Here is a 144,179-nt window from a genome sequence, read left to right on the forward strand (position 1 = left end):
CGGTCGGTGGGATAGGGGATGGTCGAGCGCGCGGGCACGGCGCGAAGGCAAGCAAAAAGGGAGCAAAGCAGGAGCGTAAACAAGGAGAGTGCAACGTGGGGGTGGTAGTGGCTCGCGGAGGGTAAGACGGCAACACACGCGCTCATGCGCGCCTGGAACCCCGCCCTGTCGCTTCGGACAAAAGCCTGTCCCGTCGAGGACTCTCGGTCGAGTTTCGACGAGTAGTCACGCTTTAACTCGCGATCCGCGAGGCGGATGTTACCCGGAACGCGAGTTCACAGGTGCAGGTGTGCCCAGATGTAACACGCGAAAGCTTTGAAAAAGCTGGTTGATCCTAGCTCCTGCGCCCTGTGCCAGAAACATCCGGACGGAGACGTGATTTTGAGCTGGTGACGAAACTCCAGGAGCCAGGAGGCAGGTGCGAGTGTCAGGTGTCGTAGATAGGTGTTGGGGTGTTTTACATCTTCGAGCCTGGGTCTGTCTTTATTCGACGAAAACGCGGCCACGATTACAATAGAATCGTTGTTTCGAACACTTGTGGATCGAAGCAACTGTAACGAATCACATAGATATACGCGGCGACAGGTTTATTTTTTTTTTAAAGGTGATAGTAGTCGTGGAAGGAGTGGAAAGATTGAAAGATTCATTGATCACACAGCAACACGGGACACTCGCTGTCTTGGATACGCGCCTTCGGTTGTTCGAGTCGTTTAAGGTAAACACCGGTGTGTGCCACCGATCGGCCGAGATATCTAGGTCAACAGGCAGTGGCCAGAGGCAACTAGTTGCGGCTGTAATCGTTCCTGTAACCGAGGCCAACGGGAGATGTTATGTTCTTTGTTGGTTGAAAGAAGGAAGAAAGAAGAGATCGTTCGTGATAATCTAACACTGGACCAATAAACGTCCGAGATACCAGAGGCGGGAGGATTTATCTAAGAGGTGTCGAGGGAAGAACGGAGAGAAATAGCTAGGCGAGAAAGGGGTCTATTGTTCGTTAAGGTCGCGTCGCTCACGATCGGATTTCCTTGATTACGGTTACGGTATCGACGCGAAGGAACAGCAGCCGTGTTCTTTCCGGTGGAGGAAGAAAGTAAGAGAATTTCGATCAATCTTGGCCAAGCGACGCGAGACGCGTTATCCTTCATCCTCGTTCTGGACGCGACTTTTGCTGATTATACGCGTCGATAACAACTATGGATTTATTATCAATTTTCGTTAATTAGAATGATACTCGGATGTTCATGTCTGTTCGTTCGAGTTGTTAGTTAAAGCGAAGGAACGAAGGAAGGGAAGAAGCAAAAAGGACAAGAAAGTGTATCGTATCCGAGAAGATTTAAGCCAATTGGAATGTTACAGAAACGATTATTTGATCCGTCTTGTATCGTGTTTTGAAATATTTTTATTCGTCTTATTCGATATTCGTTAGTTAGAGTGTTTGTAGCAGTGAACGGGTATTACCAAGGCCTAATTAAGAATTTAGTTTTGTAATGATTCGAGTGTCGTCGATTACGCGATAGAGTTTAGTGATAATTGTCTAGAGAGGCGGTTTGTAGGAGTGCTTGAAGCAAAGATAACGGCCTTGAAACTTTTCCATGCACGGATCGGAAGACCGAGCTAGGCAAGATGCTCTATGCCTGACAGCGTGACTACGGCTAAAGGTCGTGATCGATCGACTTACTTCGATGGCCTAAAAGAACTTTAAACGTTCAAGGTCATTATGCATAGCGATAAAACGGAAACGTCGTAAAGTGCGGACAAGTCGGTTGGTTCGTTCGATTGTTACGACACCTAGCTATTTCGTTTGAAATAGCGTAACGAACGAGTCCCGTTCTATTCCATAGCATTTGGCCAATAATCTAGTCTCAATAGAAAATCCTCGTTACAGGCCAGATGAGGCGATAGCGGAATTCGTTGATCCGCACGATGTCGTGTCAAGGATACTCAACCGACCAAGAACGTCCTGGCATTCGCGAAATGTGCCACGCACATCCCTCGATCTCTCTCGAGTTCTTACAGAGTTTTTATAAGACTTCACAGACACCGTCGTGTTTAACGAAGCGACGATAACGGAGGATCGCTTCGTCAGGACTCAGGTTGTTCCTGTATCACCCATGCGTTGTATCATCTAATTCCACTGTAAAAGCGGAACGTAAAAGCAACGGCGTCGGACTGATAGAATTAACGAAACCACAAAGCGTACCGATCGTATTTCCTCGTTTCCACACGGTCCTAAACATTGCACAGCCTAAAACCTCAGGTGGATCAACAAAGGCAAATCCTCGTCGATCTTCGCTTTAATTAACGCTTTGATCAAACAACCTTTAGATCGGTCGCAAGCCAAAGTGTTCGCCAGATGACATAGTTCGCTAAATCAGATCACCGAAGCGACCTGTCGATTGAACGATTCAGAAAGCTGCTACTTGTGGTCGATGCGAAAGGAGGCTCGACGATCGACCTCGCGATCGAAACAGCTCCTGACCCCTTAGTAGTCAACGGACAAAAGCGGCCTGGCCGGCACTCGATGAGTCCTAGTGAAGATAAGGATCCTCGAAAACCCTTGATCGTTTGCCTGGAACGTCTGAAGAAGCTCCGGTTGGCACCTATTTGAGAGCGGTCGGGTGATGCGCGGGAGCAGCTCTGAACTCCTGCTGGAGGCGAGTTGCGTCCAGTGTCAGAGCGATCATCACGCCGGTCAGCACACCACCAGGCATCAGCAGCAGCATCAGCTAAACGAGAAACACGACTTCCAGGAGCGAGAGCTACGTCGTCGCAAACTGTTGGAGCTCGGGTTCGGCGCTTCGCGGCGCCGACCGCCACGGCGTACCTGCCGTCAGCGGTTCAACTTTTACGCCACCTCGGCGTTGGCATTTGTCGCGACGTCCGGCGGTGCGGCCCTGTTATTTTTGGTGCCGCTATACGTCGATCCGGCCATCAGCACTCTGGCTGCCGATTTCTCGCCAGATCCGGTCATCTGCACCACCTCCAGGCGCGAAGAACTCGCTGGCTTGTTCAATTGTACCTGGAGTTCCTGCCGCGAAGGATGCACCAGTGACGTTTATAGGTGTACGCATATATACGTCACGTATACACCATGGAGCAATACGAGCATGAAGAATGACACCGGGGGTAGAGGCTATTCGGGGAACTCTACCGGCGTCACGCACACCTCAACCACTTCGGGTAAGAAACTCTCACATTGCAGACTTATGGAGAGCAGTTCTATCTTCGTAGTTTAGAGCATATACTTGTTGTTGGATTCGCGTAATTTTAGACTGTAGTGGAGAAATGGTGGTAGAATGTTTTGACGAAATAATTAAATATTGTTTTGATCACTGATACATATGTCGAAGCGTGCGTCTCTGTTTAATTGTGCAGGTAGAGGTGCTTTTCTACGTCGTTTTAGATTTATTTTCGATTTCATCAGTTGAATTTGATTTTTATTTGAATTTATTTTATTTTATTTTTACACAAGTTTCTGAACAACTGATACTATAGAAGGTTTTTAGCTCTTTATTGTCATCCGAGTATTTGTTTTTATATAATTATTTTTATTAAACTGTTAATAAAGTTTGTTCTTACTTTCATCCCATTTCTTGGCGTACATAAATATATTCATAATTAATATTAAATATATCCTATATATAAATATATAAGACGCATGAAATTTACATCATGAAAATCCATAGTCGATATTTGGTGCCCGTGTTTGTCGTTAACCTTGCAACTTCGCACCTCTTTAATTCGACCGCATCACAAGGTCGATATTATCGATATCGTTTCGCTGAGTTGGCAGAAAACTTATTACTGTATGTTGAACATTGTCTGGAATGATTTTGGTTTTGTCTAGGTTCCCCTATTTTCTAATTCATTGACTTGCGTTAGATCATGCCAGCATTAAAAGTTTTCTATTGAATACTGTACATGGTAAATCAGCGTATTACATTACGACTATAAAGTTAGTTTACTTCCAGTAATTCCTTGCAAAGCAGTTACGAGGGTACTGTAAAATTTTTAGAAGCTGTTTATTCATTGGAAAATTATAAGTATAGATTTATGTTTTATATATTGATTTGCTAAAATATTTATTATAAAAACACGTAATTGTTTTCGTAATGAATGAATGAATTTTCCAAGTAATATTTTTAATACTATTAGAGATATATTCATAGAGATAATTTCAACTATAATTTTAAATTTCGAATTTCAATTTGTTTCGAATAATTTTGATTTGAAAAATATAAATTTTTTATAAGATATAATTATGAGAGTTTAAAATTTTGTAAAATTACATTTAAGAAGTTGAAACTAAACGAAAGGATATAAAATATTACTTCTATTTCTATTTCAATCCTGTAGCAAATCCTTAAAATCTATCTTTTGCTTCGTATGTTTTAGAAGCCATTTCATACAAGACTTGAAATCCCACTATAGCAACAATAAAACTTTAAAAGTATCATAACTGTGTAACTTACTGGGAATAACATTACTTGCGTTTATACACCATTTTTACCCAGAATAATCCTTCGCACAATTTCTCAAAGCTTTTTATACCTTTTGGAAGGTGTATATGAGCGACATAACCACGCAGTTTGACTTGTAATGTTTTTCTTCTCAAAGAAAATCCCTTTACTAACCCTTCTATTATGTTCTGGTCTATATCACCCAACTGTGTCTTTAGATTAATTTTATATTGAAGTTCGATTTTGTCGAAACTCAGAAAGGGATCAATAATCAAAATTTCATCGTTAATTTATTACACTGGTATATAATTTCTCACATATTTGTCTACATACTTTTCTACGTACCTAGTAGGAATGTACAGAAACTACCATTTATCCAATATTGGAGCTCAGAGAATATACACAGCCGTTGTCTCTGTGAATAGGTTAAATGTAGGAACGAGGGATGAAAAAAATATCATAATAGGATTAGAAAAGAAAGGTGGAACTGCAAATCGTAATCTATTCTAATATAATTTGAAACTTTGTTTTTTAACAGTGCCGACGCCAGGCGACGTGGAAGCGGTGCTCCTGGTGAACATCAAGGGGTGCGGCTATCCGCCGATCGTCGACTGCGAAAACTTCACCCGCGAACTAGGCTACGAAGGCGCGAAATTCCCCTGCCATTACAGCCGCGTGAACGGCAGCATAGTGATGGCGAACTATAACCGCGAGGCGCAGGTCACCACCATCATACACTTCTTCGCGGCGCCTTTCGTAGTGACTCTCGCGACCAGCGTCGCTCTGTGTGTGATGCACTGTGACTGCAGGTGCAGTCCACCGCCACGGCATTCGTCGCGAGGAATGAGAAGAGGCAGGGGCAACGATCTCAGGTAATGTGACTTTAAACATCGGTAAACCATCTAGTGTCCCTGTAGAACGTCTATCTTGTTGCCTGTTCCGAATGAACTTCTGGGAGTATAACTTGTTAGAAAATGTTCCATTGACTAGGTCCTAAAATTTGAATCTATAACAACATGTAGGTGCGGATCTTAGATCGTTTAGATCATTATAGTCAGCATACAAGGGGTTGCGATTCGAGAAAGTTGGAAAACACTGGATTAGGTTTTAAGCTTTCGAGGGGGAGGGAACGGCTGGGATGTCGACAGTAGATCGGTGAACGTTTCATTATTCATTGAACTAGTACTTGAAGAGCACGTTTCCTCTAGTGAATTGACAATGATCAACGAAGACGTGGAATCTTTCTCTTTCCAATAGTGTTTCGTGCTTCGAGAGGAAGATTTTGAAGTTAGAATTGTCACGTGGTGAGATTTGAAATCGGGAAAAAAATTGGAGATAAATATAGGATACGATGATTGTTTGAAAGGAGAATGAAAGCTAGGCAAGTTGCTTTGGGAATTTCGAGGTATAATGCGAGTATAAATTTGAATTCAGATGGTTGGCGTATGGAGTACAAAGTGGTTTATTAGCGCAGGTTCTCAAACAAATCTTGAAGCTCAGGTAAATACGATTGTTCAAATATTAAGATTGACTGACTTGCTTCTATGTGCGGCATGTTGTACGTAGATGAGAGAATTATTAATTGCAAAACGAAAGCGGGTGTAATAAAGATATTTCACGTGCATGATAATGATTTTTCTATTTTTCAACTAAAATTTAAAAAGAATCTTTATACTCTTAACAAATATTGAATTTAGTTTCTCCTCTTACAAATGGTATACTAAAAATATTTAAAAATAAAATGGTAAAAAAATTTTGAAACTATAATTTTGAAATTACAATTTATCGTTATATTTTAACATTTTCTGGATATTTATGAAATATTTCACTTGTAGAAATTATGCTTCTTCATTATTCTTTATCTTAAAATAAAAGAAGTGCAAATTTAAAATTTATTTGTTTTGTTCGTTCTTTATTGCACTCGGATGTCCAGCGTCTAACGTATACAAGAACGTGACAGGAATACATTTGATGAAATCCTTCAACTGATAAACATCGAACGTGATACCGCTTCAGACTGTTTCATCTCGTTAAACACGGAGAAGGAAAGAATTCCCTTATAAAGGGCATCGATCGTATCGTTAGTGATTGATTTGGAATTTTGTTAACCTATTGATGGATTTACTGTTACGAGAGATCGTGAACGTACTGTCAATGAGGCAAAGTATCGGGGTAAAAAATAATAGGAAAGTTTCTTTTCGTTAGATGAAAATTGGTCAGACAGCTTTCGAAATAATTTTCCTTTGACAGAAACGAAAGGATCTTCTGGTATTCAGGCAATGCGATGATAGGATTATGATTTATTAACTACGTTTATCAATATTTAGCAGATATTTTAATCTTAAAAATTGAAAATGCTAATAATAACATCGAAGCATAAAAGTATGCTTTATGTACAAAAGAACAGAAAGTACTTACTAATACAATTAAAAGTATATATGTTGTTGTCATTTACATAAAAATTATTATATTCATTTTTTTGTATTCTAGTGGAAACAATTGCCGTAAATTGAAGTCGACAGGTATATTTGTTAATTATCTTCACACGGTTGTAAAAATCGATGGTCGAGGAAGGTTCGAAGAAACGAACGTGCATCCTAAAACAGCATTTGCATTCCACAAATGCTCTGTTTGCACTGAGTTCGAAAAACTCGGGCGCATTCCGCACTCGAGCATAGTTACATATTTAATAACAAAGATACGAGTTTCATTTTATCGTTAGCCCACGGGAGCGTGCTTTATTATGCGGTATCGCGAAAAAAAAAGCTCTCGAGGCTTTGCTTTAAACTCGAGTCTGCTCCATTACAGGCCACTGCGTCACTGAGGCCACTTTTCCGTGTCTTTCGACTTTTTGACGTGCTTTTTGATGGATCTCCGACATTCCCCAAATTATTCACCGTGTATAACCAACGCGCTCGTATAATTACTGGAAGGATAACATTTATTACGACCTATAGAATGAAAATTAGGTATCGAGTTCTATTGAAAGTTTTTGCGTTTTTTGATAATAGGTCTTCTAAGTTACTATGGATTTCTCATCTCTATAATATAGTACTACGAAGGAAATGATCTAAATAAGCGAGATAACTTTTGCAGAACCTAATATCTATCTTTGATTATATTTCCAAATCCCGAAATTACAAAAATGAAGCAACAAAATCGATTTTCATTTTCTGACGTGCTTTCGACGAAATAGTTTGTATGCTATAACCACACAGGAAGTAACATTTATTGTAGTCTATAAATTTACAGCTAGTATTCTAAAAAATGTATGAACATCGGTAGGCAAAGAGGGAAAAAATATCTTACTTTTTCTCTTGTCTTTTAACAAATATACGCCATGTCTAAAATTATTCAAATATAAAATTCAAAATACCTACATACCAACAGCTTGCTACAACGTGCTCGAACCTTTGCTACAGTAGACAAAAAGTCAAAATCAAATGCAAAACGAAACAGTAAATACAGAGGAAATATAGAGCCAGTAAAAAAGAGTTTGGCACAGTTCTTGATTTACGTTAAAACCCGACTAACACAAAGGGAACCAGACAAATATACACACAAATGGCGGGCTCATAAAAGAGCCACGAGTGTTACACCGTGATGTCAGCATATCGTTGCGACGAAAGAGGTCGTGATTCCTGACCGAAAGTCGAGACGTGCCCATTTTAAACGTCGCGATCGTTTGCCGAGCATCCTGCAGGCTCATCATGGCCGGCGGCTTGTTATTTTCCTGTCGTAACCCGTTTGTCATCTTTATAGTTGCCGCACGGTATACTGTATCGTGGTTGGTATTAGGAGGAACAGGCTGGATGCTCGCGCGAAGAGGATAACTCAGACGCACCACTAACCTGGACCATGATATATCAGGCCTGGATTAATCGACCAAACCATCGCCCTTCTTCCAGTTCTACCGCTTCCCCCCTCTTTTCATGTCCTCCACATCCTTTGGCTTATGAACTCATCGCTTTATTGCACTTGGATAACGTTTCGCGAATAAATCTTTCATTTCTCCAGCGAGTGGCGTGTCGCTCGGTTTACTCGCTTATTTATTTTCCCCGATACTTTTGATGGAAATTTAGTTACTTTATGAGCACGACGTTTTGTCTTTTATTATTTTAATTTACAATAGCTATAAAAAGTATCGTTACACCGTTGTATTTGTTATAGCATTTCTGATCGTAAAATATTTTTCAAGATGATCATTGAGAGCCCTCTTCTTATCATCTCTAGATGCACATCTTGTTCATTTCTCGTTAACTTTAATAACAGAGAAAAATCTATTTTTATTGCTGTGTACTAGACTGATACAAGCGAAAGCCGAAATACTTTTTAAGATGATTTTGAGTTTCTTTTTTATCATCGCTAAGCACGTCTTCAAACCATATAAATATCTTTTATGGCTGCTTTTTCTTATCTTCAACAGCAGCAGCAACAATTTAGATCTTCGTTCTAAGTAAAACACATTACACAAAGCTGAAATGATCCTTTAAGTAAAAAAATACGATGTTTCGAGTCACTTGCCTTAAATACAGATCTCGTAACATTCGAAATATTATACCATTCTACATATATTCCCTATTATTTCTCAAAGTATCATCCGCTCGTGCTTCTAAGCTATCCCAAAATTCATGCAACGGATATAAACCACCCTTGGAACCCGATATTCCATGGGTTTCTTCTCTTATCTCACCTTTCCATGAACAGGAAATTCGAAAGGGAAGCTATTTTAATAAATTTTCAACTGTTTCACGTATCGGCGGTCGAATGCCAAGTGCCGCAAAGCGAAAAGCTCGTTGCGAAACGAATTTTTATTTGGTCAAAAGGGACGCGACGTTTTGTCAAGTATTCAAGGTCTCGCGAGGTGATTTTGAACCACAGGTGGCGAATGTGTTTAGGAACATACGAAATTGACAGAAAAGAAGTGTAAAACGTCATGGAACTTTTAATTGGAACGGCGTTCCAAAAGACAAATTGTTCCCTTGACACCTGTACGAGGAAAGACAACTCGGGAATTCGTTTCAACTAGCGGGCACTATATGTTCGACCTTGTCATCTGCAAAAATACAGTAGTTGGGACTGGGAAGTTCAGAGCATGTTCGAATTACCTCGAATGTGAGAGAACAGCGTAACTCTGCGTCGTTTTCAGCAGTTCCGCTTCCAGTGTTGGAATTTCTTGAAGCTGATTTGCTACAGATAGTTTTAATAGCATTGGAGGATTTCTCATTGAAAAGTTGAGGTACTAATCTTCCTTTCTTCTGGAAACAGTAATTATCAAACTATTCTTTATTGGAACGGGCGAATTGGACGAATAGTTCTTCAAAAATTATATGACTTTACTCATTAAACGATTCTGAAACTTTCGTCGAAAAAATGTCAACCTTTAAATTTTTACAACCACGTGAAGAAAGATCGTATAATAATAAGTCGATGCTTTCAGACTATGATTTTAAATAGACATTATGATATTTTGGAATCTTTATGGATCGTATTATGTACGGTTCAGACCGAGTATGGTTTATATCCTTTTACATTCCTTTAGTTCTTCCACTTATAAAGTATTCACGATAAAAGAAGCTTGTTCCTTGACGATAACGTTAAAACGTGTCTAGTAGGGGATTAAAGCAGAGTCGAGGACGTAATTATTAATTGTTTTAAATAATTAATGTTTGTCTTTTCTGCGAGCTATTGGAGTTCCATCGCTTCAAACTATAAAACACTTGCAATAAAGATGTAATAACTCCGAGATACAAAGGAAATACTAACTAGCAGACGGTTGAAAAGTTTGTTCAAGTTTAACTTTATAACTGGATACATCCGGATCCCTTTGCTTTATTCTCCAGTGTTCTCTTTGTTTTTGATTAATATTATCCAAGTAATAAACAACTCGTTCTCAACCTGTTCCATACAAAGTAATTGAGCATCGTGTACACTGTTTTAAAATGTGAGAATGTTGCCTTACGCTGTCTGGCAGCAATAAATTTTACTAGAGCGTCTAGCGATTTTATACTAATTTTGCTCGTGAAATTTGCGTATTTTATGAAGATATATGCTTATTTGAAGCTGTGTATTTGAGTATTTAATATCTCAAATAGTATATTTTGAACTGCTTACTTGTTAATTAATTATTTATGAATTAATTATTCAAAAAATCTAACGTCTAAAGTCATCGTTATATCTCAATACCTCTTTCACAACACTAACACCCGTATTTCCACTAGAAAATAAATTTGCAGAATTGAGCACTCCCTTTCAATTTTAAGAAAACATAATAGTATCCATTATAGAACCCTATTCTTCCAAGAACATACTCGTTTTTCTATGGTAATTATCTACCATTTCCGAAACATTAATTCAACATGAACAATCATTTTCCCATGATACCCTTTACATTTTCCATTAAATGTGAACCAACGGGTTCAAGTGCATTCATCTTAAAAGAAATTAATAATGACGAAGCAATTTCATCCTTCCAAAAACGTATTCGTAATTTTGCAATAATTACCTCATCGTTTAAACATCGATTCATAACATTTTCTAAACGCTCTTTCTTAAAACCAACCATATATTTTCATTTCTTTTCTAATTGCCTATCATTCTTCAAACATCTATCCCTAAAACTGTTCAACAAGTCTCTGGCGAAACCAACTCCCGCATTCGCCTCAAAAAAATTGACTCAAGCATCCGCTCTAACTGCTAAAAAAGAACGTCCTTCTTTGTCGGAGAAAAACGGACATGGAAAATGTTGCTCGAGCGTATCCTCTAAAGGAATCTCTTTCCAAGAAAGTACCTACAAATCTGCTTGGGAAAAACGCACACCACCCTCTTAACCGACAGTTCCATTTCCTCTCCCCACATCCATATTACACCTTACAATACGAGGTATTCGATATTCCCCTATATACCTCCCGGCTTGTGCCTAGCCCGCGAAATTACGGTTTCGATCAAACTGAATCAGTCTCACGGCGTGGCTTCGAGGCCGCTCGCACTTGCACATGCACCTGCATACAGGCAAATGCGGTTTCACAATCGAACTTCTCTCCTATGTACGCCTACATATATACACATGTATATATAGGATGTTCATATTATTAGTTTTCAACATCTCTGGCGTAAATGATAAATTCACGAAAAAAAATTGAAAAAGAAGTTTCATTCATAGTTTAGTTGGTTTAGTAATATTTTTAATATTTACGATATCTAGTATTTTTAATATTAAATCTATAGACAATTACAGTATAAAAGGTATACTAGAGAAACTAGAATGAAAGGTAGAAAAATAATTATACAGTATTCCTCGTAAGCGTTGAATTTGAGAAATGAAATGGCAAAGACAGAAGTTTGAGAATCTTTTAATAATAAAAAACAAATGCCCACAAATGTATCGTAAATCTATAAAATTTCTACGAAAAATTACCGTTTCGAAATTAACCATCGTATATAGAAAATAATCGGACTTTGTTCTCTTGTAGTTTTCTCATAGATCTGTCACTTGTAAGAATAATACTGGAGACTAATTGCGTGAACATCCTGTATACACAGCCAAAACATGCATACCCATAAATCGGAATGCAGTTTCAGATGACATGGCTGGTGTTACGAACGCTTTGGAAGCAGTTATCTGGCCTGCCGTTAGGCATGATTGTAGTTTAATTACTTCTGACGCAGACTCGCAGATTTATTCGAATCCCAGAGCACCCAGCGGTACGAATCGCGTTGATCTTATTTTTTTTTGTGGTAAAACGTCAGGAAATTGGAGCGTAGTTAAGGTTCTAGTGGTTCTACGGGGATTGCGAATGTAACAGCTTTGAAAGATACTTTTAACCGGTTGATTCCAGTGGTAGTTTGTTGTAAACACAAATGGAGATTTATTTGAAGCTTCGTTTTACACTGTACTGATTTAAAGGTGGTATTTGTAACACGAAATGGTTTGGACTGCCTTTTAGAATACGTCTGTTAATAAATCTTATTCCCTGAAAGTGATCTTTCGTTAATTATTAAACGAATTTTTAGAATTTTTCTTGAATTCATTGAATATATATCGAATGTATATTTGTACGATTAAGTTTTTTCATTGAGGTAATTTCTCACTCTGGTAATAAACAGTATACTGTATATTTTTTGTTATAAGACAAAGTACGAATTCTAGACACGTTATTTCCTTAAATTGTTAGATTACAACTTTCCAAAAATAGATCAACAAAGTTACAAATCGTTATTTACAAACTGTAGAAATTGGGTTTCCCGTTTCCATTTTCATACACGATTAAACCGAAACACACTATACTCTCTCTCTCTCTAACTTTCTTCTTACCCACTAAAATTGGCGATGAAGTCATCCCCCAAAATACAACTCATTTAAGAACTCAGTTTCGCCCTGTGATTAACTTAACAATTACTGAAAATTGCAAGTTTCCTACAATAACCAGGCCATCGATATTTCAAAAAGATGAATTATATGGTTAACGAATCAGCGTTAAAGTTTCCACCACACCGCATGGCTTTGTTTCTCGCGCTGTCTGCACCGCGAGAAAACATTTCCGTAATATTGGAACGCAACCCTGGTGAGTTCGTTGTCGATCGGCCTGTAACGAAGGAGAGTTGTTGCCGGAGGAAACAATGCGAGACTCGAAATGCGGGTCACGGCTCTGTCCTTCTCGAGAACACAGTTTCTTCCCTCTGAGTTCGTCTTGTCGCGCTTTAAAATTATCCATCCGAGAGGGATATGTTTCGCCCAGGTCGCATTAGTTTCGTCGAGTATACAGTAGTTCACGAAAGTATTTAAACTCCTACCATAGGAAACTTTTATTTTTAAACTTTTATGACTTATTGTACGTGTTATAAAGAACATTGTAAAATTTCATTAACGCTGTCATGATTACATTTATTAAAATCGAAACCAACCTGATATAAAAGCTATAACACATTTACTATAAATATATATTTAGTAAAAAATTAGTATAAAATACGAACATAATAAGCGTTAAAAATGGTTCCATTGAATATTGAGGATTATTAATATATTAAAGGAGAATTTATAAAATTGTATTGTAAACAGATACAATGTCAACTTCATACAAATTCAAGGCAACGATCCATAACTATGTATAAAAAAATAAAATCAATAATGATACGTAATATCTGTAAAGTTGAAAGAATTCAAAGTACCGAGTCAATTATGACGTATTAATTCGAAATCGAACACGTAAATAATGTATAAGCAAAAAGATAACCATTACATTTTTGCCATTCAGATTTTTATGAATGTAAATGTTTCGAATAAAAATTATGAATTATTTAACCGATGAACACGAAAGAGATGAAAATACAGTTTCACTTACCGTTGAACCACTGTATAGAAGGTCGCGCGAAGCTAGTACCTTCATTCGATAAATGAAACTTTAATCTCCGTGGAAATAAGGTCAGACTTCAAGTGGCGACGTATAGTGGATTCATCTTTGCTTTGGTTAAACAGTCAAGCACTTTTAATAACTACAAACTGCGACATATTGGTTGCTTTTAATCATTTCTTCGAACACATGTTTCACTTTGCGCGGCCATTGTTACGAGACGAGCGTTGGTTTGTTGCGTTTCAAGTTACACGTATCTCGGTTACACACAATTTTGGATCCTTTTGATTTACACGTATCTATAATCTACAAAATACGTTCGACTAATTCTATTCGTCTATTCTATACGTCCAGATATATTTATATACATATAAATATTAAGTTTTAAGGAAACTATCACGCCACGAGGCTTACCACAAGCCGTATTCCTAACCGTCGCTCGCGGTACTACGGTGTCGCAGACAGATCGTCTTATGGGACGGGCGAAATGTATACAATGTAGCGGCAAGCGTATATTTGTCATCAAGCATCGAGTTCCAGAAACGTCGATTTCGGTCCGTTACTTTATCCGCACAAAAAAGGTGGCATACGTGATCATAGGCGCGAACGGTGGCGTGACTCGAGCGTAGTGGGGGTCGTCTCCCAGAGAAGACAAAGAAAGGATCGAAGGGCAGTCAGTCTTATTTGAAGATTCTAACAGCATACATCGAGAGCTTCTGACGAATAAAATTAAAGTCGCTTAGTCGTAACGAATTCATCGAGAGATATCGTGAAGTCTGGTGGGATTTCTGTAACACGTTAATTGTATTCATCGCTAAATAATTTGTGACATCTGCATTATAATATTAAATATTGTTAAATATACAAGTCTATATTAACCCTGGTAATTCAGTGTTAAATTCATTTGAACTACCTCTGTTATCTTAATCGAAACAGGGGAACGACTAAATCGCGACGTCGATTATCCGAATCGTAGCGAGAATTTACGCCTGTCGCTGACGCGTTTTCCTCGCGACCGCGTCTCTCCGCGAACGGTCGTTCTATTTTTATGGTTAAATAGACGATATTCATATTCAAAATATTATAATATTAATCGTCCTATAATGTAAAATCTTATTTTGATAGATATTAACCTTATTAAATTAGGATCATTAATATTCCGTTCATAATCTAAAATATAATAAATAGCTTCGTTAAACATAAATTTAACCGATGCGTTTTCCTTCCGCGATATACAATATATTTCTTCTTAATTCTATAATAATAATCTGCATCATAAACGGAAACGGTTATTGTCCCCCTAAAAAGAAGCCAGGGCTTCTATCATTCTTCATTACAGAGCCAAACAGCTGCAAAAGTGCATCGGAGAAGTGTGTTGGACGTTGTCCAAAGAATCGACGAAAACTTCGTAATTAGTATAGTACTCTAAGATATCAGACAAGCAGATCCTGGAGCAGCGTATTTACTCGAAGCGATTAATCTTCGCCTAATACATCGATTCACAACGGTGCACAAATTACCATCACTCCATTAATTCATCGTTACTTCCAAACTTCCGTTGTGTTCTTGTTATCGACTTCCGAAATTTTTTCGATTAATTATAATGGTGGACAAGAAGCATATGTCGTGGCAAATAGTTCGAAAGATAAAGTGTTTCTTATTCTTTTGTTTCTTGCAATTGTTAGAAATAATCAGAAAATTTAGTGGAGTTAAAGTAGATTACTATAAAGTTGAAGTTTAATTCTTTAATTCTTCTTTATTGAAACTTCTTATAAAGTCATTATAAATTGTATAATTATAGTAAAATTTATAATATATGAGTGATAATAACATCACATTATAAGTTGCAAATAATCTTCCTCTCTAATTTATAAATATACAAAATTCTGATTTCTAGAAAATATCATAACTGGTAAATTGAATTCGAGAAGAACTCGTCTCTAATTTGCATAAAACTTGAGATCCAACAATTTTACCCTATCTTATTTTTCTGCTCATCGCTGTTAACGATGTATTGGATTCACGTGACAACGTGTCTCCGATGATTGTATTGGAATTAAATTTAAGTGAAAGATTCGAGTGAACTGTAATCCTTTTCTCTCATAAGTAAACGAAATCTCAGTTATAGGGATTTATACGTCAGCAGATAAATTAGATCCAAGAGGATATCGTTCTTACTTTGCATAGAAACGAAGGCGATTCACCAACTTTGCTAATTATTCGACATTGATGCATTCGCATCGTTTATTCGGACGTTTTAGCATAATACGTTCCGCGCCATCGCGCAACGAGCCGTGGGGTAAGAGAGATAAATTAAATTTCTTCTCGCCGTTTGGCTTATCGTTCGATTTTCTACACTCGTGTCGATAAGAAAACATATTTTTCAGGATTTTATTAAGACAGCTTCGGACGGTGAACACCATCTGGTTCAGATTCGAAGAAAAACAATTCTTTCTGAGAGATTCTAACGAAATGAGCTTCCGGAATACCTTTCTATTTTTTCGAATCTCGCTGAGATTTTTCCATTTGATTCATCGAACCTATCCAATTCATGATAGATCGATAGGAACAGAAATTTCATAAAAAATTTGCCAGCAATTAAAAGAAATGCTATTTCTGTATAATAATTATCTATATCATTATGTAACTTGCCGAAGAAGAAGTTTTTACAACTTAATGATTAATTAAAAATATAAAAAATTAAAAAATAATACGAGCAACTATAGAAAGGAAAATATAATTTGAAGGAACTAAAAATGGGAGAATTTTTATAGATTTTCACATCATTATTTTAAAATTCAATGCAGAGCTACAGTAAAATAGTTACGAAAAAGAAATGCTTACCATAAAAAATTCTGTCTGTTATAAAATTTGGGAAACAAACTCAAATCTGACGCAGGATAGAAAATCGTTAAAACGATTTCGCTTCAACGCTGTTCGAATGGAAATCAACGAGGATTCGTCATTCGGACAAACAGTTTCAGACACCAATACGTAAGGAAACAGAGTTCGCTCCGTTTGTTTTCTCGAAGGGACCAAGAATACGCGCCGAGAACCGTGCTTGTAGGCTGAAATATTCAGAATATTCTTTCCCCAGTTCTGTTGTTTCGAGAAGTTCCATCAATAACGAATAGACGTCTTTAGATTTCGCGTCGAGGTGGAATAATACAGATTAAAACAGAAAAATGGTGGGGAAGAAAGATTTTTTTACGTTGACTAGTATTCACTTGTAAACCTATTAACATGTACCTAATCTATAACCAAAACGCATAACACATATGTTTCCTCCAAATACATATTAATCTTTATATATTTAATATCTGCAAAGTTTTTATATTCGGTTGTTTGCTCAACTTTAACTGTAAAATGGAAGATTTGTAAATGTTAGAAACACGCTTATAAACCTGTAAATGTGTAATTCATTGTAGAAATAGATTTTGTATTTCGAACGTTTGCTTGTTCCTTAAAAAATATCTTTAACGTCTAATTTTAAAATATCTAATTCTGATAAATATGTAATGCATTTCCGACTTTCTTTGTTGATTAATATAAGGATGCTTGTTATCATTGTGATAAACTCGAATATTCTGATGATATTCTTAACGTTTAACGGAGTTTTTATGTCTAATTGTCAACTTAAGAATTTATGGATTGGTATCGGTTAGCTAGTTAGCAAGTTGGACCTTCTGCTTTGTACCCTGTCCCCGTGAATCTGGCGTAGGCGGCCGACTGCAAAAAAGGTTCCTAATGCAGTTTGTGGACTGGGCCGAGTAAGTTATGCGGCAAGTATAGAACAGTGAATCAAGTTTCGAAGAAGTAGTTCAAGAGAACAGATGGCGAAACGAGACCCATCGATCGTCTCGCTTGTCGTCTTACGGGTGACTCGTGAACAGAGCCCCACGATTCATGCGAAGGGGAAAAGTATATGAATGATCTTTGTTTAACTATACCTGAAGACATATAGTGTCGAGAAAGAGTCTTAGGTCATCAACTGATCCTACTGTGACAACTGTATATATTATTTATATATTATATATATTTTTAGGAAACTATTTGTTGATATAATTGAATATATTTCCATGTGTATGAAAACAAACTTCGAAATATGTGCTACGTGATGTTATTCGTTCGAAAGTTATTTAATATTGTTCAATACAATTCATAAGTTTTTGAAGAAAAGTTAATATATAAATTAATTAATAAATTTTTCAAATCGTAATGTAACAAAATGCTAAAATTGTTACAGCACCGATTTAAGTATAGTAAAATACGGATGAAATTACTCTATATTTAGAATACCAAAGATCGACGATAGTAGCTGATGGTTAAGAATGTTGGTAATAATATATGGAAGTTAAGTACGAGATCCTGTAATATAGCGATCTGTTTTACATTATTAGATTATGAAGAATTGACGATTCTAATACTTTTATCGATTTAGAAGAATTTTTTACATAACTTATAGCTCAGAGAAATTAGAGCCCGTAAGATGAATATTTAAGAGATTAAAGATTTGAAAAATATTCAGAAGATAACATTTGAGTAAAGGTTGCCGCTATAAATTGAGCAACGCTGCTTCAAAAGAAAAGACAGAAATGTAATCTGCGGTTGAATAATCTTGACGTATCACGAGATCACTTAGGAAAATGATATCGATCGGATTGGCTGTTGGGTAAGGCTTGTAGGAAAGAAAGGGAATAATGTAGGGGTAACGCGAGAAAGGAAAAGAGGAAGGATAAAATCGAAACGAGATACGACGAGAAAAATGAGGTAGAACCGGAAATCTAAAGACGGTCTCTAAGTTAAAAAAGTTAGTAAACGATATAAATTGTACGAATATATATAAAAGCAATCAAAGAAAATGTGCAATTTAAGAATTTTCTTTAAGTTTGATATTTATTTTAACATTACGTAGGTAGTCTTTTCTAGCTATAAAAATTACAATCAACATCCAAGAACAATTAAAGCTTCAACATATACTTATTTTAAATGAAATTAAGTATTTATTGAAGAATAGAGTATTTAATAAAGAAATATTCTGAAGATTCTAAAGAATTTTAAAATAATTACTTTTCTTGGTAAAGTATAATGAAACACTTAGTAAAAAATGATTTGAAATAATTTCAGAATAATAACTATACGCGATGAAAGTTTTCATATAAACTAAATTAATTTAAAATTGCGAAAGTTTCTCACTAGATATCTACAATTCAGAGTAGTAGAAACGAAGGAATGCTCAGACTGAGAAATTTCAACGTACTGTCAAAACTTTGTTCCCGAGTAGAATGATTCGTTTGAGTCGTGTCTACATCGCGTTGTCGGCGTTGGGAATGCACTTTGCTCTCGTCAGTCGGTGTTTCAGCACTCTTAAACATTCACGACCGCGTACACTTCGTTTTTATTCTTCGGGTACTTTGGCACGAAGCAGAAAAAAGCGCTGAGGTCGAGAGCATCCGCTGTAACTCAGCTATCAGAAAGTCGTTGAGAGAATGGTTACATCCTCGCTTTGCTAGCCAGCAGGAACATCGTGTTCGAGATCGTGATCTCTTTTCACATCCGCCTATTCCATTCGGTTATCCTACGTTTTGCGTGTCCAAAATAATTTTCGTTTTCAATTTTTCGGCTTTAAAAGGTTTTGAAGTATTTATAAGAACGAAAAGAATAAATTTATTGTGAAATACTATGCTCTGGACTGTATAGCTTATACTAAGATTACACCGTGACTTGTATTTTTTTTAGATTACTTTCTTCTTTTGTATCTTTCCCTTCTTCTATATGATTTTTAATAAATTGTTAGCTCATCAGCAATAATTTATAAACGGTATACTTCCATTGATTGTCATTATGTTATGTGCATTTAGATACAGGTGTATTAATATATTTATAATTTATATATGTACATACATAGTATATGCACCCGTATCTCACGGAAAAATTGCAATTACCTATCATTCCTATTATTATACAAAAACAAAGAATTAATTGATTGGATCTTATTAAAGATATTTATATCTATTTATAAGGATATTTATACATATTTGGATATCCGCAAAATAGAAATCTTTAATATCTTTCGTATGTACATAGCTTGTGGAACGCATAATTATCTGTATATTGAAAAGGCAATGGTACACATATTCCATGTATACGTGTCGTTTTAACACACATTCCAAGCCACAAACTATAGTTTTTATTTCTCAGCTACTTTGGCATGGAACGGAAGATTTATCGTTAATGCCGGCTATCAAAAGGCCGTTGGAGAAATTTCCTGTTTGCTTTCTTTCGTTAACAGAAACTACTTTGTGAAATATAATAGCAAACCAGAGCTAAACTACAGGAATTTCGTGGAACAAAGGTACTTTTGAGCCTCTCTACACCTTTCATGTAATGTTTTGGCTTTTATGGTATTCCACGAAATAGAAATAGAGGAATCTTTTTTCATGTTAAAAGAATTTTTTTAAATATATGAAATGTCGGTTGTTATTCCGTACAAATTTTATAAGCTGCTTTCATTGGTTCAATAATTAATTGAATGATTGCTTTCTATTGAATATTTGCTTTCTATTTTTTAATGTAAATGGAGTCATTATTGATGGAATCATGCTGAATAATTGAAACAATAACTAAAAGAAAAGGAGCTTTTTAACTGCAAGATTATTTTGATGTTAAAATAATTGAAGAATAAAAATATTAACGAGAATTTGTTGTTTTTTATGATACACGTATATGATTTTATAACCTTCCATTTCATTAAAGAGAAATTAACTCGCAATTGAAATCGTTTTTACTACATTGAATACTATTGTAATTTATACATAATGTTTTCTTCTATATTCTATATCTTATGAAAAAGCATATTTTTTATATCTTCAGCCCCGTACAAAGCATTATTCCATTTTTGTATAGAAGGTATAATACAATAAGAAAGGAATAATATACTATAATGATGTAGTATAGAAAGAAATATAATATAATATTCAAGTATAGAAATATTCTATACCTGTGCTTCGTACCTTTATGTTTTAATATATCCTTATTCAATGCAATATTCGTGCAGATAAAGAAAATAGGTCAAAATCTTGTTCTCACACATGGCTTCAAATGTATATCTTTTTTTTTTCTCGTATTGAAACCATATTTTCGCATTCAATCCAACGAGGCGAACCAGATTTTTAATTTTTCCCCGTGTCCGCTTCTTCTATTGTTAATTTCAATAAATGCGAGGAGACAAATATTCTTTATACTCTTTCAAAGAGAAATTCACATTGAAGATGTTTGTATTTTATTCCAATTATCTTTCTCTTCTACTTCGAATATACTTTTTTTGATATAAAAGATCGGGCATAAAATATTTTACTTTCTAATTAATTGCAAGCGTTTTTTTTCTAGAAGATAATTTTTATTTTCTATGTATGAGAAATGTTCATGTTTTCTTACTTATTGGTCCTTGCTTCTATGTTTATTGCGAATTGACGAAATACCGACAAATTAAATGCTAATAAAATTAGAACGAATTGTTAAAAAATTTATGATATAAATATTCTCATATTTTAGTAAACAGGAATATAAAATAAAATACAAATAGTTATTTAATATAATTCATAAAAGATGAATAAATTGTAGATAGTGATGGAGCACAAGGAATGTGACGAAAATTAATATTACTAATACGAAATACTCACAATATATTCCTATACTTTTATGTCAACGCAGCTTTCGCAAATTCGAATAGATTATAGATTCATCTGTAATCTGTATTCGTCTGTAATTTTCCAATAAATCCTTGCAACTGCTTTTCCACAGATACGTTGCAAGAGTATCAATTTTATTAACACAAACGACGTTATAAATTCAATACCCGGAGGTACAATATACCGATGGAATTGCTAGTTGGCTAGGTAAAGATTAATCACGAAATAATAAAAGCGAGAATTCCACAAACCCGTAATGAGTCGTTCGTTTTTCATTATTGTACGTAAAGTGTGAAATAATCTCGACGAGGCAGGCTTTAGATGCCGTGCCCCGCTAATTAATTAGTTTCGCTCTTTGTAAACGGTCTCTAATGCAAACTTTCTCCGTCTCTACGAACTTTATCGCGGTCGTCGGTGCAATTTCCATCGAACGCGGATCCATACGGCCGGCTTACATTTTTATTCCCCCATAATTGTTTCCGCCTCCATTTTAATTTCACGGAAAGCGAATGCGGAGATAGAACGGCCGGAGGGTTCCCTCTAATCTAACTAAGAGGCTGCAAAACAAATTGCATCCATATTTTTATTCGCTTTAGATCCTGTTTTTTATGCTATAATTTATTTCATGTTTCCCTACTTTTCACTTTTTACACGTTTGAGAGGTAAAGGAGGTAAAAGTTTGATAATTTCTGAACCAATATTCGCAACGCTGATTTTTTATTGCCAGTATACAAGGGTAAATACGATAGAAGCGGTTTAATAATTTCGCAATTTTAATTACTAAAATATTTCACGTTACTGTACATAACTAAAAATTCATTAATCTATAAATTAACATTTAACGAGTATTAAAAGGAGGACTCGGTAAAAATCATATAATCAATGTTTACAACGTTTGAACATTTATGTACACTCGGACATAAGGAACAGAAAAAGAAAAATTCAGAAAAAATAAAAAGAGCGTAAAAAATTACCAATAGAAATACATCTCATCGAATAGTTTTGTAAAAAAGACATAATGTACTAAAATTGAAGACTAGTTTTACAGAAAAAAATACAATTATCGTTTACTTGATCAACGATTTATTAAAGTAAATATATTACGTATTCGCAACATTGAGTATATGCCACAACATTTACATAAACTCTGGTACGAAAGATATACCACTTTAAATTACACAAAGGAAAACTTACTTATACAATGCTAACCAGAAAAACGAAAAAGACAGTAAAAAGCACATCATCGTTGATAGTCAAACACCGATTGGTCGAACATCCGTTGTTCGTTCTTGTTCTTGTCAATATCGTTTCTCCATTTACGTTCCACTTGTTCTCGTCGTCTTGCCCGTCGCGTTGAAAGCTTCCAAGGGTCGGCAAAAAGATGTCCGGGCTTTAATTCGATCACGGCCAGGCCGGGGTCACGAGCTTTCTTCCAGCAAGTCGAAACGCCCTCGGAAACCACTCGCAACGCCACCCTCTCGCGTCCTTTCTCCACGCGTTCGAAGGAAATCTGTTGCGTCCTCCACAATGAATGCGTCTTTTGCAACGCCCGTCCCACCTAAGTTGTTCCTGCGGAAACAACGATCTATCGCTACTCGCCGTAGCGTAGGTAGAGGAGAAAGAGCCAAGGAAAATCGGCCAACCAGCAGTTTCGCAACGTCTGCTTGAGATTTGACAATTTCCGGCTAGGTCGCGTGAAACAGCCCGACAGTTTTCTAAAGGGTTGTTCAAGAAAAAAGGACTGTTGGATGAAAGATGAAATCTTTAATGGATTAGTGACATGTGCTTCTTTTCATAAGATAATTTTGTTCCTCAATGGTGTGGCGAATTTAGGAAATACTTTTCGTTCGGCGAAATTTATGCATTGTATTTCTGTTTTGAGTTTATTTATTCTTATTCGATTGAAATATGTCATGTAATCTTGTTCTTTGATGGTGTGGTGAATTTAGGAAATGTGCTTTAATTTGGTATTTTACATCGAGTTTACTGAACCAATTGAGTTCCGTGAATGTAGTGAGTATAGATGTTTATGTATATATAGATATATGTATTTAATTTTAATTTTGATTTGATGAATTTTACTTTTTAAATTTTGTTTATCTTCGTGTTTTTATGATATGGTCTTCACGTTACATTATGTCTAAAATAAATGTACGAGTCTTTCATTAATTTCACTAAAAAGTATTGACGTAATGTTTACAAATATTATAGAATTTAATAGAGGTATTGACAAAACATTGTACGCAAGAATTTCGATCGGTAAATCTATTTAACTTTAAACGAACGATCGTAGTCGAAAGAATTCAATTTGATAGCAATTCGTAATCAAACTTGTAACGAAGCTTTGCCAAACTAGGCTAATTACAAAGGCCAATTTCGTATTTCTTTTTCTGCGCAAGAACAGAAACGTAGTCACGATAAGGATTTCTTACGCTCCCTATAACGTAGACTGGAAACGAAATCCGTGTTTCAACAGAAAGATTCAATAAAGACGCGGAGCAGGTAATCTTGTTATGGAAAATCATGAAGCTCGCGACACTTAAGAGAACTTTTTTAGTAAAATAAAAGACAAGAGATAGAGGTATGCAATGAATTTCAGTAGCACCAAATCGAATTCTAGTCTGGAAATATGGTGTGAAACGACTTTTTGACTCGCACCGAGGAATTCGAATTGGATAATTAGGATGTTGCCATATATTCCATGCCCACGATATAAAATCCATATTCCCGAATACTTTTCTATTTGATCTTATTTATTTACTAATGAAATCGAACCACGGAATGATTAAATTAATATAAATAGCAAATAGTTAACAACAATCATTGTGAATATGTGTGAATAGTTAACAACAGTTATTGTGAAAATGCAGTTTTCTAGTTAATTACGTAAGGGGTCTTATGTCTATTATATAAGAAGCGATGGGAAAATCCGTAAGGTCTCACAAGTCTTAGATAACAAGTTCAAAAGGATTTGAGTAAGACATAGAATATATGTAAGAAGAGCGTAAGAGAGTAATGCGGAAGAAAATAGGGAAGAGTCGTAAGAAGAAAGACGAATGCAAGCAAAGAGAGCAATATATCATCACAACGTGAAAGGAGTTTTCATTTTTTAATATTTTATAGAGATATGTTACAATATCTTTTTTTTTTCTTAAAAAACATAAAAAGTGAAAACTTAAGTAACCTTACCTAACTGTCAACTACATGATAACTATCTGTTTAAAATCAAGATCAAAGATCAAGGATAAGTAAGACAATTTTCAATGAACAACCATTTTCGGCGTACCAATCTTCCATTTAATTTTCATTCGATCATCGAACAAAACCATAACTAAAATTCCATCACGCGAATCGTTCACTCGTATCGGTCACAGTAACATTATCAACGAACGTACAAAGTTACGTTTCGCTTCAGTATCGAGTAATTCCGCGAATACGAACAAAAGTGTTCTGAAATATTCATTAATTCCGAAGTGACTGCTCTTCGAGCTTTACTTGGCCAAGAAAGAAACTTATTAACGAGGCGGACGCGAGCGAATGAGAGACGATCGTTGCTCTTTAATTGGTCGACGTTTGTCCACGTTCGTGAAAGTTTCCGCGCGTCAAGTTTTCTAGAATCGATCCGAGGCTTGGAAAACGGAAAGGTTCATTTACTATGGGGCGGAGGACAAGATAAAGCGGAAACTTTCCAAGCTGATATTCGAAAGCTGTGCCCCCTTTTAATGTTATAGCCTCTTTGACACGTCGCATCGTGGAAAAGGAACTCTCTGCTCTTGCACTTTGTGCTGTCCTCCTTTATGCTTTTATCGGTAAAAATTATCCCTGACGAATTGCATTTTAAAGAGCAAACCTTTGACAAGCTTCAAAATTCAACTAACATTTGCAAATCGATCCCTCGTAAACCTGTGAATGTTAAAGCGAAATCACGTTTCGTTCGTTTCTCACTTCATTTCTTCTTTCCAGCCTTTGAACGTTTTAGAATCGCTTCTTCGAGCAAATTTATGAAGAACTTCGCTCTTTAATCCGTGAAAGCGTTTATTTTGATCGACCTTCGAATCGCGATGTCACATTTTCATACATTTACATCCGTTTATCGTAACTTTTTCGTTCGTAGTTTTGTAAGAAATCTGCCGCATTCTGCGTTTTACGATCGTACATCGTATACCTTCGTTGCTCCAAGGATGGCATTTCAGATGGCACAAGGGAAGGAGGAGAACTCTGCTCGTTCATTCTACAACAGAAGCAACAGTGTCATAATAATCATAATGTGTTAATTTTTTAGTAATATGTAATAATTCGATCGTGGATGTTTATGCTCATTGCTTGTGTCAATCGCTGAGATAGATTCCTGCAATTTTCTACTGTAGGCGTTTCAGTCTCGATACGAACACAATGAAGCTTCTAGAGACGTGCAGGGCTTGCTCGATAGAAGCAACAAGGGACTGTTGACAGAACGTTGCTTACGCAACTTGGGTATTGCCCAAGAACTCGATTCACTCTAGTCGTTATTAGAGAGTTGAAAATGCGTTTACATTCATTTCGCTGATCTGATCTTATATTTTTCGAGAAGATAGATTCTTCAAGTTTGTGAAAAGTTTGATAAAATTGGAGTAGCTGATAAAGTTTAAAATTGATACTGAAAATTTGTTGTTTTAAGATAATTCTAATTCCTCACATTTTTCCTGAAAATTATAATTGTTTCGTTTGATTATTGATTTTAATAATGTAGTATCGGAAGGGGATACTACTTGATAATTAAATGATAGTTTATTTAAGAATATATGGGTTGATACAGATGTTGATTAGACAGGAAACGATAGTTGTTTAACATGAACTAATCGCAAGAACGTACTATACTTTAGACAACTCAATAATTAATTTGCAACTCTCGTCACAACGAATCCAACGCTCTCTCTCTCTCTCTCATAACGCAACTCGCACTCCCTGACTTCTCCACTGACACTGACTGTGAATTTGTCTCTCTGCCTTAGCATCCCTTTTGTCCCTTTGTCTTAGTCTCACCACGCAAGTGTTCAGCTAAAGGACCGACGACACATTGATGGGCCTGTCGGCACCTCGGCTCGCGACAATGTTTATGGTTTAGCCGATATTTTTAGGCCTTTTTGTCCACGATACTACAATAATCGACAACCGATATAAATTTATTATTAGAGTCGACACACAGTACGGAGTCGAATAAATATTGTACAATTTTTTGGACAATACGCTTTTCACAATATAATTAGTCCTTTGAGATATAATAAATTTTACACAAGAATTTACTATAGAGGATCAGAAAGCAATCACAAAACTCTTACGTTAGTATTATTAATTTCCAATCCTTTACCTATATTTAAAGAACACTTGACTTTTAAATACCTGTCACTGATAATCAGGAATACATTGGTCTATTAACTGTTATTTTTCTTTGTTGTATCGTCGTATACACGCAGATGATCGAGTCAAATGGAAATTCTATTAATTATTTGCCATAGTTTATTACAGTTTTCAGACAGAAAGCTGTAAGCTGCTGTTTTCCTTCTTTCACGTTTTTGTATCTCTCCACGAATTTATATCTCATTGTATCTACCGTCTTTCTTCCGTGGACCTACATTTCTGCATCTTTTGCGTCCTTCTCGCGAATATTCATATTTTGCACGATTTCATATTTCCGCATTTAAACTGGGTTACTTTCTTTCCTATTCACGATACGGTTCGGAGGCATTCTTTCTGGCTATTGTTCTATGTAGAATGTTTTCGCGTGAACGTCAGGACGAGGCGATGTGAAAAGGATTTAAAGTTAATCCCTCTCGAGGAATTGCAAACCGTCCAGATATGAATTAAAGGTTCATTAAAAGAGAGAAAAGAAATAACTGAAACTTGGTGCTTTCTGATAATTATAAGTTACACGAAATTCCATGGTGAATGTTTAGTCAGACGATATTGAATCAGAACTTCTAAACAATGATTACCTATATGATGATTTTAGTGGCAAAAATTTGAAAAATTTATTTTTCATCATCACTTTTTCCGCTGAAAAAATGGTAAGTTTTATATATATTGTCTCAATATCTTTCACAAAATTTATGTTTTGGTTTAATTTAGTATCACGTTTACATTTAATTTGTATTTAATATTCGTCCTTCAAATTTTTTGTTCAATCATTTATCCTTTTTACTGATTCTTCCACTTTACATTTTTAATGTAATCATCCTATCAAAAATCGAATTGGTTATTTTGCTTAATTTTGGGATAACTGAGGAATTCTTAATATAAGGAGATTTTAAACTTTCCTGATTCTCAAATCTGGAAGATGACATAAATTATCTTTCCAGTACGTGTGGAATTATTCTACGGTGATGGTATAAATTTTCTCCTATCTTCGTGGATATCCTTTGCTAAGGACTTCTATTATGCCAGTCGTAAAAAGAAGACTAGAAATTTCATTCTGGTACGAATTATGCAGTGAAAGGCTCTTATTTAAAAGTCTGACAATTACGATCCCTTGGAAATCTAGGATACCGAGGTCCTCTAGCATCTGCAGAATTCAGTCTATTGAAGATTAGTGGTGCACGTTTCGAGAAACTGAAGAATAACGTCGATAATTATTGTGAAAATTTGTTTGGAGACAATTTTCTTCCTTGAGAACCATAAAGATCCCTTATCCTTTTCATAAAAAGTTATTCTCCTTTGTAACAACGAACTTCTTTGTAATCGCATTAAGTCGCTGAAGTTGTTATTGTTCTCGCTAAATTACGATATTTACGTGAATTTTGATAGACATATATATCTCTACTTTTTCTTGGTTTATCAATTACACGAAGAAATTTAATACGATAGATAATCTTAATTTTGTCTTTATTCCAAATACTTCTGGAATACTTATGCATTAACCCTAATTGTATTCTCTTCGAAATTCTTTCTTGTAATCGTACAAAATTATTTAAATTTTAAGACAAGTTACATTTTGTTAGCATTTTATAAGCGTTTTGAAATACTTTTGCAATTTAAAAAGATATTTTGATTTATAAAATAATTTCAAAGCGTGTAAAAAGAGAGAGGGTGATATCAATCTACAAACAGTGTCGGTTTCTAAAGATCTAAAACGTAGAGCCATTCAGGGTGGCCAAGTCTCGTGTAACAGAATTGAAAAGAATGTCAATAGTTGTTCACAAAATTTCCTCAAGTATGACCTAAAATCTGTATCGAGCTTGCATGCCGGTTACCGTATTCAGTGCTCGGCATTGTTCGGTTTCAAAAGCTTTCCTAGAAGTTTCCTTCTTCCCGGTATACGTAATCTATTAACTTGGCCTAAGGGACGATATTATGTAATGAGTCGAGACGAGGCGCATAAGCTGCATCGAAACCTCTGTTACGTTACCTTACCTTTAATAAATTGCAACGACGCGACCGTCTATGCATCTCGTGGATCAAATGCATGAACGTGCACGTAATATCCAGCAACCCAGATATTCCGAACGAATGCATACACTTGTAACGCAATTCTGTCCCTTAATTTGCAACCAAGTGCGATACAAATCCAGATAAAAAGGGAAGAACGTGTACTTAGATTTATTTTGGAAAATATGCAGATTTATAGTTTCGATCGATTTTAATATTACCTATTACTAGATTTACATTTCTGCGATAGAAGGTGAAAGAGATGATGGAATTGTAACGGCATTCTGTTTTCTGTATTATTTATTTTAATGAAGTGTACAGAGAAAAAAAAGGATATTCGCGTTTATTTAATTATATTTTGGAACAAATATGCGAATCTAAAATTTTGATTAATTTTACTAAATATAAATTTTATGAAAAATGAGAGAGATAATCAAATGGTAGCAGAATTTTATTACCTGAATTATCAATCGAGATCAAGAAAAATAATTTAAACAACGAAAAACCTAATTTCCAATTTCCAAATTGGATGTAATCAAACTCAACTTTATAATTTGTTTCGACATTCAAAATAAAAATGAAAAAAGTAATCAGTGAAAAAATTCATATTTTTACAAAAGTAAGCTTATGAAAATTTGATCGATCACTTGCGATAAAGTTTTTTACGTTTGCCATCGAATTTTGTTTTCCTCGCTTCTTCTTCGCGTATAGTAATTTTATTCGTTCAAAAACACACGAGTGTTTGAGCAAATCTACTTTTTCTACTAGATGAATAATGTACAGTCGCGAATATGTCGAGGAAGATAAATGTTCTGTCGAATGTCATCATGCGAGATAAAAGGTAAAAAGTAAATATAATGAGAGGAAGAGAAATGGTCAATGAAATAATGATTTATCGATATATCGAAATTAAATAATGATTTATTCTTGTAGATTAGTCGCAGCGCGAGTCTCGTTCGCTTTAGAAATTCGTCAAATCTTCACGACAGCCCCGAGATGTCGCGGACTGTTCTTGCTCCATGAAATTACGATATCATTCACGTTGCTTGACGTCGGAATCTGTCTCGTTCAGAGTCCGCAAACGGACTGAAAATCGTTTCTGCCAGTCGTCCTGTGATATTTACGCTGGCTGTAATTTGATTATTATCTTATCGTGTTGCGTTCGTCAAATTGTTTAATGTCTGGCTGTATAAATTAATCGGTTGATTTGATCGAATCAACTGTAGCATTGACATTAATTTAACCTTTTATACGGTATTGGAAGATAAAAAAGAAGATGCAGGGATGAAATTGAATCTACTTATTACATTAATGGTTTTTAGCATCGAATTGAATGAAAGTTAAACGATTTATGCTACTGTTTAAGTAGTAGTATATATTTTTTAGTGGAAGAAATACAGTAGATTTTAACGCAAAATTGAATGAAAATTAATCAATTTGAGTTATTGTTTACGTAGGAGTATACATTTACAAATGAAACAAACAGGTAGTATTATAATATATCCTCATTCCATGAAGATACAATTTAGATTGCGCGTTCTTCGTTTCCACATACAGCTTTCTCTAGAAAACAACACATTCTACAATATCTGCCGCCATGTCGAATCCAAATAAACACACATAGGTAGTACGTACATATACGTATAGTACGTGTATGGAACTCATACAAAGACTACCTACTCCTATAATAGTACGAGTGTTTTTGAATTTTCAATAGTAATTTCAGGCTAAGTGAAATTTTTGTTGGATGATTTTGTGGAAGATTTCTAAGTTAGAATCTGTAGTAAGAGTTGTTAAAGACATATTGAGAATTTTCTCTGTTTGGAAGAGAATTGGTTCAACCGAATAGTTTTTAGTAGCAAGAAATTCTTTTGAATTCTTAATGAAATAAGTTTGTAATCTTCGGTTCTTCCTGTCTTGAAGATAATCGCGGGAGCTGATAGTCAAGTCTATCGTGTAAATCATTAAAGTTATGAATTTAAATTGTAGAAGACGGATGTTAAATACTTCCTGCTTGCAACACAATTTCTTTGATCTAGATTTTAGTAGAGCAGATCTTTTTTCAACTTTGTGAATCGTAATGCTTCTCAGCGTTATCAAATTTGATTAGGACAGTTTCATGGAATCTTTTCATTTTTATTTCTCCGGGACTTCAAGACACATTTTAACAAATAGCTACTTGAACTCCTTCTATATATAAAAGGAATTAAGTTAGATCTTCTTCCTTATTTGATCATTAAACATTTGTTCGAAATCTTAATTTAAACTTGACACAGTCAAAGGATTCGATATCATGCAACATACAAGCTGTGCATAAATATTCAGATCAAAAGACACAATGACACTATAATCCATTATGTTATAATATTATACACCACCTCAAGGAAATTTGGAACTTTAATAATCTTGAAAATTTGGAAGATTAATAATCTTTGGAAGACACGATGTTTATGTTGAAATAATATTCAGTGATGTTTATTAAACAGAACTACAGAACTAGATGTATATAAGCGAATGATATAATTAACAACGTATACGAGAATTGTTGATCGTTGGCCAGTTACTCTCAGACTAGACTTAGGTAGTGACCCATGATCCCTTAAATACTTTGAACCCCACTCTCTATACAGTAACGAGTATGACCTGTGTAAGTGTTCTGTTCAAATGCCTGTGTGGGTGTCTGTGTAAGGGTACTTGTGCCTATGCGTGAAATATCGTTGTATTCCAACAGATTTCGACCATGCCAAGAGTTCAGCTTTTACGTGAATTTTCCATCATACTTCCAGTGACGTTTGTTCGTGTTAAATCTGATATTGTTCCTTGATTCTGTTCTACTCGGAAATCAAATAAGGACATTTAACCGCGTTTTTTAAAATTAATTTTGAGTAGTTACCTAACCTAAATTAATTTTTCGTTGTAACATTTTAGTATTATTAGATCAAGAGGAAAAGTTTCGAAATTCTTACAATTTTAATATCCACGATCTTCACAAATTCAATCAAGATTTTATAATTATAAAGGCCGACAAAGGAATGAACACATAATTAAAATTTGCAAATTATACGTCATCGCCAATAATTAGATTTAGAAATTTAAATAAAAGAAATAAAAAATTGAAGACCTGGATGGATCTTTCTCGAGATAAAAAAACATTTTCATTTACTTCGTCAAGAGGAAAATTCTAGGACATACAGAACAGTTTGTCAGTGCAAACATTAATTTGAACTCCATGATCATTTAACATCGAATTGAATGGTTCACTCGATCGTTAGTATTTGCAGAATCCGACAATGAGTCAGACAGTTAATGAAGGTTGCAGAGGTCACGAGACGTAATCGACCAAACGACCATTCATTATTCATAGAAAACTTGTTGAAATCGATGTTTCTTTCACGAGCGCGTACCGCTCGTTATCAGGGAGAACAGAAGTCAGAAAAAACGTTGATATCAGTGGCAACGTGAATATACCCGAGGCGAATAAAGAATTAAACGAAAGGCCAGAGTTAGCAACGTTGAAATTATTGATGATCGCGAGACTTTCTATGCTTCGCAGTGGCTTTCTTTGCTTTCCCCAACAGATGTATGTACATACATAGTGTGTTTCTGTATATATATAGAAATAAGATTATCGTTAGTGGTGAAACCCGTACTTACACAAAGTTGCTTTACCTGAAAGCAAAACAAAAAATACTCCAACGGAATTTTCTATTTATTGCAACGAAATATGAATTAGTGCCTAGTTTCGTCCATTGAATCTACTTAATTGAACATCAACTCGTATTATATAAGTAAAAAATTATACAATAGTTTTTATCACAAGTCTTCATAAATATATTATATATGTTATGTCAAACATTTTTAATTATTAAAGATTGAGTGGTCAGTCAAGTAATCAGTTAGTTAAGAGTGGTTGGTTAAACTCAATAGGAGATCAAAATAAATAACGCATCAAAGAACCAAATATAATATACGTGAAATATAATTGCATGCACTGATTCAAGAAATTATTTCAATATTTACCACAGGAAATTTTTATAAAGGTATAACGTGTTTTATAAGAGACTTTTCGAAATTTCATTGCTATTGTAATGACACATAACTATCATATAAGTAGTCAATATAACAGATGGATGATATTCCTATGCTCGCATCTACTTGACATATGTAGCAACCAGAATTTACCTTGAATATTACCATCGCGCATTACAAATCGCCCTATGGCTGCGTAGTTACCATATTCGCAACTCGATATTCCTTTCCTTGTCCCAATTTCAGCGCTGGTAAGTGAATTCGTCAATGACGGGATCAGCTGTGAATCGAGATATGTAACGTCGTTAAATATCGTGTTTGATCATCGGGATAATAGGAAAATGACGTGCAAACATCATACGCGTGTTAATCGGTCGACCATTTCGGCATGTTAGCTAAATTTCTCGCGTTAAAGTGATATATTCGATAAAGCCAAGTTAGACCAAAGTCTAAGTTTGTATCAAGTTGCTAGTACAATGGTTTGACGAAGTATTTCGCATAATATAAACGTGGAATGATACATCGGTTGTTTATTAAGGAACCTGTCGCCTTGAGAAGGTTAGACTCACGAGGGTTGGATAACTGAATCGAGATTCCTGACAGTCGGCTCGAATTTTAATGATCTTCGTGTTACACGCGAGATGGTATGTGGGTTAGTGCGGAACGGTTTTAATTAGCTTTTGTTGATTCTGTTTGTTTATTCTGTTAGACGAGATTGTAGATGATGGATAGTCAGAATTGTGGTCGATGAAATTTTATGAGAATTTTATGTTTTAGGAGAAAAGGATTTTATTCTTTGTGATATTTTGGTTCGTTACACATTTTTGCTAATTTTTGCATAATTTCTTCACGATCTGTATAAATTGATAAAAAATTATGTACGTATCTCGCTGCTTTAAACATTTGGTTGACGTTAATGTGTAACACGAGAAACACTGTCCGGTCAAAAAGTTAATGCTCGTCTATAACTAGAGAATACTAGTATCTGTAGAATACGAGCATGAATTAATAATGATTGTAAATGTGTATCTATAGAATATTTATTATTGTCTACGAATGATGAATTTTTTCATAATTAAGTTCAAGATAAGACGAATAATGCAAAAATTAAAAAATAAATCTTTTACAATTACAGAGGCGAAAAATGATAGTTCTTATAGATTTCGTTACACTTCGATCAAGAATGATTCATCGTGGAGGTCTTCCGGAAATAACATACGATTATTATACGCATATTTCATTTCCTCCGTGCTCTTGGTTTGTTCAGGAAGTTGCACTTTACACTCGTACGTGAGTTTATGCAATTTTAAGTACATATACGTTGACCTCTACCCATGTGCCTTTTACGATTGCTTTATCAGTTACGCTTTATATGTATTTTGCTTTATCCGTATAAGTATGTATATATACATTATTTTGTTTTATTTTCAATATGCATTACTGTCCGTAGAGACGGTAATATCTGTTTATATAAGTAATAGGTTGTCCCAAAGAAACAAAATGTCTATTGCTATCAGTCCCTTTTTCTTCTTTCTTTTTTCTTGGTTACTGCGTATTATTATGATTATTTTGTTCCCCTATTATTCTTTCGGATACTCTTTTCATTTGTTGTGCGAGATAATTCACAGTTTGCGTGTATTAACTTTGGATCTAAGATGTTCTACAAATGTACTACTTTTTGTTAGAAAATTATATTTGACGTAATGAAAAAACAAAGTTGATGTTGCGTTCGATACTGTTGTCATTGCACTTATTTACGACTGGTTACCTTTGAACTATAGAATATAAATAAGTTATAATAGAATAAGTTATATTTCTAAGAAGAAATATATTTCACATAGTGTACGTGTTACGCTTAAAATTACATGTATATATTAAAATGATTCATATGTTAATTAACATGTAGAAAATTATCATTTTCGATAATACAAATTTACGATACGAGTCTTATAGTATCGAAAAGTTGCCCTGCCTCTTATTCGTCACGTGTCATAAATCTGATCGATTCTCCGAAATCCTAACAATGTGAATAAAATAGGTACACTCGTCTAACAACTCACCCTTCAGTGTATAATTGATCCGTCAAGTGGTATAGATGGAACCTTTTCGTGACCATTACAAATAGCTTGAAACTCAAACAGAATATCTTGAAAAACAAATTTGTCATTTAATCCATATTCCTATTTTTTACGTCGTATGAAGCGGCCAACAAGTTAGCCCTTGTTGCCTGACTGTCAATGGCCTTCATACCGTCATTCTGATCTTCTACAGACCCAAGGACCCACCATATACCCTAACGATAGTTTAATGGCTAACGTATATAGATGGGTCAATCGGTCTGCACTAAAATTACGGGACGTAGAGTCCCAAAAAGTATTTTACGTTTACAGCGGGCTATTTATTACGTGTTGGTAACAATCACGGAGAAAGCAGATATCTGCCATACGGAAAGAGCGGATGTGTATACAAAGGAAAAAGGGGCTTCATCCCAAAAAACAATATCGTCAACTACCTAAGACGGTAGAAAGTCTCCTACTCCTGTGATGGCGAAAGAACGAACTGTGAGTCGAGTCTAGGCCAGTCTGTGCCAAACATCTGCCGGGTTCCTTTGGCTCTTCAAGCCCTCGCGACAGTCAAGTCAACTGTTCGTACGACAATCGGGCATTCATATTGACTCTACGTTCTTAGTAATCAAATTCACCGACTTCGCTTGTGTGTGAGAGTGTATCATTATAAACTTGAAATAAATATACACATTAATAAAACTGTAGACTACAGTTTTATTCCATTAGAACTACTCCTATTATCCGAAAAGAAATACGGGGATCGACCTGCTCGGGAATTTACGACTCCCGTTGACGCGCCTTCTCGCGAACGCGTCTCCCCGCGACTGGCCGAAAATACACTATTAAAACACGCTACAAATAAAAAATTCCAATCTCTGACAAAGTGTTTTTATACCCATTGGCTTTAAATTCATATTGTTATTCGTGTAACGAGATTATTAATTCCCCATTAACCACCATGAATGATTCTGGTTTAACAGTGGTAAGTTTCCGAGTGAAACACAATTGGTGGCGGACAACAGAAATATCTACAACTTGGTTACTCTTGAAAATGGAACATGCTCTTCGTGAAACTCAGTCGACGAAATACTCAAATGAAATTCTGCGGTTTGTTAGTCAGATTAATTGTTCTGCGTCTGTATCGCGTCCGGTGTGAACATCGAAACGAAGGGTACACCTCGGTGTATCTCAAGTTCGACAACTATCCGTATATTCGTAATTTAATTACGTCGGGAGCAGATAAACGAATTGTTTACGTTTGTACGCCATTCTTCGTCGCGATATTAAGTTTTCTACGAGTTTGTACGAAAAACGTACACACCTATTTGTCATTGCTAAACGCATACAGCGTTTCGTGGCACTTGAATTAATAGAATATTTCGCGGTTTAATTGGATTCTTGCTATACGTCCTCTATGTCCAACGATAAGAGATTTTGTTGCTGCATTACGTTCAAAAATATTTTGATTTGAAAGAAATTTGATATCAAACACTCTTGTAGGATCTTGTACTACAATTAATTTATTTACAATAAATGGATTGTACACACGTTGATTAAACAGAAAACGATGCTTTACGTGAACTAATCACAATAACGTACTATAATTTAGACACTTAAATAGTTGATTTCCAACTCACGTCACCACGGATCCAGCGCGCTCTCTTTCTCTCACGCGGATCACACTCTCTCGACAACGCATTTCACACTCTCTGACTTCTCAACTAATACTGACTGTTAATTCGTCTTTCTCCCTTAGCATCTATTTGTCCTTTCGTCTTAGCCCCACCACGCACGTGCTCGGTAAGCGCTCGTGGTCAAGGTCATGTAGGCCTTTTCCACGAAATTATCAGATCGAAGGACCGACAACACATTGGTTCACCTGTCGGCACTTTGGCTTTCACATTGTTTACGATTCACTCGATATCTCTTAAGCCTTTTGTCCACGATACTACACTCTAGATTTTGCTTTTCAAATTAAAAAGATTAAATGGGATTTTAATTTATGGGGTTTCCTCTTTCTATGAAAGTGTATAATAACCATAGTATTAGGACTAGTCAACGGGGAGTATTCTTCTCTCGAGAGAGAGAGAACTAAGAAAATTTACAAACGTTGAAATACGTTTTCGATAGTGCGAACAACGGTATTCCTCGATCTTCGTCGTTTGTTTCGCATTACGACGCCGTTAATTTCCACCGGGCGGCCGGTCGCCCAGCGTCGTAAGTCTTCTAGAGATATTTATGTAACGCCAAACTGCTTCCAAGTACCTACATTTCTCACCTACTGTTTTTCGTGATTCATCCGCGAGACAATCTTATCTGTTTCTTTTCGTGCGCACGATGTCGCGAAAAATTGATAATACAAATAATAACTGATAGACTATTGTTTTATTTATATTTACTTTGAAGGTTTATATATGTAGTTTGACAAGAGTAGAACGTTTAGACTTTTTTAATTAAACGAGTGGATAGAGAAATATGTTTAAGACAAGAAATAGGTTGCTTTATGGTGTGAATGACATGTAAAACTAATTTGTTGAAGTTATTTTGGAAATATGTTGAGAAACTAATGATTATAATTTATAATTGAGTAAGAGAAGTATAAACTATTTCAATTATATCGATATTGTAATAATATATTGTTTTATTCTACCTACTTGTATTTCATGTAACACGTTTGATGATATAATTAATGTGTGAAACATTCTGAAGCTTTCTGCTTACTGTAGTAAGTCTCTATTTTTCCTTCATCAATTAAACCGAGAACGTAGTAATGTTCTACAAATACTGCAGCAACAAAATGACACTGCATTTTGAAAATTTACATGTCGTTATTAAAACATTACTCATAAAACCTCATTTCCAACGTGTATCGATATTACATTCTAATTATAATAATCAATGTACCGATTCAATACATTTTGCATTGTAATTATATATCATTTCTATATCAAAAAAAGAAGAAAAAGCACATAAAACAGTAAACAAGTAATAATACAATATCAACATAACGTATATAAATTAATATCAAGTCAATTGTGCATTAACTAAAAAATCGATTGAAAAATATCGAAGCTAGGGAAACTCAAAGACAATATATTCTTTCGGATCTTCTTCCCTCTAATCATTTTAAGTTATTACCTCATCTTTCATAACGAAATTTCATCAACGATCTCAACAGAACGAATAGAATGAAAGGACAGGAAAATCGAGCTGATCTTCGAGACGGCCGTCACGAGGAAAATTACTCTTACCAATGGAATAAACTTCCCTTGGCGAATAAAAGATCTCGTCGGTAGTTGTTATTAGCCGAATGTTTCTGGACTATTTCCAACTCGGGATCAGTTTCGTTTGCGAGCCCAGACTTCTTGTTTCATCGGGGACCTGCTATCGGACCGTGACCTCCTCAACAAGTAATTATCTTAACTTTCCATCCCTCGATATCTCCTTTTCTATTCATCACCCTTCAATCGGCTTGGCCTCAACGTGCATCGCATTATTACGGAAAATCCAAGGAAACCACGGAATGTTCAACAGAATGATATTGCGTGGAAGAATTTAACAAGGCCGATATGTTTCCCAGAACATCTTCTACCTCGCTGACTCCGTCTGAGAGGAAAGGTTAGCTCATTACCGTGGAAAATGGAGATCCCCCGGTAGAATTATTTAATATTTTCCTTTTACTTTTTGCATCGTTAGCGGAATCTATTCTAATTTGCCATTAGTTTTATTTGTGATTTGATTTTAATTTTTTATTAGTTTTATATTATGAGGAAATATTATGTGTTTTATTCATTAGTGTTTTATTAATGTTTCGGTTCGTTGATACTTAGTCTTTAGATAAATATCATTATATTATTCCTTTGAATAAGTACTATTATACAATATATATTAATTATATGTACTAATGATATTTATTTTATCTGCACATATTTTTATCACCTCGTGTTCTTAAGTACCTACAATAGAATTTCAAAGATTTTCCATAATTATGAAATGAATCTATGATACGATCTTGACGCTTTTAGCTCTCGAAGAACCTTGAATTTCGATGACGCAACACCCATGATTCTTTCCTCAACTTACCCATTTCAATAGCAGGACCTTCGTGGCGCTCATTGAAAGAATTAAACGCTCGTTAGTAACGAAATTGCTGTATTATTACAGAAATATACTTGCATTAATTTTGAACATACCCAAGACATCTCCGTGTTATAAAAATACCAAAAGAGCTCTGTCTTTCTTACAAAGAGCGTTTCTTACATTTATGCCCGTATATCACGGATCACGCTATTAACTAACGTTAAAGCCTATTTGCCACTCTGAATTACCATACTAAGCTACCATACTAAACAATCCTCTTTCGAATAAGAATCTTTATTTACTAGTCGTTCACGCTTGTCTCTAAATTACCGTAGTAAATATAAGCTACTGTAAGCATCTCTGAATCATTGAAAGTATTCCGACATTGTCAAGGAAGTCAGACCTTCATTTTAAAATTCATTCAAAGTTACACCGTAGAAGATAAATGAGCCGTGATGTCCGAAGCTTATGTTGGAAGTCGGAACAATTTTATAGCGAAACACAGTCAAAATTGGCGCACTTCACGAGGTAGCATCCTGCTGGTGGAACACAAATAAGGGACGTACAATTCTGAAATAGAATACCGGCTGAGAAAGTATACGCGTTTGTTTAGCAGAGCATAAAATAATTTGTATCCGAGTAGGGGCTGAGGGTAAGTCATGTCTGACAAAATAATAAAATAAGATATATTAATATCTTCTTAATTTTCTTTAAAAGTATGGCTTTTAATTTGAAATTTAGATCGTATTTTTATATTTCTTTTTCCATGGATGTTTAATTTTTCTCTTAGATATTCATTATCAGTGTCCGTTTTTCATATCCTGATTTAATATCTTAATAATGTTACTGATATTCTGTAATATCTATTCTCTCTGGTTTCTCCAAACTCAAAGTTAAACTTAAACTTAAACTTAAATTAAGAAGTGTTAAGTGTATAAAATTCTATTACAACTCACGATCTAACATGCCAGCCATCTCCTCTCTTCGCTTCAATTTCATTCACCTACTTGCGAAAAATTAAATCGAGTTTAAAGAAACACATGTATCGTTCCGTCTCCATTTTCTCAAATTGGGTCAAATCCACGAATTCTGAACAAATAGTTCATGAAAAAGGAAAGAAAAGATTCTAATTTATCGTGTTCCACGTAGCGTACTAACACGAGGGTGAATTTAAACGTGAATTCCAGTCAGCATGTTGGCGAAAACATCAGAAACGTTCATAAGTGAGGTAAATTGCCGGTGTTGAGCGAGGTTTAAGCTTGCACGAGGAATACAACTTAATTGCAGCTTCTTAAAAGCACCGTTTACCAAGATATTCGTGTTCACCCACGACAGAAGAAAAAGAAAGGAACACGTACGTTCTTCCAGATGGTTCTAATTCCCCTCATCAAACTGGGAACGTAAGCATTTCAACACAATCCTTAAACGTCCTAAAACCTACTTTCAGTAGTCTAAGCTTTATGCTGTTCGTAAAACAGGTAAAAGTATCCAACGTGAGAAACGAGTTTTAATATCTGCGTAATTATCATTCGTACGAACTGTTTCTGATTTTAACGAAGATTCGAACTGAATATATTTTTTATGGTTATGATATGGCGGTTAACTTTAGTGTTTTGCAATTGTTTGAGATTAATCTGTGTAGTGCATTATTTTGGAAATGATTTAAAAACTGCTGATTTTATTTGTAATACCAAAAATAAGTTTAATATATATATAAGTACATTTGAAATTATAAATTAATGTTATTTTTAAGTGATGCTGTAAATAATATGTTAATCTACAATATTTAAAAATTTTTTAATGCTTTATTACTCATACTCTTCTAGTTACTGATACTGATATTAACCGCACTGCCTGAAATCTATATGTTAGCCCATAGCCATAAAATTATATTAATAATGTTGATTTCTTATTTCGTTCACTTTATTGTTTTTTACCAATATCCACGGAATTACCAATGTATTAATATTATTTTTTGAATTGATCCGAGATATGTTACAGTCGTTATTCGTTATAATTATTTGAAATGATGAAAATGGTAGTATTTCATCTCAACATTACCGAAATAAGTCTTCTTCCTTTGACTTTGAAAACATCAGATGAATTACGTGAATAAATGGACGCAAAACATGAGTTTCAAAAGCAGAAGCTAAAAATCAAATACGAGCTACGTACACAAATTACCATACTTAACTTCAGAAGATATTGCTATCTATGAAAAAACAAAACAGCGCTTTTCGTTTAGACGTCGAACGAAAAATAAGTAGTACGAAGAAATTTCCCTCCCATCAGACTCCATAAGCAAACCTCTGAAACTTTAAAGATCAACAAATTTTTATTCAAACAAACGATAAATTACTCTGTTCCGTAGCGAAAAGAAGGCTGGTTAAACATTGAAAGATCGGGACAACATTTCTCGCTCTAATCAGATACGGAGCGAAAAGTAAGTAGTACGAACAAGAAATTTATTAGATTCCAAATTTCATAGATGAAGAAATGTTTACTCAAAATTTCCAATAATAAATAAAATTCTTCGAATGACCAAACAAGCAGTAAATTAGTTTTTTTCGTAACGCAAAGGAGGCTGGTCAAAGACCGAAAGAAGTCTTTCTTTTCAGGCCTTAAGCGTATTAGAGGATAGCGAACGTCTCGCCAAAGAGGCGTACAAAAAATGTCTTCGAAGCTGGAAATCCGATTTTCTAAAGGTCGCGAGATCAAAGTGGCGGGCTTCGTGTGCTTTCGTCGTATGCCAGCCACGAAATTTTCCAGCTGAACTTTTATCGAATTTCGTCGGTACCGTGACCGGTCTTACAACGGCAAAAGTTATCAGCAAAAAGGAAACGGGAGTCCTTTACGTAGAGGCATCTGCCGTGATTTTGAACATCCTCCAGGACCATCGTACATACGTGCCGGCACACATGCACGTACAGTTTTTTGTGTGCAAGGCACACGTAATGGCGATATGATGTTTTAAGGGATATAGGTCAAGGATTCGTCGGATCCTTCGTGCGAAGGCTCCGAGTCGGTTGTTCTATATCGAAAGTTAACCTAAATTTTCACCAGGTCTCGCGTCTTTCGTCCACCATAGACATCCTGCTTATAAACGAAAAGCTTATTTCCAGGTCTTAGTCGCGAATCCACTTTTTCAAACGGGACAGATTATGATTCGCCCAGTTGCGCGTTATGTTCGAACTTATTACGAATTCAACTACTTTACGATGTAACGAGGGTAGAAACAATGATACTGTTTTTTCGTCCATGTCGCGGGGATTCCCGTTACGATTATAACAATCGACACCACGAACAGGTCGATCCCCTTATTTCTTGCGGGATAATAGGGGTGTTTGTTGTGTAATAAAACTGTAATCAACAGTTTTATAAGATTTATATTTTCAACAATTTATTACACTTATACTATAATTGTATACTTGCTAGTTGCTTCGTATAAGCAAAAAGTAGATTAAGTTAATGTCGCGTAGATCGTAGTGAGGCCTAAGCTTGCGGCAACAATAGATGACTACGTCGATATTGAAAGAACAATAGATTTGACTGATCTAAATGTGTAGCAATAGTAGATGACCGCGCTGAGATGGAAAAAACAGTAGATGACTGCTCTAAGGATAAGACCGTTGACTCGACTACACGATGATTGGACGAACAGAAAAAGATCCGTCTCGTACTATTAAGGAGGAAAGTTCGGTGTGGGTGTGCCCTTTTGAACTAAGAACGCGGATTCGTTGTGCACACTTTTCGGTAGAAAAGCGAGGGCATGGCTTTCCGAGGTGTCCTTGTTCATGTTGTTCATGTTGACTGTTTTAAGGACCATTCATAAACCGAAAATACTTATATGAATAGAGATTAAGCTAAAAAGATTCGGTTTATGGTGGTTCCTTAGGTTTATCGCGGGTCAGTGTAACGATGTGTAGGCCTTGGTTGCCAGACAATGAGGGACGTCGCACGGACCATCTCACGCGACGTAACAGATACCGAATGACGAAATAGATTTTGTACATGATTTCTTTTTTTTAATTTTAGGTTCTGTAAAATTTTTATTTCCGAAATTTCTCGTTTATTTTATTATTTGTTTAAATTTCTTTCTATTCCGTTAGATATACTTTGAATTTAAATAAAATGAGAAAGAAATTCTACAATATAATATATCTATACATAATCGTCCTAATATAATGTTATAGGGAACTACATACCCTGATCACGAAAATGAGTAAAAGTAGAATATTTAAATAGGCGAAGAGTAGAATTTTATTAACGTAACGACTACTTCAAATAAAGGTCAGATCTGTTATCGAGTAATCTTCATATTTCCTTGCCAGAAAGTGATCGGATAACATAAATAACAAAGAACTACCACTTTTCATGAGTAACTGAAACAATCGTGTTTTAAAAATAAATTGTTATTCGTGTTCAAAGAACGATAAAAGTATACTAAAATTAATTCTTAGTTTGATCAATTGAATGGGCGAATTTCTATTTTCCGTGTTCTGAAATTTTAATACGCAGAAAGCATTTTGCTTCTCTTCGTTTCGGTGTATCGATTGAACGTCTTTTCTATTTCCATCGTCGAAGAACAGAGAAGGTTGTATTTATCGATAAGCGAATTAATTTACATAATGTCGACCTTCAGGTTCTCAAGATACACAGCTTCGTTTCTGCATGAAAGAATTCGACGTAATCGTCGCGTGTCCTGCAATTTGCGGGCCCATTCTGTGAATTCCTGCCTGTTTATTACTAGAATTTGTTTGGGATGATAACAATCTATCGGTTTTAAGCTCGTAACTTGGAACTTTCAATGTTTGTTTATTCAACAATCGTGACTCTGATGATGTATCTCAACGTTTTCTTGTCTTCGTCCTTCATTGACCGTTGAATATACATATGTGTGAACTTATATTAAATAAATTTTTGAATAATTACATTTCTATATTTAAATTTCCCCGGTATATAAATTATTCGAAATTGTGATAACAGGCAATTATTAATTTCAGTTGGGGATAAAAATATTCGAACATGCTATATATAGCTATAAATAAAATCTAAACGTAATAAAATACAATTCAATACAGCTATGATTTTTCTGCTCTGTATTTTAAATAAATATGGTATTAAAAAAATGTGATATATTATATTATCACATAGCTTTTACAAGACAAAAATGCATTAACTTTTTATTCGTTGAATATCCTTCTTCATACAATAAGTAAAAAAATAGAAAAACTTCATTTCTTACACAACTCCTTGGTAACAAGAATCTGTCTTTCTATTCGTTTGCTCTCTTCTCATTAAATCGATAATTCAAATTAATTAAATTATACAGTGATTAAAACGCTGCGATAAACTGAGATAAAACAAAATTAGTTCACGATTCGCATTCCAATAACGTTCGTCCTCGTTTATCATTGAGACGGAAGTGAAATCGCGGCCAGTCTATCGAAAGAAAAAAAGCGTCAACCATTATTTCACCGGCTTTCCAATCGATCAGATTCCGACGGCGCATGCATCGATGGCTCGCTATCGTCGGTTTAACACGCGATTAAAAATCGTTATCCAGCATATGAATTAATTTACATAACGCAGCGCCCCGATTTGGCGACGTTTCGGAATAAATTTACAAAGCTGTATGAAATTATGTAAATATCCGAGGAATTCCATTCCTTCTACTGACGGGAATAGTGTTTGTTTCGAGCTCTCCTTCTCTTTCCTCTTTTTTCCACAACTATCTTTCTCTCACTCCTACCGACTTTTCCCCTGTCTTTTTCTCTGTCTATCACACTGTGCCGCTCTTTTTCTTCCTTTTCTCTTTTCTTTTCACTGTTTCTCTGTAATTCTTCGCCCCTTCTTCTATCAATCTCGAACCGCGAATAACAATATCGGAGCCACAACTACATTGTTGCTAATGTTTCTTTTCAGAATCGAGTTATGTAAATTCTGCAACATACATATCGGCCGTTAGAACCGTCACTGTTAATATACTCGGTGTGAGTATACACCAGCTTGGTGTGAGTATCGCCGTTTTGTGATTTCGTTTTGTCTCGTCTATCAAGTGAACATGATGTTGCGTATGTTACGTTTTAAACGAGCGTCGTCGTGCGCGCGCGCGCGCGCGCAAGGTGTGCGCGTTTCGAGACCGCTTTTCACGATCGATGTTCAAGCTGACGATCTTTCGAGGCTTCTACAGAGAGTGCTTTTCAAACTGTCGTTCGTTATCTCCATTGCATTTCTATTCGTTGCGAGAGTGAATTGGTTATATATGGTTACATATTAACACGCAGGATGGAATTATTTTTTTATTATGCATCTGCGAGTTTGTGTTGGTCGATTCACGAGCTTTGGATCATTTTTTGCGATACAAAACGATTTTATGTTATCTCCGTATTATAGGTTGCTAATATACTCTACAAGTATTTTCCTTTCATATATAGTATCGAAGGTGACGTTATTTTCAAGTTTCAGGATGTATTCTCGTAACTTTGTTGTATTTAATCCTTAAATGATGTTATCGAGTCATAGATGACAAAGAATAGTTAAAATTAAATTTAAGCAGGTTACCTAATTTTGGATAAAAGTAATATTGATAATTTTTAATTATTATATATAACTTAATTAATATCTGTATAAAATGAAACTAAGTAGTTCAGATCTAATTTGAACTACTTATTATTATCATTTATGACTCAACGTACAAGATAAGAGAATATGACGATTTTGTAGACTTTGGAAAACTTTTTCTCATATTTTAGACGAAATTGTTTCGAAATTTGGGCTACAATTATTTTAAATTCTGTAATAATTTATATTTAGGATTTGGAACGTTTGGAATAGCTATTCACTGATACATTTATTAAGTATCGCGAAGCGCTCGACCATTCATTGCGTGTATGGTACATTCTTCACTCTCGAAACGAGTAGAATAAATCTTGCTACAAATTTTGAAACCCCCTGTATGTGTCCTTAACATGCTCAGTGTTTTGCAAACATGAATTTTCAAGCTTTGTTTAAGCTTTTATATTTGAAATAATAAATATTGATTTGAAATATTGATTTGTTCGTTGTAATATTGTTTATTTTGTGAATGGATTGCGAATACATTTCGAAATTTAAAAATTTGTTGACTATTATACGAAAACTATTAATTCAGTGACACTGAACGTGCTAAAGATAGAAAGTTTAACATTGTAAATTGGTTCTAACGTATTATTATTCGAAGATATTAAATTTAAATACTCACAGTTCCGACAAGTTTGTCTTCTTTTCGAATTTATTTCATTATTATTATCATCGATAAGTAAAAAATTTTTCTCTATAAATCTTTCTATAGAGTAAAAAATAACGATTTCTATACTTGATTTGTTGAAGTTCAAGTTATTCATTTTTTATTACGAATTTTTGAAGTAATTTAAAAGATATCTTATTAACCTTCTCATTTGTCTAATTTCAATATTCTCTTTTTACAGTGAACTTAATGGAAGAACTAATAATAAGATATATAAAATGTTCAATTCCTATCATTTTAACGGTATCACTTTAAATTGATTATTTAGTAAATTTTTTCATTCCATTTTATTAAAAAAAATTTCATTCAAATGTATTATGGATCCACGTAGCATATTCGCGAGAAATGCTTCAAAGAAATTTTTGCTTGATGAAAGCTTGTGTGTTGCACTGCTGATTGTCGAGATACAGGCTATGGAAACACACGTCTGCGTGATGCGAAAATATCTCGATATATAACACCGCAGTTTATATTATTCCGATATTTACGTAAATATTAATAATCTCGAAGAGGCTAACTTGCGCCAATGAAACGTTTCCAGCGACGAAGGTGAGAAATGTTCCTTTGGCCCTCTACACATTATCAAGTTCGGGATATTGTGCAGGGAGTTAAAAAACGGGAGTTCAGAAATTTGCAGATTTCGAGTGCTCGATGAGCCAAGCAAAGCTGATTTATCGTCGGTCGAATGTTTTATATAAAAATCATTCACACAATTACCTTGAATTTCAGAATTGTAAGTTGTCCTTTTTCGTTATTTATCTCTCCATGTTATTAGAATCGGAAAAAGAGTACTGAAATTAAAAAAAAAAAAGAACGTTAGATACATAATTTTCATTAGCAAGAACCGACAAGTTGTGTCGAAACAGCTAATCTGAAAATTTTTAATGTCAATAACAATTTCTTCCCCAGGGACATCGAATATTAAAAGCCATCAATTTCCGAAATCACCTTTTTTAAATCTCTGCACTTATTGCTTCTAACTCGTGTGCTATTTTATTATTGTTGACCGACTCGCACGAATGTTTCTCACGTATGCGTCTTTGTGAAAGAACCTTAATTATTAAAGTCATTTACATATAATGTAACAAGTATATTAGCGTACACATCGAAGCATCGTCTATTTTAAATCGATCGAAAAAGATAAAAAAGTTAGACTGCGATCGATTCGTAAACTCGTGTAAGCTTACCTGTACGTTTCCCAAGTTTTTGGAAACACAATTCGACGGACCAGTCGCATTTTGTTTTATGTGTGCGTTCGTGTACCGTGCCAAGATCTCTTCGAGTTATCGATACGATTTGTTTTTCAGCTACTTCCATCGACATTGCCAAAAATCGTCCGACTTGCGACTATGGTGTCGTCGGTAAGCAATTCGGGATTTAGTTTCAAACTGGCTATTTCGTTCCAGTGTACACGCGTGTCGTGTACACTTCGAGATTTTATTCTTTCTTTTCCTTCAATTTTTACAAATGTTTCATCTTCTCGTCTTCTGTTCGTTTCTACGTGTTGCATGAATACACGAGGATGAAACGCTGGGCACAATATTAAGCACGGTTAACTCGTATGGAAATTGCTCGAAACTTGTTAATCGTAGCAGTCACTTTTCTTCTAGAAGAAAAAGTAGCAGAAACATAAAGCTACACATAGATAAAATTTATATATTATAATTAATTTGTTAGTGTGGAGTATAATCGACTAAATGATAAGGCACAGAGACGGATGATGCAGAATGCCAAAAATGCGACTACAATGAAATATCGAAAAAGTATGGATGCACAGAGAGTTATATTACGATCGGAAGATTTCAAGTAAAAGTATACAAACACGTTAGGAAAATTTAAAGAGACGCGAATACGAGAAACAAAGCTTAGAGCTAACGAACAGTTGACAAGCGAAACAAATAGACAGTAGGTGATAGAACTCATACGCGAAGCGTACGAGTGAGTTAGAGTACTGGAATTGCGAAGCACGCGGATAAGGCCAACGATATTCGACTATGCAAATCGTAACGAAAGTTGCAGTCAGTTGGTGAACGCGCGGTTGAAAAATTTTGGTAAATACACTTTGTGGAGCACGCTGGTGACGCAAAAGTGACTGAACAAAGTGGCTGAACGTAGGACAGAGATAATTCAGAGCGCCTTTCCCGCTTTGACGTTTGACAAAACAACTCGCGATCGACGTAAACACACGACGTCACACCTGTGTGCGTATGCTAGAGTTTAGGCACTACAAGACCACTGTCTTAGCAAAAAACGGCCTAAGCTCTCGAGGCCGTCGACGAGCAGTAGGCGACGAAAGTGGCGTTTGTTTGACATACCGTGCTAAAATTAGAAGCACTGGTACCTATACGTCGATGAGTCATCGGTTTACGAAAATAACTCCGTGCATTATTCTGTACTTAAATTACGTGAATTAGATGATGCCCCAAGATTACGATTACGAAAACTTCTGCAACACTTGGGTATTTGTGGATGTTTCTTTTGATTATTTACAATATCTTGGCAATATCTTGTATGTAGCTGTTTATCATTGTTAAATATCTGTGGTTTAAAGTTGAAATATCTTTTTCTTTTTGAAACTTTGACTTACATTTTTGTTATGAAGAATTCTCTATCTTAGAACATTAATCAAGGTATTCAGCAAATAAAAGTAAGAGTAAAATAATATACATTTCAGTAAACAATATATATTATTCCTAAATATTAAATGGTTTAGCGTAAAGAATTCTACACACAACGATTTTCCAACATTTTTACTATCCGACTCCGAAAAAAGGAAGAAGAACGTGAAGTGAAGGTTGTAGTCGAACGTAACAAGTTTCGAACATTTTCCGTAGCACACACATACACAACAGTTTCGCAGGAAACGTCGAGTTCGTTCATTAATGCGGGGCCAAAAAGTAGATGTTAACACTAACAACTCCTATACTCTCTGAGCGCGACCTATTTTGATGCTGAATTTCACTTTTTCGAGCATTTACAGTGTATACATACATACATACATATATATATATATATATATATACACAGACACATACGAAAGCTTTTTGAAAATTGTAATCGTTTAACAACCGAAGCTATATTACGAAAGAATCGCACATTTCCATTTTTGTAGTAAAAAAAAAAAAGAACAAAAAGAAAAAAACGCGTTAAAAAAATATTCGGAAATAAAAATTTAATCAAGAACGATCTGATTGCGATTTGCACTTCTTGTTATAAAGATAAAATCCATTTTAACGATTGCGCTTGTATTTTTCGCTGTGTGCTTTGCATCGTTGCACGTGCAAACACCAAGAAATCAAATGAAATCCGATTCAAACGCGGAGAACGGAAATCGAGGAAGAGAGGGAAAGAGATCTGCAATTTGCGTACTTTTCTTTAGGCAGATCGGTCTTTCGAGCAAAGATTCGACGCTACAGACGCGGCTGCGACGCAATCGAGGATGAAAGATCGTCGTTTGCGATTTTCATGGACGCGCTTGTGCACGGAAATCGAGACACGAGATCGTCGTATGGACGACGTGATGGCGCGCGCGAATTGCCGGAAGTTATAGTCTCGCGATGCAGAGCTGCAGCTGGAACGCATGGAGCACTGAGAAGATCCGGGCTCCACGGTAAAAGTTCTCGCGGAAGTTAGAAATGCAAATTCCTGGTAACCGCGCTGAAGCGGAATCCCGTTTTTAAGGGTGAGAGGAGCAGAAGGAGAAAGAATTTCTTGCAGTCTTTCGGCGAGCTAGACTCGTATCGATGAACGGCGTACATTATGCTTGAATGAATGTATGTAACTGTGGTGTATCATTGGATGTAATAAAGGAATTGTACAGAGATATTCGTGTCACGATCTGTTGAATCCAAAATGATCTGCTTTAACACTAGAATTGCCAAATTTCATTTAATAGCAAGAGAAAGATTATATAGGTTTTGGAAAAGTATTCAAATGCTCTTTGACAAAATTCCGATTGACTTATATCGAAATAGGTACATAGGTTTATTTTTATCGTATCATTCTATAATTATGTATCAATGTTTGAGTATAGATTTACAAGTCAGGAATTCTGGTGTTAATGTTATGATACCTGTATTAAAGTCCAGTAAGTATTTTAGAAATATATATTTATTATTGTATGTTATACTTATAATCATTCATTAGCCTGTTTAATAATATTTTTACGTTTCTTTGAATATTTAGTCGATTCTTTCGAAAAATGGAAGTTTGGCAATGAAATATTCAGCAGGTAGATACGCAGCAGAATATCAAGAATTACATTGTTTACTAAGATTTTCATATATTTATCGTTGTTACCAATTTCAACAGCATCTATTTTAACAATGGTATGTATATAAAGCGTTCAGGATTCCTTTTTATATTTTTTACTTCTTTTCTGAAATATTATTACTGGTTATAAATGACCAGGTATTGCACGTAAAATTTTGAATCGTTATCAACTTTATTGAAATCACGGGAATTTGCATGTAATTTTTACATACTTTTACATATTTTATTGCCATCATATTTTTGCAGTTATATTGTCTCTTTTCACTGTAGAATTATCCGCTGCTATACACCTAAATTTATTCAAATATTTAAATCTTTAAACATAGATCAATTTTCAGTTCCATTCCTGTTCAGACTACGTTGACTTTTACGAGTATTATATTTTTCCCATACTTTGAACTATATTACTGCCCATTGTACTTGTATTTTGCAAAAACATTTAGACATCTTAATTTGGTAACATTACATTTTATTAAGAACAATACATATGTACCTTTTGCATAAACTCGGTCATTTTTATTCTTGCCTGCTATAACCATAACTATATTATCTATAACTATACTACACATATATCTGATACTTAGAGTCTCCTAATACAATTTCCGAAGCAACTTCAACGAACTACTTATGCTAACCTCTGCATAATCCGTACTTCACTAATCAATATCTATTATTTATTCCCTTCTAACTACACTTTTATCATAACTATAGTCCGTTTCCAGACTAAACCTATAACTTTACATCATTTTCATTCTCCTCAAACAATCATCGAACTTCAATTTCATCAAACATCAAATTACTAAGATCTATTTTTATATTTACAGTCCAAACTTCACCGATCATTATCTATCTATTATATCTAAACTTCAGATTTCTAGGCAATTTATGATAAATTTGAAAATGCAAAATACATACAGAATGTGTATACTGAATTAAAAAATTTCAAGCACACAAAATATCGAAAGTAAAGCACTGGTTATAATTTCTACCGAGTAAAACGAATCCTTTAGCTATCAAAAATATTTCTTTATATTGCATTTATATTATTACTTAAGAAATTACTTTGTACTACATAAAGATATAATTCTACTCGGTCTACTTACAATTGTATCCCACCTCCAGATTATCTACAATGCTATTTCTATTCTTCTTAGAAAATTAACTTGTTTAACTAAGTAATTCTACATACACAATCCGAATCGATTTATAATCGGAACATCCGTTAAGCAGAACAAGGTGCATCGATCGAAACCGAGGTTCGGGGCGGCCGTTATCGCCAATTCTTCCAGCGTGGAATAAAAATCGGTCGCTCGCAGGCTCGCGTGGCCGCGCTGATAGGAGCGTGTACGCGCGCTGCCCGAGCTGATATGACGGAAAAGGGAGACACCTATTGTTCCGTCTTTTGTCCGCGAGATTTCGCGAGTCTTTTGTCCCGCGAATTGCGGCTTTATTGTTTTCAAGAAACGGGGGAAACCATTTGCGCCCTTATCGATGACGATTTAATACCCACCAACCCGTTATACCTATAATAATTATGCCAGAATTATTTAGTATATTCTCAATATATTCCCATTATATCGTTCCAAGTTAGGTCGCTGGAGAGAGAACGTTGTTTTCCTTCGAGTCAACGTATTCATTTGCACGTGGATACAACGGTACGGTGGATCTGTGTACTTAAATTAGAATAAAAATGGAATATGCTAGAGTTCGAAGAGTGAATTGGAGTTTATGAATGTAAAAATTATAAGTGATTTTATTTAAAAACAGACAGGACTTAGATAACTGAAATTGAATAAAATTATTTCTTAATGAAAAGGAAATATTGAAATACATAATATAGATACATTAATAAAAACTGAACTACTATTGTTAAAAATCCATTAAAAATAAAATAAATAATCCTATAAGTCTTGATTGTAGAATTAGCGATAAACATTATAAAATATCTCCAATGTAGAACAGCTGAAATTGTGAATCTCCAGCATAATATCATGTATTCCCCAAAACCTTAATCTTACCCTCCATTTCCATTTCCTCCTCCTGTTACACTCCAAAAGTTCCCTTTAACCTTCTCGTTTTAAAAGTATCAACCCCAAGGCAACATCTGATCCCTTCAGCTGTTCGTCTGTATCGTCGCGATTTCTATATATATACCACAGTTATTGCCCCTTGTATTTTAAACTTTGCCCATTTGAAAACATCCGGAGACCCGGTCTTTGTCTTGCAGATTTTGGGTCGCGGCAACCGATAAACCGCGCTTGTTCTATTTCGTTTCGGACGTCGGCACCCAGCTCGAAACACGTCGTTGAAGCGCGAGAAGAAAGCCTGCGTACCGCTGAGCAATTTCATCAGCGGTGGGCCAACCTTATCTCATATTTATGAGAGGTTTCGGGCTTCCGGAAAAGAAGGACATAAAATTAATTGTAAGGGCTGGACAAAAGTTAATATCGTAGGAATAATAGAGCGGATGAATGTAACGGGAAGTTGAACTATTATTTTATTCCGTTCGCTTACACTCGCTGGCGAAGACTCTCTTGTCTTCGCACAGGCACTCGCTACAAGCACACACACGTTCCTTTTGGCCTAAGCCTACATGCCCCACAAGGACTGTACGTGGCCACCAGCCCCTCATCGTCTGCCGATCTTAAAAATAAACAGAAAACTATCGGCGGTCAGTTCCACCGATAACTCTGTTTCCTTAACTTATTTATAACGTAACGCTTATTCTGACTTATACACTGACACTATAATATGTTGTTGGAGACTTTACAGAAGCGAACTGTTTAGGTTGAATAAAACAACTGAAGATATCAGCATGCAGGATAGTAAGTTTTACTGTACATGGTGTCTTGTAGTGGAGTAGAGTATATACGCTCGTAAATAGAAAGTTATTTTGTTTCAGGGTTACTTTTTTATGTATTAATACGTCTTTTAGCGTCTTTAAGACAACATTGAATGAACTTTTTAATCGTTATCCGTTACATTTTGAAACTATACACATTTCTCCTAATTGTTTGCTTGCATTTTGAATAGCGGTAGGAATAGTTTAGATGTTCAATTTAAGTGGGACATTTGAAGAAAGAAATCGGTTTTTTCTTCAATAGGATTTCTATTCATTGACACTGTTTTTTAACTTATCCTGTTTTAACTTACTTACTTCCTCCTTATAAAATTCTTCACACTTATTATCGAAATATTAAAAAATGTATAATATTACCAAGTAGAAGAACTTTTTACAAATAATAAGAATATGCAGGGTATTTCACTTAACCTGATCATCTTAAGCATCTCGATTATTTTGTATGATAGGCAAAAATATCATAGGAAGAAAATATTCGGTCCGAAGGGGTAAATGTGGTGATAGATAAAAAATTTTTCTCAAGGGCACTTTTTTCAAGATCATCGGAATATTTTTAGATAGGACAAACCTATTTTCGTTACAACAGTCTTGTAGCTCATAAAAAACAAATTCAACGATGCGCAACATGTTGAACTTCGCAGGATCTTCAACGAGAAAATTATGTTTGCATGAGGAGAAGTTAAAGGTAAGATTCGTATGTTTCGATGCGAAATATTTATCTCAGAAGGTGCCTAAGAAAGAGGAAGAAGGAAAAGATTCTTCGAATCTCTCAAACATTTACATTTTCTCAACAGACACATTCATTATCTGGAAATATCTTATTTTGCTTAATAAAATTCCTTTCCATCTTCTATTGCTTTGAAACAAGAATTTACTCCAATTATATGAAACATCCTGTAGAATTAAGGTTCTTGCGTTTCGTAGAAATGCAGAAAGCTGCTCGTAAACGTAACAGGTAAAATATAGCGACGGAACTTTCCGATCAACCTTATAATTCTTCGTTTTCCCTGCAGAGAGTAAGACGGAGGATTGGATCGAAATACGGAAAGGTGGAATTAAAACGGGACAGTCGGAGTTTATTTTTAGTTAGAAACGCTCGACGAAATTGGCAGTCTACACTTTCACCGATCGCGATTAAATATTGAACATAGCCGTGGGAAAGACGCGGGGTGAGAAGGAGAGAGCTTATTTCGTAGAGTACCGTCGGCATCCAAGCCGAACAGTAAAAGCAAAAGACAGGTTATTTATAGGTGAAAAGTGTTTATCAAAGAGGAAATCTGTCGTCCGATGGAATGGTTGAAATCGCACCTTGTCTGGATTTCCATTAAAACTTCTATTGTATCATATTATCTCATTCGGAATTAAAAAAATTATGTCCACATTTTAATAATAATACCGCATTTATTCGTTATTAAATCGTGGGTGTTTATGCATTTATGGAAAATTTACATGTACGTAATATGCAAAAATATTATATATTGCATAAATAACATATTCAAAATAAAGCATCGGTTATAATATTTAACGGATGAAACAAGCTTTACTCAGCTTCCGCTTGTTTATTTATATTCGTAAAAATATTAATTTGCATAAACATCCGCTATTTGTTATCTTATCTTTTTACCCTCGTATTTTATCTGCTCAGTAATCACAAGAAATCTATTTATAAAAATTAAAAAAAAATTGAAAATAATTTTAAAATTATTTTATAGTTTATTATATAAGAACATAAGAATCTATAATCAATTATAGTTTCTCTTTTCCCAAAATCAGACAAAATTCGGATTATGGAAGATTAACCTCGCGGATCAGCGAGGTATGTGATTAATTCAATTATGTTACGTGCACATTAATCCTCTTAGCCGAATGATTATGATCACCCACGTACTATAAGCTTTTAATGTTTTGGTTGGTTTTAATTTCAATATATACGTATATTTTGAACATGTATATATTTTATTCCAGTGGAAATTACATATTTGGTTCTGATTCGTTACAGTTAATACGTATTTTTGAATGCGTGCGTTAATTATTTCGTTTTCGTTGCGAGAGATTGGAATGAAACGAATGTTTATTTGCCAAATTGATTCTGCGAAACGATGATAAAATGTTTTTTAGATACTAGTAAAGCAATTTCAGTTAATGGAAGAATATCGATGGTCGAATGATGTTTTTCTTTGCCCGTTACAATTAAAGGTGATTAGAGAACAATTTGCTTTAATGCGTCTTTCCATGTCAGATTGCAAACCAGCTTGAATTCTGCCAACGTACAGGTCGCCAGATAATTGTCATTAATGAACAGACTATTTTTTTTTAGCTTGGTATTACGATATCGTTATCGCGAACAATACGTTGCGAATTAATATTCCATGCTTCGAATTTCATCATTAATGATTATCAGTGAAATAACAATCGATAATTAAACCGTGGAAATTTCATTCTTCGTTAATCTGACGGATATCTTTATTATTTAATAATTTCAAGTTAAACACGTCTCTATTCTAAAACATCGTTCAATAATCCAGAAATAAATTTATCTTGAAAAATAAGTCAATAATCCACTCGTCGAAACGTCTTTAATTCGCTATCCATATTACAACATATAAATTCAAACGAAGCAAACGCGAACCAAATGAAAGATACTTGCACACGGTTCTCATTAGTGTATCCAGCCGTCCATGTATTTCCGAGGTAGCCGAACACAGCATAATCTGAATGTAGCAGTTTCTAGGGGGGTAATTCACCAAATATTCGAAATCACAGTTAAATCCCAGGGAATACGGGTACCAGGCGAAATTAATAACGCGAGACCAAGTATCCCGCTAGCGGTTGCTACTGGTCGAGTCCAGCGTAAAGCTTTTAGCCTGGTAAATTTATTACGATCACGCTAACCCGAGATATGTGCGTGAGCGCACGCGCTTCTTCATCAGCTACATTCGACCAGGGAAATGCCTGAAATTTCTCCGCGGAGTGAAACGGTATTCAGGGGCGCACCGAGTCGATCATTTTCTTCAAATCAGCTCGTCACGCGAGCTTTCATGCTGTCGATCGTGATGCGTGCGAGTTAGACCAAGGGCAAGGACAATCACCTTCCACGGTTTCCAAGTATGTGTTCACCCAACTCCCTAACGGTTAGGGATTATCAGCGATCGTTCGTGTTATGGTTGTGGAAGTTGGATGATTTTTTATTTTTGAATCGAAGAGTGTTTAGATGCAGTGAGAATTCTGATTTTCGAAACACTATACAATTGAATTTCTTATTTCTACACTTCTGATCTTAATAACATTATGTAAATTACAGAGTGAGCATGATATTTTTTGTCATGTTGTTTGTCACTTTATCATTGGCTAATAAACCCTCTATATAAAAAAAGGGCTTGGGTTTGTAATCGCAAAGAGTGGTGGTTGGTTTGAATCTCAATAAACAGCCGAATTTTCAGCCGAATCTCTACAACTCGATTTATTCGTAGTTATATGTGTTTATTTCAGCGCGGTCTATTTTAGAATCTGCCTGAAACTGTAGCTTCACCAGAGACACAAAATGATGCTAACTATACTTTTATTTCTTTATTTAAGCAATTTCAAATTTCATCGATATTAATGTTCACTTTTTGGTTGATGCATTTTTATTAGAAATTGGTTTGGATAAACTTAGTTTTAACGCGTCTATGTGCCATATCACATCTGCCGTTTCAGAGGTCAGTTATGTTAACAAGGCCTGTATTTACGTTATTTACGTTTTTAAAGTTGTGGTATCAATGCTAGGCAGCGAAATAACCAGCATTTTTAGTTAATTTCAATATATCTCTTATTTTATTTTTTATTAAACCTATAAAATTCCACTGTCACCATTAGATATCATATATACTTCTTGTATCTTGCTGCAACTTAGACCACTTTATTTTAACAAACCTCCGCAAGCATTGTTCTCGACGTACAAGAATACTTGGAATCAAGTCTTGGTATCTCAATTTCCAATTATCCGGTCACCAATATTTGTCGAAGTGAAAGCATTCGATCCTTCGAAAGAGCCTGTCTCACCGATTCAACGGGTTTTAATCCTCTAGATGGATCCTCGTATACAAACGTTGTCGTTAAACGTGGCTCTGACCTTTTCAGAATGTCAGCGAACGTTATAGACAGTTAACAGGGTGTGGGTGTGGCGGAGAACGAGATGGGGGATAGAGCAAGAGGACAAATACTCGACCCCCTTTTCGCGCCGTGACTTGTATCCTCGACGGAATTGAAGTTATGATTATGAGCAGCGTGATGGCAAATTTTAAAGCTGCTTCTCGGACCAGATTTCGTCGAACGCGAGATATTGGATCCGTAGCGGAGCACGCATTTAATAGGGCCTCCTGTGGATGAGATCAAGACGATTCGAGGATTTCGATTTTTACAAGGTCGAGCATGTCTGTTCGTTTATTTCTTCTTAACATTTTTTTCTGAGGTTCTTTTTATTATTTTTTTAAATGCCTTGAGGTTCCCGTTAGGTATTAAATTAGAATTTTATAAGAGATAGAAGAGTATGTGTGTATCTGGGGGAGAAAAAGAGTAATTTAGATTATTCTGATTGTAGGAACGGACATAATAGGATATCAAAGAGAGTTTGATGACTGGAGGATGTTTTATTTTCGGGTCATCTCGTGACGTTCCTTGCAGTTGTAAAGATAAGATAAAAGGATTGCGTGCGGATAAAAAGAAACGAATCTGTGTAGCGTTGTATCGGGGAAATAAAGGCCATAAAAGTCAAAGAACATTCAGAATATTAAAATGATATCTTATAGATCATGCAAGTAATTATGGAATTTATTTGACGTAATCCAAGTTTATTTCCATTTAAATCAACTATTCATAATCATGGTAGATACTAAATTAATCATATTGATCTCCTTAGCTCTTCTGGATATTATTAATCATCACCGTATGATTTTATTCTATTATACACGATTTCGCGCTTTATCTATGCATTATGTATTTAATGCTCTATACGTTCTACAACATTGTCATCGGTATTACCTCTTATCGTCAGCAGTAGTAGCCCATCGAATTTCCAAACTATTCCAGTAACCTTTAAGATAAGATCTATGTCATAAAACGAGTAATATATCCCTAGTACAATTTTACCCCTAAATTGTCACAATTACGCAACGATTCTTATCAAGGCAATCTCGAAGTCCATTCACAGGCTATCGGAAAATCAGAAACACCCTTATTAGCGATTTCACGGTACAACGTTCTTAGAATCGAGTTTCTTTCGAGAACTATCGTAAACGGTGTTCGGTGTGCGTTACTTCAAATCAATAACTCGGTAACACGACAGTCGGCTTGTCGATATAATGATGTTGACACATAACTAATTCGATGGGAGAAAAGCGGGGAGCACCGGTTTCGCGATCGATCTCTTGGTCACGAGAATGATTCGTTCCGCCTGTGGGTAGATGGAAACCGCCGCTTTAATTACTCTTGCCGGTATCTTGTTCCATGGCCAGCAACGTTTTCATCGTACGATATTGTAGAAAAAAATATATACGGAAGAAAGGTAAAAAATAGCGAAGAGAATAAAGAAAAAAGTAGCCAGTGGCAGAAGCAATCGATAGCTGCGCCACGATAAAGCACCACTACCAACCACCTTCGTATTCCGCGGCAAATGGAAATTCTGCTGCGCGGAAATCGATATTTAATAGACGCTGCTACAAATTGAAGCGAATCACTCGTAATCGCGATTTAATCGCGTCTAATATCTATAATACCGTTCTCGACATTGTCGATAATTCGAGCATGGTGTCATTCGAACGATGATTACTAATATCCTTCTATCTTCCCACTAATTCATTAAATTCCTTGCGTTTGTGTCATATTATCGCGATATTAAATATTCAGTGGCTAACATTAAGTGATATTAATCTGTTTTATAAATTCTTTATCGATACGTATTTATCATTCAACGTTATCGAGATTTTGAAAAAATTTTGATAAATCGGAATCTTATCAGAATCGTAATATCGTTGAGACACGTTTCACCTAAGTTTATATTTCCCCGCAACGAAAAAATTTAAATTAACAGAACGACCGTTTCAATGCCTCGCTAAAATTGCTTCCGTACATCGTCGTTAATGGAATTTCTGCTCAAGCAGATCGATTATTAACCATTAATAGGTCATACTCGATTTCCAGGCAATGAATTGAATGTCGGAATTTTCATCTCACTATGTCTTCGATCGCTATTCTATCTACTCTGCTAAACAATTTTAATAACATTCGAAAATTAATTATATGTAAAATTCCATTTAATGAAAAGTTTCAACAGCGAATAGAGAGAAAAAAAACATCGACTGCCCTATACCTTCAACTCTTTTAAAGTTTAACCTTGTTGCAGCTTTTGGATCATTTTTTTAAAAATTACAAATTTTTTGCTCGCCTTATCGTTCTGTTTTTTCGTTAAAAATTTCTGAATTTCGTGTCTTGCGTTAAATTAATAAAAAACAGGGACACAATTGGATCGAAATAAGCCAGGAAGATTTTATTACAGTTAAAAAGTTTATAATGTTTATACTAATCATCGTTAAAATAAAATAATGACTAAAGTAAAGTAGAATTTTAATGTTGTTCTTGATGAAGAAGATGTCTGATTTAATAAGAGACGTCGTAAGAATTAACGCGATTATAATCGTGCTTGTCGATTAAATGCTATCAAGGCATATGCGTGTTTTGATCATAAACAGTCGTGACTACTAGCTATCTACGCTCGACCTCATATTACGCGTTTCGAACGATTTCTTCTAAATCATCAAAATGCTTAAGCGTTGCGAGCATGGCTGGCGTACTTCTCGATTACGCAATTGATAAATACATGGTATCGATTTTCATCAGCAAGCTATTCAAATAGATTAAGAGCCTTTATGTAGGGCAACAGTTGCGGCTGCTCGAAACACTTTCCACGTATCAAATAATTGGTTTTTATACGATAGCGCTTGCATATATATGTATATTATTCTCGTTTCTTTTCTTTTTTTTTTTAGTTTAATATATCTCAACATATATAAGAGGAAACGTAATGAATTGTAATATAAAATAGAATTTTATCAACTATGTAGTATACATCATAATTCATTCGTTATTTATATTTTCATGTTTGGAATATTTTATGTTCAATTACATTCTTTGCACTAGTCAATACTACAATTGCATATTATTATTATATTTATTGTATATTTTATATGCTTTATATAAATTGTTTAATGTTTATTAACCTTTTGTGACGAATGATATATAAATATTAAAGAATAATTGGAAGTTTTAATTTGAAAAAAATTATAGATGAGAATATTTTATGATAAATGAGCAGCAGTGTTCGCTGCTTCACATTTTCTAAGCTACGTTTTCAGAAACTTCATTTTTATAATTTATTAAAATTCATTCAAATAGTTATCTTATATCATTATATATGTTACATATTACTTATGTCGTTCTTACCTTTTTCTTAAATTCTTCATGCAAAAAATGTAGCCATCGAAATAGTTGGTAATCGGAATACGTATAGCATAACATAAAATATTATGATTTATTTCCAATGGATCACCCCATACACTAAGAACAATCATCAAGTGCATCGATAGGTTCATCAAAATGGACTGACAGCTGTGCAAACAGAGACGAGTAAATAACTTAAAAATTCTTACGTGCGCTCTAACGAGGCCTATCACGCAACTCACAGCGTTGTCTGACCATTATCAGGTCATAACTACTGCGCGAGCTTCGTTGCCTCGTCCGATATGATCGGTCCGCAACCGCTGACAATGGCCCGGCCTCTATTCTCTGTTCTTTTCACAGTCGCATCGATGTAGGTCATGGTAACATCATATTCAGGTTTTTTACAGTGCAACCAGTGAATTGCTACCAGCTTTGCAGTTCTATCGCTATATTCTTTTTCCATCCGTCCTAATATTCTTTCTTGTTTTCTCACCCTCTGTCTCCCACTTTCTTTCTTCTCTCTTCTTCGCTACGTTTCTTCACTTTCATTTTCCTTCTTTCACTTTAAACTTTAATCTGTCCCTCTCCCTCTGTTACTATCCTCTTTGTGTTTCATCCATCCTTTGCCATCTTTGTTTCTCTACGTTGCATTCTCTTTTCTAGCTTTGTCCTTCTATATTCCCCCTCTTCCTCTCTACTCTTTGCCCCAAATCTTCCTTTTTTCTTCTTATCCTTTAGAATGCTCTTCTCTTATATCTTTTTTACTTCCTATCTTATCCTTATTTTTTTTCTTTTTCTTAATCCTTTTGAAGTATTTGATATTTGTTTCTATGGTGTTCTGTCCTTGTTTGTCGAGGTATTATAGCACTTTTGTATTAGTTAATAGCTAATTTTTAATAAAAAAAATAATCTAATACTTTGCAAATATCTCAAAATTGACGATCTTTTTGTATCATTGTCAAATTTTCGCTGTTATTACAAACATTTCACATTAGTGTTGAAAATATTTTCTAAGGCAAAGGGATAATTTCCCGCTTTTTTATAAAATCCCCATACAACAGCCATCAAACAATTTATCATGATTCAACTTTCAGCTATTAATACTTAATACCACAAAACACCAATCTTTCAATGAGCCTTCTATGCCGAAGTAGCAGCCAAGCCTTATTCTTCACTCAGGATGTAATCAAGGGAATCAATCTACGATATTTGGGTTGAAGCACTTTTTCAGCTCGTGAACGAAGGACCGACAACGTCGTTGAACACGTTGGAAGGTTCGAGGAAAGGATGGAGAGTTAATTTCGGCCACGATCCTCGTCTCAGCGGCCATTGTAAGCTGGTTGAATCATCAGTCAGATCATAGCGAAGAAAATTATTCGCGGCTTGCAGACCTATTGTTCGCAGAAATTGATCCTTTTGAAACATGAACCGAGGATCTAACGTATTGTTCGCGACAGTCTTTTATGAGACACATCTGTCCACGGCGTCGGAAATTATTTGCATTTTCGACGAGCATTGTTCGAAGAATTTAATGTTCCTATCGTTCATATTTGCGTGCACCGTCATCCGAAGCTACTCGTACTTCAGTATTTTTTTTAAATATTATGTGATTTAATTTATTATTATAAGATTATTTAATTTATTTTATTATTATAAGATATTATTGTCATAAGAATATTTGCATAATAATAGGAAATTATTGCAATACACATGCACATCGCAAATTTCTTTAGATCGTTTCACTATCTGCACTCTCAAATGAATTTGTCTCTGCTTTGACAATTATGGTGTTCTTGCAACTATATCGATACACTAAGTTACTTACATTGGATTATTAAGTCATACAAACCGAATTGGGCTACTTTTAATAATCAATAATTAAACATGCAAGTGAATTAATAAATTAATAAATGTTACAAAGAACGTTATTAGATGGCACAGAAACAAATACAAATATAATATAATAGTACAACATAAAAATATGTATAAATCAAGGAATAAGTAATGAAATCTGCAAACTTTTCTATAAAAAATGGAAAAATGAAACTTCTTTACAATACAAGTAACAATAAAATAGTCTAATGGATAAAAGAAACGAATGCAAATTAAAGCACCTGCTTTATCGTAAATATATCCTTTATATTCAAGATTTCTTTATCTAAAAAATATAATAAAACGAATCTCTTTCTTCTGATATTCATTAATATCATCTTCAGTTGTCTTCCTTTGATTATCAAATTAATTAGCTGCTTTTCTTCTGTTTCAGCGATCACTCGATAAGCAATCGCGTGGATCGACGAGGTCATCCAACGCACTGTGAGTGCGGCGAAGTGACCAGACCCTTATGACGACGCGAGGAAACGGCCGAGAGTGCTCTGGCCACGTCGCAGTCCGACTTTTAGGCCTATTCCACTCACTTCCACGTCTCGCCCTCGGCCGTTTCAACCTCTTCAAAAAACAACTACCCCTTGCCATCTTTCCAACTCATCGCACCTTGTACGTAACACACCTGATCCTTCCCTTCCACTAGCATTCCATTACACCTGTACACGTATAATACACATGTACAAAATGACACGTGCAGCACCGTGTAAGGAGCGGAGCAAGCCAACGTATAAAGAGAAAGGAAACGATCCTTCGAACGATGGGAATGGAATTTTTACCATCTTTTTTTTGCAACAAGAGAGTTAATCTCTGTCAAGGTATCTGTTAAGGATCTCGATGCAGGTAATTCGTCATTTAATTCTTCATTCTGATGAAAATTAGGTGCGAACGAAGATGGAGAAGGAAGGAAACGTTTGTAAAATGTGCACTCGATAGAATTAAATTGAATTATTGATTTTCTTTGTGTATATAATATTCTTAATTTATCATGGAAATTATTTTCAAAGCTATTGGGAATTATTTGGAAATTGTTATTTAAGGAAGAAATCATACATGAAATATAGGTTTGCGTAAAAAATAGTGATATAGGTAGATAAAGATATCTGTAAGTGAGAAGGATTTGATTCTGGGGTGCGACGAAGATCGAAAGTAGGATAAAATTCATCAGTTGTATCTCAGGAACAATAAATAGATAACTTGAACATGCCCTAAAGTGTCTTAACTTTTACTGGGGGAGAAATCGTTCTTCCTTTCCTTCGGATTTCAACTTAGAGGAATTGTAGAAAATTGAAGGGGAACGAAAGACAACTATAGAACGCTTTCTGACTCTCTAGATATATTCGTGTTAATTTAGTAATGAAACGAGATTGAAATATATCAATTTCGATTAGAAATTTTATGCAGGTTACCTTTTGCCGATGTTCTGTACATATTAACATTTCTAATGCTACACGTAACCTTTCATATATCCATAATAAAAGAGGTTCCAATTTTCTTTTTAAATAAAAAAATTCATCTACACAGCGATTCGTAGAGATTCTTGTCATCGTTTCATCTTCGACTTTTAAGGATGAAAGATTAAAACACATTCTAATCTTCACAAGTAAGAGACATCTACTTTTCCTATATTTTACATAACGCAAAACTTCTATAAATTTCTCTCTTCCGAAGCAGAGCTGAAAAGACAATAAAAAAGCGTAGAGAAACTTCTGCATATTACCACACTTCCATTAACCATTAAGCCAAAGCGTCGAAGCATTATAGCTTGGAACGAAAGCCGAATTTCCATAAATTTAGGAAGTTTCACAGCCAGTAACTGTTTTCGTGTGCCATTTTACAAGCGTGCTGTTGCGTGGCTTTTATCGTACAACATTGTGAACACGTTGTTATTGCTCGAATCAAGACAGGAAGATTCGGGCAGTAATTACCTTTGATGTTTGAAAACGAGCCGAAAGTTACACGATAATCGAGTGTCATTGTGTCGTGATATTACGAGGTTGACAGGAACTTCTAACAGGAACTGTAAATAGCAAACGTATAATAGTGTAACTTGATTAAGGAGAGTCATCGCAAACTTATTCAAATTTTATCTTTTTTTATCTTTTCTTTCACCATAAAAAGTTAATCGTGTGCGAGCTTCTTCTAATATTTATTTACGTTAGTATTTTAATATTTATGTTTCAATTGTATCAATTGGAGAAAGAAGAATTTTCGAATCAAATTATTTTTTATGAAATAGTGATAATCTATATAACATGATGTAAATTTACTAAAATAAATCGTTTCCATAGAACGGTCATTCATTAGTTGTTTTTGAATACGAATTTTATGTTATATATATTTAATAGGAAATTTCCTCAATGAAGTGAAACAGTTGATTATCGGTGATTGTCATTTTAATTTATCGATGCATTAGATGATCATTAGGGTATAATTACTTTGCACATTCAATCGTACGAAATGAAATTTTTCGGTAATTACTAGTTGAATTAAAATGACATGATGCACGATAATGGACATGTTTATCGAATAAATGCGACGACAACGATGTTAATTTAATTTCCCATTATCGATGTTTGTTTCCAGTTAAAAGTTACATTCGCACGTGTAATAGATGCAGTCGTGTGTTTCGATGAGGAGGGTGTTAAAAAGTTTCTTCAATGAAAATATATTAAAAAATAATCGTTGGATCGTTTCCTTCTAAAGAAAAGAGAAAATAAAATTGACAAAATAAATTATCCCGAAACTATTAAATTAGGAGTTAGGTGAGATAATGTAAAACGGCAATAGTAAAATGCATAACTGCCTGAATAGTCGGACGAAAGAAAAACGATCGAGGAGTTGAATGAAAATTATCATAAAATTTATTTTTTATTACGTCGCAAGTGGCTGTTGTTGAAGCTACGGTCGATCTAACTTATAGGACCATTTTTCCTAGAAAACTTCCGCCGTTCATAAACTTCGTTTCATACGTATTTGAAATTTATGTGGAACGTTGAAATCTTATAAAATTTCACCTGAATAGGAATCAGAATTGTGTTTTTAATATTTGATATTACCAAGTGAATATTAAGTGACCAAACTTTTGTGCAATGAAGAAATTTATTATATATTCCAATCTATTGAAACAGAAATTCTTTTAATTCACTGAATTTTTGTTTGTTTCATTGAGAGAAAAATTTTATGCCAAGTTTTGTAAACTTGTAAATTTTCAAAAACTTCGTAATCAAAGTAAAAAATTGACGACAGGAATCCAAATTATAATTTATTTAAACAATTTTTCTTTCGCCATTTGCTAACTCAAAGATTTAATGATTTTGCAAAATTGATGTTTCAAAGAAAAATTTTTAAATGTACCACAAGAAATTTACTTTTTATTAAGAGGAATTACGATTTACATAAGAAATTATATACGTTGTTTACCCAATTCTTTTATCTGTTTAGAGGAAAGGAGAAAAAAGAAATTGCTACTCGGTTGAAAAAATTTACTAATTGGCTTATAAAGGAAGTCGGGTAACCAAAAACGCTGAATTTCTTGAAATATTGCAAATCGATAGAAAATATTCTCTAAAATAGCTTAAATGTTCTATATGAGTTTTACAAAAAATTATAACGAAATTAATAATGATTTCTTAAAAGTGTCATTTAAAGAAATTTTACGATATGTATAAATATCATTTTTTCGCATCAAAAAATATATGGTATGTATAATAAATATATAAAATCTAATTTCTTACTATAATTCTTCGATAATTTTAGCTATCAAGGTCCCGACTTTTAACGCAAGCTGCAAAGTTTAAAAAAGAAATAACAATTTTCGAGTTACGGAAGTTGTCTTGTAAGAACGGTGGTCAGCACTTCCGGTGGCCTAAACTAGATCCTAAGAGCACAAGTTGCAAAAAAGCATACGTCCGGTCTCCACCTTTTAGGGATTATGCTCATTTGCATATTACGTGGCGGGCTTTTGGTTGTATGCGTGTGGACGGTTGCCAAAATGCACGAGGCACCGGATAAGTTCGCGCTTCCGCTCGAGATTGTCGATACCGCAATTCACGACAGCGAGAAAGGAAAAAAGAGCTGGTCGTTTCGTTACTTCTGGCAATATCGGTGATGGACAGGCGAATCTGCATTTATCTAATAGCGGAAAGACATTTCATCGTGAGATGCGCCAATTACATTATGATTTCGAACATTGTACACGATTTTTATTTTTCGCTTAATCGTCTAGAATTTGAATCGTACAAAGAAATTTGAAGTGAACTTTGTTAATGACGGACGAAATTCAACACGAAGATAAAATTTTAAACTGTAAAAGAAGGGCTGATTAGTCAGAGAATTGAATTAGGTTTCGGAAATAAATTATGAAATTATTCTTTATTTCGGTGATATAAAAATACTCTTTCTGTCTTTGGAAAAATTTCTTAATAATTTTTTATTTAAGATACGTAGCATATGATAATTTTCAAGGAATAACTACAAAGTTTTTATTCGCATCAACTTATCGCTACGTATGCTTTAAGATAAATTTTCAAGGCTTTATCCTTAAATTAAGTTGATGTCTGATAATTCTTTTAATATAATAAAGAAAGGTATTTTCTACGTAATTTTTCCAGTAAATAAAAATATTTTTTATAATATTTCTGTTGGTATACGTGTGAGAAAAATATACGACCTACTATAAAATTTAATTGAACTACAAAAAGTTCTATAAATTGCGTACTTATCAATTTCTTATTAAGTGCATCCTCATTCATATCTCGACTTTTAAAAATCTTGACGAAGAGATTCTTTGAAGTATTTCGAATGAACATAATTATGAATAGAGTCAAAGAATTGCTTGGCAATTTTGTGCCAACACGTCATAGATTTTGCACTACTGTTATTTTCGAAATATATTTCCGCAGTTTGCGATGGTACCTCATATTCGACTTAAATCATAATAAATAAAAATAGATTTATACGAGAAACGTAAAAGCAAATTGGAAGGTTCTTCTTATCGTTTTATTAAATTAATTTTAATTATTTATAAAGTGCGATAACTTGTTATTTTTATTAGCAGAAAATTGTTATTGTTCGTTTGCTGCTGTACACAGAGTTGTGTTCGATAGATCAAAAAATTACACGAGGTACAAAAGTATTCTCGTTTTTCGATTCGCTAAATGGGAATCTGAACAAGTTTCTGTTTCAATTGAAGATTACTTCGGCAAAACAAGTATGACATTTGTTACATTCAGAGATAAAAACTCCACTTTATAAAAGCTGTACACAAGTTACAAAATTGCCAAACTAACAAAATGCTGATTTTTATATAAGTTGCGAAACACGCAATCATATTTAACTCGTTTGATAGATTGATCATTAAAGATAACAATTAACGAAATTAAATCATCAAACATTTCCGGATTCGTTAAAGGAAACATCTATTCTAATGATAACCGAATAGTTTGTAAAACTGCTTGATCTTTAAAAATGTTATACCATTAAAGAATCTTCTGAAACATTGAATGGAAAGATATAAATATTAAAAGGAAACATTTTTCACGATTTTTTTAAATTTTGCAATTCGACTGGACTTAAACATTTCCCGTGGAAGTTTGAAATTTCCTAATCTGGGCGCACTTAGAAATTCCGAACATCGAGGTGGTCGTTTTCGCGACACGAATTTTTCCGTAAATTCCGTGTCGTCCTATCTCGATGGTCCTGTTCCCCCGAATATGTAAATAAGTCAGCTTCCGTAGGCAAAAATTTCCGCACACGTCCATGGACGCGTGAATTAATGCGCGGACGGGTCAAGAAAATGACCACGCACTCGTGATCGGACTTCCGCCGGTTTAAAGCCGCTCACGTATGAGTAGTAATACAAAGTCAAAAGTACAACAGAGATGGATCATGTGACGAGAGTTTCCAGTTGGTACGAAGCGATAGAAACCATTGGTTGCGATGGTAGTTCGACTTTCGGAGAACGAAACTTCGTTAAATCCGGTAGACTACACGAAGATGGAGATAACGTGCAGTTTATCAAACTTTTATACGGTGTACGTAGTACTTATTATAAAAGAAAAGTGGCGTAAAGTATTCTTGATACGTAAGTTAAAATGAATGAAAACTGCTCGTGTTAAAGTTTTCGTGTCAAGTGATTTAAACATTCAATTTTCCACGTGTATTAATGTGCTTCGATAAAGATTGATGTTTCCTTGCCGTGTTTATTTCTTTTTCTTATTTACCGATATTCTTTTTATTTCTTTTCTTTCGAAAGTGAGACGATTAAACGTAACGATAGATCACTTATTTCTAAGAGGTGCTTGAATTTTTCTTGAAAGGATAAGATGTACGATACTGTGTCATGAAAATAAAAGTTCATAGCAATTGGCAAAAATATTGAGGTGAATTCAGCGAACTAAGATTAAAGAAAATTAAGGAACTACGTCTCTGACTAAATAAAATTAATATGAAATTAGAAAAAGCCTTGAACAAACGCATAAATCATCAATACTAAGCTAAGATAAGAGAACAAGGAAATCAACTAAAATAAAATTTATATTTCATGTCTCAAAATCCTTATTTCAACAAATCACAAATCATAGATTCCTATCGTCGTATAATTTCTTACGCACAATTCTGATTTCAACGGGAGCACGAACGAAGTGAATAATCGTTAAGAAACCCCATCGAAATCCTAATGAAACGTATGAAAGGAACCCTCGAACCACCATGCAAAGTGGAGAAAGAAAAATGCGACAAAAGTTAATCGATCGTTGCTAGCATAGGCCTAATATGGCTAATTTATTTTCTTGCCACGCTAGGAGGTCATTATTCCGGAGAAACGCAAAAAACAAAAAAGAAAAAGAAAAAAGAAAAAAAATAAGAAAGCAAAGGGGACCAGAGGCGGTAAGTCGCGAAACGAACAGTAAGGAGACGTTCTCATTCTCGATACCTTTACGTATCGAAGCGAAACAATGAACGAAAAGAGAGCAAAGGTGAAAAAGAAGAAATCGAGGAATTGGTTTCTTCGAGTCCGATTCTTCTCGAGGGTATTGAAATTCATTTACTCGAAACGCGGACGATCTCTCTTCCGAGAATCGTGCGGAACTCGACTGAATTTGTAAAGAAAAATTTACTTCTTATCGATCATTAATAGTAGAGACACATTTTCTGTAATATATTAGTAAAAAAGACGCAAGGAACTAAAATTTCAAGATCAATTTCAGGATAAGAAGGCAAATACGTTTATCGTCTAGTTATTTAACAATTTGTTGAAATATGGCGTATATCGAACAGAAAAGTTCTAATCCGAACCACTGTTGAGCAATAATCGATACAAATTTTTCATTGATTAATTTTCGAGATTCGAGTCAGTTGATCTACAAAAATTGCAATTAATTTAACATTGATGAAATTAATCGGCAATTGACAGTTAGAAGTACTGATCGTTAACCATTAATCGGTGATTAAAAAATATTGATTCTCAATTAACAGTTGCTACCAGTTTTCAAGCAAAATTTAACAAAGTATCGTGTTAAGTGAATATCGTTAACTACCGAAGCTAATCAACTTTAGATTTGAGACCAAATTTATATACTAATTTCATGGCGAATGGAAGTGCAAAATCTAATCATTAATCCAATTGACAATTAAATGACCAATTTAATCGTTCATCTAATTAATTGATGATTTCACTCTACCAAATCTAAATACCTACTGTAATCGTTAACTACGATTATACATTGATTGGATCAGGATTTAATTGTTAATTGTACTTCATGATCAAATATTTCAATTATAATCGCAAATTGTTAATTTCATTAAATATTTCCCAATATCGATGAGCAAAATTCGCAAATATCAAATATACGTTCTTATAATTTACCTTTGTTCCAGTTTAGTGTCTCAGACTTTTCTGAATCGGAAGTATAATTATAATTATAATATGTGGCTAGAGAAAAGAACGATAATTTTCCAATATTTTACATAAGATATATAAGACAATTTTCAAGTCTTTGCGTGTCTCCTTTTGCATTGCGATTATATTAACATATCGGGTATTAGTTCGTGTGAAACTTAGAAAGTATTGTACAACTGCAATTAGACATACTCAATCTAATAAGTAAAAAATCGAAGTGTCCATGGTACGCAATAATATATCATTTGACAAATTTAATCAACAAATTTATTCAATTCTTTTTATTAAACATATAACTATTTTAGAATTCACATTCTTGCGTGAAATTTCGTCGACTGTGTACCACGATAATAATTTACAAAGTAAAGTAAATTCCAAAATGGTTACGATTAAATCTTTAGTGCGCAAATAAATGTTTTGCTATTTCTTCAGCAGAAGAATTAAAGGATACGAAAGAGAAGGAAGAAAATAATTTAGTCAAACGATCATTACCTTCAGTGCGCCATTAGGAGGAATGCAATCGCGTGTAAAGTACACTGCGCGACCAACAAGATGTAATAGTTACTATTACAGCCATTATACAACATTAACGAATTACCCGTAACACGCGACAATATATTAAGTTGGGCCACCGCTTCGGCAAATCTTGGTGAAATTGGTGTGACCCGACATCGCCGATAGACGGCAGGAAGCCTATCGATTAATCGTTAAGATTTACAGAGGCCTCGAACACCGATCCTAGTATAATTCAGCTAAAATATTTCGTTTTCGTCTCGACAAATTCGTAGTACGAACGTGTGATTATAATTGGAGAACGATTTGCATACACTTTGTATCGTGGAAACGGATTCGAACTTTGCGTTACTTTGTTTTCGAGTATTTGATAAATTTCAGCGCTTTCCATTTTGACTGGAGGAAGAGATAAAAAAATATAGTATATCTTTCATCGCTATATTAGAATATCAAATAGATTGCGTGAATGTTATATTCTATGTTGCCATGTCGTAAGTTGATTAATTATCTCGTAGTGTAATATAAGAAAGATTCGTGCAATACATCAGAAGTGAACGTTACTTTCTTAATTATGAAATTATTCAAATTATTTCTTACGATCAAGTAAGAATTATTTTATCCGTCGTCGAAGATGCAAAATGTCGTAAGAATAATCATTAAAATATTCTAACAGATAATCATTAATTCTTTATTATGATATCACAATTTTTTATTAATTTAATACTTTCCAAATTATTCCTTTCGAGCTGCTCGTCATTCCATTACATTGTGAATAGAATGATTAGTGAAGAACATATAGACCACTTTGTTGCCACTATAAAATTAATTATGTATTTTTTATTTTTTCTGAAATTTGTTTCGAATTAATTACTTAATTTACTATGAGCTTTTAATAACCGCGATAAAATACGCCGAACGAATGTAGTAATAGAATTTTGTAGACTTGACAATTGTAATCTTGAAATTCTCATTAGCATTATACAAAGAAATATGAGGAAGTAACGAATTGAGAATTAAAAGAAGTATTATACAGCAGTAGCAGAAGTCAGAAAATTAAGCAAATGAATACCCAGAGCACCATTCCAAATACCAAAGGAGCTTATTTTAACAAGAATCATAAACAGGCACGTAATACCTTTTATGATATTAGAGTGAAATAATGAACTAGCGAAAAAGGCAGAAAATTGTTTTTCTCTTTAAAAGATAGGACACTACAAGTTTTTAAATTCTCATAAAAAGATTTGCTTTTTGTTCAGCAAAAGATAACTTCAAATTACCCAAGTTTTACTATATTTTCCAGGAAAGAGAACCCTCTTACATCATTTATTTCCTATATAATATTAATTCACAAATTGTAAATTAACCAAATGAGTCGTTAACAAAGTTGCATTTTCTATTGTATTAACAGTGAACCACTGTGCCACTGGTATTGAATACTCTCATTTTATATCGAATATTTTATCTTTCCCATAGATAATGAGTTGAAGTAAAAAATTACTTACTGTTAAAATTTTGATTGTGACGCAGTGTAAAAAATGAAATTCTTCGGAAAACAAAAAAAAAAAAGAAAAAAAAGAACTGCGTTTTTCCGCGCTGCAGAATAATTCTAGTATCGAAAGAAGCTTTGACCCACATTTTAAACAGATCTCCGTCGTACAGAATTTTATATCATTGTACACGAATATCACACATTAATTAATCATTTGCGATTCAACTCATATTTCGTTCTATTGATTTTATATTTAGTATATAAAATAAATTCTTCCATGTCAATAAACTTAAATTAAGAGAAACGTATTAATAGAAAATATTTAATCAAAAAATTAGTAAAATGGAAAATATTTGATAAAAAATTTATTTAATTTATAACCGTAATTGAACGATGACAAACCTTTGAACTTAATCCGTTAAGTATGGCTGATTTACGATAAAATGTTGAATCTGACTCATTCTAAAATGGCAAGTAATTAACCTTTTTTCGAATTATCGTCGTACGGATTAAGCAGCGAAATTTCATGAAAATTTCAGGTTTAACCAAGATCTCACTATATGTTTCGGATAGAACGAATCTGAGATTGCACAGTACCATAAACCGTACAATACGTCTATTGCGCCCGTATCGAACGAATCCATAGCCGACAACGTGGTAATCAACCTGAATTTCCAGAACGATTAAACCCGTTTCCGATTTTCGACTGGATTTATTGAGCCCGGGAAAACTTGAACAGGTATCTGTCATCGATCGCGTTAAACTTGCTGATCACCATGAAGCTTCTATTCCCTTTAAAATACTTACTGAGTACCGTGCAAATAAGTTAAGAAATTTGATACAATAATACCTATTCGAGAGACCTAATCAAATCTCCTCGATTCTTTTATTTTTATTTTAAAATTAGTTTTAATTATCAGAGAAAGAAATAAATCAATGGAAAATGCCTACATCAAAACGATAAATACAATAATTTACGTAATTCAATCTTCGAAGGCCTTCGTTAAATTAAAAAGACAAACTTTAATGCATAGCAATGTATTTTAAGAATCCACCCACGTATATTTATATATCGGTATACATTTCACGATCTCATTAGAAGAAACAAAAAACTTAGGTTTTCCAACCGCGGAGATCGGTCCGAAACAATTCTACATTGATTAATCGCAGCAACGTAGAACGATCCTTCGCGTTCTCCTTTATATTCTCTTTCTCCTCTTCTCGTTTCTCTTTCTTCTCTCCACTGACATTTATGTCTGGTAGGTTCGCGAGTTCGCGTGCTTCTTTTTGTTGAACAGCCAGGTTTTTAGAGCCACTGAAATTCGTCCTGGCATGCAAATAATTTGTATAGCCGTGGCCGCTACACTGTCGAACACGTGCTGCTGTATAATTCGAAATGGAGGTCTCTCGAAGCCAGTGTTCGCTTCGCTTGTAATCGGGAAATATTCGACGATGACGTGGTCGTTTTCGTTCTATCTTTACACAGTTATATCGCACAAGCTTGTTCTTTCTTTTCTTTTTAAGTAATAGGCAGTATTAAGTTGAGTCGTGATATTTATAATATTATTTTATACTTTATGATATATTTTATAATATATATTATAAATTACAATTTGATAATTATTACTTATTGTTACGGTTATTATCGTAAATTAAAATTATTTTAGTTTATATAATAATTAATTGAATTATGTTGCGTTATATGGTTGCGTTAGGGGAAATGAATTAGTTTAGAATGTTCCACTTAGGCTGTTTTACACAACATAATGTTATTTTGACGTTAAAATAGGCTATTTTACCTTTTTTTTTATTGGACCTAACGTTGGTTTTTAAAATAATTCCCATATAATTTATTGATGCAAATTCCTTTTCAATGTTATTGATATTATTGTAGCTATACAGAGAATCGTAAATTTATTTTGTACATTGTCCAGCTGTTACTCTACATTAAATGCATATTAAACGAAAATATGTAAAATGCGAAAATGATGAAAATAATCAAAGCAAGATAATATTGAAAAATATCTATAAAAATCGTATTTTTTTAAGTTAACGCTAAATTTAATTTAATATTTAACATACAAATAGCGATGGATATTTTATTTGATATTGAATTAAATTGAACAATAAGTTACATTAATTTTAGAGTAAAGTAGTAAAAACATCTGAAAAAGTGACAAACGAAAAACACAACACAAATTTTTTAATTACTTTTCTATAACGTCATTGAAAATGCATGGACTACTTTGAATAATTAATAGGACAACATAAATAAGATTACATATTGCGTCTCATTCGTCAAGAAAAACTCGTACAAAAATTATGTTCATTATTCTACGTTTGCCATGACTATCCGTACGTATTCGGTGTTATAAAATACGACTCTCGTTATATGCGTTTACAATTGGTTAAATTACAGTCGCAAGCTCGTTTAGTTTATTAGTTCGCCGGTGAACAACGGTCCATTTGCACACACAGTGTCGTTTATCAAACCCGTAACTACATTACCATAGATTTAACTGCGTTAATCAGTTTTTCGGTTCGATTGTCCATGCGATACTCGTTAACAATGTAAATTACCACTAATTATACAATATGTTTATTATATCGCGATGTCACTCGGTGGAAAATAATATCGATTCGCGGGTAATATACAAGGTAATTACAAAAATAAAGATTTTATTTAATTAACGTAGGTTGACATATATGATTAATTTATAACATTGTAACTTTAAGTCTGCTATTTATTTGAACAAATTTAAGAATTAATAGAAAAAGTAAAGTAGAAAAATATTTTCTAGCAGCGAAACCTTCCAAAAATAAAGGATCGATGTCGATTCCAAATGAATAGGAGAATTAAATATAGGGTAGGCCAGCGGTTTTCATCTTCTTTTTTAGCTTTTCCTTTGAAGAATATCGAGTTGAGACGAATAAGACGACGTTCACAGTGGAATTTTCTAATGTCCGGAAAAAGGCGTTAGTAAATTGAAACTTAGGGAACGGCTTACGTTGACGAATAACGGCGGAATAGGCGTGAAACGAAAGTAATTTCGTGTCCTTCGCATTCTTTACCGTCGAAATGTAATGCCAAAAATCAATCTTCTCGCGTGATGTAAGCGTAGAGTCGTCGGGCCGATGTTGCTTGGTAATATATTTTTCCACGTGCCTCGGCAATCAACCTCATGAAATTTACTTTGCATGCGACGCATGAATCAAACTTCGATCGTGTCGTTCTCATTTAATTAAATCTATCCGAGTAACTACGGTTTACAAAGATTTACAAGATTCAAGTTCACTTCACAACGGATCAGCTAATGGAAGTACTTCTTTCTTATTTTCCTTCGTTTAAGCGTTACCTAACGGTATCGAGAAGGTATTAGCTTCTTAATAAAGAGATAAGAAAATTATACGATGTAAAAATGGAATTAAAACCTTGTAACTTTATTCTGAACGCTCTGGACACTTCGATTAAAATTGTTTTGTCAGATAGATGAAATAGTTCATTTTTAAATATAGAATATTCATTTGATACAAATGGCTTAAAAATAAAATTTACTATCCTCGAGAAGAAAGCCTTAAGCGTTACAAACTTGCTCTCATTTTAGGAAACAAACAGAATGTGTAATATTTAAAACTGTTTGACATAAAACTCGTATTTTGTTCGGACATGAAATATTTTTAACGCTAAAAAAAATTCAATTGGGTCAAGAATGACAGAAAGAACGCAATAGGATTAAATTATAATTTCTATCGATATCTTCTATGCGATTGAAGTATCGAATTTGCATTTCTCCGGTAAATATAGCGTCTTCTAAAACAGCTGGCAAAGTAGGATAAAAAAATACTGCAATTACAATTGATTGTTGCTTACGAGAAATGTTATAATAATTATCTTTTCTCACATGTATTTAAACTTCTTTTCAAATCCTTATACGATGCTATTGTCTCGTTATATAAAACTTTATTTTAGAATATTATATTTTCTAATTTCGACGATAGTACGATTAAACTCTATTACTATCATTCAAAGCCTTCGTAGCAAAGAAAGTTGTTTCGAGTATTAGCATTCTGTTTACGATACTCAGCCTCGCGAAGAGGATTTTTCAACCTCATATAGATTAACTGTTTCTTTTCCACGAGATGAACTCGTAGAGATTGAAACTAGCTTAAGAGATGTAGATAAAGTTAGTGATTAAGGTTTCGGGGACAGATATCGTTCATTCGCGAGCAATTAACGATAACCAATTGCGCAGAAGATAAAGATATATAAAAAGAGAATCGTGAACGTACGATGTTTGTCTCCGGTATTAATTATACATATATGGGCACTGCCAGGCTTGCAACTCTAATCAAAAAAAGACAAACCGGCATAGCCAATTTCGAAGATCTCGATGAAAATCGAGCTGCCTGGTCGTCGACAATTTTACTATCAACAAATAAAAAAAAAAAAAAAAAGAGAGACAATTTCGAAGATAATTTCAAAACGATTTTGTCGACGATTTCTCGCTATATTATTACGCCGGAGGAAAGCTCTGACCAAGCTTCATAGAAAACCACTCGAGAAACAAATTAAACCAAAAAATACATGGTCACGAGCTTAACGTACCAAAACTCGAAGCAGCGGGTGGAAAACAGAAACTCTTAGAAATTAAAACGTTAAATGGAACAAAAAAAAAAAAAAAGAAAAAAATAAGAAATTCTAGAGATATTTAACCGAGTAACGAGCCGAATTTTCGTTAAGAATTTTGTACGCTAATCCTTGACAGCTACCCTTGTGTGCCCTTGTAGGGTGTCTTACACATAGAGAGAAGAGTTCTCGTTAATCGAGAAGCGTTTCAAAGACCGAAGAGAAACAACTTTGAAAATAATTGAAAAATAATGCTACTTTTTAAAACTCTTGCTAGAAGAAAATAACATAACGCAATTTAACTTGTTGTTACTCGTCACGTTTGTCAAGGATGTTTCTCTTTGTCCCTGGAGATAATCGATTGAGAAATAACGAGAACCGAGGTTTAAGATGGAGCTGTACCCGTAAACTACTTACGTAGCTACGTTTTAAAGTAATCGACAAACATACACGATCATACTCACACGATACACACAGACACAGGTACACTTCTCTACAGAAACACGCCACTGTAAATTAGGCAGAGCTGTAGCATCGCGGAAGAAGAAGAAAAAGAGGACGAAGATAAAGAAGAAGAAACGATAGAAAGAAAAAAGATGAAAAATGTAAAGTATCAAGTTTGCTGAAATGGAATTTAAAATAAATGCGATACGATATGTTACCAATCGAGAGTTAAGAGTATTCTATAGCCGCCCGATGTTGGCATTTAGCTGGTCTAAACCGCAAAGGGTTCGTTTCTACTAATTATATTCGTATACATATACATATACATACATGATATATAGTATATATATACCATATATATACTATATTATATTATAGCGCTGTTGAATTTTATCGATTGTGAGGGAGACACTTTGTTCCGTGTGAAAAACGATCGATGAAGAAATCGATATTTCTACAGAGACGCTTGTAAGGATGAGAATAGAGCTATATGGAACGCGAAATCTGGAATCGATCGAGCTCTCGCTGGCCCAGAACGATCTGAATATCCATGAAAGTCAAATCAGAAGCTGGGATTGAAATTAAATGACGGACGTCGGGAAAGACCGTCAGATATAGAAATTCGGTTTCCTCTACGCGTGTCGAACAGGTGAGATACCCCTTTAATTTTATGATTTACCACGAGATACATTTGCTTCTGTGTTATTTCGATGCAAACTTTCTTTTTGATTTTATTTATGACTTGAAATTTTTATGAATTGTGGGTTTAACTCGGTTTGTTTGTGGATAATATTAAAAAACGTTTGTTTGTTCGATTGAAAATAAAAAACAATATATAATTTTTGTCTGTTAATACATAACGAAGTTTATGTTTTAAGTTGAAAATCGTCATTTGTACATATGATAAAAAGACGTTTAATACCTCTTCTCCACTGCAGATAGAACGTAAATATGAAAGGTAAACTAAAAAAAAATTTAATGTTATCGATAAATAGAAACAAAGAATGCTTTTTAAGAAAGACGCGGGATGTATCTGAACGTTGGCTTTCGCGTGGTTACAAAAGAAGATTGTTCACAGACTTCTGAGTATTTACTCTTGTAGACAACTGATTTGCTAAGAGCTAGAAGCCTACCGCACGAACCGTGTAAAGGTTTCGTTAAAATCATTGCTTTGATGTTTCTAGAATTCTCCTCTCATTTCGAAGAATAAAAATTTGAATCCTCTTATGCACTTGAATTAATGTTATTAGCAAAATCGCACGACTTATACGAATCGTACGAATAAGTTGTTAGTTAGAAATTAAAATGCTAATAAATCTTACAACTTATCGCTTGTCTTAGTTCCCTAATCTCGATAAACAAATTAACGTACGGGGGGAATTCGCATAAAGTTTAAGCTGTATAGACTTGATGGAACACTCTCTATATCTGAGGTAATAAATTAGCTAGTCGGTGTTCGACGCATCAGTTCCTCAAGATCGAAAGCTCTGCGCGTGTACACGCCGGTGCATCGTTTCATCGTCGAGTGCAATCTCTGTTCCGGCGCTGTCTTATTTCGAGCGCTGCTCCACCGTCCTGACCTTAATTGTAGAGTAACCCAGATTACAGATGCCGAGAGGGAAACGGAGATAGGACTGTGAACGTAGAGGACGAGGGGCTAGACGAACGAACAATCTCAGAAACGATACGGTCGAGCAGCTTTGTCATTAAGAAACCCAGATCATTGCGCCTTGTTGCGGCTTTTCTAATTTTCCCGGCTATTTTACCGTCGGCTGTCTTCGTCCTGCGATGTATCTTCATCTTATTCTTTGAACCTCGTGCTTCTGTATATAGGAATCCATTTCGATATTCCGACCGTTGTCGTCCGACAGTTTTTTACATTTTTGTGTTGGGTTATTTCGGTAAGCATGATTTATCTTTTTCGTTATGCTCTGTCTTCTTCCATAAAATTATACGACCATCGTATAATACAAATTATAAATTACAATCTAGGTGTCGCACATATATAGATATAAGTTAAACAAATTAGAAATTTTGTTTGTATCTCTAGATGTGCAGGTGGAATTGTTTCATGGAATTGTAACATTGTTTCGACAGTTATAGATGAGTCTCTAGATAGGAAAAATTTGTATGGACATTAAGATGTTCTTGTAAGAACAAAAATTTCCAAGAATAAAATACTTTGCTGATATTTTCAAATTTCTTGATAATTTATAACCAATTTCAAATTCGTTGCAAAAGGAATTAAAGTTTTACGAAACTAGTTTAAGTTTCATATTTTTAAATAGATCTTTCCGATTTGTACTTTAATTATGCATAGTACCAAACATATAAATGCATATAAAAGCAAGATCAGACGAGTCAAAAGTGTACTAGACTATAGAGAACACGAGGCAGAGAGCATAGAATATAATATGATACTCATTACACGTAATCTTATAAAGTACTAATTAGCGGTTATATGACCGCTTATTAATTCCTTTCTTCAAAGTGACTTACACAGAATGATAGTTGTAAACGTCGGAGGAGTATAGGAATAAAAAGAGAAACACGAAAGCACGCGAGTCGTAAGAGTAACCAGTTTAATCAATTTTTCACCTAGTTTCATCGTTGCGCGTCTTTCTCGTAAAATCAATTAAAGATCAAAAGCTCGAATCCGGGGACAGTATTCTGAGAAAATATTCTCAGTGGAAATGTATTGTAATCAAAATTAACGTATTGCAGAATATCTTTTTCTCATTTCGAGATTTTTCTAAAAACCATATAATTTCTTCCAATATTATTTGAAGCATATATAAATTTATCTTTAGATAATAATAATATGCTCGATCGACCCTGTGTAGGGTTTCATTTCTGAGGATTTTTGGGACAAATAGGTTCTCTGAAAAGAAGGTCAAAAGGTTTATGTTGTCAGAAGTACTTTTTTAGTAATTACATTGTCGCCTGAGACTACAATTTCTTCCAAATTGAAGTTCTTGTGCGGATTTACTTGCTGGATTTTAAAACATTTGAAAAGTAATTTCTTCCTCATTTCCTTGATATACAATTATTTTCAAGAAAACTTTGAAGAACGAAAAGATTATTTGTAACTTCTAAGTCTAAAATGAACAAAGTAAAAGGTAGTAAAGTACAAAAACAAAAAATAACAGTAGTTTTAGCCAAACATCCTTTCAATCCCTTTCTTCTGTCATTTTTGATCACATTTTTTAACTCGCCAACCCCTTTTTATTCAACTTTTCATCGTATTAGTTCAACCGAGAAACATTACAAGAAAATCTTCAATATTTTGCAATCTCTTTCTGCCCTGTCATTTCTGTTTGATACTTGATCTTCTTTTCTCTTTGTTTCTTTCTGACTCGATTGAATCAACATAACGTACGATCGCCATCCCCAAAAATTCTTAGCAAAGGTGACGCGTTATATAGTATTCGAGCTTTCGCATTCGCAGTAATGCAAAACGTAGCGTTTGTTATTAGCATTTCGGTGGAGGGATATTGTTGTTCCGGCCACAGGTCGGTGTGTTTGTACGGGGCCGATTCGCAGCGATGTGCGCGTGCAACGCGGTTAGATGGCTCAATAACGAGCATTGTGTGATTCCCGTGACCCGCGTCGCATCGATCACATCGCGCTTCGAGCGTTATCACTCTCTCTTTACCCAGATATCGGTCGTTGTCGGTAAAAGCATCGCGAACAGGCTGACTTCGTCGCGAAAACTCTTGAAAATTGTTTCTTGGCCACGGCTTTAATGATAACATCTGAAAGGGCGAGAACTTGCAGTGTTTGCGAGAACGGATTTTCGTAAGATTGCGCCGTTGTTAAACAAATTTACATGTTATGGAAATAGTACTTTGTTGGTGGTTGAAAAGTAGGAAATGGAGAGGAAACAACGTTGAAACTGTTCGAGAGAAAGATCCTCGTAGGATTACGTGATCGTACAATTTGCATTCTGTGAGAATGGCGTTTCGTTAAAGCACAAAATATGAATAACGTGAATAAAGCGGAAAAGGATGAGAAATTGGTGAAAAACAGAGCTTTGTGGGGAGGAGGTATTTTAGTAATTAAAGAATTTTATACGTTCCCTTTGCCTTTTTTTTTTTAACAGCGTATAAAGTATGAAATACTACAAAGAATCAAAGTCGTTTTATAATAAGCTCATTCGCGATATGGGATTCGATATTCCATTGAAAACAAAGGCATGAATACATTTTATCTCATGCAACGACTGGGATTTCGACAACACGATAAAAGCCTCGTTTTCATGGAAATATTTCAGTGAAATACTAGAGCAGATTTACATTAGAATAAAATAAAAAAAAAAAAAAAAAAAAAAATACGTGTGACAACATACGCGTTGGAACGCACGAAATAGTAAAAAAGTAAAGGAATGGAATCGCATATTGAAAAACGACGAGCAGAGTAGGGTATATTTTTGCAGTGTCCATGTTATCAAAATTATCCTCTTGTTTGATTTGGTGTTAACCACGTATTTTCACACTTTTTTTTATAGCTTTAAAAATATTGCTCGTCATAATAATAAAATATCATTTTAACAGCTGTGTTTTTATTGCTTCTGCAAAATGTATCAACTATATCTCTGGATCTAACAGATTCTTTCCACTTTCCACTTTCCAGCAATATTATGTTGAAATATTTTTAGTCATAAAATGACATTAAAATAAAGAAAATCTACAAAACTCTACCTATCGTTTTTCCCTGTGAACTTCAACTATAAATGTTATTGTTACCTCTTTCTATTGGCCAGGATTGGAAATAAAGCGAGAGTACGACCGATTTCATAGTAAAAGTAACTTGAGAAAAAAATATTCGTTACGTAGAACACGTATGACACAAGCGTAAAGAATGAACAAAGAAATGAGGAAAATTATATAAAATATGTAAAGTTATACATATGTACATGTACGACATACGAGATTCCTGATTTTGTAAAACCAGCGACACGTGTTACATAAAACAATAATAAAGATGATCCATGACGTTTTATAAAAGAGAACTCATTCTCTAAGATACGAAATCTTCATTTCCTTCCGCCTCTACGTTCCCCTCTCAACCTTCCTTTCTGTCGCCACCGAGAGAGCGACATGCGCACGTGCCAATAAAATCTTCGTTTCTCTTTTTAAAAACGCGTATGTGTGTACGTGTACCCTGCGTGAAATCCACTTTTACGATTATTGAACCTGGAAATAGCGGAAACGGTAACTGCGCGGTTTTTTCATTCGACCTTGCTTCCGGTTTCGCCTCGTCTCGCATTCTATTTCGCGTAGCTATTGCAAATGGAGCAATGGAATAATTTGTGATATATTACGAATCAATATGTGGTCTTTTTCATTTTGTATATTGCGTTCGTTAAGGTAAAATTGGACAATGAATTATTAATAATTTAGTAGTAATATTATGGTGACTCGCTTGTAATCTAGAACGTCGTTGATTAAAAATATACGATAGAAATATCAAGGATGCTTCTCATATTTCTTCAAAATATTAAAATAATTATCAGTAATTAGTTCTTTCGAATTTTGGACAAATTTATTGTAATTGTGCCACGCAGAATTTGATCTCAAATTATAACTGGCAGGTATTGAAACATCAATATTTATTTTACATATTATTATTTTAATCATACTCTTTGTGTCGACAAATAATATTTTATCATTTTACAGAATTTGACATTTCAGCAACAATGAACAATCTGTACAGAGTGTGTGAATAAATTTTAACAATATATTATACGATATCTCTTTCACTTCGATCTCAATTATTATTCATCGAACGAGTCTCATTTATTCCAATTTCGAACAATTTAACCGAGACTTCCTAATAATTCTTTTTTTAAATAGCATTATTTAATCGATACAGAATTTCTAAATTCTTTTTTTTTTTTTTTTCTAATATCATAAAATTATATTTTCAAACGATGTTCGTAACAATAGAATTCTCTTTCAAAAACCATCTTTAGTATTCCCTGAACGTGGAATCCGTTTATTTTCGCTCATCCTTAATTCTCTTTTGCATTGCCAAGAAAATTTCCCGATCTCTGTGGTAAGCAGAAAGTTGTTGGGCAAGAAACGCCAGCATTCGGAAATGTTCTGCGATGCGGCCTTAGTCTGCCATAAAATACGCAAACAGATCTTTCGTTTTGTAGTTTAATCTTTTAGGTACGATGCGCCACTAGTTTGAATGATCTTTTTCATTCATCTTACTTTACACTTTTCCTGTCCTTGCAATTTTTTATAACAGTGTTAACGATATACAGATAGAATATATAATCTTTGTTTTTGATACGCCAGTGTCAGATATCAATTGTTGCTTTTCGTTAAAATAAACATACCATTATTAGATGCTCTTTCTGATCGAACAATTTGAAAAACACTATCGCGCTATGAGTGTGAAAATTGTGACGTGGGTCTATGTGTCGTACCGTGCTTTAAAATATATCACCCTCGATTGTATTATTAAAGTAAATTATTAAAGTTAAAATGCATGTATCGTATTTTTAAGAAAAATTATAATTTAATTATCAAAAACTTCATTCCAATGTGCTTGCGTAGAGAACAACATTATCCGTCACACATTGCAATGCTGTATCGTTTACGCGTAATTCGCGTCAAACTCCGCTGTACAGAGAAACAGCCCCGCACAAAACTCAACGAGAGGCAAACAATTCAATATTTAATCGTAATTACTGACGGAATACTTCAAACTGCTTCTTCGACTTTTCCTTGTTGTACTTTGCTTCATTTTTCTGTTTGTATATAATATACTATAACTTTAGTTTGAATCTCTCTGATTACATCAGTAATCAATCTAACAATCAATGAATCAAAGCAATGACTTTGAGACATAATTTTCAGTTTCAACTAAAAACTTTTGCCTTTCGTGACGATTTTAATATTTATTTAGATGTACAAGATGAAGCATAAAACTGTTGTAAACTGTTGTACAGTTGCAAAGAAACTACACGGTGCATTATATGCTTTCCTCTTGTTACATACACATTTCGAAATTTCGAGAATATCTTTGACTTTTTATTTATGAAACAAATTCTATTTTCACATTGAAAATCATCGATGATTAAATTAAACTATGATCACACTACTGATCGCAATTAGATTAAATCTTTTTTAAATAAAAATGAGGAGTTATATTTGGCAAATATTTAAACAATTTGTTTAATATTTCTCTTACTTTTTTATCAAGTTTCTTGCTAAAAAATTATTCAGAAGGCGTAAGATTAAAAAAATAAAAAACGCACACTTTTCTCCACTCATCATTTGTCCTCGTACATTTCAGCATGTGAAACTTCTATGCAAACGAGAAGCAATGAATTCCATTTCTGTCGGCAATTTCGCCCACGCATTCAATTATTTTCTGCATCGAACGCGTGTATGCTATTTCGAAATGGAAATAAATATTTGTCACGCGTACTTGTTTGTTCGATTAAACATGATTTTCATTCGCGTGGATAAGAATATATATTTTGGTAACGTAGATTCTAGAAAAGGTTGTTGTCTGCTTGCTCAATATATTACATTCTCGTTTTATTATATACCAGTTATTTTCTCATGATATTTTTCCAAAAAGAAGTAAATTAATGTTATTAGGTACACTTTACGATAGTTTTGTGTAAAATGATGTTAAATTGAAAAATATTGCAATCTTGCATTCAGCAAACTAAATACAGAAGCTAAATTTCTTATTGAAAAACGATTGTTCTATTATTATTCAAGACCATTGATAAGATAACGATTTATGACACTGGTGAGTGGGTCCTAAGAAAAGTCTAGGCCCGAAAACTTTTGGAGGGACAACAGTGTCATAAACCACTTTGTAAAAAGAAGCAAACTTTTATCCTTCGCCTCCATCTTGAGCGATAAACAGCAGAAGCGAGAAATCAGTCGTCAAAAGTTGTCGTCTTCCATCTGACGAAAACCAAAAGTTGTCGCCTGGCCGCCACACACAAGAGACAAAGGCGCCAAGGAGCAGTCATCGAGAGTAAGGTTGTCACCCGTCTTACGACACCTCCAGGCGATGGTATGATCGCCGAAAATGACAAGGCAGATTCAGTCAGTCGTCGAATACGGTTCGTCTCCGTCTCACGAAGTTGAACGGTCGTGGTCCAACCGGCGGATACGAGAGGGTAGATACGAGCAGGCATTCAGCGAGTACGGTCGTCTTCCGTCTTACGAAGTTCAAAGACCGTAGTCTGACCGTCGAACACGACATAACAGTCAATATTGTGTATTATATCTAGAAAGAACAGTCCCTTAGTCACGCATCCAATAAAATCATACAATTCACTTTGTAATCGACTGTCTGGCCTGTAACTTCTTTCCTCTGTCATCCCGCTCACAGACCGCGAGTTTTCGGAAGTGTACAATTATTTATACTGTCTTTAAAACTATTTCCAACTATTTGTACTACTACTGTACAACTATTTGGATATAAATATGTCGAGAATAAATTATAGCATGTATTATAGTTTATTTATCTAAAAACGAAATTTTATCACTATCTATTTACAGTGTTTAATAAAATATAAAAATTGGAAAATATTTTCTAGATTTTTTCATTCGATAAACATCGATGGTATCGCAAGGTATCAATAAGAATGGTAGCTTGAAGAATTTCTGGGTATTTCAAACAGAATATCTTGCATACCATTAGCCTTTGAATTCCCCTTTTCCGTTCGTTTTCAACAACTTCCAACAAAATCGTTTGATCTACACACCGCGAATTTTCCGCAGAACGATTGCGTATTCCATGAAGGGACGTATAGTCTTTCACGCTCTCCATTTTCAGCACGAATCCCATGAGTGCTATGAAATGTATGCCGGCCGTGGGAGTTTCGTTCGCGTCGCAATTTTACCAGGAATGATCCCGTTCGACGATCGAAGCTCAAACAACGTTTACATTTTCTACCAATTTTCATCGATTCCTTTAACTGACACATTGTAATCGTTATACTTCTTTATATCTTCTTTCCTTTCTTTGTCTAAAATATAATAAAATTCGAATATTTCGTTATTGAAAATTTCGAGTTCTTCAACTCCTACGATTGGACTCTATCGAGTTATTTGCGAACGAAGGTAGCTCAAAATTTCAATTAAGATTTAGAGTACTTGGAGCTTCTATTTTTTTTTCAACAGCAATTGTGATAGTTTAAACCCATGAAAATCCTTCTCTTTGAATACTTTCTGGTTAATCGTGATTATTTTTTGATTCAACCTTTCCTTCTGGATTTTGAATTAAGGTTTAAAGATTTTATAAACTTCAGAAAATCTTTCCACTAATATTGTACCAATAAGTCTCAATCTTTTTATTCGAATTCATGACTTTTAAAAAATATTCAAAACATTTGAAACGCTCCAATAAGTTGCTTTCAATTATTTAGTACATCCTTGAATTTTGAAATTATTCAAATCTGATACCAAGAATTTTAGAATCATCGAATCACTATCTTTCAAAATTTTTTCAATCAAACGAATTTCCTCTTAATTAACAGCAAACTATTCAACTGTCTGTATTTAGAGAATGACTAGGTATTTAAAAGATATTTAAAATTTAAAGAAAAATTTCTCAAATGATCTTTCCTAAATTAATTCTGACTTTGACGTAGCCTCGACTTACGTTCCATTTGGGCTCGCTGAAAATAACCAGAAAAGCTCGATAGTTCCGGGTAGTTTCTGGAAAGTAGCATTCCTGAAACTTCCAAGCGTGCCTCGAGCCTTTGATCGACACGCGATTTTTCTTCGCGATTGCTAGCAAGTGACCACAGTGCACGTCGAGTCAGACACAAAGTAGTTGCGGTCGTTTGTTATGCGGAAACTCGAGACAGTTACCAGACGGTTACCACGAGCTCTTTGTAAACCGAGAAGTATCCCTTCAGGATATAGTTTGCTTCAAAGGCATAATTTATAAACAATTTAATGAATAATTAATATTCTGTTCTTTTGTCCGCTAAAGATATAAATAAGATTCTATGATGTTCCTTTGAAAGTAAATATTTTACTTTTATATTGTTCCGAATGAGCTTTCGTCTCTAATTTGAGTTACTTTTATGTAATCACTTACTTTGATGAGAAGCGAAAGTTTTCATATGAAAAACAAAATAGTTGCATACCATATTTTTCCTCTTTATGCGTTACGATTTAATAGAAAATTTCAAGCAAAATCGAGCATTCTTTCGCGGTTTCGGGTGTTACAATGGCATCGTTTCGTTACCCTTCGATAAGCGGTTCTGATATCATCGATTCGACCCGCTTTTTCCGCAGTTTCTCTTCGTCCCCGAACCAACAACAAACGGCCAGCCCTTTCTCAGCACTGATCCTACCTAATCGGTTGGTCTACGTCACCGGTCAAGCGTTTACTTATTTGCAAGGGCGTGGCGGGCTCACTCTATATATCGTATCTTGACCATTCAGTTTCTAGGTGGGGCCTAGCTTCAATGAACTTCTATTGGTTCGTGCCAGAAATATAAATTCATAAATTATGAAGGAAGCGGTAAACCACGGGAGCAGCTGCTAAACTTGGATTATTCGCAGATCGATACCATTGATTTCTTCATTGAGCTTCCTTCTTCCTCTTTTTTATTTCTTTAGCAAACTGAACGAAGTTCCGTTCAAATGGTTTATGGAAATGCCAGCCATTCATTGTAATTTGTATGGTTTTGAGTTAAGTAGTTTAATACGAACAGGTAGAAGTACCGAACATTTAAGAAGGATCGATTTGTAAGATTGGTTTAGGAGAAAAGCTTGATACGAGTGTGCGTTTTACTTAAATTTGGAATTATTCCGAATATTTTGACGTACGATCACTTTTGTCTGACCTGAATTTTCGGAACATTCTGATACTTTGCTCTTTGCCGTGTCTAACTTAGATTCGTTACAACTTCGTGCTTCAAAAGTATCGATTAACGCTGAAAAGCTTACGCGCCGAATACTCCTGCAATATGTACGGCTACTTTTCTCGGTCTGTGAAAACTTTTCGTTGAAACGACCAGCAAGAACTTACCCAACTTATTCCCAATCTGTTAGGAAATACGAGCACGTTTCACTGAAGTTACTTAATTTAAAAAATCTTCAATCTGGTTTTCCGACTTTTAACATAATATCAAATTGCAAATTAGATGAAAACCATATTGATAATCTTACGATGTTCTTATTAGGTTAACAGTTAGGTTTGACAGTTTCGAAGCTGTATATTATTGAATAAATAGATCATTTCACACTTACGTAAAATTGTTTTCTTGGAAGTTTGATATTCTTATTAAACTAAAACTTCATAGACGCAATTAAATATTAAGAAACATTATATGAGTATCACGAAATTAGTTTGTTATTTTAATTCTTAGAATAACAGAAAAATACTGTATAGTAATACAAAATAAGATGAGTTATTAATAAAACTTTACACATCATAGAGAAAATCTTTCTACATATTTTAAATAGAAAAAATCGTACTGAATTTGCACGAAATCTCTAATCCTCCTATTTCCTATGTTGAATAAGCAGATACTGATCTTCCAACAAAGACGACAAGCCTGGAAAGTAACCTGAATTTTCAATTGTGGCTGGAGAAAGTTAGCCTCGTCACAAAGGTATCGTTTAATGCGATCGCAGGTCGGCCACGAGGAAGATCGATTCGCGGCTCGTTTTTACCGCATTACAGATGGCTTCCTGAACGGATATACAGTAGGATACTGGCCTATTTTGCTCCGTCGACTTCCTCTTTAGACAGAGCGTATACAGAGGCCCCGAACGCTGGGTAAACTCCAAATGGAAGAGCTTCTCGCGCTAACTCGATAGCTGCCTCTACCTGATTTACGTTAAACTAATTGCCGCGGCCCCTGCCAAAATCAACTTCCGCGAGATAAATGTCATTCAACTTCGCGGAATATTGGTGCTCGCGTTAAAGAGCGATTTGGAAGAAATAAAAACATCTCATGGTGTTATAGTCTCTTTTTATTGTTTTAAAACGTAGATGGATAAGTCGTAAAGTATGAAATTTTTATTCGGAAGTTGTCAAACAGTGTGCTTTGTTCTTCATAGAATAAAATGTAATATAAGATATAAATCCATCAGAATCGGTGTTATTCAACTTGATATAAACACAGAAAAATATCTGTACCGATGAATTGGAAAATTTAAAATTTTTCCTGTATAGATATGCTTCAGTTATTTATAGAATTCGTTTAAATTTACGCTAGAACTATCGACGATTACAGTATAAAATATGTGGTGAAGAAATAGAACTGAAAAGGATATGAAAGAATATATAATGCGATATAAAAGCTAAAGAAATATTTAAGATAATATTCTATTCAAGAAATTATGTATAAGATAATTTAATTAAAGTACCATAGGATTCTTTGAACGAAGAATAACGATAGGTCGTTTACTGGAGAAATTAGCGCTAAATTAACGGATCGGAGTAATATCTCAAAGCGTCACAACAATACCTTTCAGGATCAAATAACGTAATGTCTTCGAGCCATTTGGACAATTAAATCTATCTACTCTGCTTCGAACGTATTGCTATGCCAGTTGCCAAAACTGGACGGAGTTTACTGAACTGAAGAAAGGCACGTCGATCAATCGATAATACGAACGAATGAAATATTTGTAAAGAACAGGCGAAAGATTATTTTTTCAATATTTCCTTCTTCCTTACTAATTGAATTAAAATTAAGTAATAATTTTCCAATAATATATATATTCGACTGTTTAAAGTAATTATAATAACATTTATATTACTTCTGGACAATTATATAATATAGAAATATTCGATTCTTCTTAAATTGTTTTTAAAAATTTTAAACATTTGCTAGATAAAATATAAGGGTGATCAATGGATAAAAACAGAGTTGGAACGTATGTTCCTTTAAACGTTAAAACGTGGTTTTCTCGGTTACGCAACGCTTAAAAGTACAATACGGCTTATTAAAAGTTCTCGAATGAACATTTATTCCTTCGCGGAACATCATTTAGTTCCCACTTTTTTTCGCTCCCTTTCGTTGTTTACGCAACAGCGTCCCCAGAAAACTCTCGAGAAATTCTCGTTCCTTCGAGTGGAATCCCACCGCCCCTCCACTCTTTTTTACTACAACCCATTCAACTTTCTGTAACCAATCGCCACTTGGCGAGCACCTTCGTTTTTGTTCTTCTCGCCACGCGATAAAACGGAAACATTCAAGTTTTATAACAGCCCTTCAATTCGACGAGCAATCTGGCACGAGTACTTTACACAATTATTTCAAAATTTGTATTCTTTTGCAAAGGAAGTTGGACCGTTCTTCGACGAGTTAATACTCTTTACCAAGTATTGAACGCTTGTAATTCGAACAAATAAATTTTGCAGCAGTGTATAAGTACGTTTCTTTTCTTTTTTCGGAAATACAGAATAAGACTTGGAAAATTTGTATATGTATTAAAGCACTTATAAATTTAACGTTGATATATGTTTTGTTTTCATTTGCTTACATATTTCCTAAACATCATAAAATTATGGCTTTCTTTTTATTTTAAATTGAAATTCAACTTCATACTTGCCAGAAGTATTTGAAGTTAAATTAATGTCTTCGTTCATTTTTTAATGAATGTTTGTTATCGATTAAAATATAACGCAGTAAATCAAATTAATTTAGTAAAATTGAATTAATAGCGAACTGATGTAAAACTTCCTTACTTTATACTTCATTTGTAATCTGAATAAAATTAACAAAGCTTTCAGTCTATACAAACTGAAAACTCATATTCTTCCAGCAATTACATATTTCCAAACATCTCACATTTTCACACTTCTCATTCACTCTTTCCAATTTGATGAACAGATACAAAACAATATGTAACAATGCAATATTATGTCAAACATTAATCAACAAATTCGATCTGCTAATAATCAAGAATCTAGAGAAATAAAGATTCTTCTCGCTTTTATCTTAAACTGCATTTCACGATCTCTTCCAGTTTCCGTTTCGCGTAAATTCTTTCAGCTAACGTCGTCGTCGTCTCGATGAAACGGTTCATAGAAAAATCGAGCAACAGGAGCATGACGAAAGTGGCTGTGAGACACGGTTACAGAGACTTTTAAAGTAAGCTTTTCAACAGCTGCACGACGAACAGCCATCGTTGAAACATCACGTTCTTTTTTCCTCTCCGCGGGTCGCGTTTTTGCCTGCTTGGAGCGAGATTACTAAGTTCCTTTCGTTTGTAATAAAGAGGAATGCAGAGAACAGAGAACGAAATCTCTGGTCTATATTCTGCATTGTACTTACGAGACCGATCTGGGCTAAATATTCCTTCGACCGATATCTTGGTAGCTTTGTCTTGTAGATATTCGTAGGCTTTTGCTGATCCCAGATTTACTAACAATGCATTTTTGTATTTTGCAGCTCTTGGATGGACAATTGTTTGACTGAAGACATAAATAAACATTGTTCTATTAATTTTTTCTCTTTTTACCGATTTGAGTAGAGTAATTCTTTTATTTATGTTCTTCGTTTTAATGTACCATCAAAGGATTAACTCTTTCGCTGCGGATGTCCAATCCACCGAAGTACCGTCACTGAACGGACACGCGCGCCAGAAATACGCACAGTGTGCGTGGTTGCTGTATATACGTTTTCCTAAGTCTTAAATAACAATAATTTTTCCAAGAACCGTATATGAAATATCGTTTCGCTGTCAATGGATTTAATAGATTTTTTTAGCATGAAACAGTATACGGTCGTTTGGATGTTTGAAATATATTGCGCGAAACGTTTTGATGTTGTTTCAACAATGAGTAACTTTAAGAAGTGATTAATCCAATATGTCAATAAAATGAACAGAAGATGTTCTGCCGATGACGAAAAAATATATTATTGACTGCAGATATCACTTGTATATACATCATTTGGATGTCGGATATATGGGGTGCCAGACCCAGGAGTCGTGGCGTGGTCGCCGCCTATATGCGGCGCTCGAAGCGAAAGGGTTAATCAAATCCAAATTTCCAACCATACATTCTTAATAAAAACTTTAGACAAAACACGAATAATAAAAAGTGATACGCATATCGTTTAAGTTATTCCCTTCATTGCATAACGGAAATAGAGATAATTACAATGCCACATCTCATGTCAGAGACAAACATAATTGTAACTTTTTATTGCGTATGTGCACTACGTACAATAACAAGTACAGCGACACGGAAATGACAATAATGGCGAACAAAAGTAAGGGAGGAGACAAGGGAACGCAAGATGGAATGTTGGTTTTTCGTGTCTTGCTTTCTCCTTCTTCGAAGTGCTGTACGAAGTGAAAATACCAGTTGTATGCGTTTCTTAGATTTGTATAAGTTTAAATAAGTAGAGCGTTTCTCCATGGGACAAGATCGATCTCGATGACGATACATATCGAATAAACAATGAAAACGTAACGAAGAGCGCGTGGAATGCTTTTCGTAAGCGAGAATGAGAACAGGTGGATAAACATTAAGATAAAAATGAAATAGCGCGTGTCTCTCGATGGCACGATTCGATAAAAGGGAAAATAAACGTCCTGTTTAGTGGTAAGTACGTCAATGAATAAATAGTTTCGAATAAATGCTTGAAATTAAGATTTTCTTTTTCATTCTTTAGGTGCATGATTTTTCCAACTGTATGTAATAAAATATGAATTTATGTGTTGCATGACTATAGAATAAGTATATAATAATAAAAAGTTTATTTTTTAATTTTTCTCTATCTTTCTATATATCTGGGAAGAAAGATTATCTGTCAAACAAATGGAATTTGTGTAATTGTTGTGACAATGCAATAAATTATTTTATCTTATTGGTTGTATATCATCAATAATCTCGTAATTGGGGAATGTTTAAGCATTCATGACAAATTTAAATGTCTCAAGATATACAAAATATACAAACTACTTCTGTTAGATTTTAAGAATGGAACAAGTTTCTATTCAGATTTTATTTCCTTACAATTAATATTGCTCGTACGAATATGAATTTGCATGAATATCCGCGGTCTAGTAATTAATGTTATATGTCTGTTACACTATGTCTGTTACAAGTGTTATGTGTCTACTACATTATATCTACGAGCATTATGTATCCACGTGTAATGTCAAATAGGAATGTATTTAAGAGATAAGCCGTGACGTGAATATTTTGCGAAACAATGATGAATTATTCATTCTGGTAAGATAATAAATTGAAATTTAATTTCGTTATAAGAAAGTTAATAAACTATTTATCTATAGCTTTCATACGTAGGCTATGAAAAAAACCATTTTGTGAATGACTTTTTTGGAATATTTTATTTATTACTTCGTCTTTAAAGAAAGATTTTAAGTAAATGTAATGAAATTAACGTTAATTAATAAAAAATTGTATCACAAGATCGTGGCAATAAAATCGTGGCAATAAAATCGTGGCATCAATTAAACGAAATAACTTACTTTCAGTATAGTAAACTTTTAATAGAAATAAAAATATAAAAAATAGGAAAGGGATAGAAATATGTACGCGAAGAGTAGTTCTGAAAATAAGAAATTGTTTTTAACGGATAGTTTTCTAAATTTATTTAAATTTTCCGCTTCAAATGGTAATTTCCACGAAAAGTATGCTTGATCAAAACTTGGTCATGAGATTAGAGAAGAAAATGTCCCAATATTCATATAACCAATATATAAATGTGAAGTTACTAATGGCGTAAGAGTATATCGTTTCTGATTTATTCGTTTAATTAGTATCATAAATTGTACTTGACTAATATCGCCATTTTCAATGATAGTACAGTTCAGAAAGAACTTATATCGTTTGTTCTTTACGTACATTCTGTTCATCAAAATTCGGTTTTACTTTAAATAGCAGGTATAATATACTCTCGATATTACTTTCAGAAATTATGAGCAGTTCCCTATAAATTGACCAATAATTTTGACGATCCAATAAAAATTCCGTTCACGTCGGCCCCAACCTGTCGTGTAAAGACATTTCGTTATCTCCTTTCGTACCTTCGAAACTTGTGGAACATAACTTTTGCTCTAAATAAAATTTTAACAGTTACCTTATTTCATATCCGTTTTACTTAACTCTTTAAAATTACGTGTACATTTTTTGCATACAGATTTAATCGCACTGAGTACATTTTATCATTATTTATGAAATTATTTTTTTATCGAATTTGAAATACTTTGCAGCTCCATATTTAACAATTTTTTCATGTTCGTTGAATACGTTCGTTCGTATTGGCAAGCATATTCCATTGTTCATCCTTATAAATATTTGAAAAAAGCAAAACAATACACTTGTACTATAAATTTTTCTATCTAATCCTTGAATATGGAAGTTTGCATTCATATGGGACGTTAGTTAAAACTCGCACCGTTTATAAAATCAGTTCGATAAAATATTTTACAACTGCACCTATAGTTAGTTATAATACATTCTCGATATTTAAATCCTAGTAGAATTCGAATGCAAATAAAAACATAAACTTAATATTTCTTTTTCTTTATTACAATTTTCAACGTTATTTTTCTAGAATCTAAATATATCTATCAAATGTTTCTATCAATGTTAGCTAGTTTTCAGAAAGTAATGAATAATGAAACTAATAACTAAATGTTGTTTGAAAGCGTGCGACACAAATGGGAAAACGCAATGAATATTCCATACTCTCCAACTCATGAAAGAAGAAAATAAGGAAGAAGGGTGGCGAAAGAAGGGTTCGGCATGACTGGTTTATAGTGCGCCAGTAGAATAACTTTGACCTGGATCGCTTGCATTGGTCGCGCATAACTGCCGGCCGCTATCACTTTTCATAGCAAATACTACGGTTCGCTGTTTGCGACACGCGGTCTCAGAGCATTCGATGCACTTACGGCCATCAAAACATCGCATAGAACACGTGCGCGCACGCAAACATGCGCGTAATTGCTTCGTAATTGCCGCGGCGACTTGACCAATTGCATTTGGTCACGATCCACCAAAGATTTACTGAAACCTACGTTTCACTTTCGAGCGTATATTTTCAGCGTTTGGTGTCGGTTTAGCACGTACGTTGAGTATTGGATATTGTGATTACTGTGCCAAATTAGCTGAAAATTGGCCTGGGGTTTGTTAGAACGTTTTGGAATTTAATATAAGAAAATATACATACGTAGGAATTTTTATTTCGTTATCTTCAAATAAGATGAAAGAGTAGACTTATGAGACGGTTACCATTGGATAATAAATCAGGATTATTGGATTATTATTCATGTAATTCATTGAAAGGTTATCGTATGTTATTTTGAAATTGTTAGAAGGTACTGCTGTTTAAGTAGATTCAATTCAAAGTTTCATTGGGTTCTATGTTGATTAGATTTGCGAGAATCTTGCATGAGAGTTTTAAAATAATCAACTTGCACGATTTAACCATGTGAATTACTATGATTAATTAGGAAATATACGTAGCCATTATAAAACGAAATAATAATTTAATACCATTATCTTGATATCTTGATATTCATAAACTCTCGCGGAACTGATAATTTCAATAATTTGGTATAATTCTACGATTAAAGGTTCTACTTTATAAATTTTTAATTCTAGTTATAAACTTGCACTAAAAGTTGGGGGATTCAAACAATCGCATAAGTTCGCAAGTTCCCCGGCGCCAATTAACTTCCATTACAAAGGAGAAATTTTCGGAAACTTTTTCCATTATATAAATAACCGTATCATAGCGAAGAGATACGGTACAGTGATACGCACGTCTGACATAATATAACTTTATGATTATAAGCTGAGTATGTCGCGTATAATAAATAGTTAACTTATCTAATCTTGTATTCTTTTCCATACCCCCTTTGAATTCTATAGTTGGGACAACTTCAGACGAAATTATGCAAAATTATTCCATATTGGATATGGAAGTATTTTAATAATATTTTAAATAGAAATTCACTTGGATGTAAATTGCCAAATAACGAAGTTTTTAAAATTTTTATTATCGTTGTTTCCATTTGGGGACCGTAAAAAAGAAATTTATTTGAATTGTTTATCATCCATTATAATCTGCATTATAATTACCAAATAGAAATTCCTTTGAAAATTTAAAAATAAACATAAGAAATTACACCTTTTAGTTTTTAATTTCATAGGAAAACAGTTAGCAAAAATGGGTCAATTAGAAATGAGTTTATTAGAATTTAAAAGTTTGAATGATCGTAATTTCATAGAATTTGTAAATCAGAATATTGCTGAAATTTAATACGCGACCTTCAATTATATAACGCGAAAGTACCAAAAACTGTGTCCCAATTTTATTACAGTAACTAGTTCTTTGGATACTTGATGGCTTTTTATAAACTTCTACACAGTTCGTGTTCTACACTACGAATAATTACACATTCGTGTTAGGCATAACTTGTAGTTGACTTGCCTACAAAGCACGTTGACTATCGACACGTGACACGACTCTGGACACGACACAAATATAATGTGTAGTGAATTTACAATTAGAATAATAGTTTGCGTAAAATGCTGTGCCCTGCATCTACATAATTACTACATTACCCGTTTATTAGTCGCACAGTGCTTTAATTTCAAATTAAAGAAATGCGCTTAACCTTGCGTTTTTGAAAATGAGATTATCGCCATGTTTAAATTTTCGAATTAATGCAATTTGAAAGCGTCATTGCGTTTCGGGAATTTTCAACTAACTTTAAATTTAAATTTAAATAAATTTGTTTCTCCATTTTAATATATTTTATTCTATAAAGATATTTGATGCTTATTCTAAAGTTAATAATTGCATTAACGAATATGAAATTTGTAGCAAATCCAAATAAATTTTATTTTAAATGGAACGAAAAACAACAACTCAGAATGATGAGTCATTTCCATCAATTTATTATTAATTCAAAAGACACTTAAAAGGCATCAATTTAGGTACATCAAATGAAGGATCGAGGTTATAGTTAAATAATTCAAGGAAAACTTATTTTCTTTTTGTATAAGCTAAGGCGTGAATATTTTAAAATATTTTTACACGAACCACAAAAATTATATTATTTAAATAATTATTTGTCGAGTACTCCAATTAAATAGTGTGTAATCATTTTTTTAGATATTTTTATACAAAACTATATTTTATATCAGCAAACTGTTATCTCGTGCCTGCGTTCTTCTTCATACAGAAATGGAAGGAATAACAGAATACTTTGGTGTTTGAAATATTACTGTATCAGAAATCCTTCTTGTGCTTTGATCTCGCGATTCATGGAAGCGTACAGGATTTCAAACACGAACGGAAAATATAAACTCTTTGTATAGACTATACAGTCGAGTAACACGTTTCAATTTTTTCTGTAGCGCATTGTGAATTCTGTATACGCAAAAAATATGCATACGAAATCTTGAAAATATGAAAAGACTTCACACACACACGGAGAATAAATATTATTTTAGCTACTTTGTTACATCTTCATCTTGTTTTTTTCTTTTTCTTTTTTTGTAAGTTTATTTTTTGTCTAATAAATTCAATTTGCAAATATTACAATGGGACTTCATTTAAGTTAATAAAATGTTTGTTAGTGCTCGATTAAATATACTTCTATTGGCTGAATTCATTTATCTGAATCTGAACTCTTATTGTTACGTCGCGAAGCTTGATATGGATCGTGTTTCTAACCGTCTCTCTCGCGGTCCTCTAGCGTCATACACAAATCGTCTCATCTGCCCGACGGGATATACAATGTATCGACGAGCGCACGGTTGCCGCCCGGTCACGAGTTCCAGAAACGTCGATTCGATCCGTTCTTTAATTACACAAAGAAGTCGGCATACGTGATCATCGGCGCGAGCGGTGGTGTGATCCGAGCGCGGAGGGGGTCGTCTCCCCGAGAGGACAAGAAATTTATCCAAGGGCAGTCAGTCTTTCTTCAGAAATCTTACCGCACACGTCTTAAACGCTAACGGATAAAATCGCGAATTCATCGAACATCGATACATATCAAAGTCAAATTCTCGGCGTTCTATCCGTCAAATCGATCAATCTTCGGATTAATCAATTACTGTGCTTTCCGACACGACGAAGTCAAACAATTTTTGTCGACGCAATAATTATTGTAGGCTAGTGTAAATAAATATATATATATATATTATATAACTGTGGATTCCAGTTATATTAAAAACTAATCACCCCTATTATCCCAAAAGAAATAAGGGGATCGCCCTGCTCGCGGTGTCGATTCGTGCAATCGTAACGGGAATTTACGACTCCCGTTGACGCGCTACATCAAACGATCGCGTCTCCCCGCGACTAGACGATAATACACTTATTATGTGAATAAAAATTCGTAGGTATTAAAAAGAGAATCAATGAACTCTTAGTATATAAACATAGCGCTTGACTGGATAAATTAAGATTCATAGAAGAATGACAACACTAGACATTATTTTTTTAAATTTTCTTTAGAATTTACAATTGTTTGGGCTATTTCTTTGGAATAGATAGATTTATGAAAATAAGATCTTTTATTGAGGTGTTCAATGTTAATTATGTACTTGAACAATGTGAAATCTATAGCTTCATAAAAGATAGAGATAGTCGGTATAACTTTTGAGAGATTCATTTGCCTTCCGAAAAGATCATATAAACGGAGTTCTGATGTATTTATTTATCGTTTACTACATGTGCCAACATTACCAAAACCTCTTCCATCAAGATCAAAGAAACACAAATGAAAATTTCTGCAGTATACCATTATCAAACGCGCAAATATCCTATTCGTTTTTCATTCATATTCGCCATAAGCATACGGTAATTGTACAAAAGAAGCCGACGAAACGAAGCAAGACGATCGTCGGAATAAATTCAAAGAGTCTTGTAGAAGGGTATACACTCATCCACGTTATCAGGAATCTTTGTTCTCGCTTTGATCTGGCGGATAAGAGGTTCTTTCAAGCGAATCGAGGATACGCGAGTTTCGCGAGTCGGAGGAGAAGCAAGCGGTCGGAATATCGATTTCAGATTTTCTGCTGTCACACAGCTTCGACTGATGTTCCACTTTTTAAGGGAGAGACCGGCCCGCGGCACCGTCAATCGAGTGTGCATGAATTATCGATCATTGCCGACGCGGAAGCGTGAAAAAGAAGTAAGAACTGTCGACGTTCCAGTTCTCGCGAAGCCGTTCGTACAAATTCTCCATCGATGGCCGTTTTCATTCCATTTCGTCAAGTTTCATTCCCTCTCGGCAGATTAAGTTGCTAATTCTCGTCGTCTCGGTATTTAGTCCCCACCGTGGGAATCGAAGCACTAAGTGCTATTCGTTATACGTTTTTATGATTCTTCAAAGTTTCATTTTTCGTGCGGAGCGGTGAAATTATTTTTCGATATGGTATTTTGTTTCTTTTTTTATTAAAGCAATTGGAACTGTGGTTGGATTTTTATTTTTGTATTATTAAAATATGGGTTTAATGCCGATAAATTATATTAATAATTAAGTTGTGAATACGTTTTATATGAGAAATTTGGCGGTACAAGGATATATAGAATTTAATATAAAAAATATGTCAAACTCCTGTTATATCGTAAGTAAATTGCTGATTGTAATATTAAGGGTAGATAAAGGATTGCTTTGTTTATTCGCTTCATTCTAATTATTTTAATTTTATAATAGAATGTACGTGCATGTAAAGTGACTTACAATTCTAGCAACTGTCTTCGTGATGAATTTAATAAAAGCTAAATTACAAGTGTAAACGCTAACACTATTCTTGGATTAATTAAAGCAGTAAAAGAGAAAACACGCGTGTGGTTAACATTTTTAATTTTGTTCATTCACTAGGGAACATATGTTCTCCTTTTACGACCATGATTCAACTTCGTTCTGTTCTTCATTAACGTTTCACCCTAATCCTCAGAAATACATAATAATTTTATGTGGGTAGATTTTTATCTTCTTACTTTTATATTCTTTATATTATGTCGTATTTCTTTAAATATTTCTATACTTTTTATTTGTCATAATTGTGCGAGTGGGATCATAATATTATCTATCTGTTAAAATTTATTTCGTAATCCACATTTTCGAAAATATTTCAATAAAAAATTGTTCCTTAGAATCTAGAAAAAAAGCACCTGTATAATAAAGAAGAACGGGCAATTAACCTAAAGAAAGTCATCAAAACACGAACGAACGAGGACCATTCCGTTCTCGAAATGTTGAAATCCATCAAGACGAAGAACCATCGGAAAGATGAACCGAAGAAAGCCCCTTTGGGAATGTCGGTGGGTCATTAAACGCGTGTAACAGCCACCATGGAACAATGTTCCATGATAGACGAAAAATTCGTGGAACGCGGCTCACTCCGATACCAGGCGAATGTTAATTCACTGAATTCCTCGAGCACATACTTGAATGAACTCGACGATTCGTCACTGTATTCATCACGACGTAGCCCAGAGGGTTAGAAGGCGGATCATTAATTTCCGCGGCAAGCCGAACGTTCGTGTGTCTGTGCCGACATGCACACGACTGGAGGGTAATAAAAAATGCCGGGTACGACGTCGCGCTAATTGCGCTCATCTTTTATTTGCTTCATTAGACGCGTTCGCATTACCTCGCATTCGCATACTCGCGCGTGCCAAAACGCTCTCACAACGCGGGCAAGACGTCGATTCTCCGACATCTCGTCTTTTGGATCTTCATTACGCTCGGTCGCCTGCGGGCTAACGAACTGTGAATGATTTTTAATGGCACCGAGTGCTGGTTCTACCCTCGCGGGATTCATGATCACAAGTCGATATTTTATGACGTGAGACCGGTCGTAATAAAACAATATAATGGTCTTTTATTTGATTCTATCGTTATGAAAAGCGTGTAGGGTATATTAATGAGAGAGAAAAATTTAGAAGCATTAATGTTTTCAAGATATTTTATACGTTTTTCTTTATAGATTAAATTACGCGATAATAAACGAAGCGGTATAAAATAACGAAGAACTTCTTTTTACGGATCAACTCCTTCAGAAATAAAATTAAGATAAGGGGTATATAAATGTTGTTTTTATCTTATGACCATATTAATCGAATCGCAAAGACAAAATCGAACAAGTATATATTTCTGCGCTCTGGAAATTACAAAATAAGCTTCCTAACTTTTTACACCTTCTTCCTAGATTGTTCTATATTCTTTTACATTTCATGATATAGGAAGAAAATTATTTGTTATGATAATTGTAGGAAATAAAGATAGCAAAAAAATATTTGACTCCTTGCAATCTCCTTCCATAGTAAAACTGTCTTAAAAAATAAAATTCACTGATAACTTTTGAAAAATTCAGAGTATTCTTCGTAACTTTACTGCGCTACTATCCTCGATTCAACGACAACCCGTTCAAAAAATCTATCGATCGGATCTACTAGACGCCAATGACGACTCTTTACGGCGATCAATCTCGATTTCGCCCGGTGGCGTGTTACTAAACGTCCACGGTCACGTGCCAAATCACGTTCGTCCTAATTATTTGCCGTTGCATAGGGGCTTTAAATCTTCCCTAGACGAAAATTTTAGGCTACATTGCCTGGTTGTATTCTCGCCGTAACACCAAAACTAATGCGCCAGAAATCCGAGTCGTCGTTGCAAGATTCAGTAGCACGCGCGACCGGGCGTGCTGCCAAACCAATTCGACTGCGATAATATTTGCATAAACTGATTTCATCGTATCAGCCGAATAAATCACAGTCTAACACCAGTAAATTTATTTCATCCCTATTACTTTCCCCTATGTTTTCCTAATAAGTATAAAAAACGTGAAAATTGACAACATTTCATTGCCACTAAACGAAGAGGAGACGGCTTAACGAGGAGAATACGATGAATATGACGAACTCGACGCCGTTGACGTATGACGAGATAACGTGTATCGTGCGGTAAAATAGCGAGTGCCGAGGACCATGTCTCTTGGTGGTTTACACGGGTGTCGTTTTGATGTATTTCGGGGTATATTTCGAGATCTCTGTGTATGGAAAGAGAACCTGCTGATACAGAGAATGAATTTGAAAGCGATGATTGAGGACTGATGTACGTTAAACGAGACACAAACGGACATATCTGCGATAGAATCCTCATTTTATAGTAAATGAAATGAAACGAATAACTGAATGACTAAATAGTTAGTACTCGTCAATTATTAAAATGTATTTTGATAGTTATTGGTCAGGTGTGATATGCACGAAGGAGTTGAATTTAACGTTACAAAAGAATTTATCTTCTAACGAGCTTTTTAAAATTAAGAAAATATAGAAAAGATACATTTAGAAGTACAGAGTTTAATAAATCTTTATTATATAAACGAGATAAAAGTTATCGAGTGATTGATAATAGTAAGTCAAGCGTGATTTGCACAAAAGACGTCGATTTAACGTAACAAAAGGATTCAACTTACAAAAAGCTTTTTAATGTACGAAAACTTTGTTTCACCGATCAGAGAAAATGTTTAACTGCAACGAAAAAGTTTACTGTAAAAGAATGGAAAAAGTTCTTACTTTAAAATCCAGTAAAGTCTAAAATGTACAATCTAGTTTAACATGTTTATAAATATCCTTCTATCGGTCCAGAACATATGATAATAATACATACTGAAAGAAATCACTAATAACAATCTACAATTCATACATTTGCATAGTACGCGTATTAAAATGGATACTGGATAATGGATATTAAAATGGAGCTACTGAATAAACTAAGGTGTCATCTTACGTAACTTCTATTCGTCGGTACTTTTAGAATAATTTCATCTAATCCTACAATAGTTAATTTTACAGTTTTATGTTATACATCCACTACCGACGCGACGCGATGTTAAATCTATATTCTTAACCTCTTGAGGAAACGTTATTTCCTAATTCATCCTCTTGATATTTGATTACCGTCTAATTCTACAATCGCCATAGTTTTGAAGAATATTCGTCAAGTAGATAATATAAATATATTCTGTTTCGATGACAAGCGAAGTGTACTAAGTAATTCTAAAATAAAAATCCTTTAGTAAAAATTCTTGAAGAAAATGAAATTTTAAGCATAAGGAAATTACATTCTAGAAGATTTTTGAGAGTTAAATTCTTTCCCGTTTTCCATTCTGAAGATATTTTGTCGCTGAAAAAGATCAACAATTTTGTAATTAAACTGCGACCAATGTCGAAGAATAAAGTGACAGCTGAAATGCGGACGTGGATTAATTAATATCAACGTCAACTCGGACTTAATCGACATACCGTCTGTTGTCACAGAATATCTTTGAGTATACAAGTTTCCTCATACTTCCAAACGAAGATTATTTTCACACTTGCGAGACTGTTGGAATTTTAATTTCCACCTGATTCAGTATCACGCTACTTCCCACTAGATACTTCACTTTGATAGAATTACTTGATAACTTTATTTAATACTCCAAATGAACCATTTAGTTTAATATTTCTATCATTCATAACAAAAATTTATCGATTTCTAATTACGATACAACAAATAAGAACTACAATTCAAGTTGATATTTTACAAATGTATTCAGTTTGTGTGTTCTCATCTTAATCGATTAACCTATTACTTTGAAAACTAATATATCTGTATGTATAGAAATAGGGAGGATAATTAATAATGATGTCACAAAATTTTCATCAAAAGACATGAATGGTAATATACCTGTTCACCTATAAGTTATCAATTGCAGTTAACAACCATTTTCTTAAGTAATTTCTCGTAACAATACCTCATTCATTAACCTCACTCTCATACAGAAAAGTAACCAACAATATACAACTAATAACAAGAATATTTATAATTGACATGTGCACTACCAAAAATCTTATCCAACCCGATTTTTTAAAGTATGTACTTATACTACTATTTAAACCTATTCGAATACTTTACATACAATTCTCTCAAATGAAAAATTTTGTTGCACTCCTTTTCCCATCAATCCTTTTCCCAATCAACTGACAACTGCTTCATTATATAAACCAATAATTAATTCACCTCAACCAACAATTCGCAACAATCATTAGACTGCACCTCATACGGTATTCACCAATCCGTCAATTCACAATTAATAAATCGAATTCATTATACAAAACCCTGATCATCCTATACAACCGATCATTTCGTCAATCCACTTAGCGAGAGAAACAGACGTCTAAAGCGGATTCAACCAACCGGCGTCATCGAAAATATTATAATACGAAATGTCGCGTCGCGACGCCACTTTTCATCACGAAACGTCGAACGTTCTCTTTGTTGCGAATTCTCAACTAACTAGCGACCGGTCATTATGAATGAACTAACGCTCAAGGCGGAGGTAAATTGATTATATCGAGTGTTAGTATAGTTTGGCATTTTATTTGCACTTTTAGTATATACGCAGAGTTTGATGTTCTGATCATGACGGTTGTACGATCTTGTTGAGACCGAAGAAGATGTAGTTTTTCACGAACGGTAAGACGCTCTGCTAGGATGTTGTCGTTTTCCCCACCTGGGCTTTCCCTGGTTTATCTGTACTCTCCGGGGTGCATGTTCTCTGGTGTTGCCAGGTGTTTCCCTATGCCCTGACCCATTGACACTTAAAGTGTCTTTTTAATCTCTTAACAATGTCCGCAGCATAAGGTTTACAGCTTGGAGAAATAGGCAATTCGGGCTTTGCCAAAAAAAGGAAAAGGTGCTGTCCGAGTCATAAAAGGACGGCCACTCCAAATCCCGAACACTCTTGTTGACAACTTACTCACAGCATTTTTCTTCCTTCAGCTCGCCAGTATCGACGAGCTTTTATCATCTCGTGGAAGAGCCTGGAGCCGGTTCGTTTGAGCTCCCGGAAATCGAGTTTGACCGTTGGACGTTGGCAACGTTCTCCGTGGCGCGCAATTTTCAGCTCCGAAACTTCATACGCGCACCCGTTTAATGTCAGTTATCGCAGAATTTATGGAGCGTAACGACGTCATTAACAGCCGCGCGTTTTTTGCACCTCCGTTCCGAAAGGAAGAGAGGGTAAGTCTTTTAATCAGAGATTCGGTTAAGCTGCATACGCGGTGCATCGACTCCGTTACTATACTTTCTTTATCGAAACTGTAAAATGCCGCAGTGATATAAATTAAGGAAATTTAGAGGATGCGTTATCTGGCTTATGGGCAACTGCAAAATAAACCTCCGAAAGTAAACTTTTAGTTTACGGCGAGATTATAGATGAGCACGAATTATGTGATTATAAATTTATAAGATGTAATATGGTGTTGCAAAATTCCGGAATATTTTAATATCAGAGACAGCAAATGGGTATTTCTAGCTATTAACGAATCGACGAAAGTATATGGAAGGTGTGTAGGAAAATTAGCATTTTATTTAATAATCTCAGTTAGTATATTTAAGTAAAAGACGGCGATGAAAGGTATTAACAGAAATGGTTAACAATAAGAAATCATGCTACGAATGTTCAATTAGCCCGTCATTAATATAATAAAATGCGCAAGAGAAATAATAACTTTTATGAAGAGAGAAATACGAACGATATTCGCCGGACATATGACAATAAATCATTTTCGTTCCGTTTGCTCGATATGCCATCTTGATTGCAATTTCAGTTCGTACTATAGGATATTGAAATTTGTAGAGTATGCTGGAAAATTTGCGTGCATGAAGATTGCAAATTTTCGCTAATTTCAGCATTAAATCGAATGGTAAAAGAATCACGAAGCGAGAAATAGTTTGAAATTAAAGGTGGAAGGCGAATCTGCAACTGGGAAATCGATCGGCAAACAACGGTGTAGCGGTATCCCTGCGTGCTGACTAAGGAGCTGACAGTGATTTTCGTATTGTTACAGAGCTACTGTCAACAGCGCTGACTGCTCGAGCGGCAGTTTCCAATTGGAACTTTGCTCTCTCGGAACGAACGAAATTTGTTGCAATTCACCGCAGTGTAAGATGCATCGAAGACCTCTTTTATGCTCCTTCGAACAGTCAAAGAGTGTACTCGACAGTTTTCAGAGACTCAGAAGTGGATCGAAATTCTTTCTCATTATTTCCGAGATTCTCCGAGACCTTCGCTCCCTTGAGAACTATTCCACTCATCCACCATAGACAAATAGATAATTTTGATTGAAAAGCAATCAGACGCAATATGGTGGTTCTTCGATAGACAGAGAAAAGATTGCTTTTAGGAGACTAATGTCAATTTCTGACAATCGTAAGACAAATAATTTGAGATAGGTAATAATTGTCACTATTTACAATATATTCAAATTATTGTCTCTTTTAATTTTTACAAAACCATTCAAATGATAGAAATATAGGTTTGAAGGAATTCTTTTACTGCAATTTTATCTCTTTAATTTTATGGAAGATAGTGAAAGTGTACGTGTTTATTATAGAAATTTATTTCTATGACGCTTCAATATTTTACCTTCATAACGTCTATCAAAAAACTTTTATGTTATAAAGTTATCGTTACAAATAAAAGTGTTTGAAAACAAAAAATTCAAACACTGTTAAATCAAACTATCGTTTGTTTATTACTGTTTATTAGAAATCCATTAGTTGAAAAGACATAATCATTAAAAAAATTAACTATTATTAACGATTAATAATTTGATAAAACAAAAATATCGATGGAGTCATGTACTCTGTTAAAACTTGAATGCAATTTATCTCAAGAGGACGTAACAACGACTTTTCCATGTAACATAGTATGATGTTCAAGGCGCAAACGACTTCAAGTAGGTAAGTCTCGTAGTGTCATAGGTGTAGTGCACTCGATTCGTTCCTTTCTCTGATAATCGATCATTCAAATAACTAGTATTCAGATAATTGGTATTCCCGTTAATCGACATACGAACTATCGACGTTTCATTGCATGTCACTGCTGCACTTCACTGACCCACGCCAGCAAAGTTCAAAGACAAGTTAGAAGGTATGAAAAGCACACTAGTTGTTATAAGAAATTACGTTGACATCATTCATCATTGATAGACTACCGATATTTATGTATTTAAGGAAAATTTAAACATGCAAAAATGCAAAAAATGCACGTAATATACATAAATATATAAAATACCCGGAGTACCTCTTATAATATTTATTTATTTTATATAATAACAAATAAAACAAATCTCTATTTGAGTCTTTAGATACGTATAAATATATAAAGTATAACGATGAATAGAATTTACGAAGATAATAAATATGATCGGAATTAAATTTTTTACATAAAACATCTTCCAGTTAATTCTAGATAAATGTGTTTTACCGACAGATTTCTGAGCGAAAATTACGTAAATTCTTATTTACAAATTGTTTCAGCGAGTAACAAGTGCATAAATTAACGAATGATGAGATGTTATAAGTTGAAGCATCTATTGCATTATGTATAAAAGCTATAATACGCTGCTGGATATAATGATGAGATCACGTTTACAGTATAATGCAAGAAATGAGTTGCACTTTAAAAAGAACGACGATGAACGCTACACGCGATATTTCAATATGAATTATTTCGTGAAATTCTAAACAATTACCCGAATATTGTTATAAATATAAACTATTTTTTAATATACAGTATATATTAAATTTGTTAAACTGTACATGGGTTAGTAACAGTATGTAATTAATTACGTCAAAGTCAGCTATACTCTCTTTATCTTTACAGAAATATAAGGGGAATTTAAAATGGAAACACTACGCACAAGATACCGTAGAATGTCATTACAGCGTAATACTGAAATCCGAATTCCATTGTGCGCGTCAAGAAATAGGCAAGAATTTCTACGAGAGTTCGCCAGCTAAAACATGATAATCCGTCGTTCAAGTGATAAGTCCGATTAATTTTGAAGAAGCACTCTGCGTAATGGAACGAAGGAATTATGTACACTAACAAAAGTTTCAGAAGCTAACTTCGAATTCTATGTAACTTCCAACCCTTTTGAGAGAAAACAAATTCCTATACAATGCACCTTAACGTCGTCTACAGTCTCGAAATAATCGACAGATCTCGTTCTACTGTCGCGCCTTTGTTCTTTTCCTTTCGAACAAATAAACAAGAAAATTCAATTAAAACTTCCATAAAGTCGCGGGTCCGTTAATGAATTTTTTCATTAAATTATAAGCAAGCCAGATAACGAATCAAGAAGTCTATGAAATTTTGTTAATCAATTCACTTCATTGACTGGTATCAAATGACGAACTGTAGGCAGATTCGATCAATGAATTCAGTAGTGGTTATGTTACGGGGTGACGTAATGGAACCTGATTAAGATTGTTTGATTGTATAAATAAAAAAATCTTTGCTAAGTAGTTGCGTAATTGCTTCTATGAAGTGCTTATTTGAAATGAATGTTGGTTGTTTAATAATGCTCAAGGTTGTTTAATATTTAATATTGATTATATAAATACTGGTCTATAATCGAAATTGGTCTGTGATCAAATCGCTTTATTAAAACAAAAGTTCAGTAGTAGAATTATTTCGTGAAACAATGACGTTAATTGAACTTTTACGTTTGAGCAAATTACTTTCTATTGAACTATATGTTTGAGATTGTTGAATTGAAAATTACGACGTACATCAATATATGTATAGTTCTCAAATCATTTACGAATTTAAAAGAGAAATTCAAAACGTTTCTCAACAAGATCGAATCTCAATTATGCTCAGGTATCACCAAGAATTTTAAGAAAGGAATGACTACCTGTCGAAAAGATTGTTGTGATTATTTAGCTGATAATGTTTTCCATATAAAACTATAATGAATCAAAGTATATGTTTGTTGAAAAAATTTTTTATGTTTTCAAGATTAATACTCATTTTATTACAAAAAATATTTCAGAGAAATTCTTAAAGAGAAATTCTTTATTTAATGATCAACAATCTGCAATCAAAAATTCCCATATTACGGAAACATCCCTCTCTATAATGTCGTGATTTCTATGGTACTTTTATGATTCCGACCTAAATCACAAGCGAAAAATACCTATAACTTGTACTTTATAGCCATCACATGTCAAAACGCAACACAGTCGAACGATGATCCGCGATCATATCGATTGACAGTTCTCCGTTGTGACTTTTAATCACGATGGATTTGTGGTAACGCAATCGTTTCATCTGCCATGTTATTCCCTGTCGATGAGGCTGCGGCTCAATACACGCTGCGACCGCGTCATAATCTGTCACTAAACCGCAACTGACGCGAGCACAAAGACAGCGAAGCCTCTTCGCAGGGAACACGTTCGGTTTTCATTCGGATTTCACACACGTTCGGATTTCTCCATGTCTAGGGAGCATCGTATTGCTGGTTTAATGATAACACGATTCGTGTACGCCACATAAAGCATGGAATACTATTTGATCATTGTCATACGGGACAACATTGTTGGTTAATTTCTCCTATTCAGAAGATTGGTTTAGTATATTAGAGCAAGGTATATTGATTAATTTGCGAGTTGTAATTTAAAAAAGTTTCTCAACTTATCGGATATGGATGATTTTTTTTTTAATTATTGAAGCAATTATTGAATTATGTAGGTAACTCTTTCATAAATGAAATATTTCGCGAGGTTTGTTTGAAATTCAAATTTTAAAAACTTACTCTGAAGCTATATATTAAAAATATATAATGAGGATTATATTAAATATTTTCCACTCATCATTTATTACCAAATGCTCAAAGTTCTATATTCTCATTTCAAGCTGAAAATATCAAATTTTTATCAAAGAAAATATCAAAGACCTAATCCTTTCCATCATAAACGACTGGAAGCGGCCTCGAGAATTTGTTATATAGATTTGAGAGGGGATTATTATTCCTCCTCATTGCATGTTAATTCTAAAGTAAGTTGTGCCAATGATGGTCAGACGAGTGCCGTAAATGGCACGAACGTTTCTTTGACCGATACAATTTGTCACGAACGAAAGCTCGGGACAAAGACGCATATCGAACGACTCTTCACCTCCATTCGGTTGAGAATACTTGACAGTTCTTTTATCTACCTCGTCATTGACATCGACCCCCTTTTGCTGACGATGCAAGATGTACCCCAAATCTACCGATCAAAATGAGATACATGCCCACGCTGAGAGCTTCGTATATTGTGACTCAAGACCCTGTTCTCTTTCTATCTCCTCTTTTTTACTGCATTGTAACCATCGAACGGGAATTCGATGCCTTCTATGCATTTCTTCTACGAAGCAGATTTTTTCAATTTTGTCCATTGAATTTTTGTATGTGTATGCTATTATATACATGAAAATACAATACATGGAGCTGTAAAGGCTAATGCATGTTTTCATAATAGAGGTAAAAAGAGAATAGTGAGAAATATATTTGGAGTGACATTTAGCGAGAGGTACTTGAAGTATGAACAGATAAAAGTAATGGATGTGATACAATAGGATAAAATATGGTAATAAGGCGAAATAACAATGGCACAATGACGATAAGTTTTAATAGGGCTCATTTCAAAGATAACGAAGTATTGATGACGCAGAAGCTCGATTACGGAACATAGAATTGCTTATATTGTAGACTATCGATTTGAGGAGCTCTAAGGTAACATAGAAACATTCGGTATAAAAGTGTTATACGAAGTTAAATTTAAATGAAGTTGGTATACGGTTAGCTTTCCATAGGTTGTGCTTATAATTATGATTCTAGTAATCTTTTTGTTATTTATTACTCTAATTAGAATTGTTTGTGAGGTTGATGAAGTTTGATATTCAATTATTTCTACTACCTTCATTGAAAAGTCATTGTATAATTTAGTATATAGAAAGATGATTGCATTCCAGTAATAGCTTGTTAATTTAAATTATATTCTTTAATATTTAAATGTATATTTCTATTTAATTAATTTATTTATCATTTAATACAAAGCTATTTAATTTGCTTATCTTCGATAAATCGTATATTTACTTAATGATGATTTACAATTGTTAGTTGACTAGAAACTTGAAGATGAGAGATCTTATGCTGTACACTATACGATACCGAGAAGTCGCGTCAAATTAAGGCCAACGCACATTTTAGTGACACGAATGCGATCTCGTCACGTCTTCGTGAATTGACACTTGTGATACGAGCATCGATAAAATATACCAAAGCACGAAGTCGCATGTTATAAAATAGTAATTTTTTTGCTACTTATCAGGAAAAAGTATAAAATTATATCGTTGATACAAGTTAACTTCGTTCATTTTCTTTCGTTTCTCATTTATCTCATTTATTTTTCGTATAATTTGATGTCACAAGAATATTAGATGAAGAATATTAAATTTCAAATGAAATTATTTTGAGAGATATAATTTATTATTATTTGCAAAATTATGAGGATATCCGATTATTAATTTTTGATTATCATTAGAGCTGTCACATTATATATAATAATATATTTCAAACAACGTTATCATTTCTCGAGAACTTATCTCACAGAATCGTGAAATTCACGAAGATGAGCCCGTCAGTCGGTGGAGCTAATTCAGCGCCACAGTGAATTTGCTACGTGCCGGAGATTCTGCAACATGAGGCTAATGTACGGTGTAATATATTTCCGGCATACTTGAAATTAGAACCTTATTTATTTATCGTTCGGTTCCTAAATTTCATTATCTATTCTTAAGATTGTTCCGATAAATACATTATTCGAAATTTTCTATTTTCATACATCCTCGCAGAATGTAAACTAATAATGATAATATATACTTGATTTGACTGTACTAAATCATGCACTAAAAATTCGCCAATTATTTATTATACTAGGATTCCTCGTATAAATATTTTCACTTGATTAATTATTATTATTATATCGATTTGATTACTACAATTATGCATTATTTACATTAGGCGTCCTCGTTCAAAGAAGAAGAAGAAAACTCAGTCGACTTTTGCTCAGACACTAACTGAAACGTTATGCCAATAAATGAAATGTCAATTCTATTGTCATAAGCCTACGTATCTATGTTCCTCGATTACGTACAAATATTTTTGATATCTTTATAAAACTTTCTCTATACTATATTTTCTCAGAAGATATCGTTCCTATCGTAGATGAAAAAGAGAAAGATCTCGAAAACTAGATAAAATCGAGTCGAACGCGTTCTTCATCAGGTACTGTCGTTCCGAATTGAGGCCAACGCACATTCCATGGTAGCGAAACGTCGATCGACTCATGTCTTTATGCAAACATTTCTCGTACGAGAAATTCGTTGCAGGTTGTGTAGAGCACCGAAACATGCGCGTGACGAGCGCAGGGGAAATAATAGCAGCTGTACCGGTCCTACAGACACCGGATCTGTGTCAATCGATCCTTCCTTTTTTCTGTCCATTATAGGCCGCATGCGAATTTCGCATGTGTACGTTCCTTCTGTCCTCGTATTTTATCGACCGTTTATGATCTTTTCTTCTCCTTTCACTTTTTTTCATCATCGCCGATTCCCACTTTTCGAAAATAAAATATAAAGATAACGGCTGTACAAGAGACAAGCGGACGTACAAGAGAAAACGCATCTTCGATCTTATTGAAATAAAATCGTGGAACAAAATGTTCTGCTGCAGGGATTATCTAAAGTTTATAGAACGGTAAATCGAATTTGAGGCATGTCGGTTGAGGTCATTCGATTTATGGTGTTTCAGTAGGGTGAAAATGTAACTCGCTTTTATTTATGCTGTATCACGCGCTGAAATGGGCATGCAGTAAATGGAAATGATCGTCAGATGATTTATTCGGCGGATCGTGAAATCGATTTCACAGGTGTGGTAGAGGTGGATAATACAGACAGAATTCTATCATAATGATATTCTTAATAATAAGATAGATATAAAGTTCTTTTAAATAAGGCGTTTAATAATTTATATAAAAGAATGTTTGAAAATTCGTAAGTACGATTTATAATCTCAGATTGAATGTCTGGAATATTTTCTTAAGTATAATAGTACGTACATTTAAGGGTAAATTTATGAGTTCTCATAAAAAGTTACTGGATCTTCGATATTTCGTGCAACAGCTTGTACTTAATGAAAACATTGTACGATTTCATTAGACCTTTGGCCTGCTCATGTTACCTTTCACCAAAAAATGTAATTCTTAAACACACCTTTTGTGATAAAATAATGAACGATTAGATTAAAGTATTAAGAAAGCTATCATTAAATTGGGTTTGAATTTATCAAAGCTATAGTATGTAAATAAAAGCATTGGAATTTATAAAAAGAGTTAAGAGAGAAAAAGTTATCGATACAGAATGATCTTCCTTTCCCGGTTTTCAACAGCTTCTACATTTTTAGAAATGCTTTCTTCATTTAATATAAAAACGATTTTTTCCATCTGTAATCGATTCGGATAAAAAAAAATTGGAAGAAGAATATTAGAAAATTAAAGCCACAATAAAAGTAAACATATAATTATATTAATATTATCTTATGTCGAAAATTAAGATACATATGCATCGAATTTCTACAAAATTTTCTATACGATCAAAAATTAAAATCGATGATCCAAGTGTCGAATTTCTCTTATAGTTGCTGGAACGTCGTGACTTCGGGATACAGCGTAAAAACAACTTTTACCCGCGACGTAAAACTGTTAAAACGTGGCACGTCGACAATCTGGGGAATATCGAGTCCTTTCCCTCTTATCTGCATCGTTCCGTCTCTATCTTTCGGTTTTATCCGCCGTTCTTTTTCCATTTTCCACGTTGTTACGTTATCATTGAATCGTATCCAAACGGGGATACCGCACCGTTTTTCCCTCCCGTCAATTAACTTTCTGAGCGGGTAAACCGCGCACGATCGTTCCGCGTAAATGTCGCGTGTGATTAATTTCGCTATCTATCCGGGCTAGACAGGTACGCTTCATTTTTACTTTTATAAACACATTTCATGACGTTTGTAGTAAACTGAGATGTAAATAGTGTATATTAGAATCATTAGAAATTGTTTCTGATTTTCTCTAAAAAGATCTCAGTAGATTTTAAGATTTATTCTAAAATTAAAATATCTTCTTTAATTAATATTAATTATGAGACTTTATATGACCTTAATTAATTATCTTAAATGGGAAATTATGCATACGAATATGACTCTTTTGATATTTTGTACCAACCGTAAAAATACTTTCTACCTGTTAGGAAAATACAACTAGGTCGGAAATGATCGAAAGAATGTAGCAGGTTTAATAATTTATCTCTTTGAAAAGACAGTTTCAGGTAAAAGTTAAATATTTAATATGGAGGAAAGGTCAGCATGACATCCGGTGAGAATGAAATAAGACGCCTCTGAACATCTTTCGGCCTCCACTAGATCCAGTAGCGGTTTCCGGTGAACTTTATGATTCTCGCAGGAGAATTTCATCCCCTACCTCTTTCGATTAAATTACCTGAGCAGCTCCTGTTTCAGCAGTTATACAAATTTTCTTCGTGGTACATCGGTTGTATCGTGATCAAGGGAGGAGATATCTCGAGACAACATCGTACCGCGTTAGCGTTCTCCGATAACGATCGTTCGAAGCTCAAACACGACGAAGCTTCCTGTTTTCCACGGACACGATTCCTAGCGTTGTGTGCTCGTATAACGAGTTCATCTAGCCGATTAGGTGCGTGTTCCAGACTTGTGTAGCAGGGTTGCCGGAGGATGAAAACAAGGCTGGTTTCACCATCAGTTTGTAACTAGTTAGCGCCGCGGGATCGGCTCCAATTAGTCGGACTAAGTTGAGGTCTTGCTTTTCCGTCAACCATCGAGGGTGGGTAGTCTTGGGGTAGTTGAGCCACAATCGAACGGCTTGATTTAGAGTTGGAGCTTTGATGTTTTATAGTTTCAATTTGGAAAGGAAAATCTTTTTGGAGGAAGGTTTCATTTTTATTAACTAATATTTTAAAAATGGTAAGAGAAAAATAAATAAGAATGAACTATGTAATAGTTATTAATAAAGATTATATAATCGTGATGTAAAAAATATGAAATCCTTACGATCTGGCGTACACAATTAATTAATCAGTTACAATTTCATAAGAATTCCCCTATGCTAATTAAATAATTATATACAGACAACAGAAATTAAAAATTCATAAATTTTATTCTTAAATTTCTTTATTCTTTTACTCCATTAACAATCGGAACAGTATTTACATTTTACTAAAGGGTAGCAAAGGAATCCGTAAAATCCCTTTCTAAATTCCTAAGCCTCCACCCATATCTCAATCAACTCTACAAAATAAAATATATAACAGAATATAGAATAACCACGATTTCTATTTATACATGAAATATCTCTAATTAGGGATTTCTATTTACATCTCAGAAAGATTTTATCCCTTAAATTAAATACCTCCGAATTCATTCACTCGTTTAATACCGCGAACGATTAAATTTGCATTGCAAATGAAACAAAACAAAGCCCGATAAGGTTTCGCACCGGTCTCTCGCGTAAAAAGTTTGCCACCACGTTATACTGACTTTTATATCGTCAAGCTTACGTAACTTCTTCTATTATTTCACGACGGTTGCATTTCGTTATGCTCCGCATATTCGCGAGAAATCGTGCGCTACCTGCAAGCTTTAGATTATATTGCAAATCTTGGGCTGGTTTCTATAAAGAGAAAGAAACTAAATAGAAGAAAATTCAGTCAAATCAGTGCGATTATACGCATATTTGTAATTGCGATTTAGTAATTGGTGTACTTGAAACGAAAAACCTGTTTTACCAAATCAATCATTACGAGAATGATATTTCTGCTGTTTTATTTGTATTTCCAAGAGTAAAGTATAAATATATATGTCGGAGATGAAAGGATACCGGGCCCTCCCTTTGGAATTCTTTTGAAAATCCCCAATACTTTAATCTTTATAAGTTAACCCGATTAAAATTGTCCGAGATTTGCGATAATGAACTTGGGCTCGAGGCGACAACTAGTCGCCAAACGTAGCCGCAGTCACGGGATGAACGTTTTTACCTAATATAGGTATAGAGTAATTGTATAGCTCTCCTTAAAAAGAATAGTTGTAGCGGCACTCGATAGTAAACATTCCATTGGTTTCTGCCCCGTGGCGCGCCACACACAGACCCTATTCTTCGGGCAAGATGATTACTAGATGTCAATGCATCTCCACAGTACATGTTCAGCGAGGCTGAGGACCCGCCATAAATCTTAGGATTTAGTTAATTAAGGTCCATCAAACGGACAGTCTTTATCCTAACAGTCTCTAAATCTATCACCTACTACGGGAAGATATGGGAAATCTGATTTTTTCGCGAACGACGCTTCCCGCTAGCAATTTTCTCTCCAGGGTGGATAGCATCTTTCTCTAACCACAAATATAGAAATTAATCAATTAACAGCAACGTCCATTTCCCTCACATTCCGAACGAGGATTGTTCTCGACGAATCCGATGATCTCGTGCCCTGAGACACACCCCATCATAGTTTTCCGCTACAGCATCACCGTGACGGAGAGGAACATTTTCGTGCGATCTCGTCAGCGAGAAAAACAACGCCTTTACGATCAGTGGATACTTCACGTTTTTAACCACGAGTCCAACTTAGACTTTGGAAGAAAGTATATTTGTTATCTCGTTGACTGCGGATTCGTTATCGAACCTAAGACCATTGTCGTTAGTGTCTAATCATCGCGGTTACTTGTCGATTCTGTAATATTCACACTTGTGCTAATCAACATTACCTCAGTTGCATAACAACGATGGCTCATTCTAGAGAATATTCATTACACGACCCTAAATCTAATCATAATGTGAACCCGACATATATAATACAAGGTAATACAATATAACGCAGTATAATAAAATGTAATATAATATAGCGCAACACTATATAGCGCAATAAAATATAACCTCACATAATACAACATAATACTAAATAACATAACACACTATAACGAAATACTATATAACGTAATACAATATAAGGTATTATGACATAACGTAATATAATATAACGTATTTCTATATAATGTAAGACTATCTAACGTAATACATTATAACGTAATACTATATAACGCAATAAACTACAGCGTAATATAATATAATTTAATACATTATATCATAACATAATAAAAGATAATACAATATAATTGATGTGTAGAACGTGAAAGCAGCCAAATAAATACGCGGAGTTTCGTTGAACAGTTTGTTTACTTTTTTGACTACTGATTTCTTCAAATCTTTCGACTTGTGACTGAAACGGACGGCTGCGTCCACACAACTGCTGTGTCGATCGCCTTGCATTCCATTGTCACCTTAAGATATACCCCACTACGGCCGACTTCAAATCCGTCAGCGATCATGGTATCGTACGCGTTTTGCCCACTATATGAAGGGTGGAAAAAACGTTATACAATACAACGTAATACAATAAAAAATAATATAATATAACGTAATACTACACACCATAATATATTATAATGCACTATAATATAACGCAATACTACTTACGGAAGTATAATATATCGAAGTACAGTATAACGTAATACCTTATAACGTAATGCTATATAACGTAATACGATATACTGTAATACTACATAAACGTAATACGTTATACTGTAATACTATATAACGTTCTGCGTTATAATGTAATGCTATATAATGTTATACGTTATACTGCAGTGCTATATAACGTTATACGTTATGCCCTATCACTATATAACTCTATACGTTATTCTGTAATTCTACATAAAGTTATACATATTAATGTAATGCTATATAACATTATACGTTATTCTGTAATATTATATAACGTTATAGGTCATACTGCGGTACTATATAACGTTATACGTTGTTATACGTTATAACGTAATACTATATAACGTGATACGTTGTTATACCTTATAACGTAATACTATATAACGTTATACGTTACCATCCTAATGTATATCCATGGATGCTAGTCGTTTTTCGTCAGCCGAACACATAATTACTACCACCTCCCGCGTTTTTAACATTTGCATGTATATAGGTTGAGTAGAATGAGTTCTAGGAAGAAGATTGAAATATTAATACTTTCTGAAAAGGTGAATGTAATTGTCCTTTGTTACGGAACTTCTATATGTAGTGGCACATGAGTCATAGGACGAGGCGAATCGAGAGCGACTCATGTTGTTGTCGTGCCTCCGTTCACCGACACCGCCTTGACGCACGAAATATAACGTTAGATAATCTTCGGGCAAAACAATGTACGCCGTTGAGGGTGTCACAGGTCAAATTCGACTAACTGTGCGATAAATTAAAATTCCAATCGCTTTACCACGTGTGACCGTCGGGGTAGTATTTGTTCTCAGCCGTCTGGGTGGCATTCAGTCACTCAAGCCGTTCTTATAAATATATGATAAGTACGACCAAAGGCCTTCTCCCACTCCAATGAATAAAAAATATAAATACTCCCTTCAAAATCATCCAAGTCAGTCTAAATAAATCCGTACTAGCCTGAATATTAAAAAGTCTACCTTCGCGAATCGCAAATACTATTTTATTGTATAAATGGTGTGAAAATAAAGAACTCGATCTCCTGTTCTGAAATCGACAAGATTTTTTTATTTTAGTCAATTGTTGAATTTTTTACGCGACAAGGGCAACCGTCGATCTGAGACAAATTCAAATCTTCCAACTCCCCCCCCCCCCCGACCTGTATAAAAAACGGACGCGATCGCGAGCAAGGTAGTTATTATCCGAGTTATTACCTGAGTTATTACACGAGCTACTTATCCGCGCTATTATTTGCAATTAAAGGAGCAGAAAAATTTAGAAATAAAAAGGTTTCATTATTGTCTCATAGATAATTAGTATTTTTTCATGGACGATTGAATTCGGATCAGATTACGCTACTTAGTCCCTTGGGGATGACAACCGATCAATTATTGGAAACATAGTGGCGATCAGTTCTAGAGAAAATACTGTATTATCTAATATGTACTAAAATATAGTATAATACATATTTAAGACGATAATAATTAATATTATGTGACATTAACAATAAGTAACGAGATAACAGACATATGTAGATAAAATTTAGACTATACAAATCAGAATAAAGAAGGCGTTAACTCCAAATACAAGCATTATTACCATCAAAAGTTTCTGCCTACACAAAATATCACACAATATTGCTTTATTAGATAACGAAATTAAAAAAAAATACAAACTGGTCGCAAATAAACAATTGTATAGAAGTATTAGATTATTGCATAATAAATATCAGATTTCAAGCTCATGTGCCGCTACATCACCTCCCTACCAGTGATAACGTTATTTCTTTGTTGTACATATGGTCGTACGACTTCGCTCGTCGTTTTTCGTGTGCGGTTGCGAGAGTTCGGCATTTGTGGATTTGTCGTTCCGATGCGGGGTAAAGCGTCGGCCGCTTGTTGTCAAACTTATGCAGATGTTGCGCGAAGTCTTCGATATTCGGCCTTGGATACCTGTCGGCACGGTGCGAGCGTTCAACGCACCGGTCGCCGCAGGGTCGTAGGTCTCCGTTCTTCTTCAGTATGACGTGCAGAGGCGATGCCCATGAATTTTTTCAATGGCCGCATTATTCCTTGCGCGGTCATTGTCTCAAATCCCACCTTCGCCTGTTTGCGTCGAACGTAGGCGAGGCATCGAGGTTCGCTGAAGACGGAAGGGCCGGACGTGGTTTTTGATATGATGTACCACGCTGTGTCGTATTTGATCTCTACCGAACGAGTGGACGAGTCGCGTCCGAAAATTCGACGAAATGTCGGTGATACCGTTGACTCACCGACGATTGTTTTGCTCGATACAGCCTCAGTCGTGTGCGTGTATCGTGTTGTCGATAGGTTGCTGGTCTTCTCGCTGTGGCGTCGATTTCGAGTGTCGACGAGTAACCCATAATAGCTTAAGAAGTCCACGCCGATGATAGGCGTGTTAACGTCCACCACCGTGAAACGCCGTTTCGTGTTCGTCGTAGTGGTAGGTCACGTTTCCACACTATCGTGGAGTCCGAGTCTGGTAGTCTCCTTATCAGCTCCTATTTAAGGTGTTCGTACTGCCCTGTCTCCGGCGGGTCGAACAATATGTCCCGGACTAGGTGCACATGCTGCGCTGTAATATTTGTGACAGCAGGGTGGAATTTCGTCTTGTCGCTAGTAATCCGGACAGCTTCGAATTGCGACTCTAGCATCAAAAACCATAGCGCGACGTCGTGATGCCAGAACGGTGCTACGCGGAGCGGTGTTTTCAATGCATCTACTCGATCTTGCTCGATCGACATACGGTCGGCTTCGCTTGTACTCGTCATACTGATTGTAATACGTTTACTTTGAAATTACTTTTTCGCATGTCGGTGTCACCACTTGTGGAGGATCGTTGGTTGAGTTGTTATTTCAATGACGAGATATCTTGATATTGAAAACCGTCAAGTATATTTTAAAATAACAGATACAGAGAATGTTCGCTAAGATGCTCGGTACAAATTGATTCGCTAAAGACTGTGTATAGATCGCTAATAAGATCGCTCTAGACTGAGACTGATAAACTGATATTGATTCTTGACTGATTGAAACTTGATTGATTGAACATGGTCGTCTATTTATACTGGTCGAGGGAGTACCGGAAAATTCAAGTTCGTCTTCGTTTGACAGTTACAAGTAGCGGCGACATTGTTTTGCCCGGAGTTTGTTTATTATTATATTAACGATGTTGATACTCCGAGGCAAAACAGCAACATGATTTGAATTGTCCTCTATCTCATATGCCGCTACAAAGTTTTTATTGCATGAAACTTTTAAATTTTCCAGTCAGAAGATTCATTCCAATTAATAACTAAACATTCATTCTAGAAATCGTGCATCTAATTGATTGATATATATATTTGAATATAAGTTGAAAATTCGTAATTACTTAAATACATATATCAGTTGTATAGTGTATAGTTTCCTTTCTATTCTATTCGCCAATGTGCGTGTATATTTCCTAATCTCAAAAAGTCCTTGAATAATTTGATGCTTTGTATTCTAATATTTTATAGATATTTCTTATCACAGTCTAACACTTCTACCAAGAAAGCAACAGTTAGTGTTACGACCGGATGCGGAGAGACGTGATCGCGAGAAGGCACGTCAACGGGAGTCGTAAATTCCCGTTACGATTAAACAATCGACGCCACGAACTGATCGATCCCCTTATTTCTGTTACGATAATAGGGGTGGTTAAGTTGAGTTTACACTGTTAATATGTATATAATATCGTTTATTCCAGCAGCTTTGTAAAGATGAATAGTTACACTGATGCGTCGGTACAAGATAAGTAAGAAACCCGTCACAGACGTTTTGACTATTATAACGACGAAAAGGAACTGATTTAAGGGTAGAACCCGTTACAGACTTGTTAAATGTTCTAACGACGAAGACAAACTGATTTAAGGATAGAACCCGTTACAAACTTGTTGACTGTTCTAACGACGAAAAGAAAGTAGTGACGAAAGTGACGATGCTGTGTCGGAGGAGAGCTAGTGAAGGGCGTGTCTAGCGCACGGGATCATCGGATTTGTTAATGACATTTTTGGTCGGGAAAGTGAGGGTAATAGACATTGTTTCTGATTGGCTATTAAGACTGTTGGTGGACTAGGAGGGTCTTAGCCGCCCTCGATAGAAAGTTGGTAGTAGGAAGAATCGCACGTGAGAAAAACTGACTTTCCCGTGTTTTCCCGTAACAAACAATAAACCTTAGAAAACGCTTTCGTAAAAAGATCCTTGTTCGATCTAAAAGACTTTAGCTAAAATTTTCTGAGATTTATGGTCGGTCCTTGAGAATCTTGAGGGTACGCAATAAGGATGTGCGGACATCTGGCTGCCATCCTGCCCGCGGTGTGTGGCCTGGTCTAGGTAGAGAGTCGGCCGACGTAACAGTTAATAATTGTAAATTCTAGCATAATGAATTACGTTATTCCATAAATAATACCATGTCGACATATGCATGTAACCTTGAAAATCCTAACATGTAAATACTTTATCGTATCCATTAATGAATAATATGATACACGAACTACTATTTTCTGAAATTATGTTTTCAAAGGCTATTAACATTTTAATGTCTTATAGCATTTTACAGTGATCGAAATAAATAAAACTCTATCGGTACTAACAATAAATAATTTCTAATTTAACTAGTTTAACTAAGTTCAAACTGTGATACCGAAGGAGATGATGCGGAGCATGCGTTATTCCACTGCCCTAGGTGGATATACGGGAGAACAGAATTAGAGAATTACGTTTGCATACCACTGTCAACCGAGAATTTAATCGAGGTAGTGACCAGGAAGGAAGAGAATTGGACGAGGTTCCAGGGATTATGCAGGAAAATCATGCAAGCGAGACAAGTACAGGAAAGGAACGTTGAGAGGAGAAGAAATCCTGTGTGAAAAGAGGTAGATTAAATGAGGGGTACACACCTAAGGTCAACCCTGAAGTAAATGCCGAAAGGCGGATCTGGGGTTGGTACTTGTACCATAAGAGGTGTGGATAGAGAATGGCTCTTTAGTGGATATGGCGTACCACCTGCCGAGTCCCACATAACCCAGTGACACGGATCACTGGGCATGCGTAATAACAATCTCCCCTCCTCGCGAAAAAAAGATAATAATTAAGGCAACATGTAGATATGCAAAAAGAAAAATAGATGTAGAAAAATATATAAAATCAAAGAAATTTAAAAATTATAAAGTGTTATGTCTAAAATGGAAATAATAAAATCATTGAAATGATCCATTATTTCAAATTCATGTCGCTTTTCTTCATTTCAGAGCTGCTATAAACATTTTAAATATCATTTATGTCTGGATTCCCTTGCGAACCTCTTAAAGAATTCGTTACATGATGTCATCAATAAAATAAATAATCGTAAAAAATCTATATTCGTGTTTAAAAAATACGCGAATAAAGAGGAATAGGATAATCGGGACCGGTGAAAAGAAGAGAAATCGCAGGAATCGCAAGAAATCGCAGAGAAAACGCAAATACGGAATCTTTTGTACTATTCCAAACTCTGTTGGATCACAGTAATAATAATAATCGGATGTTGAATTCTGCTCGTTTTTACTTAAAGTCTGCTCGTTGTCCGTTTGACATTTGACAGATCGTTTTCTACCGAACCCCGTTTCATCTGACGTTAAAATCAATAAAAGCAATATTACGATAAAGACTTTTACCTCCATAGTTGTCGACTTCCATCAAGCCTTCGTTTTCTGGTCGCTGAATATGATACAGATTTCCAAAAACTTTCTTCATATGAAATTTTAATAACATGCATTTATCAAAGATTACACATTTTAAAATAACTTACCATTATAAGATTTAAAAAAAAAAGCTAAAAATATCTTAAAACAGAAGAGACAAATTTTGAAGTTTGTTGATCCGGTAATGTTATGGTAAGGTATACTTCGATATTACTTTTACTCTCGATAGACGTCACCGTCGTGGCTGTCGACAATGCGCTTGCGCATGATTATATATTGAGTAAAGGCATAGCCTGAGTTGTAGTTTTGAAGGTTAGGATAATCGAAATTGTCATTACCATCCAATACCAAAATCCGCAATCACTTAGTTGCCAACCCAATAATTCATAGCCATGGTAATATTTTTACTAATTTATACGTATACAAAATAGATTATCTGAGAAAGACTATTTGAACGTGTTGTTGTCTTTTATAGGCCACTGCATGAGAAAAGAATTCCTGAAGCCAAAGAAAATGATACATCCAAATAACAGAAAGTCTATCGCTATTAAGAAAAAAGTCAAAAAGTAAATAAAATTACTATTAAATTATGTGATTTTGTTATGTACAGTTCATTTATTTTATATGATTATATAATACTTTTGTGTACTAGAGAAGGAAATGGACAATGTGTTTTGTTTCAGAATATCAAATAGACAGAAAGCAAAAGTGTCCCGTTTGATAAAACAGAATTCAATAGGAGAGAAAATATGGTGGATCAGAAACAATATGATTCCAGGTGTGTGTCCTTATACTCCAGAGTTAACTGCAAGTTTGTTAGAAACGAAGGTAAAACAAAGATATATGTACATGATAATACAGAGATTGTAGATTAAAGATGTGATTGGTTATAATTCTATGTTTGATCCAAAGGTACGTAGTAAGAAATGATGAAGAAATGGAACAAATTACTATTAAAAGATCTATAGGTAACAATAGAAGTAGACAGCGTGCCAGCAGGGAACATGTAATTTGAATAACCAAGTAGAGAGAACTAGGAGAATATGATACATGTGGAATAGGTAAAGAATTACAGCCAAATTTATTTTCAATATATGCTGATATACAAACCCTCCTTTGTTTCTCAGAAATTCCTGATATTTTAAATGCAACTCAGTGTGAAATGTTAATGAATTGGAAGAATGAATTACAGTGTGCGAATAATTTTAAATTTATAAGGTGTGGCGAGAAAGATTTAAACAAAGTGTTAGAGCTAAGAAAAAGAATGAAAATAAGCCATGTTAGACTATCCAAATCTCTATTAGCTACGCGTGTAAACAAGAATTTATTAAGTAAGTCAAATGATTCAGATGAAAATAATCAATCGACAGAATGTGTAGTGGAAATTGAATAAATTCTGTAGATATACGTCTTTTTTACTTTCACCTCTATTTAAAAAGAAGAAAAGAGAAGAGAAGTGAACAGTTTTGTTCTTTTCTGTTTGCGAAATGCTAGACACCGCATTTCGTCTTGCTATTATCTCCCACGAGAAACAGTCACGTCACAAGATGCAAGAGTACGATAGAAGAGAAAAGAGAATGTTCGATTGTGAAATATACAACAAAACTGAAACATGTAGATGAATCACGTGCACGTCAAATATTCTGCATCGTTTCTTCGCCTTTTCTTCATTTTTTTCGCTAGTTGTTCCATTATTTAAGAACGAAGATATAGTAATTATTCTCAAAATTGTACATTTCGAAATGGTAAGAAAATCAATAGTACAATGATAAATATACGATTTTAAAAGCTTTTTAAATTCCTTATATATTTGGAATTAATCAAATAGCTTAGTATATAAGAGAGTGAACTTATGTCGCATGTTATAAATGCGTTCGTTACAACAATTCCAGTTCCAAGGAATTTCTCTCGCAGATCGCGGTGAAGAATTTGCTTTGTTAAATTATTGCTGGTATATTTTGTCAACTTGTGGTATATCGATACAACTTGTCAACCATCACTTAATAGCTTCTCGCTACTAAAAACAATTCGTAACTATTTAATAAGAAGCACTATATTCTTAGTTATTTAGAAATTTGCTTAATGATGTTTAAAAATACGAATATGTTTAAAAACTGTAATGTTAATACATATATTTCATTTCATGTTTTACTAATATATCTCTAATTTAGATTAAATATCTGAAACTTGAAAGGAACTTTTAAAACTTTCAATACATCGCATACGTTTCAAATTTAGTGCATAGTTCTTTGGTTAGATTACCTTCGCTTTCCAAATATTAATCTTAGTATATGGATTTAATGCATCATACAATAACCTCTCTTTGTCAGAAAATTTTAGAAATTATCTATATGACCATAATCTTATTTTATGGCGGGTATATTAGATTTGATGGACTATATTATAATTTTATTTTATATTACTATTAATAGAATAGTAAGTAGAAAGATTACGTATATGCACTGTTACATAGTACGAAAAGCATAGAATTTTTTATATTTCGCCTGCAACAGCAATTTGTAATTCTGTAATTATCTGTCTCCACATAATACTTAAAATTCGCATTTTAAAATCATAATGAGCAATATGTTTCTTCTGAAAATATTTGTTAAAATACTAGATTTTCTTAGAGAAATAATGTTTCTTGATGTACGCATATATACGTGTGCACCTTAGTGTTCAAATTCTTATAGTTATCTGGTTTGAAAATGTTTAGTTCATCAGTTCGTAAAATGTAAGAAAATTTTTACGGCGTTTAGTATTGCAATTTTTCGCGCACATTGCATAGAAACGAAGTTTCGCCGCCTCAGCCAATCAAGAATCGGCTAGGCTCACTTTTAGCGGGATACCACCACTCTACTGTCGAAGAGCGATACTTTTTTCTGTTTTCCTCTATTGGTAGTCTATTTGATCGTTTTCATTACCGGTAGCTTGTATCATAAACTTTTGAAACATAATATAAGTTCGATATAAGTTTATTTAATTCTTTGATTTTGTTTTGTACAGTTCATTGATTAATTACAGAAATGAATAATGGAATAATTAGCATTCTATTCCATGATTTTTCATACAGTAATGTTTAGTAACGTTTGATTTATGATATACACATTTATGATACGAGAATCATATTTACTATATACATATCAATCGTATAAATATACACATAGATATGCAATATTTAACGTAATATGACGAAATTATACGTAATTCTATGATTTCTCTTAAAAATACCAAGGTAGAACTAGACGTAATCAAATAAAGAATCATTACTTCTAGTGAGAGTTCAAATATCTTCAACGTTTTTTTTATTTTAAATAATTTTTTTCCACGAGTTGTATCACAAAATAGAGTTTTGAACAATTCGATAAAATAATTAATATATTCTCAATTGAAATTAAAATAAAAATTGAAATATCTCATATATTATATGAATTGTAAACTCTCGACGAGAATATCGAAGCGTCACTATATCTTTTACAACAACTTTTTGTTTTCACGAGAGCTCTACAATACCAGACACGTGCAAACACGTTTCGATTCATTAACAATTGCGGCTCTTTCACACTGTTATCGCTCTATCCTCGGATATGTTTACGTATAGAATTTTGGTCTGTTACAAGCGTTTTCGAATATCTATAAAAAAAATGTTGTTTATAAGTAAGAAACGAACATCCGCAGTGTAATTCTTTCAGATAGATTGTATTACATTTAGAATCTTTAGAAATACTTGTCAATATTAGGAAATATCTTATACGCTCACTTCTCCCATCCTTTTCTGTTAATGCAGTTTTACTTTCGGAACTTTTTTGTGACCGGATGTAATGCGGTCTTAGAGTCAGTGTTTGTTATGTAATGTTTTTATAATTTAATATTTTATAATGGGATTTACTATTACGTTTTCAAAGGCGTGCTTTGATAATGGGATCGCCTAATGGCATTGCTATTAAAATTTTATAATATTCTATTACACGTTATATTTGAAAAAATTATATCTTTCCAACTTTCTATCTATTAATCAATTTTGTTTAATAAAGTGACAACGTATAAGTGCAGATATCTTCGTTTCAGATTCAGTTTTATTCGTCAAAATTATATTAAGTCATTTGTGTTTACTCTCTATATCTTAATTGTATATTACGTTCATCTCACTGTTCAGTCTAACGTTTTGTTTTTTGTTTTGAAACACGATATGTTTATTACTGAAAACATATCTTTGAGTGTTCCAGGAATTTGACGAATCCTATTCGTGTATGTACGGATAGCCGACAACTCTAGTCCCCTACTCCTCCACAGACCAAACTCGATGGATAAATCGCGGAGCGGAGTGTTAGTTTAGCGTAGACAATCAGAGGGATTAGACGTATATCCAACAGTATTATTTCGCGACAGGTGGCTTTGGCACTTTGGTAGACATTTTTCAACCGTTCAAACTCACACTATTGTTACTTTCATTTAATTGTACGTTTTTCTTCGATTATAATCTATTATTTAAAATTATCTTTATTTCTCCGACTGTCTTTTTGGTTGCCCCATTTGCCGGTAGCTCGTACAATGAGTTTTCGAAACACAATTTGAACATGACCATTGTTTCATTTTCAAATAATTTGTTCTTTTTATATATTGGTTTTCAATATTTCGCTCTTTTTTTGTGCAGATTACTATTATTCGATTCCGAGGGAAGCTTTTATGTATTAGCGGGATGTTGTGAAATTCGAAAGGACGGGATGAAAGTCAAAAGGACGCCATGGTGATTAACGATAAATTTGATAATTTTTCATCGAAATGAGGTAATATTTATTCACTATTAAATCAACTCCATTTCTTATAAATATTTCGTGACATTAATGTAATTAATATCTAATATAGCAGATTCTAAATTCATGGTTTATTAAGAATACCAAGATGAAAAATGCAAGATTAAAGAAATTATTTTTTTCTTCCGAATATATTAAATTATGTTTCGGAAGAAATTGAATAGATTAACATAAATTCTCTCGATTAGATTCTCTCAATTCTGTTTCATTTGAATAAGAAATTCAAATACCTTTTTCATTTTGCTTCATTATTCGTAAATTACCCGTAATATAATATTGACTATTAATTTCGTCTTTCTCAATAACTTTTATTATATTCGAGAAAGTACGTTATTACAGACAAGTTTGTACAGCTTCTGCACATCGCGTTTTTTTCGTATTGCGCAGCTTTCTTTAACGGTCAGAAAAAGTGCAACATGTTGCATTAGAACGAAGTCACGTAATGCATAAAATATTTGAACTTGTAATGGCGGACATTCAATTTGGCGGATAACTTTTACAAATCAATCGTATTATGAAATATTCATATATATATTTGACAGTAATAAAAAATACTTTGTAAATATTTTAAATATACTAACGATATATTTTCTTTCGCATTCTTGGTATAATATTTATATGTGTATTTTCATGTTCTTGATATGATATATGATTCTACCTATGGTAAATAAATAATAATTAATTCGTAGTACTAAGAAAGCAGTATTTTCGTAAACAAACACTCGATACAAAAAAATTTCCTTTCCCTATCCCCTACCTTTAATAAAGTTTTTCTTTCAGAATATTTTTGTGACCGTGCGCAATGCGGTCGGTAGAATCAGTGTTTGCTGCGTTAAATCACATTTAATAATGATTTAGAGCATAATAACTTTCATTAAATGTAATTATAATAATCAGACGGGAAATTAGAGTCAGTGTGTTCGCCGATTATCAGTTGACATAACGGACGTGTTAGTATATCCTTTTTTTTTTGTTTTGTTTTTTGTTAAACATTCGTTTTTGGTAGCAAAATGGCAGGTCTCGCAAGAGGATAAAGCCTTTCCTGGAACTCAAGAATGTAAGTATTGTCGTACATTGTATTTTAATTTATTTATCGAACTAAAATCTTACAATTTTGTTCCTGAAATACACAATGAAAATGTTCGACATCGTTTAGAAATCGATAGAGTCTCAATTTCTAAGTCATTATTATGTTAAAGTTCCAATATTCCAATATTACCTTATACGTTATAACGTAATAGTATACAACGTTATACGTTATAACGTAATGCTACATAACGTTATACGTTATAACGTAGTGCTACATAACGTTATACGTTATAACGTAATAGTATACAACGTTATACGTTATAATGTAATACTACATAACGTTGTACGTTATAACGTAATAGTATACAACGTTATACGTTATAACGTATTGCTACATAACGTTATACGGTATAAGGTAATAGTATATAACGTTATACCTTATAACGTAGTGCCACATAACGTTATACGTTATAACGTAATGCTACATAATGTTATACGTTATAAGGTAATAGTATATAACGTTATACGTTATAACATAGTGCTACATAACGTTATACGATATGACGTAATAGTATACAACGTTATACGTTATAACGTAATGCTAGATAACGTTTTACGTTATATCGTAATAGTATATAACGTTATACGTTAGAATGTTACAGTATATAACGTTATACGTTATATGGTTACAGTATATAATGTTATACGTTATAAGGTAATAGTATATAACGTATAACGTTATAAGATAACAGTGTATAACGTATAACGATATAAGGTTATAGTATATAACGTTATACGTTATAACATAGTGCTACATAACGTTATACGATATGACGTAATAGTATATAACGTTATACATTATAACGTAATGCTACATAACGTGATACGTTATAAGGTAGTAGTATACAACGTTATACGTTATAACGTAGTGCTACATGACGTTATACGTTATAACGTATTAGTATACAACGTTATACGTTATAACGTAGTGCTACATAACGTTATACGTTATAACGTAATGCTACATAACGTTATACGTTGTAAGGTAGTTGTATACAACGTTATACGTTATAAGGTAGCTGTATACAACGTTATACGTTATAACGTAGTGCTACATGACGTTATACGTTATAACGTAATAGTATACAACGTTATCCGTTATAACGTAATGCTACATAACGTTATACATTATAAGGTAATAGTATATAACGTATAACGTTATAAGGTAACAATATGTAACGTATAACGTTATAAGGTAATAGTATATAACGTAATACGTTAGAATGTTACAGTATATTACGTTATACGTTATAAGGTAATACCATATAACGTTATACGTTATAAGGTAATAGTATATAACGTTATACGTTAGAATGTTACAGTATATTACGTTATACGTTATATGATTGCAGTATATAACGTTATACGTTATAAGGTAATAGTATATAACGTTATACGTTATAACGTAGTGCTACATAACGTTATCCGTTATAACGTAATGCTACATAACGTTATACGTTATAAGGTAATAGTATATAACGTTATACGTTATAACGTAGTGCTACATAACGTTATACATTATAAGGTAATAGTATATAACGTATAACGTTATAACGTAACAATATGTAACGTATAACGTTATAAGGTAATAGCATATAACGCTATACGTAAGAATGTTACAGTGTATAACGTTATACGTTATATGGTTACAGTATATAACGTTATACGTTATATGGTAATAGTATATAACGTATAACGTTATAAGATAACAGTATATAACGTGTAACGATATAAGGTAATAGTGTTCAACGTTATACGTTATAACGTAATGCTACATAACGTTATACGTTATAAGGTAATAGTATATAACGTTATACGTTAGAAAGTTACAGTATATTACGTTATACGTTATAAGGTAATACCATATAACGTTATACGTTATAAGGTAATAGTATATAACGTTATACGTAAGAATGTTACAGTGTATAACGTTATACGTTATATGGTTACAGTATATAACGTTATACGTTATAAGGTAATAGTATAGGACGTATAACGTTATAAGATAACAGTATATAACGTATAACGATATAAGGTAATAGTATATAACGTTATACGTTATAACGTAATGCTACATAACGTTATACGTTATAAGGTAGTTGTATACAACGTTATACGTTATAACGTAGTGCTACATGACGTTATACGTTATAACGTAATAGTATACAACGTTATCCGTTATAACGTAATGCTACATAACGTTATAGGTTATAAAGTAACAGTATATAACGTTATACGTTATAATGTAATGCTACATAACGTTGTACGTTATAACGTAATAGTATACAACGTTATACGTTATAACGTATTGCTACATAACGTTATACATTATAAGGTAATAGTATATAACGTATAACGTTATAACGTAACAATATGTAACGTATAACGTTATAAGGTAATAGCATATAACGTAATACGTTATAAGGTAATAATATATAACTTTGTACGGTATAACGAAATGCTAGATAACGTTTTACGTTATAAGGTAATAGTATATAACGTTATACGTAAGAATGTTACAGTGTATAACGTTATACGTTATATGGTTACAGTATATAACGTTATACGTTATAAGGTAATAGTATATAACGTATAACGTTATAAGATAACAGTATATAACGTATAACGGTATAAGGTAATAGTATATAACGTTATACGTTATAAGGTAATGCTACATAACGTTATACGTTATAAGGTAATAGTATATAACGTTATACATTATAACGTAATGCTACATAACGTTATACGTTATAAGGTAATATTATATAACGTTATACGTTATAAGGTAATAGTATATAACGTTATACATTATAACGTAATGCTACATAACGTGATACGTTATAAGGTAGTAGTATACAACGTTATACGTTATAACGTAGTGCTACATGACGTTATACGTAATGACGTATTAGTATACAACGTTATACGTTATAACGTAGTGCTACATAACGTTATACGTTATAACGTAATAGTATACAACGTTATCCGATATAACGTAATGCTACATAACGTTATACGTTATAAGGTAATAGTATATAACGTTCTACGTTATAACGTAGTGCTACATGACGTTATACGTTATAACGTAATGCTACATAACGTTATACGTTATAAGGTAGTTGTATACAACGTTATACGTTATAACGTAATGCTACATAACGTTATACGTTATAAGGTAATAGTATATAACGTTATACATTATAACGTAATGCTACATAACGTGATACGTTATAAGGTAATAGTATATAACGTTATACGTTATAACGTAGTGCTACATAATGTTATACGTTATAACGTAATGCTACATAACGTTATACGTTATAAGGTAGTTGTATACAACGTTATACGTTATAACGTAGTGCTACATGACGTTATACGTTATAACGTAATAGTATACAACGTTATCCGTTATAACGTAATGCTACATAACGTTATACGTTATAAGGTAACAGTATATAACGTTATACGTTATAACGTAGTGCTACATAACGTTATACGTTATAACGTAATAGTATACAACGTTATACGTTATAATGTAATGCTACATAACGTTGTACGTTATAACGTAATAGTATACAACGTTATACGTTATAACGTATTGCTACATAACGTTATACGTTATAAGGTAATACTATATAACGTTATACGTTATATCGTCATAGTATACAACGTTATACGTTATAACGTAATGCTACATAACGTTATACATTATAAGGTAATAGTATATAACGTATAACGTTATAACGTAACAATATGTAACGTATAACGTTATAAGGTAATGGCATATAACGTAATACGTTATAAGGTAATAGTATATAACTTTGTACGTTATAACGAAATGCTAGATAACGTTTTACGTTATAAGGTAATAGTATATAACGTTATACGTAAGAATGTTAGAGTGTATAACGTTATACGTTATATGGTTACAGTATATAACGTTATACGTTATAAGGTAACAATATGTAACGTATAACGTTATAAGGCAATAGCATATAACGTAATACGTTAGAAGGTAATAGTATATAACTTTGTACGTTATAACGAAATGCTAAATAACGTTTTACGTTATAAGGTAATAGTATATAATGTTATACGTAAGAATGTTACAGTGTATAACGTTATACGTTATATGGTTACAGTATATAGCGTTTTACGTTATAAGGTAATAGTATATAACGTATAACGTTATAAGATAACAGTATATAACGTATAACGATATAAGGTAATAGTGTTCAACGTTATACGTTATAACGTAATGCTACATAACGTTATACATTATAAGGTAATAGTATATAACGTATAACGTTATAACGTAACAATATGTAACGTATAACGTTATAAGGTAATAGCATATAACGTTATACGTAAGAATGTTACAGTGTATAACGTTATACGTTATATGGTTACAGTATATAACGTTATACGTTATATGGTAATAGTATATAACGTATAACGTTATAAGATAACAGTATATAACGTATAACGATATAAGGTAATAGTGTTCAACGTTATACGTTATAACGTAATGCTACATAACGTTATACATTATAAGGTAATAGTATATAACGTATAACGTTATAACGTAACAATATGTAACGTATAACGTTATAAGGTAATAGTATATAACGTTATACGTTAGAATGTTACAGTATATTACGTTATACGTTATAAGGTAATACCATATAACGTTATACGTTATAAGGTAATAGTATATAACGTTATACGTTAGAATGTTACAGTATATTACGTTATACGTTATATGGTTACAGTATATAACGTTCTACGTTATAAGGTAATAGTATATAACGTTATACGCTATAACGTAGTGCTACATAACGTTATACGTTATAACGTAATGCTACATAACGTTATACGTTATAAGGTAACAGTATATAACGTTATACGTTATAACGTAGTGCTACATAACGTTGTACGTTATAAGGTAATAGTATACAACGTTATGCGTTATAACGTAATGCTACATAACGTCATACCTTATAAGGTAATAGTATACAACGTTCTACGTTATAACGTAATGCTACATAACGTTATACATTATAAGATAACAGTATATAACGTATAACGATATAAGGTAATAGTATATAACCTTATACGTTATAACGTAATGCTACATAACGTTATACGTTATAAGGTAATAGTATACAACGTTATACGTTATAACGTAATGCTACATAACGTTATACGTTATAACGTAGTGCTACATAACGTTATACGTTATAACGTAATAGTATGCAACGTTATACGTTTTAACGTAATGCTACATAACGTTATACGATATAAGGTATTAGTATACAACGTTCTACGTTATAACGTAATGCTACATAACGTTATACGTTATAAGGTAATCGTATATAACGGTATACGTTATAACGTAATGCTACATAACGGTATACGTTATATGGTAATAGTATACAACGTTATACGTTATAAGGTAATAGTATATAACGGTATACGTTATAACGTAATGCTACATAACGGTATACGTTATATGGTAATAGTATATAACGTTATACGTTATAAGGTAATAGTATATAACGTATAACGTTATAAGGTTGCAATATGTAACGATATACGTTATAACGTAATGCTACATAACGTTATACGTTATGAGGTAATAGTATATAACGTTATACGTTATAACGTAGTGCTGCATAACGTTGTACGTTATAACGTAGTGCTACAGAACGTTATACGTTATAACGTAATAGTATACAACGTTATACGTTATAACGTAACGCTACATAACGTTATACGTTATAAGGTAATAGTATTTAACGTTATACGTTATAATGTAGTGCTACAGAACGTTATACGTTATAACGTAATAGTATATAACGTATAACGTTATAAGGTTACAATATGTAACGATATACGTTATAACGTAATGCTACATAACGTTATACGTTATGAGGTAATAGTATATAACGTTATACGTTATAACGTAGTGCTGCATAACGTTGTACGTTATAACGTAGTGCTACAGAACGTTATACGTTATAACGTAATAGTATACAACGTTATACGTTATAACGTAATGCTACATAACGTTATACCTTATAAGGTAATACTATGCAACGTTATACATTATAACGTAATGCTACATAACGTTATACGTTATAAGGTAATAGTATATAACGTTATACATTAGAATGTTACAGTATATTACGTTATACGTTATATGATTACAGTATATAACGTTATACGTTATAAGGTAATAGTATATAACGTTATACGTAAGAATGTTACAGTGTATAACGTTATACGTTATATGGTTACAGTACATAACGTTATACGTTATAAGGTAATAGTATATAACGTATAACGTTATAAGATAACAGTATATAACGTATAACGATATAAGGTAATAGTATATAACGTTATACGTTATAAGGTAATGCTACATAACGTTATACGTTATAAGGTAATAGTATATAACGTTATACATTATAACGTAATGCTACATAACGTTATACGTTATAAGGTAATGGTATATAACGTTATACGTTATAAGGTAATAGTATATAACGTTATACATTATAACGTAATGCTACATAACGTGATACGTTATAAGGTAGTAGTATACAACGTTATACGTTATAACGTAGTGCTACATAACGTTATACGTTATAACGTAATGCTACATAACGTTATACGTTATAAGGTAGTTGTATACAACGTTATACGTTATAACGTAGTGCTACATGACGTTATACGTTATAACGTAATAGTATACAACGTTATCCGTTATAACGTAATGCTACATAACGTTATACGTTATAAGGTAATAGTATATAACGTTATACGTTATAACGTAGTGCTACATAACGTTATACATTGTAAGGTAATAGTATATAACGTATAACGTTATAAGGTAACAATATGTAACGTATAACGTTATAAGGTAATAGCATATAACGTAATACGTTATAAGGTAATAGTATATAACTTTGTACGTTATAACGAAATGCTAGATAACGTTTTACGTTATAAGGTAATAGTATATAACGTTATACGTAAGAATGTTACAGTGTATAACGTTATACGTTATATGGTTACAGTATATAGCGTTTTACGTTATAAGGTAATAGTATATAACGTATAACGTTATAAGATAACAGTATATAACGTATAACGATATAAGGTAATAGTATATAACGTTATACGTTATAACGTAGTGCTACATAACGTTATACATTATAAGGTAATAGTATATAACGTATAACGTTATAAGATAACAGTATATAACGTATAACGATATAAGGTAATAGTGTTCAACGTTATACGTTATAACGTAATGCTACATAACGTTATACGTTATAAGGTAATAGTATATAACGTTATACGTAAGAATGTTACAGTGTATAACGTTATACGTTACATGGTTACAGTATATAACGTTATACGTTATAAGGTAATAGTATATAACGTATAACTTTATAAGATAACAGTATATAACGTATAACGATATAAGGTAATAGTGTTCAACGTTATACGTTATAACGTAATGCTACATAACGTTATACGTTATAAGGTAATAGTATATAACGTTATACGTTAGAATGTTACAGTATATTACGTTATACGTTATAAGGTAATACCATATAACGTTATACGTTATAAGGTAATAGTATATAACGTTATACGTTAGAATGTTACAGTATATTACGTTATACGTTATATGGTTACAGTATATAACGTTCTACGTTATAAGGTAATAGTATATAACGTTATACGCTATAACGTTGTGCTACATAACGTTATACGTTATAACGTCATGCTACATAACGTTATACGTTATAAGGTAATAGTATATAACGTTATACGTTATAACGTATTGCTACATAACGTTATACGTTATAACGTAATGCTACATAACGTTATACGTTATAAGGTAACAGTATATAACGTTATACGTTATAACGTAGTGCTACATAACGTTACACGTTATAACGTAGTGCTACATAACGTTATACGTTATAAGGTAATAGTATATAACGGTATACGTTATAACGTAATGCTACATAAAGGTATACGTTATATGGTAATAGTATATAACGTTATACGTTATAAGGTAATAGTATATAACGTATAACGTTATAAGGTTACAATATGTAACGATATACGTTATAACGTAATGCTACATAACGTTATACGTTATGAGGTAATAGTATATAACGTTATACGTTATAACGTAGTGCTGCATAACGTTGTACGTTATAACGTAGTGCTACAGAACGTTATACGTTATAACGTAATAGTATACAACGTTATACGTTATAACGTAATGCTACATAACGTTATACATTATAAGGTAATACTATGCAACGTTATACATTATAACGTAATGCTACATAACGTTATACGTTATAAGGTAATAGTATATAGCGTTATACGTTAGAATGTTACAGTATATTACGTTATACGTTATATGATTACAGTATATAACGTTATACGTTATAAGGTAATAGTATATAACGTTATACGTAAGAATGTTACAGTGTATAACGTTATACGTTATATGGTTACAGTATATAACGTTATACGTTATAAGGTAATAGTATATAACGTATAACGTTATAAGATAACAGTATATAACGTATAACGATATAAGGTAATAGTATATAACGTTATACGTTATAAGGTAATGCTACATAACGTTATACGTTATAAGGTAATAGTATATAACGTTATACATTATAACGTAATGCTACATAACGTTATACGTTATAAGGTAATAGTATATAACGTTATACGTTATAAGGTAATAGTATATAACGTTATACATTATAACGTAATGCTACATAACGTGATACGTTATAAGGTAGTAGTATACAACGTTATACGTTATAACGTAGTGCTACATAACGTTATACGTTATAACGTAATGCTACATAACGTTATACGTTATAAGGTAATAGTATACAACGTTATACGTTATAACGTAATGCTACATAACGTTATACCTTATAAGGTTATAGTATACAACGCTCTACGTTATAACGTAATGCTACATAACGTTATACGTTATAAGGTAATAGTATATAACGGTATACGTTATAACGTAATGCTACATAACGGTATACGTTATATGGTAATAGTATACAACGTTATACGTTATACGGTAATAGTATATAACGGTATACGTTATAACGTAATGCTACATAAAGGTATACGTTATACGGTAATAGTATATAACGTTATACGTTATAAGGTAATAGTATATAACGTATAACGTTATAAGGTTACAATATGTAACGATATACGTTATAACGTAATGCTACATAACGTTATACGTTATGAGGTAATAGTATATAACGTTATACGTTATAACGTAGTGCTGCATAACGTTGTACGTTATAACGTAGTGCTACAGAACGTTATACGTTATAACGTAATAGTATACAACGTTATACGTTATAACGTAATGCTACATAACGTTATACATTATAAGGTAATACTATGCAACGTTATACATTATAACGTAATGCTACATAACGTTATACGTTATAAGGTAATAGTATATAACGTTATACGTTAGAATGTTACAGTATATTACGTTATACGTTATATGATTACAGTATATAACGTTATACGTTATAAGGTAATAGTATATAACGTTATACGTAAGAATGTTACAGTGTATAACGTTATACGTTATATGGTTACAGTATATAACGTTATACGTTATAAGGTAATAGTATATAACGTATAACGTTATAAGATAACAGTATATAACGTATAACGATATAAGGTAATAGTATATAACGTTATACGTTATAAGGTAATGCTACATAACGTTATACGTTATAACGTAGTGCTACATAACGTTATACGTTATAACGTAATAGTATGCAACGTTATACGTTTTAACGTAATGCTACATAACGTTATACGATATAAGGTATTAGTATACAACGTTCTACGTTATAACGTAATGCTACATAACGTTATACGTTATAAGGTAATCGTATATAACGGTATACGTTATAACGTAATGCTACATAACGGTATACGTTATATGGTAATAGTATACAACGTTATACGTTATAAGGTAATAGTATATAACGGTATACGTTATAACGTAATGCTACATAACGGTATACGTTATATGGTAATAGTATATAACGTTATACGTTATAAGGTAATAGTATATAACGTATAACGTTATAAGGTTGCAATATGTAACGATATACGTTATAACGTAATGCTACATAACGTTATACGTTATGAGGTAATAGTATATAACGTTATACGTTATAACGTAGTGCTGCATAACGTTGTACGTTATAACGTAGTGCTACAGAACGTTATACGTTATAACGTAATAGTATACAACGTTATACGTTATAACGTAACGCTACATAACGTTATACGTTATAAGGTAATAGTATTTAACGTTATACGTTATAATGTAGTGCTACAGAACGTTATACGTTATAACGTAATAGTATATAACGTATAACGTTATAAGGTTACAATATGTAACGATATACGTTATAACGTAATGCTACATAACGTTATACGTTATGAGGTAATAGTATATAACGTTATACGTTATAACGTAGTGCTGCATAACGTTGTACGTTATAACGTAGTGCTACAGAACGTTATACGTTATAACGTAATAGTATACAACGTTATACGTTATAACGTAATGCTACATAACGTTATACCTTATAAGGTAATACTATGCAACGTTATACATTATAACGTAATGCTACATAACGTTATACGTTATAAGGTAATAGTATATAACGTTATACATTAGAATGTTACAGTATATTACGTTATACGTTATATGATTACAGTATATAACGTTATACGTTATAAGGTAATAGTATATAACGTTATACGTAAGAATGTTACAGTGTATAACGTTATACGTTATATGGTTACAGTACATAACGTTATACGTTATAAGGTAATAGTATATAACGTATAACGTTATAAGATAACAGTATATAACGTATAACGATATAAGGTAATAGTATATAACGTTATACGTTATAAGGTAATGCTACATAACGTTATACGTTATAAGGTAATAGTATATAACGTTATACATTATAACGTAATGCTACATAACGTTATACGTTATAAGGTAATGGTATATAACGTTATACGTTATAAGGTAATAGTATATAACGTTATACATTATAACGTAATGCTACATAACGTGATACGTTATAAGGTAGTAGTATACAACGTTATACGTTATAACGTAGTGCTACATAACGTTATACGTTATAACGTAATGCTACATAACGTTATACGTTATAAGGTAGTTGTATACAACGTTATACGTTATAACGTAGTGCTACATGACGTTATACGTTATAACGTAATAGTATACAACGTTATCCGTTATAACGTAATGCTACATAACGTTATACGTTATAAGGTAATAGTATATAACGTTATACGTTATAACGTAGTGCTACATAACGTTATACATTGTAAGGTAATAGTATATAACGTATAACGTTATAAGGTAACAATATGTAACGTATAACGTTATAAGGTAATAGCATATAACGTAATACGTTATAAGGTAATAGTATATAACTTTGTACGTTATAACGAAATGCTAGATAACGTTTTACGTTATAAGGTAATAGTATATAACGTTATACGTAAGAATGTTACAGTGTATAACGTTATACGTTATATGGTTACAGTATATAGCGTTTTACGTTATAAGGTAATAGTATATAACGTATAACGTTATAAGATAACAGTATATAACGTATAACGATATAAGGTAATAGTATATAACGTTATACGTTATAACGTAGTGCTACATAACGTTATACATTATAAGGTAATAGTATATAACGTATAACGTTATAAGATAACAGTATATAACGTATAACGATATAAGGTAATAGTGTTCAACGTTATACGTTATAACGTAATGCTACATAACGTTATACGTTATAAGGTAATAGTATATAACGTTATACGTAAGAATGTTACAGTGTATAACGTTATACGTTACATGGTTACAGTATATAACGTTATACGTTATAAGGTAATAGTATATAACGTATAACTTTATAAGATAACAGTATATAACGTATAACGATATAAGGTAATAGTGTTCAACGTTATACGTTATAACGTAATGCTACATAACGTTATACGTTATAAGGTAATAGTATATAACGTTATACGTTAGAATGTTACAGTATATTACGTTATACGTTATAAGGTAATACCATATAACGTTATACGTTATAAGGTAATAGTATATAACGTTATACGTTAGAATGTTACAGTATATTACGTTATACGTTATATGGTTACAGTATATAACGTTCTACGTTATAAGGTAATAGTATATAACGTTATACGCTATAACGTTGTGCTACATAACGTTATACGTTATAACGTCATGCTACATAACGTTATACGTTATAAGGTAATAGTATATAACGTTATACGTTATAACGTATTGCTACATAACGTTATACGTTATAACGTAATGCTACATAACGTTATACGTTATAAGGTAACAGTATATAACGTTATACGTTATAACGTAGTGCTACATAACGTTACACGTTATAACGTAGTGCTACATAACGTTATACGTTATAAGGTAATAGTATATAACGGTATACGTTATAACGTAATGCTACATAAAGGTATACGTTATATGGTAATAGTATATAACGTTATACGTTATAAGGTAATAGTATATAACGTATAACGTTATAAGGTTACAATATGTAACGATATACGTTATAACGTAATGCTACATAACGTTATACGTTATGAGGTAATAGTATATAACGTTATACGTTATAACGTAGTGCTGCATAACGTTGTACGTTATAACGTAGTGCTACAGAACGTTATACGTTATAACGTAATAGTATACAACGTTATACGTTATAACGTAATGCTACATAACGTTATACATTATAAGGTAATACTATGCAACGTTATACATTATAACGTAATGCTACATAACGTTATACGTTATAAGGTAATAGTATATAGCGTTATACGTTAGAATGTTACAGTATATTACGTTATACGTTATATGATTACAGTATATAACGTTATACGTTATAAGGTAATAGTATATAACGTTATACGTAAGAATGTTACAGTGTATAACGTTATACGTTATATGGTTACAGTATATAACGTTATACGTTATAAGGTAATAGTATATAACGTATAACGTTATAAGATAACAGTATATAACGTATAACGATATAAGGTAATAGTATATAACGTTATACGTTATAAGGTAATGCTACATAACGTTATACGTTATAAGGTAATAGTATATAACGTTATACATTATAACGTAATGCTACATAACGTTATACGTTATAAGGTAATAGTATATAACGTTATACGTTATAAGGTAATAGTATATAACGTTATACATTATAACGTAATGCTACATAACGTGATACGTTATAAGGTAGTAGTATACAACGTTATACGTTATAACGTAGTGCTACATAACGTTATACGTTATAACGTAATGCTACATAACGTTATACGTTATAAGGTAATAGTATACAACGTTATACGTTATAACGTAATGCTACATAACGTTATACCTTATAAGGTTATAGTATACAACGCTCTACGTTATAACGTAATGCTACATAACGTTATACGTTATAAGGTAATAGTATATAACGGTATACGTTATAACGTAATGCTACATAACGGTATACGTTATATGGTAATAGTATACAACGTTATACGTTATACGGTAATAGTATATAACGGTATACGTTATAACGTAATGCTACATAAAGGTATACGTTATACGGTAATAGTATATAACGTTATACGTTATAAGGTAATAGTATATAACGTATAACGTTATAAGGTTACAATATGTAACGATATACGTTATAACGTAATGCTACATAACGTTATACGTTATGAGGTAATAGTATATAACGTTATACGTTATAACGTAGTGCTGCATAACGTTGTACGTTATAACGTAGTGCTACAGAACGTTATACGTTATAACGTAATAGTATACAACGTTATACGTTATAACGTAATGCTACATAACGTTATACATTATAAGGTAATACTATGCAACGTTATACATTATAACGTAATGCTACATAACGTTATACGTTATAAGGTAATAGTATATAACGTTATACGTTAGAATGTTACAGTATATTACGTTATACGTTATATGATTACAGTATATAACG

At 33.7% G+C, this 144,179-nt stretch overlaps 2 protein-coding genes across 5 annotated transcripts; both read left to right on the forward strand.

Annotated features, from left to right (window-relative positions):
• The first annotated feature begins 224 nt into the window (after positions 1-224).
• Positions 225-65,029, forward strand: Teh1 (tipE homolog 1 phospholipid transfer protein). 4 transcript variants are annotated; one of them, XR_011799986.1, is made up of 5 exons: positions 225-3,180; positions 4,999-5,332; positions 45,003-45,091; positions 47,673-47,726; positions 49,745-50,177. XR_011799986.1 is itself a non-coding variant. In XM_072004770.1 (4 exons), exons 1-3 carry the CDS (start codon positions 2,622-2,624, stop codon positions 45,043-45,045), a joined length of 936 nt encoding a protein of 311 aa, XP_071860871.1. In that variant the 5' UTR covers positions 225-2,621; the 3' UTR covers positions 45,046-45,091; positions 47,673-49,507. The 4 variants fall into 4 exon arrangements, 3 of the variants coding, with proteins under 3 accessions (XP_071860871.1, XP_071860870.1, XP_071860872.1); XM_072004770.1 differs by lacking the exon at positions 49,745-50,177 and having other exon boundaries at positions 47,673-49,507; XM_072004769.1 differs by lacking the exons at positions 45,003-45,091; positions 47,673-47,726; positions 49,745-50,177 and adding an exon at positions 63,237-65,029.
• Positions 65,030-123,283: 58,254 nt separating this feature from the next.
• LOC139988566 (translation machinery-associated protein 16 homolog) lies at positions 123,284-125,450 on the forward strand. The gene is given in 5 exon segments (XM_072006152.1): positions 123,284-123,390; positions 124,477-124,611; positions 124,729-124,890; positions 124,958-125,106; positions 125,173-125,450. Coding segments are annotated over 5 exon segments (819 nt in total). The 3' UTR covers positions 125,439-125,450.
• The last annotated feature ends 18,729 nt before the right edge of the window (positions 125,451-144,179 follow it).

Source organism: Bombus fervidus, chromosome 6, assembly GCF_041682495.2.
Source record: "Bombus fervidus isolate BK054 chromosome 6, iyBomFerv1, whole genome shotgun sequence".
NCBI lineage: Eukaryota > Metazoa > Arthropoda > Insecta > Hymenoptera > Apidae > Bombus > Bombus fervidus.

Excerpts from the sequence above, each read along its gene's own strand:
- Teh1 (XM_072004769.1), top strand. The coding sequence starts at position 2,622 with ATGCGCGGGAGCAGCTCTGAACTCCTGCTGGAGGCGAGTTGCGTCCAG. Across the intron at positions 3,181-4,998 it reads GCACACCTCAACCACTTCGG|TGCCGACGCCAGGCGACGTG; the intron begins GTAAGAAACTCT and ends GTTTTTTAACAG. Across the intron at positions 5,333-63,236 it reads GGCAGGGGCAACGATCTCAG|CGATCACTCGATAAGCAATC; the intron begins GTAATGTGACTT and ends CTTCTGTTTCAG.